Below are 144,179 nucleotides of genomic sequence, written 5' to 3'. Positions count from 1 at the left end.
ATTTACAATGAGTGTCTTCCACTATCACCTCACCTCATATACTGGGACAGATTGCCTCACTTGAACAAAGAACTGACTTATTCAGCTAGTTCAGTGAGCTAGCTTGCCCTAGGACCCATCATCTCTACTTCTAGAGCTCTGGGGTTAGAAGTGGATTAATGCTTCCAGCAGCATCTATGTGGGTGCTGACTATCTCAACGCCAATCCTCTGCTTATGTGGAGATCATTTTACTCAATGAGACATCTTTCAAGTCCTTCTTTATACCTCCCAAGTTCCCCCAAATCATTGGAGGAAGTCGGGCTCATGAAACTTCATTCTCATCGCAGAGGCCTCTGAGTCCCATTGCTGTCGTCCTTGAAACCCTATCTCAATAGAAATGTCTGCACAAGTGAGTATCTATTGATTTAGGATGTGGAAAACCCCACCCAGCCTGGACTGACCACAGGGTTCAGAATGCACATCCTATGGAAACTGTGAAAATCTCTTTCAGCATGGCTGTTAATACTAAGCCACATGAGAAAGTAATTCTCAAGGAAGTTTTCCCTCCCTCTTTGAAGTAGTTGACATTTGAAAGCACTCAAATTACTTCCCAATAAGAAAAACTGTCTCCAGGCAAAAACTGTCTTGAATGCTAAGCCTACATGTTTTCTACGCTGCAACTTTTGTTTTCCAAAGTTCATTCTTCCACAGCCTGCCTCTGCTCTACTTTTTTTTCCCAAGGTGTGTACTTTGCTGTTGGTATCTGTCTCATTGGTCTGGATGGGCTGGAGAAGCAAACCTGATGAAATCTGACTCTTAGCTCAAGGCTCTGTCCAGCTCATTATCTATATTTGGCGTGTTCTCTCTTGTCTATCACTTTTCTTTTTCTTCCTTTAATTTTTCTTGTTTTCTTTGATCTCTATATGCTTTTATATCAGGATATAATTTGTCATTTAGACAAAAGGGAAGCCAGCCACTTAAGGATAACTTTAAAAGGTGGCAAGGAAGAGTAGGGAAAACAAATCTGTGCTTTGGATGTTCAGTCAGACTCCAAGGATAAAGATGCCACTGGCCTCTCAAAATTGCCTCAGTTTCTCATCCAAAGACAGGCCTCCTCCAAAACTGTTAGGTTCTGAAGTCAGTTACAGTGCCACGTGCTAGACAACTTTTTGTGAGGCAAGTCCCTTTCTCTGCACACTTAGAAGAATACTGGGCGAAACGGGCATCAGTGAGTTTTGAGAGCCATATCCTTAAAAGTCAATGTATCAGTTGGGGAGGGGGCTGTAAAATGACTCAGTCAGGAAAGTGTTTGACATATAAGCGTGAGAACTTGAGTTCAGTCCTCAGAATCCATGTGAAAAAGCAGGTGCAGTAAAGTGTGCTTACAATCTCAGTGCAGAGGCAGGAGCATTCCTTGGGCTCACTCTCCAAGTAGCCCACCTAAACAGTGACTTCCAGGGTAGGTAGCTTCTGAGGAATAACTTTGGGAGGTCCCCTCGGAATCACACACACAGTCTGTGAATGCTCCAGCCTCCCCTACAACAGTGCGTCCTAGTAAATGTATCTACTGGTGGCTTTCTCTTAAAGGAGACTACCCCTGCTTCTGTTGGCTTCACAAAGCTTGGTTAGTAGTCCCTGCAAATGCAAAGTGTTTCTCGATTACTTTCTTTTCCTGGTTAGAAAGGAGAAACTGGTTCACTTATATTCTGAAATTGTCATCATATTCTATCAATCCAGACACTCTCAGCCTGCGCCTGTTACCAACACTCTAACTCAGAACCTTCTCTTGCCCCATGCCACCAGCTCGTCACATACCTGTCTAACTTTCAGTATGGTTGGAAGTGACAATCCTACTGGAAATTTCACTACCATGGAGTACAGACCTTTCTCCAGCCCCCTCTAACAGTCTGTTTTCTCCACTGGGAGATGCTGTAAGGTTCCATCCAGGACAGAGAACATGGCCACATAATTCTAAAGTAGGGAGGAGAGGAGAGAAATGAGAAAGGATATTTAGTTTACCTCACTGGATTTCAATTGAGGCAATTAATATATTTTACAATGTGTGTGTGTGTGTGTGTGTGTGTGTGTGTGTGTGTGTGTGGTGTGTGTGCATGTGCACGTGTGTGTGTGTGACGTGCCTATGTGGGGGTGGTGTATGTGTGTGTGGGTGTATGTGGAGGCCTGAGGATGTTGGGAACCATTCTGGATTGTTCTTCTTATTCAATGAGACAGGATCTCTCAGTCAAACCCAGAGCTTGATGATCTGGTTAGCCAGTTTTGGGGATGCCCTGTGTCTACCTTCTGAGACTGGATGGCACTTATGAGATTTTGGGACCCTTAACTCTGTTCCTCATGTTTGCAAGATCTTTAACCTGAGCTTTTTTCCAAGCATAATCAAGGCATATTTATACAAACTTCTCTCATGCTGTCATGTTTATGCCAAATCAGAGCTCAGGATTCTAAGGTCTGCACTTCAGAATACAGCTTTATCATCATCTCTCAGTGACAGCACCAAACTCTAAGTTGCATTTGGAAAGTGAACATCTGAAGACCATCATTCACTTCATACCCTTTGGGGACTTTTGGCCTCTGTCTGTGATACAAGTGTCCTTGCATAGTAAGTCCATTTTTGCCCTTTTCCCAGTGACTCACCTTGACTGAGGTGGGCAAAGGCGACTATGGATGACTTTCCGGTGATAAATGTTTGATGATAAGGCAATCCTCCTCATAACCCAAGACTCAATCACATTAACCATGTTAGCATTATTTCTGGAGAAACACAAGCATTCTAAGATATTAACCACTTATGGACTCCCCACCAGGTCATTATCCAAGCTGAGAACATTGATCTGACAGTTATTGGGGGTTTTAATAGCATGATTATTTTAAAGTTTATTCAAATTTTTTTCCGTTTCCTGCCCTCCCCCCTTTCTTTATGGATTTGAGTACCTTGGCCCATGGTGAGCATCTGTGATCCACAGTGAGCATCTGTGGTCCACTGTGAACATCTGTGGTCCACTGTGAGCATCTGTGGTCCACTATGAGCATCTGTGGTCCACAGTGAGCATCTGTGGTCCACTGTGAGCATCTGTGGTCCATGGTGAGCATCTGTGGTCCACGGATAGCATCTGTGGTCCACTGTAAGCATCTGTGGTCAACTGTGAACATCTGTGGTCCACTGTGAGCATCTGTGGTCCACTGTGAGCATCTGTGATCGACAGTGAGCATCTGTGGTCCACTGTGAACATCTGTGGTCCACTGTGAGTATCTGTGGTCCACTGTGAGTATCTGTGGTCCACTGTGAGCATCTGTGGTCCACTGTGAGCATCTGTGATCGACAGTGAGCATCTGTGGTCCACTGTGAACATCTGTGGTCCACAGTGAGCATCTGTGGTCCACTGTGAACATCTGTGGTCCACTGTAAGCATCTGTGGTCCACTGTGAACATCTGTGATCCACTGTGAACATCTGTGATCCACTGTGAACATCTGTGGTCCACTGTGAGTATCTGTGGTGCACTGTGAGCATCTGTGGTCCACTGTGAGCATCTGTGGTCCACGGTGAGCATCTGTGGTCCACTGTGAGCATCTGTGGTCCACTGTGAGCATCTGTGGTCCACTGTGAGCATCTGTGGTCCATGGTGAGCATCTGTGGTCCACTGTGAGCATCTGTAGTCCACTGTGAGTATCTGTGGTCCACTGTGAGCATCTGTGGTCCACTGTAAGCATCTGTGGTCCACTGTGAACATCTGTGGTCCACTGTGAACATCTGTGGTCCACTGTGAACATCTGTGGTCCACTGTGAGTATCTGTGGTCCACTGTGAACATCTGTGGTCCACTGTGAACATCTGTGGTCCACTGTGAACATCTGTGGTCCATGGAGAGCATCTGTGGTCCACTGTGAGCATCTGTGGTCCACTGTGAGCAACTGTGGTCCACGGAGAGCATCTGTGGTCCACGGTGAGCATCTGTGGTCCACTGTGAGCATCTGTGGTCCACGGAGAGCATCTGTGGTCCACTGTGAGTATCTGTGGTTCACGGTGAGTATCTGTGGTCCACTGTGAACATCTGTGGTCCACTGTAAGCATCTGTGGTCCACTGTGAGCATCTGTGGTCCACTGTGAACATCTGTGGTCCACTGTGAACATCTGTGGTCCACTGTGAGCATCTGTGGTCCACTGTAAGCATCTGTGGTCCATGGTGAGCATCTGTGGTCCACTGTGAGCATCTGTGTTCCATGGTGAGCATCTGTGGTCCACTGTGAGCATCTGTAGTCCACGGTGAGCATCTGTGGTCCACGGAGAGCATCTATGGTCCACTGTAAGCATCTGTGGTCCATGGTGAGCATCTGTGGTCCACTGTGAGCATCTATGGTCCACTGTAAGCATCTGTGGTCCATGGTGAGCATCTGTGGTCCACTGTGAGCATCTGTGGTCCACTGTGAGCATCTGTGGTCCATGGTGAGCATCTGTGGTCCAGGGTGAGCATCTGTGGTCCACTGTGAGCATCTGTGGTCCACTGTGAACATCTATGGTCCACTGTGAGCATCTGTGGTCCATGGTGAGCATCTGTGGTCCACTGTGAACATCTATGGTCCACTGTGAGCATCTGTGGTCCATGGTGAGCATCTGTGGTCCACTGTGAGTATCTGTGGTCCACTGTGAGCATCTGTGGTCCACTGTGAGCATCTGTGGTCCACTATGAGCATCTGTGGTCCACTGTGAGCATCTGTAGTCCACTGTGAGTATCTGTGGTCCACTGTGAGCATCTGTGGTCCACTGTGAGCATCTGTGGTCCACTGTGAGCATCTGTGGTCCACTGTGAGCATCTGTGGTCCACTGTGAACATCTGTGGTCCACTGTGAGTATCCATGACCCACTGTGAGCATCTGTGGTCCACTGTGAGCATCTGTAGTCCACTGTGAGCATCTGTGGTCCACTGTGAGCATCTGTGGTCCATGGTGAGCATCTGTGGTCCACTGTGAGCATCTGTGGTCCACTGTGAGCATCTGTGGTCCACTGTGAACATCTATGGTCCACTGTGAACATCTGTGGTCCACTGTGAGCATCTGTGGTCCACTGTGAGCATCTGTAGTCCACTGTGAACATCTATGGTCCACTGTGAACATCTGTGGTCCATGGTGAGCATCTGTGGTCCACGGTGAGCATCTGTGGTCCACTGTGAGTATCCATGACCCACTGTGAGCATCATATGTTTCTCCTGCTTTCAGGAAGGATAACAGATGAACTCTATTTCTGAAATTATTTTTAAGATGAGGGGTTTTCCATTATTTCCCACATTATCCTCACCCAAACTCTTAATGATGTATGTGTGATGGAAAGAAGGCTTTTTAATATGTAAGTGTTCACAGTCTACTTTATGCCTGCTGTGTGGATTCTACCCCTCTCCTACCATTTTAGGAATTCTTTCTTGGCCAGTCTCATTCTTGGTATTTTCACTATATAAAATTTGGAGACAGGAGACAGTAGGTCAGAGGGGTGTGAAGAAAAGGAAGGGTTTTAGCTTTGGGGTCAGCTCTGAGCTGTCTCCTGTGGAGAATGCAGGTAACGAGCAAAGCAGATATGAAACTGTAAAAAGAAGCTCAATTTCAAACTGATATATTAAGAAAGAGATGTGATGGGGCATGAAGAAGATGGAAAAGCCTTTCAAGACTGTTGTTGGAGAAATCTGAGGTTTTGGGGAGACTCAGTAAGAAACAGAGAGTTTGAAAGAAGTACAGAAGAACAGGTTTGCTGTGGGTTATATTGAAAGAATCTCACGCATTCCTTGAGAAATGCCCTTACAATATGAATGTTCTTTGTCAGTTTCTTCATATTAGTAATGTTAGAACTGGTTCATGTAATCTGCTTTCCCACACAAAAGTGCTCGTGCATGCTCACACAGGCACGCACAGTTGTGCTTATTTTGGAGTTATTCTAGTTTGATGTCTGCCACTGTGATGAAACATTCTGACCGAGTAACTTAGAAGAAAAGGTTCTCTTAGACTTACATGTTATGGTCTGTCAATGAGAGAAGTCAGGGCAGAAGCTCAAGCAGAAACTGTGGAGAAAAGCCATTTTTCTATTTGGTTTGGTTTGGTTTTTGTGACAGTATCTCTCTACGTAGCCCTGGCTTTCCTGGAACTCACTCTGTAGACTAGGCTGGCCTTGAAATCACAGCTTCCCAAGTTCTGGGATTAAAGATGTGAACCACCACACCAAGATCAGTTAGCTTTCTTATACAAATTTTTCACCCACAGTGGGTTGGGCCCTCTTAGTTCAGTTAACAGTTGAGAGAAACTCCTGAAGACGTGTCCACAGACAAATATGATGTGGGCAGCCCTTCATTGTAGACTCCCTTCTCAAGTGACTCTAGGCTGTGTCAAGGTACCAGTAAACCAACTAGGACAAGTGTCTTCACCACATTTAGTTTAAGATTTTAAAAATGAACTTGTATTTCAAGAATACAAAGTTACTAATACACATAACAATGATGTTTTTGCTTTTAGACAGATTTCAAAATGTACTGTAGAAAATTTACACAAGGTTATTTTTGGCACACATGGTCAATAGTGTTGATAGTTGCTAACTGATCCTCCCGTCATTGAACCACAGAATTAGAGACTAGGCTTCCCTCCTTGCAGCTCTGAGCTGCATTGATGGGAAGGGGATGCAAATTTTGTATAAATACCTGCAAGTACATTACATAGGCAGGCGTGCTGGCACTTATCTACAACCTTGGCACTCAGTAACAGGGCTGGGAAGATCATGAGTTCAAGGCCAGTAATAGAAAATCCCAACCATTTGGATGAGAATGTCATAGGAGAAACCCTACGAGATGGAGCCAAGTCTCTACACATGCTGTTGCCCACAGGTTGAGTCTGAGTTTTGTCACTATCACAAGTGTTGTAAAGAGAAAAGATTGGTGTGAGTTCAGTTTTAGTAGTTTCCATCTATAATTGGACCTGTGGTGAGGTAGTGGAGCAGAACTGCTCGTCTCTTAACTACGAAGTCAAAGAAAGAAAGAGGCAGGCCCAGCCACTTCTTCAGGACGTCCCTCCCTACTGACCTCCCACTAAGATCCACCTCTCACAGTTCCACAGCTTCCCAATGGTGCTACCCTGGGAGTATAGCCTTTGGCATGCAGGCTTTGGGGGACATGTATGGTTCCAGTTATAACACCTTCCTAAACTGGGTAGTTAGCCACTTCCCACCAGCCTGTGTGTGGGAGACATATCAGAAGTCTGAAAGCTGCACACCAGTTCCATGGTGTGTCAAAGACATAATCTTGGCCATGGGTTCTGTTCATGTGAATCACAGTTCCAATGCTAACAGTTGTGCTGGCTTCTTGTGCATGGCACACCCTCACCGTGGCTCCGGCACACACCACGCTTCAGTGACACGACATTCTGGAGCTTGTACCAGAAATGAGACAAGGTTGTTGGTGTAGTTCTGTGCTGCTGCAGTGTGCTTGAAATTCAGTACAGTTTGCTGCCTTAGACCTTCCCCTCTCTCCACTCAATGTTCAAATGATGTTTCACATGTTTTCATACCATGTATGTATGCCTCTTTCCATAAAACCACTAGAGTGGACTCTTTTTAGCCCTGTTTTACATCACAGACATGTCTCAATTACAGCTTTTCACAAAATAAAGAAGATACTAGTGTGTAGGAACACCAGGAGAACATCCTCTGTCTTGCTATTGTTGTGGAAGACGATGGATTTTAGAAATGAATGGTGCTTGTCTAAAGAGAAGAGAGGAAGGAAATAGCTCAAGAATTGTCGAAGAGCTACAACTGGATCAACATTCTCCCTTCTTTTGCACAAAGAATCAGCAAATATTTTCTATAAAAGGCCAACCAGAAAATATTTTAGGCTGCAAGAACCATGTAATCTCTTTTACTATAATTCAACTGTGATTTTTTTGAAAGGCAATTGTACCCATAGATATTACCTACACAGATGGGTGTAGATATGTCCTAAGAAAATTTTGTTCACAAGAAGAGGTAGTAGATAAATTAAGCATGTAGGTCACAGACAGTTAATCTTCCATAGTAATGATACCATGGATTTTCAGATTGAGAGCCACCTAAAACCAACACTACAATCCTCATCCTGTCATGTACCTGGTGTAATCTTGTGATTAAAGTTGGCCTAGGAGATAAAAACAGAGAAGATCTAGCCGGCTTCCCGGAAAGACCACCAAAGAGCCAGTGGGATAAGAACACCCTCAGCCCTCTCTCTCCTCTATTTCTGCTCTCTGAAACTCTGGTTACAATTTTATTTTATATTTTCCATCTTTATTTAGGTGCATGTGTGTTTCCATGTGTGGACACACGTGTGGGTGTACTTCACACAAGCCTAAGGCTGATGTCAGTATCCACCTGATTCAATAAGCAGAGTCTTTCAATCAAACCCAGGGCTGGCCAATAAAGCAAGTTTCACTAGAGAGCTTGAGTTGGGGACCTCCCACAAATGCCTTCTGAGACTGGAATTCAAGATAGGCATGTGCACTCAAGGTTATGTGCCTGCCACACATGTGTAAAGATCTGAGCTCAAATCCCAAGAACCCAGGTAAATCTTACTAGGAGAGCACACATCTGTATTCCCTACAGTATTCTGACCACAAAATGGGAGATGAAGACAGGCGAACCCAAAGACGCTCACAGGTCAGCTAACCTGGCACACACAACAACAAAACAAGGAACCCTAGCTCATACGAGATGTAAGATGAGGACTGGCACCCAACGTGGTCCTTTAAACATGTGTATGCGATGGCACACACACGCCCACACTTGTACACAAGCAAGCACGCATCTTTAAACATGTGTATGCGATGGCACACACACGCCCACACTTGTACACAAGCAAACACACATCCACAAACATCATATGCATTTGTACCATGAAATAGAGAAAAGCAATTTCAAGAAAAGAAACTAAAAGAAGTCTAAATTTAATATACATTTTAGATTAAAACTTCATAATTAAACCGCTCAGTAACTGTCCAGTCAACTGACAGTACACATAGAGTTCAAACGCAATCTCTGAACTAGAGAAATAATTTTCTTAGATGGTTTTACAGGTATTTCTCTGATTTATATGTGTGTGTGTGTGTATCAGAAAACAGATTTTTTTTTCTTTCCTTCACAATACCCAACCCCATCTGCAAGGAGAAGGCCTTATGGGGCATTGTTTTTCCTTGTTAAGAGGTCTTGGCTAACCTAGGCTACAGCTAAGTTACTACAACTATGCTATTCAAAGTGTGGTCCCCGACTGGTCCTGTGGAGCAATAACTGCAGGAACCCCATGACTCAGAGCAACAGTAGGATTCCTGAGAGACGTTTCTGTGAGAGTTCTCACAGGTGATGGTGTGCCAGAGGCCTTGAACCAGACCAATGAGATTGTAATGGGTGGGGCCGATTGGACAAAGGATATACTTGGTGACACACGGCAGCACCAATGTCACTAGGATGAATGAAGAGGTGCTGAAAAGACAGAGGACCGATATTTTCTGTTTGTTTGCTTTGTTTTTACTTGATTTGGGGGGTTTCTCTTGGGGGGATGCTGCAGGGATAAGGGGGAATATTGAAGGAAGTGGGAGGTAAGGGGGATTGGGGTACATGATATAAAATTCCCAAAGAATCAATAAAGAATTATGCTATTAAGAAAAAATGGTACCTGAATCATCCTAAGAACTTTCTGGGGCTACAGACTCTCCAGTGAATATCTTAAAAAATGTGATGGGAATTGTGCTTCCGTGCTCCCCTGTCCAACCTTCCTTTATCCCAATCCTCCTGTTTCCCCAAGGCCCCACCTCCTTCCCTTCTAACTTTTCTCTACCCATCTCCCCTTAGGTTTGGCAAGAGACCTGACCCTAGAGGGGCTCCCAGGTGCCCAAGCCGAGGTCCCCAGTTAGTTCCTTGGGCAGCTGAGGATAGGGAACCTGAAATGACCCTAGCCTAGAGCAATACTGACGAATATCTTGCATATCATCATAGAACCTTCATCTGGTGATGGATGGAGATAGAGACAGAGAACCACACTGGAGCACTGGACTGAGCTCCTAAGGTCCCAATGAGGAGCAGAAGGAGGGAGAACATGAGCAAAGAAGTCGGGACCACGAGGGGTGCACCCACCCACTGAGACAGTGGAGCTGATCTATTGGGAGCTCACCAAGGCCAACTGGACTGTGACTGAAAAAGCATGGGATAAAACTGGACTCTCTGAACATGGCGAACAATGAGGGCTGATGAGATGCAAAGGACAATGGCACGGGGTTTTGATCCTTCTTAATGTGCTGGCTTTGTGAGAGCCTAGCCAGTTTGGATGTTCACCTTCCTAGATATGGACGGAGTGGGGAGGACCTAGGACTTACCACAGGGCAGAAAACCCTGACTGCTCTTTGGACTGGAGAGGGAGGGGGAAAGGAGTGGGGGGAGGGGGAGAGGGTGGGAGGAGGGGGAGAAGGGTGGGAGGAGGGGGAGGGAAATGGGAGGCTGGGAGGAGGTGGAAACTTTTTTTTTCTCCTTTTCTCAATTAAAAAAAAAGAAAAAAATGTGATGGGAATAAGGCTTCTGGTCTACCACAATGACATGAAGAAACAACACCCCCAACACACCACACACACACACACACACACACACACACACACACACACACTTCCAATTCTTTCAAAATACTGAGCTCCTAAGTAAATTTCTTCTGTATTTCTAAACTAGCAACCAAACCTAACCATTTTCAGATGAAAATGAAAATGAAAGATGTCTCTGAGTATGACCTTTTCCTTTTATAGGCCCACAGCACCTGGCTGGGATTGGGCTCATCTCTGGTTCTAAGGATGAAGAATGAGCCTGGAGCAATAAATCCCAATGACAAAACTTCACACCTGCAGAACCACTTAAGAGGGCTCCCACAGAGTCTGTTAAACTCTGATAAGTAAAACTAATCATTTTGCTCTTTGAAGCATCAATTTTATTGAGCGCCTGCAACAAGAAGCTAGCATTTAATATTTTCACTGTGCATTTGTCATTTTATGAGTGCTAAAATTTAAAGACTATGTGCACTTATATTACAACAGATAAATTGTTTTCTTTTTGCCTCAAATCTCACCTTGCAGTCCTACTGGGTTAGTGCAATAAAACCCATGCTGCAGAGAACTGGAGGCAAGTCTCGGTATCACTACAGTGTGATAATACAAACTCTAAAGAAAATCTGAGTGATGCTAGGGTTAGAATGTTAAAGGCAGTGCAACAAAACAAAACAAAGCAAAGCAACTTTGGTCTCTGTCAGGGAAGGGCTCAACCTTGTCACAAGATTCAACAGCAACCAAGAAAAAAATTAGTCTCCTTCAAACAATGAGGATTTGGAGTAAATGTAAAATGAATTAAATGTCCCCTTCTTCAGAGGGATTGAAAACATGAGGCAGGTTCCTATTATAATTTGACTGTGGTCTTCACTAGATGTGAAAAGATATATCTTGCAACATCTCAAGATCCACTTCTAGGGGGCTGGAGAGATGGCTCAGTGGTTAAGAGCATCGCCTGCTTGTCTAAAGGTCCTGAGTTCAATCCCCAGCAACCACATGGTGGCTTACAACCATCTGTAATGAGAGATCTGGTGCCCTCTTCTGGCCTGCAGGCATGCATGTAGGCAGAATGCTATATACACAATAAATAAATAAATCTTTTAAAAAAAAAGATCCACTTTTATCTACAGTTCAATGAATAATCTCGGAATAAATAGTATTGGCGACAGATAAAATGCCATAGTGAAGGGTTCCCCACCACATTGTTCCTTGCTATGGTCTGTCACCAAAGACTCATGTGTGAAAGGTGGCCAACATGGTGCTCGTGGGGTTTGGGGGCCAATGGAAGGTCTGCAGATCACTAGGGTGTGGCCTTGAGGAGTGAGTGGGACTCCTGTACCCCGTCCATGTCTTTCCTTCTTTCCCACTTCCTTCACTTTGTTGTACTATGTTCTTTGTCATTACCATCAACAATCCCACCAGAGGTAAAACAATGGCTTTACCCAATCATGGACTGGAGTATCTAAAATAATGCTTTTTCTTTGTTAGTTATCACATGTATTTGTTGTGGTGATGAAATGCTAAGCAACAAGTTCTGTATCCCACCAAGTTTCTAAACTTTGGTTGGAATATTCAGAAATGTTGGCAAGTATATTTTCTCTTTGGGAGGAAAAAAAGGGGAGAGTGAGGTTCTCAGGACCATTAGTGCCTGGACTTGGCAGAATTTTAATGCATTTCCATTTCCTTCTTACAATTCAGACATAATCCTTACATACTTCCAAGGTTATTTATCATTAGTTTGCACAGTGTCTAAATCAAAGATTTACTTAAATGCCAAGATCAGATAGGAGAGGATTAACCATGCAGTTTCTTATCTGTCAATATAAAGGCCCTCCATCCCGCTTGCCCAGGACTTACATGATATTTTCAGGGCTAAATTCAACTGCATTATACGCAATGCCTGCCTGTGCACCTCGTGTATGCGTGTCTGAGTGTATGTGAACATGAGTGCTCAAATATGCATTGACATGGTTTTCTTCAGGTTTAATCTTAGAGATTAGACAAATGACTATTCAAATGCTAAGGCTTTTTCTAGTTTGTCGCCTATGCAAGGGAGTCAATAATGATCCATCAAATAAAAATTAAGCACAGAAAACTCCAAATTTCAATATCTGCATTGTTACGTGAAAAGGGTGATGTGGGATTTCCCTCTGTATGCTATGATTACCACTGATAAATAAAGGAACTGCTTTGGGCCTTTAAAAGAGCTATGGGGAAACAGCTAGGCAGGGAAAACTAAGCTGAATGCTGGGAGAAAGAAAGCAGAGCTAGGGAGAAGCCATGGAGCCTCTGCCAGAGACAGACACGCTGAAACTTTGCTGGTAGGCCATGACCTCATGGTGATGCACAGATTAATGGAGGTGGGTTAAATTAAGATGTAAGCATTAGCCAATAATAAATTAGAGCTAATGGACCAAGCAGTGATTTAATTGATACAGTTTCTGTGTGATTATTTCGGGGCTGAGCACCTGGAAACGAACAAGCAGCCTCCTCAAAACAAAAAGGGAAATTCCCTAGATAGAAATGCCCCTATGAACACACAGATCCATGGTTCTTTTGAAATTCTGTTTTCCTCTCTGCCCTAGAAAGAGGGCTCAGCAGGAAGGGCTCATGGTGCAGACAAAAAGGAACTTCCACTTTCTTGTCAGGTGATTTTTCTAACTCTTCACAGGATTTCAGAATTGGCCTTAGCTGCTTCTTTAAAGGCCACAGACCCTGAGTTGTTCAGCCTTCCTACTGTGTGTGCTGTGTGTATGTACATGTGGTGTACAAACATCAGGCTGTGAGCTTGTACACGCAGGGGCCAGAAGACATGGGTGTCCTCTTTATCACTATCCACCTTACCGCTTTGAGACAGCCTCTCACTGATCCAGAAGCTGCCTGTTTAGGGCGGCCAGTGAGCCTCTAGGTCTGCCTGTGTCCACATTCAATGGTGGGGTCATAAACACTGCAGCTATGCTCAGCTTCTTATGTAGGTGTCGGAGACTTGACTCAGGGCCTCATGTATATGCACCAAATGCTCTTACCCACCAAACCATTTCCCCAGGCCCTAGCCTACAACTTGTTGGACCAAAAATATTGGAAGCTCATTTATCACCAGGACATTGACTATGAAATTTTTATAATTAAAACAATGAGAATCCATGACTAGATAATTTTTTAAAAGAAACATTCCTACCATCATTTGAAGCTATAACTTAAGTAGGCATATTAGGAAATTTTAAATATTTATGTTTCATTTCTAGTAAAACTATATTTCAGTGTAACCAAAAATCCCCATTTGATAAGAGAAAACTTTATTTTACAGAACAATGGCACCTATAGAAAAAAAAGAAATTGCAATCTTTAATGAGATCATTAACCCGAATAAGGGAATCAATTAGTTTTACAGGATTACCAACTTGTTTTAGAAGCAAAAATAGAATAGTTGTGAAGAATCAAGCATTCCCCAACCTCCAAAATCATACCAAAGATCTTTCTAGTACAGGAGATAGAGTAACCACGGAGAGAGTATATTTTTTGCACCCTGTCAATTCTGTTGCACTTACGGGAACTCCCACTGTGACAGACAATGAGATGGAAGCCATTCCCTGTGAAGGATCCTGCGAAAATGCTTAATGTGAATTGAGCAAATTTTAGGTCTAACTTGTAATATGTTAAAAGTAGGGGGGAAGTGAAAGAATCAAATGGAAGAAACAGGATGCACAAAAAGAAATTAAGAAGGGAATTATTCCGGTGGGTCATTGGTCCGGTCAATGCGGTTACTCTGTGTGTGATGGGAAAACCTTACAGATAATGCTGGCATCCAAACAGAGAAAAAACAGACAACAATCACATTCAAAGTGTGGCCCTGATTTTGACCCTCCTTTGGAGAGACTATCCATAAAGGGAACTTGGGAAATAACTGAGGATTTCGAAAGTGGATGGACAACAAAGATAATTTTTTTTCCAAACTTGACTGATTCAAGCATGGTGGTGCACATCTGTAGTCTCAGCACATGGGAAGCAAATGATCCAAAATTTCATCCTTTGCTACAGAGAGAGTTCAAGGCTAGCCTGAGCTGTGTCAGACCCTACCTTCATCTCTCCACAAGAAGCTTCATTTATGAAAATGAAGATCATTAACTTAAGAAAGCATTGAAAACTTACCCGTGTTTTTATTTAAATTTCCTGAAAGGATGATCAAAATCTTATTAGTAGATGATCCCTGGGTGGTGGAAAAGAGCTTTACTTCCTTATTTTGCTTTCCTAATTTCCAGTTTTCTCACTAACACACATGGTTTTTACAGCATTACGAACATGGAGATTTATTAAGAAACTAAAAGAATTCTAGCTTTGGGGTGGGAGCTCATTGAAATTAGAGTTTCAGAGCTAATTACTGCAGTCATTTTTAATAACTTTAAATAGATTCTTTTTAAAAACCAGGTGTGATTGCTCTCACCTATAATCCCAGGACTGAGAAGGCTGTGGTCACGCTACTTCAACCCTGGCATGGTCTACCTACTGTCAAGACTTTTAGGCCTACATGGTGAAAAACAAATAATCAAACATAAACGAGTATACTGCATGGGAAAGACTCTCTATTGGGTCTGCTGAGGTCGTCCAGAGGACAGAAATCCACCATTGTTGCAGTCAAAGAAAACACCCTAAACATTAATGTTACATCTTATATGTTTATGTGTTGGCAAAATCAAAAACAAATCTTGAAGTATGTAATATCAAAAGAAATTTTTGAAACTTTAAATGCTAGGGAATGTCCGCGAAGAAGTGTACAGTCTACAACACACTAGTGATCTACAAGATCAGAGGTTAGCTTCAGCTGCTCCAACCTCTGGTCTGTTCTGGAGGCAAGAGCACAGAGGGCAGCTACCGCAGGAGTGAGCTCTGTTTCCAGGAAGATCAGTGGTCAGCACCAGGCTCTGGAGCACCTCCAATGTTTCAATAAGGAGCTCCCTCTGGGGCATAATCAACAGGACTGGGGCCAGACCATCATTTCACCTCCTCTGTCCACCCCTGAAGTCATCATCTTCAAACAAAAATTCTTATTTCTTTACTTCTTAGCAGCTGTCTGACCTTGAGCTCAGATTCTTAACTGTGGAGTCTATGATCAGGCTGGGCCTCAGACATTCCTGGGAGTTTTAAATGATGTGATAAACAAGAAAGCTCTGAACAGTGCTTGGTGCCCCAAAGCTCCGTGGATATCAGCTCTCTGTGCTCTTTCTTTTCTCCCATATGCAAGGACTCCATCATTCACCTACTCACTTCAAACTGTAAGTCTCCCATCAGCTCCCCACCTTTCCCAGAATCATGCTTGCCTGCAGATTGCTTCGTTCTGATTCGTTTATTCTAAATTATGTTTGTTTAATTACTCATTGAGGAGTCTCATTACTCATTGAGTGTCTCGCTGGGTGGCCCCAGTTGACTTTCAATTTGCAGTCATTTTCCTGTCTCAGGCTTCTGAGTTCTGGGATAACAGACGTATGCTACTACACCTGGCTCTGGCTGCTTCGTGGTTATATAATAAAAGCCAAAGTAACAGGTGTAAGACACAGAGCTCCTGTGATATAGCCCCCCATGGCTAGGCAACCTCATAATGTTCACAAATGCTTTTATCTCCCAAATTTCAGCTTCACACCACAGCAAACCCTGCATCTTCTTCTTTTTTTTTTTTTTTTTTGGATTTTCGAGACAGGGTTTCCTCTGTAGTTTTTGGTGCCTGTCCCGGAACTAGCTCTTGTAGACCAGGCTGGCCTGGAACTCACAAAGATCCTCCTGCCTCTGCCTCCCAAGTGCTGGGATTAAAGGCGTGTGCCACCACTGCATGGCCCCCTGCATCTTCTTTTTTTTTATTAAAGATTTATTTATTATGTTTATTTGTTTATGTATATACAATGCCTAAATATGTACCTGCAGGCCAGAAGAGGACACCAGATCTCATGATAGATGGTTGTGAACCACCATGTGGGTGCTGGGTATTGAACTCAGGACCTCTGGAAGATCAGCCAGGGCTCTTAACCTCTGAGTCATCTCTCCAGCCCCCCCCCTTTTTTTTTACCCCTGCATCTTTTTAAGACATGACTTTGAGCAGAAATCTAGTTTACAGATATTTAAAAACAAAACAAAGGATATAAAACTCTCCTCATCTGCCCCCTTCAGGTAAAGAAACATTTAACAATAATTGAAGAAATTGCTGTTTCCAGTTACTGGTGACGTAAAATTGTACCCATCATTATGAGATTTTGCTTCTAAAGATAACCTGTACTACTAATTGAAACTCTTTTTAACTTTTAAAAAAAATGGAAAATGTAATTCATGATTCGCTTTTTACTCTCCCAAAGAGTTTCAGTGAAATACTGGTCTTTAATATAAAAATGAAAACATGGTTGCTCATTAGTTTAAAATAATTGGTTGAAGCCAGGCAGTGGTGGTGCACGCCTTTAATCCCAAAACTTAGGAGGCAGAGGCAAGGCCAGCCTGATCTACAGAGGGAATTCTAGGACAGGCTCCAAAGCTACAGAGAAACCCTGTCTCGAAAAAAAAGAAAAGAAAAGAAAAAGAAAGAAAGAAAGAAAGAAAGAAAGAAAGAAAGAAAGAAAGAAGCCCTGATTGATATCAAGGGAGATTTGAAGCTGTAATTTCAGCAAAACCTTTTGCATAATTCGTGGCTAGGGCTAAAAAGTATAGTCAGAAAACCACTCCCTATGTCAATCTATTTCTTGCCTTGAAATGACTCTTCGGGATGACAGCATTGTGAAGTTAAAAATGTTTACGAGCAACAGGAAATATTAGACTATAAAACTCACTAGCAAATAAATCAATAAATTTAGAAAATCATAATCAAATTCATAATACATTAATGCTAACAAAATACTTAAAATCATAACAATTTGTTAAGAGTTATAGGATATAAAGAAATATAAATTATGATATCAAAAAGGTGGGGGTATCAAAGTGTAGGATATTAGGGATGTGCTTGTGTGCGTGTATGCATGTGTGTGTGAGTGGTTGTGTGCACATGCATATACTTTTGGGCACACTGGTATTCATGAAGTGGGCAGAGAATTCTTAAGAACATTCCACTCTCATTTTTTGAGACAGAATTTCTCACTGAACTTGATGCTCACCTATTCAGCAAGACTAGCTGGCCAGCGAGCCCCAGAGATCCCTCTGACTGCACCATACTAAACTCCGAGTGCTGGAGTTACAGACATGTGCACCATCCTGAGCGTTAGCATGTGTTCTGGAGACCTGCACTCGGGTTCTCATGTTTGTGCACAAACCCTTTAATGTCTGGGCCACCTGTCTCCCTAGCTCAGCTAAGTAATTTTGTGTGACATAATTTGTTATCCACTTGTTGGCCTGGCATAATTGTTATTAGATGTTTTATGGTAAGCTTCATGGTAACCACAAAACAAAAGTCTATGGGAGGTTTACAAGAGACGTCGGCACTGAAAAAAAAAAAAACAAGCCTTTATAATCTGAAGCTGGAGTCTAGTGTTTAAATCATTATTATACCCTAATTTGGATAAAGAGCATGAAACAATTAGATTACATTGCTTTTACTAAAGTAACTGAGTTGGTAATATTAACAGCTATTATTGTTTATTAACAATATTTTGTGGGAGCAGAATATTTTTGTATTAAAATACATAAATTTTAAGTCTATAGATAAAATATTTACTGTACCTTTGCTTTGATTCTCTTCTTTCTTTTGCTCTGGGGCTTGAACCCACAGCTTTGCACAAATAAAACAAGCAAGTACTCTGCCATCCAGCTATGCCTGCTCACTGTCTTTGAGTTGTGAAAGATTTCCTTTTCACCTGCTTTAAAATCTGTGTAAAAAATAGTGCAGCGGTATGCCTGCTTACAAACAATTACTATAGGTTAGAGCAATATGTTTACTGATAAAAGTGCAATCAAAGGATTTGGTGAGCATTATTCTAGAGTGATTTTTCTCAATTTATGACTCAGGAAGTAGACTTCTGGTTGGGGTGTGCATGCTGCAGCCCAAAAGAACTGAATTTGGGCATGATAGGCTGAGACCTAGAACCTGCCTTTCTCGTGGGTAGCCACTGGTTCCAGAGGCTCACGGCCCTGCTGTGGAGAAGCAGCAGGAGACAGGCAGGAGGTGTAGCTGTGAATATCTTCAGGTTCAAGCCACCTGCCTCCTACGAAGCCTACTTTATTCATGAGCATGCACACCTGGTTGTCAGTGAAGACAATGTTTCCCAAAGGATGATTCTGTAACCATCCCACACCCTTTAAAAATATAGATTGTCCCAGGAATATTTTACTGTTCTAGGGGTTTAGTTTGTGTTAACAGCTCTGGGACCATTAGAAGCTGTACATTCATGGAAAGCCTTCGTAACTATAATTTCAATTCACTTTTTAAAGAGGCATACAGGCGCTAAACTGCACACAGAGGTCAGATGACAACTGGCAGGATCTGTTCCCTCCGTATGGATTCTGGGGACTGGAAACAAGTCCCTTTACCTGATGAACCAGCTCAACAGCCCTAGATGTTTAGAAATATGGAAATAAGTACTATAACTTTCAAATGTTTTACGTAAACTTCATGGTAACCAAAAACAAATAAACAAACAAACAAAAACAACCATCTATTGGAAACATGCAAGGGACCACAGTTTTTAAAAACAAATCTTCCAACAAACATCCTGCGGAATGCTTAGGTACCTCTGCTGTCTGGGACTTTGTGTACCGCAGGACCCAGTGTAGCTGTGTGTGTTGTTGTTTTTGTTGTTGATCATGTGAGCTCAGACTACCTCAGGGGTCCATCTTTGCTTTTCACCTTGTCTGAAACAGGGTCTCACTGGTTTCCCTGTGCTCAGGCCAGCTGGCCCACAAACTTCCTGAGATTTTCTTGTCTCTGCCTGCCATTTTACCATAGGAACACTGGGATTATAGATCTACTGCTGTGCCCAGCTTTATATGGAAATTGAAATTTGGGTCTTTATGCTTGCATGAGCTTTAGTCATGGAGCTGTCTCCTCATCCCCACCACAGTGCAGCTTTAACCCCAGCATCTGTTCTTATGACTTAACATTCAGACCTTGAGGAAACACTTCTATGTATTGTTTGCCTTCTACCCTCAAACTCAAGGATGATCATACTCTAACCTGAAAAGATTACAACCATCAGAACACTGATGTTTCTAACAGAGAAAAGCAACTCAATCGGTGGATAAACCCCATCACAGAAAGTATGGCTACAGCACACACAGCCTTGTCTCATGCAACACGATTTCCACCCCATTGCCCATCTGGGGTCCGGTGGGGCTAACATCATCTTCTTGCTTTTCCAGTGCATGGTTCTGGAAGCATGGAAGTAATCTTTGCAGAAGCTGTACCTGGCAACAAAAGAACATCAGGGAATATTGAAGCTGGGGGTGTAACTTAGTCATTAGAATTCTAGCCTTAAGGCACAAAGCCACGAGAGTGCTTCCCAGCACTGCAGAAACCAAGCATGGCATGCCTGTAATCCCAGTACTCATGAACTATGAACATGTTTTAATCCTAGCACTCATGAACATGCCTATAATCCCAGTACTCAAGAGGTAGCGGCAGGAGGATCGATGTCATCATTAGCTACATAGTCTTCGAGGCCAGGTTGGGATACATGTGATCCTCTCCCCCAGAAGACCATGATGTAATTTAAAACATCATAAGTAAATCAATAAATATGCAAATCTAGAGAAGACATTCATGATTCTGATACCAATACTATATACTGAAACCCAACTGTTCTTAAAGCAATAATATTGTAATAATTACATACATGCAAAACATTTTAAACTTAAATAAAAGTTAAAGAAAAATTCACCATTGCTTAAATTGTATGTTCATTATAATTTTCCCTTTCTTTTTAAATTTTTGTGTGCCATTTCACAAATAAATATAAAGATAGTTCTATGTTAAAATTCTTCATATTTATTTTGTTGTATATTCATTGATGAAAATTCTCTTCAGATTTTGGACATTTCTGGTTTCTAACCCTTTAAAACACAAATCATGAGAGAATATTTGCTCTGATAACACAATTAGTGATTTTTGTTGAAAAAAGATAAAACATATATCATGATATAGATACATCATAAATTATTATTTATGTGTTTCATCTTATTTCTCATCTTGTGATTATAAACTTTGCCACAAAATATCCAGAAACTTGCAATAACAAATTTTTTGTGTCAGAGACTTTCTCAACAAAAATCTTAATTTCATATTGATTTCTCGGGGCTGGAGAGATGGCTCAGAGGTTAAGAGCATTGCCTGCTCTTCCAAAGGACCCGAGTTCGATTCCCAGCAACCACATGGTAGCTCACAACCCTCACAACCATCTGTAATGAGATCTGGTGCCCTCTTCTGGCCTGCAGACATACACACAGACAGAAAAAAAAATGAATCCCAGGAGCAGGGGCAGACCCCGGGCCCTACAGGTCCCCCTTAAAAAAAAAAGGTTTAAAAGAAAAATGTTCAGCGCTCACAAGTATCTGTAGCTCCAGCTCAAGAATCATATAGATTTCTCCCCAGAATAATGTTTTATTTGCTAAGATACATTCTCTCTAGTAGTATATTTATTTGATGTATAACTTGTACAATTTAGGCACATGATGTGTGGGCTTTTGACTATTTTCTTGTCTTAGACTCCACAAACATTAGCTACAGGTCAGAGACAAAACAAACAAAACAGACAAAACAATGTGAGAAGGCCCTGTGAGATGACAGAACTGCTTGGGAGCCCAAGATTCTGCTTCAAAACAAGGCCACTTGCGACCAAGGCTGTGTCTGCTCTTACAAGACAACGCTACTGCAGGATCTCCAGGGCCATTCCAAGGCACGCTATTCTTCATCTTCAGTAGGACCTCCTCCACTCTGCAGGAACCTGGATCTGGAGAATGAGCTCTGAAAGCGAAGGTGAAGTGTGGCTCTTGTTAGCACAGGGTTGGAGCTGTGCAAAGCCACCCTACGCCAGGTGACAGGAGCCTGCTCGCTCCTTACCTAGGCAAGATGTCACCTGCAGAGTGAAGAAAGAAGTGCCCCCGTGACTTTTCTGCTGATATCCGCCCAAGGAGCTGCCTGGAAGAACGGTATCAGGACAAAGGCCCTGGAGTGAGGCTGCTACAAGTCCAGGAGGAGTAGAGTCGTTTGAATATTGAAAGGTTACTCTTATCCTAGACCTCAGGCCATTTCAGTTGCCCGTTACCCAGAGAAGAACCTTTTCTTCTGGGCCTATGACATCACAGCACACTTAAAAATCACCAATGAAAACAAAATATCCAAAGACGGCTGATGGCTTCAGGTCACCGTGACTTTACAAAGGATTCCATATCTGCTGATGGTTCTCTGAGGGAAGTAGCCAGTCTCCCCATTCCGGGACAAGTGGGAATTTCTCTCCACAAGCACCAAGGATTGCTTCACCACCAGGCATACATACAAACAAGGCCTCTCTCCAATCCTGCTATCCCATCTATTTATAGGTACAAAAGTTTTGTACTAGTGAGTGGGGTGGGGGTATTAGGGGTAGAGTTTGGCATAGACCAGGGGAGGAGGAAGAAAAATCAGGACCTAAGTTCAGCGCATTTTTTCTTACTGTACTTTCCCCCACTTTTTTATTCTTTCAACGGAAGCCCTAAAATCTCTCTGGAAACTCAGAGGGTTTGGGCATAAAACTTGAAAAAGCCTGATGTAAGAAATGAAAATACTGTTTTTCAATCAGGCTCAAATTTCTGAAATAACGTTCTCTTTTTGCATGTTTTTGGGAAGGATGTTGGTAATATGGTTACAAAATCTTTAGCAGACACATAAAATGGTCATTCTATCGTCTTTGAGTTCCCTCATGCCTGTGCACAGATGATTTGTAGATTGAGTGGATTTAGGCAATCTTTATATCAGATACCCTAAACCTTTGAGATGAGGTTTGTTTTCCTGTGCTTTCCTAATGGGGTCGCAAGAGAGGCCAGGCCTATGTCTTTCAAATCAAATTCAATGTCTTTCTTGGCACGGGGCTTTTCATGCAGCTGCCCCACAAATAGTTATGATTAATTATTAAAAAACAGCAAAATAAAGTTTAAACTTTTGTGGGTGCTTTTCTGTCTTGGGACCTGGTGAACTAATCAGCCAGAAAACAGTAATTCCTAAAAATTAACCAACATTACCCATTTACAAAGATATAGCATTAAAACCTAGACACTTAAAGATATATTGAAAACTAATAAGAGAAGGAAGGGAAGAAGAAAGGAAGGAAAGAAGGAAGGAAGGAGAAAAAGGGAGGGGGAGGGATAGAGGGATGAAAGAAAAGGCATGGGAAGAGAAGAAGGAAGAACGTATAGGCATAGGAAAAGAAGAAGGAGGGGAAGATGGAGGGAGGGAAGAGGGGGACAGAGTTTTAAAAATACAAGCTAAAACAATGTACCACCAACTGAGCTGGTTCTCTATAAACACACACAGAAAGTCCCACAGTGGGTGGGAGAGCAGTTTCCACAGTTTCTCTCCCAGCTCTCCAGGTTGTAGCAGCTTTTATTATCTAAAAAGCACTTTTCTTGAGTCACTAAGATCATCTTGGTACAATATACTATTTAGGGCATTGACTAAGTACTGTAAACACAGAGGAAACCTCAAATATAAGGACCAAAATAAGATGTTTATTTGCTTCTCTTAGTAGCTCAAAGTTGAGAGCCAGTGAACATTGTCCTCTTTTGAGCAAATTCCAAATGACCTGGAGCGGCAGAGGTGGCTCACAGGTTAAAAGCACTTGATGATCTTGCAGAGGACACAGGCTTGATTAGCAGCACCCACATGGCAGCTCACAACCATTTCTAACTACAGCTCTAGGGCATACAATACCATATTCTGGCCTCTGAGGGCACCAGACATTCACATAATGTATATGCATGCATCCAGGGAAAAACACATACACACACACACACCACTGCCTGTTTTAGCTCCTGAAAATTGTTTTTATATTTTTACATAATTGCAAAACCTGGAAAGACAATATTTGTAGCATGGGAAGACTATGACATTCAATCTTCAGTGTCTATTTGAATAAAATTTATTTGATTTATTGAAATATACCAACACTCCTTCAACTCGTAGTCAAGAGTGGCCAATAGTTGCTTTTGCAAATAATGGCAAAGTTGATTGATAAAACCTAGTCTGTGTGACCCCAGAGACTGAACAATGACTGTGCTGCCCTTTTACAGAAGTTGTCAAATCCAGTGGAACAGAGGCTCTCTCCCATGCTGTGAGTTTCTTCCATCTCTGGGGATGCTGCTTGCAGCAGCAATGGTCATGGTCTGCTATGCACTTCCATCTCTGGGGATGCTGCTTGCAGCAGCAATGGTCATGGTCTGCTATGCACTTCCATCTCTGGGGATGCTGTTTGCAGCAGCAATGGTCATGGTCTGCTATGCACTTCCATCTCTGGGGATGCTGCTTGCAGCAGCAATGGTCATGGTGTGCTATGCACTGGATATTTTTTTCTCAAAAATCATATGCTGAAGCCCAATGCAACTGAATTTGGAAATATCTTTGTGATTGTTAATATTGGTTGTCAATTTAATAAGACCTAGAATTCCCTAAAATACCAGCTCTGACTGCTATGAGATAGTTTATTCTATACAGGACAGGGATGCTGCACCCATAAAATCTCAATAACACAGTTGTCTAAATAGCCCACAATGATAGCCCCAGTTGACATGCCAATGTGAAAAGGGAGACATTCACAGACTCCACATCTAGAGGGAGAGCTGCAAGCAATCAGAGCTGCTGACAGAGAAGACTCAGTCTTCTCCGGGGAGGCCAATGGCCAACAGGATATCCAAGCTGTTTAGTCCTAAACACGTACACACATGAGCAACGCTAAATGAAATCAGTAAATGTGTGTGTGTGTGGTTTAGAGAGGGAGAAGGAGAAAGAGGAGGAGGAGCAGAAGAAAGGTTAGGGTTTGAAATAAAGTGATAGACTGGAGTGAACCTAGACAGAGGTGGAGGGAAAGGAGGCAGGGTGGAAATGCACTCACATGAGTTTTAACAATAAAAAGGTTGGACTTAAATTGAAAGGGAGACAGATTCTGGGCAAGAAAGAGCCATGAGCCAGTGCTGCTGAGTTCAGTTTCAACTTTATATAAACCAAGCACAGAAAACAGTGCTACCTGCCTTTAGGTTGATCTCCCACCTTGATTGACAGAATCAAGATTAACTAGTTGTTATTTTTCTCCCTTCCTTCCTTCCTTCCTTTCTTTTTTTGTTGTTTTATTTTGTTTTTCAAAAACACATTTTTCTCTGTGTAGCCCTGGCTGTCCTGGAATTCACTGTGTCTGTCTGGCCTTGAACTCAGAGATCCATCTGCCTTTGCCTCCTGAGGGCTGGAATTAAAGACATGCGCCACCATGGCCTGGCAAATTGTCTTAATCTAGTTACTAGATTTAAATTCTAGTAGGATGGTTGGGCTTTAAGACAAGGACTACTCAATCCTTCCCTTCCCTCTCTTAACACAAAGGGAAGCCACTAGAAGTTTCTAGGCAAACTTGGGAGGGAAGGATAACCTGTAAGCTACACAGATCGACGCAGTCACAGTCACTTCACTGATGCTCTTACTCAGATATTTTATACATAGATACTGGTGCAACTGTAAGATGAAATCAGAGAGTCTAGATTGGGGAGTCTTGTGAAATTCTGGCACACACTGAATTATATACACAGGAATTAAAATTTAAAATCTTGTTATCTGACATCCATTAGATTCCCTACTAGGCAGGGCTCAAGTTTTGCTATATTCATTACACTAAGTTTCTTCCTTCCTTCTTTCCTCCCTTTTGTCCTGTCGCCCAAGATAGGGTTTGACTGCACTGACCAGGCCTCCAACTCCTAGACTCAAGTAATCCCCCTGACCTCTTCACAGTACTATAAGTATAACCACTTTTGACATAAAGGAAAATTGTTTTGCAAGGGACATAATTTTACTATTGGAGTGCTTCCAGATCCCCAAAGGACACCAATATAGCTGTGTTTTCTGTGCACAACACAGCAGGCCCCAAGCTCTCCATCCTAAGTTCCTAGCTGTTGAATGCTGTGCAGGGATTCCCTCTGTCCTCTTTCAACATCTATGAAATAGAACGAGACACTGCATTTGGGCCTCAGTTTATTGATTTCTTATTATTTTTATTATATATATATATTTAATTACAGTGACAAAATACTTTCATTTTTAAATGGACAGGGTAAATTTGACTGACAAATATTCTCAAAGGTGTTTATCTTGCAGGCACTGTGGTACATAGCTATATTCAGCTCTCAGGAGGATGAAGCAGGAGGATCCTGGTTTTGAGGCCAACCTGGGTTACATAGTGAGACTCTGTCTTTAAAAAAAAAAAAACTTTTTTAATTATTGGGACTAGAGAAATGGCTCAGCAGTTAAAAGATCTTGTTGTTCTTTCAGAAAACCTAGATTCAATTTCTAACAACCATAGCGTAGCTAACAACCATCTGTGACTCTAGTCAAAGGGACTCTGATGCCCTCTTTTGACTTCTCAGGTACCAGACATGTATTTGGTGCACAGACATACATGTGGGAAGCAAATCACTTATACATATAAAATAAAAATCTAAAATTATAATACTAATAAAGCTCTTATCTTGATTAGATGCTTTGTGTGAAAAAAAATAGCTAATGTCCATGGAAAACTAAGCAAAGAGAAGGAGGCAGTTTACTAAATACTTTAACAACAACCCCATCTTACCCCATATAGGGGCCAATCACTTCCTTGTCACTGAAAATCTGAGTGCTGGTGCCCCTGACTTTCAGGAACATGCTGCTGAAACTATTGTCCTGCTTCTGAGTTGATAAAAGGCAAGCCCGAACATCTGCATTAGAGCCACAGACGGGACCCCTGCCAGTGCTGGGTCCTGATATGACAGACGGAATGAATAATAGTGAACGTCTTTAGAACACAAGACAGCTAGTAAAAACTGAAGAGTAAACATATTAGAACACCCTGGTCATTCTGTGGTGTCTCTCAGTCTCATTAGAGTAGCCTACACCTGGAAAGGGATTCCCCAAAAACAGAAAAGTTACTTCAAATTAATGGGGAGAAATCCCCTAGTAAATTCAATGGGCTAACCAGGTACTCAATAGAAAACTTTTAACTATCAATTTGTGTCTCAATTAACAAGACAATTAAGTTTCAGAAGAATTGAAGAGCCAAATGTAAACAAATTTTAACCATACTAAAAGGAAGTGTAGGGGGCTACAGAGATGACTCAGTGGTTAAGAGTGCAGACTGCAGCAGGACCGGGGTTCTGTTCCCATCACCTATGTTGAGTGTTTCCCAACCATCTGACCACCAGCTACAGGGAGTCTAATAATCTCTTCTGACCCCTATGGTAATTCCTCACTAATGTGGCATACACTCACTTAGCTACACACACACACACACACACACACACACACACACACACACACCACGTAAAAATAAAATACATCTTTTTAAAAGGAAAATGAGAAAGAAAAAGTTCTTCAGTAAGAGATGTAGGCAGAGACTGCTCTTAGGAGACAAAACCAAATATTACAAAAAGAAAAACTGATATATGGGTCATGCTTAAACCTTCCAGAAGACAAAGAAAGCAAGGGTAAAAGGGGAGCACAGAGTCAGCAAGACATTTATTATATGTAACCCCACATACATACACACACATACATACACACACATACATACACACACAACATACATACACACATATACACATACACACATATACATACATACACATACATACACAATACATACACACAAGCTTTCTAAATCAGTAAGCCATCTAAAAGAATAAGCAAATGTAACTTGATTTAAAAAAATCAAAGAGCTTCTCAAGTCACGGTGCTGCATATCAGTAATTTTAGAAGTAAGGGGTCTGAACAAGAAGTCTCATGAGTTCAAAGCCAGCCTGGACCACAAAAAGTCAAAATACTTCTATTAACAATAATAATAAAGAAAAGGTTCTCAAACAATGAGAAACTTTTCACTATCTGTCCAGGCGTATTATAAACATTGGATTACAGATACTGCATATTATACAAGGAAAGGGGTCCTCGGGGTGTCTGTGTATCATTGGGTTGGGGTGAGGTGAGATGGGAAAAAGACTTAAAATGAAAAATAAATATGGAAATGTTGATTAATTTATAATTGAAAAACTGTCTACTTCAATTCTACTACCATGTAAGCTATTTATAGAAAAGATGCTTAAGCATGAATAGGAAGAATCATATACAAGAATGCATAGAAATTTTATAAAAATGAGAACTGGAGCGGAAATGTTTGTGTGGGAAGGACTGGATAAATTGTGGAGCATTGTGCGACCATTTGAAAGGATCTGCAGTTATATATAGTGTGGACAAAAGTTCTCTATGACATCAGTTAGTGAAAATGTAAGTATTTCAGTTTAATAACAAGCTATTTTGTTCAGCATGGGTGTGAGAGTGCATGTTCTTGTATACAGTTTGGTCTAGTTTATTTACAGACTGAAAGGAAAACTAATGTGTTTCTAATCCTGTATGTGAAGGCATGAAGAATGTGTGTATAGGGCAGTACTCACAGTTTGGTGGTTCCTTTGAAGAATGCAAGGCCAAGGCATACTTGGGCTATCTGCTATTCTTAAGAATAACTTACAGAAAAGGCCCCACTCTTCCAGCCATTGCTATTTATGAAGTTCAATTGGAAATGAGCCACAGGCATCGAAGGACACCTTTCGGAGCCTACTCCTATGCCCACCTTTCCCATTGGACTACTGTCCCAGAGCACCAACTTCTGGATTCTCCAGTCAGCTTGGCCAACTGTGAAGTGAGCCTGGTCACTGTTCATGCCCTTGCTTTCTTAAAACATTTGAGTAGAAATGGAGTCTTTTATAGCATTTGTTCATTCTCTGTCAGTAGGTTTTAAAGTGGGAAAGTGAGTTTAAAAACACTTTTTTCTCCCCAAGCACTTTGACCAACGATAATTCTGAAAGGTACCTTGGTATAAATCTCAAAACACCAAAAGCAACACCTCCACACACACACACACACACACACACACACACACACACACACACACACACTAAGGTGAAAATAACATATATCTGTAATTATATCCTAAGTTAAATAAAACAGTTAAAAAATTGCCCAATGTCCTTTAACATCTTTTTAATTTCAGAAATGGCAATGTTACTTCCACATTAAAAAAAAACACAATAGAAATATTGTAAGGAAAATTTATAATAAACTTATCATTATTGTTTTACACTTTAGTAAATTCAGGCTAAACCAACATCGAATTAACCAGAATTAAGTTTAGGCCTCTGGTTTTCTGCCTTCTGAGCTGGGGCTCGGTTTCCTCCTTCCCTAGAGCATAGGGCACCTTCCACATGTCCTTCACTCTTGCAACAGCTGCCTAAAAAGGCAACTTTCACATCTGGGGTTGGCAATTCAGCAAGCACTTCACAGACAGGAATGGTGAAACAATGCGAGAGTCTGAGTAAAAATCAATTTAGGAAAAGGTAGAATTTCATATGATATGATAAAAGTGTCTGGGCTGTTGTAAAGGAATACGCTTCCCACTCGCACACAGGCTGCAGCCTGGAACTATTCGGAAGACACTTTCATTTTTAACAAGAGCCGTCTACTGCCCCTCCATTGAAAAATAGACCCTAATCATTAAGCCCCGATCGAATGGAGATGTGATATTAATTTTCAGTGACCTCACCTGAGAGGAAGGTGTGTGTGTCTGTGACAAATAAAAGTTGCTTTTAAAAAAAGAAGAAGGAGGAGGAGGAGGAGAATGAGGAGGAGGAGGAAGGAGAAGGAGAAGGAGAAGGAGAAGGAGAAGAAGAAGAAGAAGAAGAAGAAGAAGAAGAAGAAGAAGAAGAAGAAGAAGAAGAAGAAGAAGAAGAAGAAGAAGTCTGTATATCTAATGGGGAGGACTAACCAGCCAATGTATCGTGAAGTACCTGGATTTTTTAATGCATGTAAATACATTGAAATACTAAGAAAAACTGACAAAATTGCCTTGTTCTGCACTACAGTAGCATTAATGTAGCACACAGCTCCGTAAACCAGTAGGATATTATGAAATTATGATCACATTAGCCATCGCCCCAGGGAAAGGCAATTGACGAGAATGGAAGTCAGAAGGGAAGGTTGGAACTGAGTTCATACCAGTGCCTACAGACCATCTTCGCACAGAGACCACGGAAGAGAATGGGCCCTTTCTTCCTATGGATTGTCAGCTGTGCCTGCCTCTGCTTTGAACTTGCCGGCAGAAAAGGGGTGGTTGAAATTGTTAAGAGGCCGCTGCGGTGGCCTCTGTGAACCGGAGAGCCTGTCCTCAACTTACTGCACAAGCTCAGAGCGAAAGACAGCGAATGCAACCAAGGAACCTTATATAACAGAAATCCGGGAACAGCACAAAATGCGATCAAACCATAGTGCGCATCTGCCTGGCGCACAAAAATGAAAAGCCACCCTCCTTTCTGATTTAGATTGTGCCTTGCTGGGTTTGAGGAGATTGAAGAATAGAGAGTGCGGTTAGTCTTGGAAATAACCGCTTTATTATATACTTTAGCCGCTTCTAGAGCACAAAAAAATGTGGACTCTTAGATGAGGCTCAGCTCTGCATGGCCATGTTAAGGGAGAAAGGTTCAAATGATGCTAATTCTGTTAGGCTTTCAAAAGTCTGCTTTAGCTCTTAAAAGAAATGGACGGTAGCAAGAGCAGCAGAGCCTAGCCATCCTAGCAGGCGACTTGATGCTCCACTTCGCGGACTCTCTAAACTGCCACAAGTTCTGCACAAGTTCTGTGGCAGTGATTACAAAACACCGCATAGTTGTGGTAGTTGCTCTTTTTCCTTACTCCAGATGCCTTCAGGTTCCAACCTGAAGATCCAATGTCCCAAGCTTGATCTCCTGCACACCTGGACTACATCAGCAGGGACACCTGAGCTCGCCTCGCCCCACCTCTGCCTTTCCACATCCCTACCTCTTTAGAGCTTGTCCTGAGAAGCACGCGCTTTCCTGGCCTTCACCTCCATAGCCTGGACTTCGCTGGACAGCCCAATGACACCAAGAGAGATTGCTGGGTGCCAGAAACTCTAACCTCCAGCTAATCAGAAGGGAAACACCTGGTGCATCTCCGCGACCTTTTCGCGTCCAGCCACCCGTGGTGACATTTCCAGCACAGGGAGCAGCTAAAACACAGGATTTGCACCACCGCGACCTCTGGAGCCCCAGGCTTCGGGCAGCTTCTTGGATTACTCCCCTGAGCTGGAAGGAGAAAGCCTGCTTTCCTGGCTCGGCGAGGCTAGAGCAAGCGGAGCGGCGCCCCGCTGGGAGAATGCTGTTGCCTGGGGCTCGGGGAGCGGCCAGCCGCAGCTTCTCCGCGAGGGGTTAACTGCAGCTCCTGCGGCCAGGCGGGCGCGATCGCTTCCTCTCCTGCTGCCCCGGAACATGGATATTGCGCCCACAAGATGTTCGCGGGCAGAACCAGGCAGTCAGGAAACATGAGAAGGCCTCGGTATTCCGGGTCCCGGGCCACGAGCGTCCGTTTGGGTAAATAAAGCCGAGACGACGGCGGTGGCGGCGTTGAGCTTGTCGAAGCCTTCGCGGAGAACATGCGTCGGGGATGGGAGTGTGCCTAGCTTTGAGGAGGATCAGCCAGCCGCTGGCTGAGGGCTCGGCGGCCACAGGTACGGCCCTGGGTCCCCTCCCCTGCGTCCAGCCCCAGGCTCGCCCAGGCTGAGTCGCAGCTGCTCCCCAGCAATCAGCACGCCGGGGTTTGCCCTCCCCTCCCCCACCTCTGTCTGAGGTCGAGTGGGGGGCGCTCCTGGGTGTTGGTCAAGGCTGGAGGGAGGATCTGGGAACCAGTTGGCAGCCCACCTGGCCGCCTTTGCTTTGCTTTCTAATTATCCACGGGCCAGTTCCGCAGGGAGCGCGCTCCCCAGCACAGCTAGGAGAAAATCTGGGTAAGTGCAGAGCACAAGAGCAGAAATGGGTTGTAAGGGACCTTTCACGGGACCAAGGAAGAATTAGGAATTATAGGTCTTAACTGCCCCCACGCCCCACACTGACCCATTGTAATGGTTCGGATATCCAGGACGTGTGCCAACCTCCTCCACCGCGCCCGCAGTTGCAGACCTGGACCATGGCGGTGTTTGCAATCTGTGGGAAAGGTCCTAGATAGCTAACCTCACCATGACTTTGCTATAGAAAAGGCGCTGTTGTGTCTAGTACTGGGCTGTGTGGAAAGAGGTGGAGTGTCGGGGAAGGGCGTCTGCACCAGCAAAGAGGCGTGATCGGCAATCGTCTAAACAGGGGCGCCCGGCTCACAAACTTGCTTTGACTCTTATCGCCAAGGCTGTATGCGCACCCCGACCGGTACCTATCTGCTCAGGATTCAGCCCTAGGGCGCAACGCTGTGGCCACGAGAGATCTGACTTCACTTTCCATACCAACACTGACAGTGGCCGTCGCTTAGTCGCTGCGGCTTTTCCTAAGTGTTGCGTGTGGCCGCCACTGCAGTGACTAGAGGGCGGGGCAGGGGGCGTAGGCGAGTGTAGGCGAGTGTAGGCGCTGCGCACTCGCGAAGCAGGATATGTGTGTTGAGGGGGTGCTGGCAGCTCTATGTGAACGGCTCGGAGTAGACCGAGATACCAGGAGTTGCCAAGGGGGAGATCTGACCTCTGGGCATGGTCCAGATCTCGCGGCGAAATTACAGTTTTTCTGCGGTGGTGCGGCCTTGCTCCGGATGCCCGCACCTGGCGGGCTGAGGCCTCCAAAACGCTCCAACTCCAGAGGTGAGCTGCGAGCTGTCCGGAAGGCCGGTGGCCAGAATCTGAAAGGTGCGAGGGTCACTGCCTGCTAGGAGGCTTCAGACTTCTGAAATGGGCTCAAATTCCTAAGGACTGTAATCCTCAGAAACCCAGGTCCTGGCGCCTTCGCTTTGAGCGCCCCAGAAAAATTCGGGAATTTGTTATACATTTGACCTGAGACCATTCAGTTTTCTGTGTGGGGCTCTACTAACTTTCTCCGCTGTCCTTATTTCAGCGGGAAACTTTAACCGAAAGAAGCAGGGGACTCCTCTATATGGTCCAAGATCTAGAAAACATGGACATCCATCCCTTGACACCAAGACCTGGGACGCACTGACCCGCCCTTGTTGACGCAATTATTCGTGTTACCCAAAATCGTCTCATCCCTCCAACTCCTTCTGCTTATCCTAGAAGAGGCTTTATTCTCTGTGTGGTGCTTAACGAATGTCCCTTTCTCCTCCTTCTCCTCTTCCTCCAGTCCTCCTTTTTCTTTTTATTCTAATTCTGTTTCGCTGTCCTAATTGTGTGTCTATTAGAGACCGAAAAGTTCGTTTGGAAATTGCGTTCTTTACCTCGGTAGGTAAATTATTTCTGTTTGAAGTTCCTAGAGGTGTGGGAGCTTGACTGCCCAGAGGATAAGGGCAGGGACCTGTCCCAGGAGTGCTGTGTAGGTAGCCTGGTGCTGAAGAAGGCCGTTCACTAGTCTACCAGCAGCAATCCAGCCCTGGCCCTCAGCTCAGCAGTCCCGGAGTCCCCATCAAGTTCAGGGCTCCTGAGCTGTGGGAACCTGAGCACAGTCGGGAGTAACGTGATGCGCCTTGATCTTCTAGAACCGGAGCCCTGCTGCGGAGTTCCTGGAGCCCGGCTCCAACGTGCTGCGGCAAGGCCGCGGATCCCTGCCAGCCCGCACCATGAACACCATTGTCTTCAACAAGCTCGGGGGAGCGGTGCTTTTTGAGGACCGAGGTACCCCAGAGCGGGAACGTGGCAGCAGGCCATACGGATGCATCTTGGACAATCCACACACACGCCCGGAGGTGGGCATTCCAGATGGCCCGCCCCTCAAGGACAACCTCGGCCTGAGACACCGGAGGACTGGGTATGCTCATCGGCCTGTGCGGACCCGGGAGTCCGGAGGGTAGGAGCGGCGAGTTGCGGGGAGGGTGTGTGAAGCGCAAACCAAAATTTGGGAATAGGGGCTCTGCAGCTTCCCTCCTGGACACCCGATTCTTAAGGATTTACCTTCTCAAAACGGGAGGGACTAATTCCGTAGAACAGTTCAAAAGAGACTTGGTGGAAATTGAGTTGGTGCCCAGTCCTCCCACACCTAGAGGTCCCTGACAATCTGGGACCTGGCGTAGTTTCTTGCTTTCTCTGCATATCGAGGGAGTAGATTGAGTGCTGTACTCTGTGACTGAGTAAAGTCATCGAGTCAAACAGACAGTTGGTCCCAGGTAAGGTCTCCGTCACGTCACGGGAGGATGTCACCTTGGCCTCAAGGTTCCCTTGGCCTGGGACTAGGTCGGTTCCCATACCGGGACTATGTTAGTTCCCATACTGGGACTAGGTCTGTTCCCATACGGCGTCCCTGGTGCTCATAGCTCGGCGGAGTCCGCGGCGAGCCCGGAGGAGGAGGCTGCAGACCTGCCGGCTTTCGGTTTCTAGGGTTAAGCGGGTTGTCGTCGCCCGGGAGCTTTGGGGTGAGCCATCTGCAGTGTGGCAGTAGGGTAGTGTGTGCCTGGCCAGGTCTTGGCAGTTCCTAAAGCGGCCGGCCTTCTCCAAAACCACAACACCAGCTGCTTGTTTTGCCGCACTGATGCTTAGTAATAGAGATTAGGTTGTCTCAAACTGTTAAAACCAGTCAGCGAGGATGGAATTGCATTTCAAAGAGTTAGAAGCTGAGGTCCGGGAGGCAGGGGCGCAGGCGCTGGAGCGGGGACTGTGCTGGGAGCTCTCGCAGTTGTGCGGCGACACCTCCCGGAGCCTCTCGGGAGCGCATCACCCCATACCAACTCTGGAGTGATGGTTGCTTTATTTGCTCCTCTTGGAAGTCTGCTTTTCTAGCGTCTTTTACAAACCTTCACCTATTGGGACGACGTTTCACACGTTCCACTCTTCCTAAGAGGGAAAGAGGCTCTAGACTGCTTTGTAGGGTCTGCTGTTTTCCCAGCTTCCCGCATTTCCAAAGGATCAAATGAAATAGGGAGTCTAGGCAGTTGTTTCCGCCGTTGGAGTATGTGTTCCCTGACCTTTGGGCGAACCAGCAGTCCCAGGACCTTAGCAAGATGACTTAGAGGGCCGACCCTCCCGCTGAGGCCAGAGCCTCATAATGGTCTATAGAAGCAGGCGAAGGAAGGATCAGTTAGCTCTGGATCCAGATCCACAGTCTAGAGAATAGTTTTCCACGTGGCATTCGCCCCTACCCCTGCAATCCTGCCTTGCTGGGATCAAGAAAGCTCCCCTTTTCAAAATAAACGTAAGGCCTTGCACTGGCACAGGACCCCACGGTCAAACAGGCTATTTAGAGAGATGCACAGGAGCCACTGCTCTCACCGAGAAGTGAGAAGTTGTGGGTTTCCTTTTCTTGCTTTGCCCCAACTGTGGGGGCTCTTAGAGTTGAGATGCATAAGGATAGAGAGCCAAGATTGCTGGGGGTGGGGTTCAGTTAAGCCTAGGCTTGGTGCTGACATCATAGAAATACGACCTATCATGTAGTCCTTTGGGCCACCAAAAAGGTGCCACTAACACGTCCCTCTCCTCTCCTCATGTGCCAGGGTCCGACAGAATGGAGGGAAGGTGAGGCACAAGCGACAGGCCCTTCAAGACATGGCGCGGCCTCTTAAGCAGTGGCTTTATAAGCACCGTGACAACCCTTACCCCACGAAGACCGAGAAGATATTGTTGGCCCTCGGTTCGCAGATGACACTAGTGCAGGTAATCCAGACCCCTCAAACCGGGGTCTTTCCTCCACGCCAGCAGTTGAGGAGCAGAAACGCAGTACTGCGGTTGCGTCTCTCTCTAGGAAGGGTGGTGACCAGGCGGATCCAGATACCCTGGTTTCTGTTGCGAAGGAGGATGAGGGCTAGGCACAGGTGCCAGGTCCTATCGTAGAAAAAAGATTTCACCCCTAACAATCACCTTGGTGCGAATGATTGGGTCCAGAAGGAGTTTGTGTGATGCCTTGTTGGGGTGCCGGGAATAGAAGGCCTGCTGGAATGTGTTAAGAAGGTGATGGGTATGGGTCTGGAATCATAGCCGCGACGGATAAGGGTGGTGCAACCCACTGTGGTTTTCAGTCTTTAGTGTTTGTCACTTACTAGGGAGTCTGCTTAGAGCACAGATTGTTGCATCCTGCTTTGCTTATCGTTCCTGATTGGGTAGTTCCGGGGCGGGGCCATAAAATGCATGTCTAACAAGTTCCTAGGTGGTGCTGAAGATGCTTGTCCAGCTTTGAGAACCTGGGGCCTGAGGGTGCATATTGGAACCCAAGTTAAAGCACAGTACAGATTCAGATTAAGTAAGAACAGCCATTATTCAGAGGTAAGCCAGAAAGCAGGAAAGCTGGGAAGAAGGCAGCCTCATCATGGCACACACTGTTTTCTCCTGGGCTGAGGAGAGAAGATTTCAGATTGTGAGTGGCCGGTTCACTTTGTCAGTTGTAGAGAAATCATGCCAGCGTGTTTTTTTCCTAGTAGACAAACACTGTGTTTAATTAGCTTTTCTGAGCACAATCTTCCCCCAAACGATCCGTACAGAGCCATTACTCTGATTTTTTACCAAGGTGCAGGGCAGCTATGGGTAAAGGATAGAGGGACAAATCCCGGAGGGAATGCGGTCTTGTTACAGTGCAATTTCCTTTACATAGTGATGTGAACTTCGGTGTAAACAACAGATTTAGAAAGAGGAGGCCGCAGGGTGAGCGGGCAAGCTCCATATATTATAGTAGCACAAGTGAGAAAGTTTGGACATCTCATCAAACATACGAGGACGCTGTGAGATCCAAAATAAAGCTGCACTCGATAACATAAAAATCTCTTTCCAGAGTATTTCCAGTTTCATTTAAGAATTACTGGAAAGTTTGACAAAGCATTTGCGCTGGCTTGTAACAAGTCTCCACAAAATTCCAACATGTATTTTTCTGCCTGTTTTCAGAAAACAGTTTTAGAGAGAAACATCTGCTTTCTTTCCTATCAACAGGAAATTGTAATAATGGTGATTTGCCACAGCACTGGAGGCAGAAACTAATTCCTCAGTCTTGGCTTGAGATCTGTTTAACACAAAACTGTGAACCTTGCAAAAGCAGTTTTTTAAATAGTTATTACAATAAGAAAAACTTGACTTATGAAAACAAATGTATATGCTTCAATATTAACTTGAACAGGCCACTTATTCTAGACATACGCCCACTTACAGAGAAGCATGAATTCTAGCAGAAAGTTCTACAATCAATTACATTATTCTGGATGATCACATGGCTTCACTGCTGTTCATATGTAAAACACATTTATTTGACGTGTTTTTAAAAATAGTGTTTAGTCATTAAAAAGTAGAATTTGCAGCTATGAGAGAAATTTTATATTTTAATTGTTAGCTTGAATGAACTGAAATGCAAAGTTATACTCTTAATTTAGTTATATAGTTACTTGCTACTTGTAATCATAGCTTCAATACAAATAACTCTTTTCACACTTATATCTTGGTAACATGACTACATTTTTCTAATTTATGTGAATTTTTCATTCAAAATTATTTATTCTTTTATACAGCTCAGAACATAAAATATGTAATTCTTAAGTGAGGAAAAAAATGTTTGCAATTAAATGATACACGTATAACAATGATTTTTTATTATTTTCAGTAAGATAAATTTCTTAAACTTTAAAATGATAAGTGGAAACTTTGAAATGTATAAAATTTCCACTTAGGATCTTATTTATAATCCACCTTAGGTTCAGTTATTTTCCACCATGGACAATGGCATATGCAAAAGATATATGTAATATGTGATGTATACCCACACATCCACTTATATAGGAATTTATATGAGTCAAGCATGAATTAAACATCCAAAGTATATTCCAGCTTCATGGAAACTGTATAAATTATGCAAATACTTTACACTTTTGGAGGAAAAGCATAGAGCTCGTGTCCCGAGTCAGTCTCTCCCTGTGAGTCACTTAATCCTGTGGAGTGAGGTTTCTTCAGAAGAGTGCTCATGTCTTACTCATGGGGTTCACACCGTAGCATGGCTCTCTCCGGGCAGCACACTATCCCTACGTGCTTGTAGATCGATTAGCGTTCTTCTGGGAAATGGCATTTGAATCACATAGCTTTCCAGAATGTCTTTCTGACAATTACAGGAAAGCTGAAACTCTTGTTTTACTTTCAGAACATAGCAGAGAACACACAGCTTATTAACTTCATCCTACAGAGTGAAATCTTCAGAACAAGAACAAGTATGACTCATTTTGTTTTCAAAATGTCTACAAATAGACCGCACATGCACGCCTGCAGGCAGATGTGAAAGCTGCCCTTGCCTCTGTCCGAACTCATGATTCTTGTTGAGTACAGGGCCTGCACTTGCTTCTTCCTCATGGCTTGTTACAACAGCTGTGACCATAACTATTTTATTCTTCAACAGAATATCTTATGTTTGAGCATTTATTTTACATTTAACATTTTCCTCTGAGTGTGCGTCAAACTGTTCCTGTACTGTAATTCTCCTTTCCTTTGCTCCTCTTGAACTGCCGAGGGAAGGTATGAAACCTGGTCAGCAATCTCCCTTGAAGCACAGAAGTAAAAAGATGGAAATATGTTTTAGTACCTTTTCTGATACATAGAATCCTGGAGGACACTACAGGAGTACCTACAGTTTTTCATCCCTGAGAAAATGAATTAACTAATGATCATGTGACTCTCGCATATTGTTTGTTATTCATTCACCTTAACATTTTGGTCCTAATTTGCTATCACTGTGCTTAACTTTTCTTTGCACATATCATTTTTATGAGAGCATTAAAAGGAGAGTATTTCTTTATGACATAGTTTGGTGTCAACCAAACAAAATCTTATACTTGATTTGGTTCGTATTATAAAAATATTCTATGTATTCCTAAAATAGGAATAGCCTGTGCTTTTGTGGAGCAATAACAAATAGTCTGAGATGGAAAGTTTGTATCATCACAAGATATGGAGCTTCCAAAGAACAATGCTTGTGTGTTGAGACTGTTTTGCCAGTATATAACTCGCATTCCTGTGATGTACTCATGGACATTTGATAAAATCATAGCATTACAAAAAATTTGTTTACAGCATTGGTCTAGTTGTTTTTGCTGGTAGTTTGAGTACTTATTCTGAGAAAATACTTGTTACATATTCAACAAAATCTTAGACAAGGCCTTATACGTCATTCCAAGTGCTATTGGTACAGAGAGAAGATCCCCAGTATTTACGTAATAATTCAGACTAGGTTTGTTAGTTTAATATGTTCAAAACTGGAGAGACTCCAGCTCATTCCTTTGGGTTCACACTGCAGTTTCTCTGTTCACACAACACACCTAAGCACCTTTAGTAAGGATGTGTGGAAAATACTTTCTCTTCCAGCTTCTAGACACTTGGCTCTTTAAGCCTTTGCTATAAAATACACAGTTTTAAAAGCACTTCTGACATTAAAATGCTGTTCCAGAATCTACCTTTGGTAAGAGAATATGCACAACCACATGAAGGAATCCAAAGTAAGTGTAAAATGTCGAAAATGGGAGTCTATATTTTTACTGTCAGTGACACAGAAATTTACATTTAGTCAATGAGGAAAAATGCAAAATATTCAAATTTACCAACTATTAGTTCTTCACAGAAGTCCATATTAAACACCCCAGGCTGCACTTAGCTGTTAAGTTGTACTATACATTTCTGGTGATAAAATACAGACAGCATATGTATGCTAGCAGATTTGGTGTTGGTCAAACTTATGAAACAAGTTGAGAAAAAGCCTATGTTAAAGATCACTGACCTTTCTGAAAAGTCATGTGATGCCATTATAATAGGTTGAGAACTAGGAATATTTAACACATTAAAAAGTAGATGATCTCTTATTGTGAAAAGCCAATTAATTCCCTTTAACACTTAATATTCTTCCATTTTATGCATTAGAATTATAGTACACTATGATTTTAGTTATTATATTAAACATAATTAGTGTATTATGTTTGTTTGTTTTTTAACTAGAAGGCCATTTCACTTTTACTGTATAAAGTGTCATGAAGATTGGGTTTGATACTGTATCATATGTGTATAACACATCAGGATTGGGTTTTATACCGTATCATATGTGTATAACACATGTTAGTGAACACTGGTTAAGATCTAGCTGAGTCCTATGAATGTGCTATAAACACAGGAGAAGTTGTAGGCTGGGTCCTGTGTGTGAGAGGTGTAAAGACAGGCCTACTCACACACGACTGATTCCAAGAAACAGTGCTGGGACTAGGAAGCAGGTCGGACAGTGAGCTGCAGAGAGGCTGGTGGATAGACGGCTGCTTCACAGCTCTTCTCTTAGAGAAGATGAAGATGTTAGGAAACATCTGATCCATTTTACAACAGGTGAAGGGCTGTCTGTCTGTCTGTCTGTCTGTCTGTCTGTTTCACACCAAGGAGCAAACCCAGAGCTGTACATGTGCTAGGCAAATGCTCTCCCACTACGTCACATCCCAGCCCTGGATGAAGTATGTGAAGGTCAGGAAAAGTTGGAGTGAATGAACTAAATGTACATGACATGCCATGGTTTTAGATAATTCAGAACAGAAAACCAGGCCACTTTATACCACAGTCACATTAGTGATTAGGACATTAGTGACGACATGAAGAAGTAAATTGATTAAGTTAAAACAATGCATCACATTTGAATTTGATGTTCATTAAAAAGATCCATTTAAGAAAACAGAATGGAAACTAGGGAAGTTTGAAAGAATGTTTTTAAAGTTCCCAACTAATAATCATGAGGATTTTATGAAAATTTGGGCAGTGAGTGAGAGAACCAGAGGGGAGGGAGGGAAAGGTAGTGACCAGCAGCTCTTTGCTTCCACAGTGAATGACTGACCTTGGTCTCAGATTATCACTGTTGTTATAGGGGTTCAGGTGTGACATTTGTAGATTTGTGTGTGTGTGTGTGTGTTGCGCACACACGTGTGTGCATGTATGCGTGTTAATATTCTTTACAAGACCTGCACTTTACACCACAGCTAGTATGCAATAGCTACTCCCTGTATATTTGCTGAATGAATACTCCTGGACGTTGCCTACGTGTGGAGGATGGAGAGACAGAGAATTTGAAGCACTGAACCATAGTCATAATGGTTCAGCTTGGCCGGTATAGAAGTTGATGACTAAGACTTTTGAAGGGATCTGGTACACACTGTGAAAGAACAGCTTTTCAAGGTAGAAGGGGACAATGTGAATGTAGTCAATGTTGACTTTATATTAAAAAAATACATGCTAGACAAGGAAAAAAATGTAATTTTTCTTTTTTAAACAGTAATCACTATAGTTTAAGTAATAATTAGATATTGATCAATTTACAAAAATACTTACTTGTATTTATAATACTTATACTCTACTATAAATGCCCTAAATAAATTTATAGTATGACTAAGAAACAAAAAAAAGAATTTTCTACTGAAAACATTAACACACAAACTATTATAGTAATAATATAATATTATTATATATATTTGTGTTCTGGAACAAATTCACAGAAAAATTATATTTGTATAGTTCATATTTTTAAAAGCAAATTTTTTCCTTTTAATTTTTTTAAAGAGCTATATGCTGTCCATATCCTGACAGCACTTTTATCCTCTAGGAACCCAACGGCTTGAAGGAAGACTGAAGGTCATTTCTTTGTCTTCACTGATGTTTCAACAGCAGATTTCTAGTTTCTAGCAGGTGTTCTGGCCCCCCTTCCCCACTCCTCTGATGGCTCCACCTTTGATCCTTTTCTACCTTCTATGTTAAGTGTCTAGTTTCCTTAATTGGCTTCCAGAGCTTGGCCCTGGACTCTCTTCAGTTCGCCTACTCACAACTTAGCCTGAAGGTGAACCTCTAAACCTGCTCTTTAAGTCTTATGCTCACCTTTTGTTTTCCTGTTGAACCTTCATCTGTGTGCTTCTCTAGTACCTTAGCTTAGACATTCCCCCAACAGGACACTTGCACATCTTCAGAAAGATTTCTTATTTTTTAAAATTTCAGGGCAACACAAGTTGGTTGACTCAACGTCACCATTAAATTTCCACTCATTGTATTTGTGGATTCTTGTATCATTTATCCTCCCTCCCTTTCTCCCTCCCTTTTCCCCTTGAGATGGTGCCTCTCACTTTTCCCAAAGCTGACCCCAAATCCTGGCCTAAGTGATTCTCCTGCCTCAGCCTCCCAAGTAGCTAAGATCACAGGTGTATAGCAGTAACACTGGTCTTGGATCCTTTAAAAGAAAGTAATTGCATAATCGCCATGTTTTAATGCTTTGTTAATTGAAAAACTGATGCTGTTTTAGGTGTCCAATTGGTTTGCTAATGCTAGACGTCGGCTGAAGAACACTGTTCGTCAGCCAGATTTGAGTTGGGCCTTAAGAATAAAGCTATACAACAAGTACGTGCAAGGCAACGCTGAGCGGCTCAGCGTGAGTAGCGACGACTCCTGCTCTGAAGGTTCGTTCAGATTCTATGTTCCTGTCTTTGCTTTGCCATTATATAAGTCCACCTAGGTGCTGTCTTAATGGTTGACCACAAATATTGTAGTGCCACAAATTTATTTTTTAATGAGGCAGCTTCATCCTTATGGTATATAAAGCAACAGCAATTATAGCCATTCCCTCTGTTTGTGGATTTGTCATGTGTGGAGAAAGCATTTTCCTTAAAATTAAATACCCTATAGGAAATTACATAGGCTCCTGTTTCTTTTTACCTAAAAATTAATCTTATATATCAAAAATACTTCTGCATATGGCATATATTCTTCAATTTTGCATATTTAATGACTGTGATAGTTGCGCAGCTAGGGAAAGTATGTGCAAACACTAGTTGGTGATGTTTTTCCCTTTAGATGGAGAAAATCCCCCAAGAAATCACACGAACGAAGTGGGCTACAGCACCCCTGCCCATCACACTGTCATTAAAGGGGAGAACTCAGTGATAAAAGCCGGAGTGAGGCCGGAGTCAAGGGCAGCCGAGGACTACGTGTCGCCTCCCAAGTACAAGAGCAGCTTGTTGAACCGTTACCTTAACGACTCTTTGAGACATGTCATGGCCACAAGCACTGCCATGATGGGAAAAACAAGGCAAAGAAACCATTCGGGATCTTTTAGCTCCAATGAATTTGAGGAAGAGTTGGTGTCTCCGTCGTCATCAGAAACTGAAGGCAACTTTGTCTATCGCACAGGTAAGTCCAGGCTTTGTTGTAATTATGGTAACCTGTGTAAGACAGAAATCTGTGGCAAAGGGATTTATTATAACAGATATAAGAAAGCCAGAAGATACTTGATTTGTATAATTAGCACAAGATAATTATGGATTGCCATAATTAATTCTGGTGTAAAGCTTTTGATTTTTTTAAACTGGCAATGGCTATATTTATTAGTCGATCATGGTCTCAGAGAGCCTGAGATACTTTGCTCTTTAATAGTAAGGCTAAAAATATTCATTCTTACAGATAATTTTAATCATGATGATGTGATAACAGTATTGATTAAGAAATCAATATTTTGTGTGTGCATCTGTGTATGGGCCCATGTGTACCAGATACCTTCCTCTATTGTTCTCAGCTTTATTCTTTGAGATTTGGGCTCTCATTGGATCCAGAAATCCTCCTGTCTCTGACACACCAGCACTGGGGTTACAGGCACATGTAACCCCATCATGCTTAGCTTTTTTATGTGGGTGCTGGGGATCAGAACTCAGGTCCTCATGCCCATGCAACAAGTTTGCTTTCCCTCTGAGTTATTTTGCTTGCCTGACAATAACAATATTTAACAGATGTCTATGCTTCCTTTATAAGTAATCATAAAAGGATTGTGCTGGACTGTGGCTAGCCATGCAAATGTTCCATCTTTTCTTTTACATGCTTTGAATTCTAGAAGTGATAGGAAATTAATACAAATTAACACACCTGCCAGCATTTTTAGAAGGAGAAACACAAACCTAGATCTACTTACTTTGGAAACTTCACTTTTATACCTAGAAAGTACAAGTTGGGCTGATAAGTAGCTTTGAAGATTTTATATTCATTCCAGAAATATTGAGCTGATTTCTACATGTCCAAAGCATTCAGTGGAGTAGCAGGTTGGTAAAAATTTCTATCTTGATTTTAGCTCAGCAGGACTTGCTTTTAAGGAGTCTTTAAGCAGAGTTACTTTGGAACAAGGGATAGGTGAGATTTACATCTAGTACTGATGCAGCCTGGCTCCTAAAAACACCAACAAATGAGTCTAATGTTAGATCTTGACAGAGTAAAGCACTCAGCCTAGCCAGTTACACCACAATGAGAAAACCAGTCAAGAACACACAATAGTTAAGCATTGACTGAACAGCATAGCACAGCTGAACCTGCACAAGAAGTTTCAGGAGGGGCCCCTCCTGTATCTACTACCACCAATCATTGCCCATAGTTACCCAACATTAACCAATGTCTGTAGCTATACTACTGTCTGTATTTATCCTACTGCCAATCAGTGCCCATAGTTAACCTACCACCACCAGTCATTGCCTGTAGCTAACCTACCACCACCAGTCATTACCTGTAGTTAACCTACCACCACCAGTCATTGCCTGTAGCTAACCTACCACCACCAGTCATTACCTGTAGTTAACCTACCACCACCAGTCATTGCCTGTAGTTAATCTACCACCATCAGTTATTGCCTGAAGTTAACCTACCACCACCAGTCATTGCCTGTAGTTAATCTACCACCATCAGTTATTACCTGTAGTTAACCTACCACCACCAGTCATTACCTGTAGTTAACCTACCACCACCAGTCATTGCCTGTAGTTAATCTACCACCATCAGTTATTGCCTGAAGTTAACCTACCACCACCAGTCATTGCCTCTAGTTACCTACCACCACCAGTCATTGCCTGTAGTTAACCTACCACCACCAGTCATTACCTGTAGTTAACCTACCACCACCAGTCATTACCTGTAGTTAACCTACCACCATCAGTCATTACCTGTAGTTAACCTACCACCACCAGTCATTACCTGTAGTTAACCTACCACCACCAGTCATTACCTGTAGTTAACCTACCACCACCAGTCATTACCTGTAGTTAACCTACCACCACCAGTCATTGCCTGTAGCTAACCTACCACCACCAGTCATTGCCTCTAGTTAACCTACCACCACCAGTCATTACCTGTAGTTAACCTACCACCACCAGTCATTGCCTGTAGTTAATCTACCACCATCAGTTATTGCCTGAAGTTAACCTACCACCACCAGTCATTGCCTCTAGTTAATCTACCACCATCAGTTATTACCTGTAGTTAACCTACCACCACCAGTCATTACCTGTAGTTAACCTACCACCACCAGTCATTGCCTGTAGTTAATCTACCACCATCAGTTATTGCCTGAAGTTAACCTACCACCACCAGTCATTGCCTGTAGTTAACCTACCACCACCAGTCATTGCCTGTAGTTAACCTACCACCACCAGTCATTACCTGTAGTTAACCTACCACCACCAGTCATTACCTGTAGTTAACCTACCACCACCAGTCATTACCTGTAGTTAACCTACCACCACCAGTCATTACCTGTAGTTAATCTACCACCATCAGTTATTACCTGTAGTTAACCTACCACCACCAGTCATTACCTGTAGTTAACCTACCACCACCAGTCATTACCTCTAGTTAACCTACCACCACCAGTCATTGCCTGTAGTTAACCTACCACCACCAGTCATTACCTGTAGTTAACCTACCACCACCAGTCATTGCCTGTAGTTAATCTACCACCATCAGTTATTACCTGTAGTTAACCTACCTCCACCAGTCATTGCCTCTAGTTAACCTACCACCACCAGTCATTACCTCTAGTTAACCTACCACCACCAGTCATTGCCTGTAGTTAACCTACCACCACCAGTCATTACCTGTAGTTAACCTACCACCACCAGTCATTGCCTGTAGTTAATCTACCACCATCAGTTATTACCTGTAGTTAACCTACCACCAAAAGTCATTGCCTCTAGTTAACCTACCACCACCAGTCATTACCTGTAGTTAACCTACCACCACCAGTCATTACCTGTAGTTAACCTACCACCACCAGTCATTACCTGTAGTTAACCTACCACCACCAGTCATTGCCTGTAGTTAATCTACCACCATCAGTCATTACCTCTAGTTAACCTACCACCACCAGTCATTACCTGTAGTTAACCTACCACCATCAGTCATTACCTGTAGTTAACCTACCACCACCAGTCATTACCTGTAGTTAATCTACCACCATCAGTTATTGCCTGAAGTTAACCTACCACCACCAGTCATTGCCTGTAGTAAATCTACCACCATCAGTTATTGCCTGTAGCTAACCTACCACCATCAGTCCTTACCTGTAGCTAACTTACCACCACCAGTCATTGCCTGTAGCTAACCTACCACCACCAGTCATTGCCTGTAGTTAATCTACCACCATCAGTTATTGCCTGTAGCTAACCTACCACCATCAGTCCTTACCTGTAGCTAACCTACCACCATTAGTCATTGCCTGTAGTTATCTTACCACTAACAATCATGTTCTATGGTTATGTTACTACCATTGGCATTGATGTTATTCCCCCAGAATTTATTACGTACCATGTGTCCAACATCATAGCAGAAGTGATATCTAAATTATATTCTTAAAGAAGAATGAGGTAGATAATTTCCTGTCACTGGAAGACATTTATGAGTCAGTACATATGATATTTGTCTTTCTGGATCTGGGTTACCTCACTCAATATAATGTTTTCTAGATTCATCCATATGCCTGCAAATTTCAAGAAGTCATTCTTTTTATGCTGTGTAGTACTCTATTGTGTAAATATACCACATTTTCCTTATCCATTCTTTGGTCAAGGGGCATTTAGGTTGTTTCCAGCTTCTGGCTATGACAAACAGTTCTGCTATGAACATAGTTGAGCACATGTCCTTCTAGTATGGTTGAGTATACTTTGGGTATATACCCAAAAGTGGTATTGCTGGTCTTGAGGTAGATTGTTTCCTAATTTTCTGAGAATTCACCATACTGATTTCCAAAGGGGCTGTACCAGTTTGCACCCCCACCAGCAATGACGAGTGTTCCCTTTGCCCCACATCCTCTCCATCATATCATCAGTGTTTTTGATCTTGGCCATTCTTAGAGGTATAAGATGGACTCTCAGAGTTGTTTTGATTTTCATTTCTCTGATGACTAAGGATGTTGAGCATTTCCTTAAGTGTCTTTCAGACATTTGAGATTCCTCTGTTGAGAGTTTTCTGTTTAGGTCTGTATCCCCCCTTTTTATTGGATTATTTGTTCTTTTGATGACCAATTTCTTAAGTTCTTTGTATATTTTGGGGATCAGACCTCTGTTCAATATGGGGTTGGTGAAGATCTTTTCCCAGTTTGTAGGATGTTGTTTTTCTTGTTGACCGTGTCCTTTGCTTTACTGAGCGTCTCAGTTTCGGGAGGTCCCATTTATTAATTGTTGCTCTTAGTGTCTGTGCTACTGGGGTTATATTTAGGAAGTGGTCTCCTGTGCCAATGTGTTCAAGTGTACTTCCCACTTTCTCTTCTATGAGGTTCAGTGTGGTTGGTTTTATGTTGAGGTCTTTGATCCATTTAGACTCAAGTTTTGTGCATGGCAATAGATATGGATCTATTTTCATTCTTCTACATGTTGATATCCAGTTATGCCAGCACCATTTGTTAAATATTCTTTCTTTTTCCATTTGATATTTTTTGCTTCTTTATCAAAAATCAGGTGTCCATAGGTATGTGGATTGATCTAGGTTTTCGATTTGGTTCCATTAGTCCTCTTGTCTGTTCTTATGCCAGTACCAGGCTGTTCTTAGTACTGTAGCTCTGTAGTAGAGTTTGAAGTCAGGGATTGTGATGCCTCTAGAAGTTCCTTTATTGTACAGGATTGTTTTGGCTATCCTGTGATGAAACTCATTTTTCAAGGTATGTCATATGACAGGGACCAAGTTAGAAAGAGTCCATGGTGAAACCTGTAGCTGAAGTGAATGACCTAAGCAGTCTTCTTAGAGGGTCAGCAAGCATATGATGGCACAAGGAGAAGATAAGGGTCTGAGGGTGCTACTTACCCATCAGCTCCCATGATAAGGATATGGCTTATATATGACAGGCTCTTCTCTGACTATTGAGTACTTCTCTTTGAAGTAATGGTATTTGTTTAATTCTTACCGAGTAGTTAGCCCACACCCCATTCATTCACTGAGTAGTGATGATACACTTGGCCCTGCCTTGGGGACCACACATTTCTGCATAACTTCTACATGAGGAGCCTGATATGGCAACACTGGAGCATTAGGAAGGAATCCACATTAGAACACCAAGTGCAGCCTTCAGATGGGTTAGTCCAAAATCTCCTCGATTATCTACAGATGTGAACAGTGTTATCATTCCAAAAGTGTCAGGACATCCTTAAAGAACTGAGTTGACATTTTTCAGTTTTCATCTCTAGCTCTCACACCATAAAGTAATTCCAAACACACACAAATATAAAGACAGCCTCAGAAGAAAGGTCTGGGTAAAGTTAAAAATAAAAAGCCATTTAGCCAATAATGAAAACAAAGAAAATCTATATTATTATCTGAGTGATAGTGACTGAGTGGAGATTGGAGTTAATTTAGAGTTTTAGAAATGTTTTCAGAGAAAGAAAAATAAAGAAATTCCAAATTCAGGTGTTTAAAAGAAAAAAGTAAAATGGGGATATAATGAAAGTCAGAAAATAACCAAAAGTTTGAAAGCAATAATAAATAAACAAATATAGTCACAAATTAATATTGGAGATGACAAAGAAGGTTTATAAACAAGTGTATAGTTATCAAGAAGACTTTTTTAAATTATCATGAAGGGACAGGGTGGGTGGCTCTGTGGCTAAAGCATCTGTCACACAAGCAGCAGGCCTCAGGACCAGAGTTGAGATCACCAGCCCCTCATGAAAGTCTGTAATCCCAGCACTTGAAAGAGAGGCTCTCCAGAGAAAGCCAACTAGTGAGACCAACTTGACCAGGAGGCTCTGGTTCAGTGGAGAGGCCCATCCTCAGTGGACAAGAGGCAAGTGACTCCAGATGTCAACCTCGGGCAAACATGCACACAGGTGCAGTACATACTAGGTCAACATGTGCATACGCAAGCACACCTGCACACCTGCAACTGTGTATATGCAATAGATTAATATTAGCCTTGAAAATAAAAGATAAATTCACAAGTAAGAAAGTTTTATAAGTAACCAATAACTCAGGAGAAATTCAGGTTTTCAGTAAATCCAGTGCCCCAAAACTATGAATTGATGGATCCATTGGGCTGTTTTTGTTTTTTCAAACTTTGAATAAATAAGTCTTCAGTTTTATATATTTTCTGGAACATTTAAAATTATAAGAAGTTCTTCATTTTTAAAAATGTAAATGTAATCCCAATCCCAGACAAGATTAAGATAATAGAGATGTCTCTTTAAAAAGAACATGTTGAGAGATTTTTCCAGTTCAAGCTATTCAAACTACAGAAGCATGGAATAAAATTTGTATACACAGGTATAGCAAAGGTTTCTTGGAAGAAAAATTATAATTAATGAGGTGCATTAGGTAGCAACTGTTTATTTAGAAAAAGGTGTTTCTTATAAACACATTTATGCTACCCAGTGAAAACAAGGTCATCTCCTGTAAACATCCCCATCGTGCTGACTCTTGAGAACATGCGCTCTTTTCAGAGGGGATGAAACGCTCACTCAGAAGGGGGCTGTGCCTGTACTTGGTGCTTTTCAGACTTAGATCGTTTATTAGCTGCTTATTTTTCTTGACCATTCTGAGAGCATTTGGTGCATACTGAGCACGACTCATCTGCTGGCTCCCTGGAGAAATAAAGCCCATGTTGCAGTTATCCAGCCGGTGAGAAAGCAACCTACACATGGAAACTTTCTCGTGCATGTGTGTACATTTAAAAAGAACAGTCTGATTTTTCCCTCTTAATGTCCAAGCTTGGAAAATTAAAAGAAAGAGAGACCAACAGCCTAAAAGCACTGTGCTAAGTTTCAGGCCAAACAATAAATGGGTGTCTTCAAAGGGACTGAGAGATAGCACTGTTGTAGCCGGGTTACCATGTGTGGCACTCTGAATGCTTTGAGTTAGCACGGTGGCTTTCCTTGGTGCCTGAGCCGTATTCAAAGGCATTAACTCCATTTTAAAAGAACACTGTAAGTGTGCTTCGTTCAGTTGGCTATGCTAAGCAATTACATTTCCTTGTTCTCTGTGTAGACCAGATCTGCCTGCCTGCCTTCTGAGTGCTGAGATTAAAGGTGTGCACCACTACACCTGCCTCTGTCCTTTCTTATTAAGTCATCAGAAGGAGGAGAGAGCCTGTGGGTTATGAAACAGAAGCCATCAATGCATGAGTGTTGTGTTAGTTTTTTAAAAATATTTATTTATTTATTTTGTATACAATATTCTGTCTGTATGTATGTCTGCAGGCCAGAAGAGGGCACCAGACCTCATTACAGATGGTTGTGAGCCACCATGTGGTTGCTGGGAATTGAACTCAGAACCTTTGGAAGAGCAGGCAATGCTCTTAACCTCTGAGCCATCTCTCCAGCCCGTGTTTTGTTAGTTTTTACGTAAACACTGTTTCTCTGTATTTTGCAGCCTTGGGCATTATGCCAAAGCCATAATAAATCCTCAATAAATATTCACTGAAACATTTTCAATACAGAATTCTCAATTTGTTTAGTACAGTCAAGTGACATTGCAGGCAAGCAGTCACTTAGGGTGTCCATGGGAAGACATCTTGTGAGTTAAAGCAGCAATCCATTTTCCTCCTGTTAGGCTAATGAATGGGCATTTTCAGATACTTGCTGGAATAAGTCTCTGTTACAAACTGACACCCAGGCCTCTGGTGCTGAGGGGTCTGAGACATCACGATAAAGGGCATCGTTCATTCCTCTGTCGTCTCTCTTCCTTATGTTCTCCCACAAAACCAACTAATTATTCCACCTTATAAAAACAAGTCCTTACTAGGGCCTTGCCTATAGGATTTAAGTCTGCCTTTTGCTTCAAAACCAAGTCTATTGAATTTTCTTCTCTCTGGTGAGAGGAAGAAGTTTCTAAGTGTGGTGATTAGAGGATATCAGGAAAGCCTGGAAATAAAACTTAAGACTTCTGCTTTCTACTTGGCTGGAGAACAAGAGCTGTGTCTGTCTGTCTGTCTGTATGTGTCTGTGCACATATTCACAGCTCACAAATGAGCCTCTTTATAAGAAACTGGGTCATTTAGAGATTTCTCTGAACCCACCGTCAGTATGTAATTTATCAGTGTAACCTCCCAAGAGGCTGAGCGTTTCAAGTTCATCTTGTTAAACTGACTTAATTAGTCACATGTGTCCTAGACAAAATAGACAGGCCTCTAGGACTGCTGTGTGATGTAAATTAATCATGTTTAGCTATTTTCATGCTTGACTGAGGTGAATGTCCCCAGTAAAGGGAAAGTTTTGATGGTGAGCAAAAAGAACCATATTTTTGGTACATGGGACCAACACTTAAGATACAGGAACTATTTGGACTGCCTGTCACTGTTGCGGAATCAAAGTCAAATGAGAGCCAGTGGAGTTGCTGACGATGCGCACAAAAGATCATGGAGAACAAAGACCAGCTGCCATGTCTGAGAGTCTTTGTCTTAGCTGACAGTGGCCCTTGGAGGGATAAGATGTTCTTTTTTCTCTCTTTTCCCACATGTGGTTTTGGCCTTGGACTTTACCAATCAAGCACCATCTTGGAAATTCCAAAACAGCAGAAATTTAAGTATAAATGTAAAAATACAGGGGTGTATGCTCCTCTGACGTCATAATTTTAAACACTGCTTTAGGATGTTTTAAGGACTCTTTTTGTGTTTTCTGCCTTCTTGGAGAGCTTCAGTAAGTCATTATTTAAGGCTTGGATCAAACAAAGGTCTTTGATAGTAAGACAAATGGTCCTACCCCTAAGCCACACTCCTACCCCCCAGTGCTTTAAAAAGTCATTCTAACTTTTCTATTCAGAACCCTCAGGTTTGCCACAATCCTAACTTCTCTTCATAAACATCAATGATTTCTTGAGGGATTTTGAGATTCAGAACTTTCCTGGTCGTAATTTTAATGCAGTAATATTTCATATGAGATTTATAGACATTCTGGAGACTGGGTAAAATTATGACAACATTAGACAATCTGTAGGTTCTCAGTAAATGTTCAGTGAGCTTATGTGGGCAATTTCACTTGAAAAATATGAATGGAGTTACACAAAGTGTCTCCTTCAGTGAAGAACTTTAAGAGGCACAGGCCAGAGGAGAGAGGAAGGGAGGAGGGAGGGAAAGACAGAGACTGACAGTCACTCACTCCCTGAGTGACTCATTCTTTGGTACTAAGAGAGCCAAAATGAAGATTTGAGACTCTCAGCCTCAGTAACCACATGGCTTGCCAGTGAACCCAAAGTGACTTCTTAGCTTGGAGAATGCATAGATTTTGTCAGAGCTGGGTTTGATCCAGAATATCTGTCCTTTATTACATCGCAATACTTAAGACAGACAGCAATACTAATTTCATACTTGTCTGAATGCAAAAAAAATTGATTATGTTTCAAAATCCTTTCTCTGTGTGTGTATGCATGTGTATGTGTGTATGCATGTATGTGTGTGTGCACTCATTTACATGGTAGGAAGCACACATATGGTGACCAGAGAGAGAGTAATTTAGTGAAGTTTGATTCCTTCTACCTTTATGTGGAACAAAGGTCGCTAACAGTGAAACTCAAGCACTTTTACCAGTTGAGCCATCTTGCTTCCAGGCACGTTCTGTCTGTCCATTAGGTAGTGATTCCCATTGCCTTAAATGCATTACAAGTTCTCAGTGGCCCTAAATTGGTGATGTATTGATTGAGTTTTCACAGACTCCCTAGCACTTCAAATAGTAATATATTTGTTACATAAATATTTCTTTCTTTTTTTTTTGACACATAAAGTTGTTTAATTAGGTTGTCAGCAATTTAGAAAACCAGTTTGTGAGGATACATCCCGTTGGTCAGACAGAACTGAGAGCGCAGGTAGCCCTGCAGCTGAGGAACAGCTTTGATCTTTGGCAGAATCCGCGAGTCCACCGCTTTCTGATCAGCCTTGCGCTGCTCTGTAATCTCGTATTTCTCCTTCTGTGTCAAAGATCTCGCCCTCCTGATGCCTGGGCTTACGCAGCTGCTTTTTCTTGAAGTAAGCATCAGTCAGGTGTTTGGGGATTTTAACTGTGCTGATATCAACTTTCGTAGAGGTGGTGATGACAAACTTCTGATGTGTTCTTCTCAAAGGAACTCTGTTGAGGGCAAGAGGTCCTGTCACAAGCAGTAAACCACTGCCCAGTTGCTGCAGGAAAACCACTCTCTTGCCCCTGTGGACCCTGGTAAGGATGATGAGGACAGTCCCAGGAGTGATGCTGGCACGCAGGCGTCTCACATGCTGACTGAAGGGCTTTTTGCCATGGCTCAGCAGCTTCCGAGGCACATCTTCAGTAGGATAATACCTGGGCATTTTTCGAAGCTTAACCACCCGGGTACCACCATTCTTGTCACCACCAACTGGTTTTGTGACAGTGGCAAGGACCTTTTCCTTTTTCTTCTTCTTTTCAACCTTGGTTTTTGCAGCTGTGTATTTCCCTTTGTACATGGCCTTTCTGGAATATATAGCAGATCGGGAGTACCTGCCAATTCCTCTAACTGGATTTCGGCTGCAATGGGGCTTCCCCTTCTTGAGCTTTTTAGCCTTAGGGTCACGCTTTTTGGCTGCACCAGTGGCAGGGGCATCACCGCCAGCCTTCTTGGCTGCAGGTTTCTTCTCTTTTGTATCAGGTTTCTCGCCTTTTTCACCCGCCATCTTGCAAGATGGGAAAGAGCACATAAATATTTCTTAAGTGAGTGATTGATGTTTTAATGTTTTAGTGTAACTGCTCTTAAGAGCTTGACAGACATTCAAATGTACACAAGTGTGCATTGGTCTTTATTTATTACCATGCCAAGAGAAAGAAAAAGATCCTGAATAAGTTACAGATAATAAAATGTAAATTTTTGAAACCAGGCAAAACTTAAATGAAATCAAGGTCAAAAGAGATTGTAAATGAAAGAAATTCAATTTTAAGTAAAAGAGGAACTTCCAGGAAATTCATTGGTAATAAGCGGGAAAGATTAGCTAGTCTGAAGAAAATCCAGCAGTGACGGAAACATCAAGCAGGTGGGGTTGTCACTGAGAGCACGGTCTTGGAGGAGAGGCTTCCGAAACAAGGTGAGATTTAGACCATCTATCAGGATGCTTCTGGCTCTTTGGGAGTTGGCAAGAACAAGGACAAAGTTTTGCCTTTTTAAGAATGACTGTTTGGAATTGAGAATGTAGCTTAGAGTTCATGCCTCCTAAGGGTAATAAAGACTCAGGTCTGCTCCCTCCTCCCTCCAACTTACATCTCAGAATGGCAGACGACACATTATATTTCCCCTCTCTTCTTCTGTGTTCTCCTACTGAAGACATGTTTATGAGCAGGAAGCTCTGATCCTGTAGAGGCATTCTCTATATTCTGTTCTGATTATTCTGCTGGCATATGTCAGCAGATCCACCGTGTTTGTTTCCTGATGCTCAGACTTACTGCAGTGGCCAGTCACCTCCTGGGCAGTTCCCTGGATGTGCTTGTCCATTCGCATCACTGTGTTTAAGACTGTGTCAGTGTTTTCATTCCCTGGGGTTTCTAAATGTCACTAAAATTCGAGCCAAATTCAAACCCTGGTGTAAAAGTGTCTTTTTTCCCATTTCTCCATGCATAATAAATATAAGCCAAAACCCCCTCCTAATGTGAAGCCCAAGACTGAAGACGATGTAAAAAAAAATGTTTACTGCCTCTGAGAATAAGACATTTTTTTCTGTTTAATGAACATGGATGTGTGTACTCTCCCCTTCTCTGTCCCCCCATGTCTGTCTGTCTCTCCCCCTCCCTCCCCATCCTTTGATTAGTTCCCCCACTTCTGCCTCTGTGCTTTGTTTCTAGAATTCAACAGCTACTTTTCTGTCTAAATTTCTCTGTGTAGCGTTGCTTTTACAGAAGTTTTATTCTGGGTAAATATGTACTTTCTGCCAGCCCTGAATATTTTGGTACTTTGAAGTTTTAAGGCCTTATGTATTTGTTTTCTATAACTTATTAGATTATTGATAACTGTGAGTTTTCAGGAAGCAAAGGAGGATAATATACTTGTGTATCCTAAGAAGTTGGGGTTTTTATTTGTTTGTTTGTTTCTCAGAACTTTTTTCTTGTTTTTCCAGGTTGGTGGAGGATAGCATGTTTAAATAGCAGTTTTGTACTGAACCGGCCCTCCCCATTGGCAGCTTTGTTTTAGTGTGGTGCACTAAAGGGCAGGTGGTCATGGACTTTCCTGAGGGACCCTCAAACCCCATTTCTTACTTCATGATGAGTAAATGGCTTTGTGTGTACCATAGGAACAACAAAAAAGTGCTTTTTAGACATGAATTGCTTAGTCTAATTGCTTTAGGTAATTCCAGGTACTTAATTGGTGTTTAAGAATTTTGAATCATTAGTGTTGAACTTTTGAGAACTTAAAATGGCTGTGTATACATTTCTACCAATTTCATTGAACTTTTAAAAAAGTCACATATTATTATTGTGTGTGATGGAGTATGCATGTGTACTCAAGTAAAGGTGTGTGTGTGTGTGTGTGTGTGTGTGTGTGTGTGTGTGTGTAGGTTAGAGGACAATTCTGCAGACTGGATTCTCTCTTTTCATGTTTATGTGCATTCTGGGACTCAAACTCAGGATGTCAAGCTTAGTGGCAAGTGCTTTATTCACAAAGCCTTCTTATGGGTCCCAAACTGTATTCATTTAAATACTGCTTGGCCCATTATATCTAGCCTCTTCTCAGCTAACTCTCGCACCTGGACTAGCCCATTTCTAATAATGTGTGTAGCACCCCAAGGTGTGCTTACCAGGAAGATTCTAGCCTACGTCCATCCTGGGTCTGAGCTTCATCGCGTCTGCTCCAGAGAGGAGAGGAAATGGTGTCTGAGTTCACTTCCTCTTCCTCCCAGCATTCTGTTCTGTTTACTTCGTGGCACCCAAGCTTCTGTGAAGGAATGGAGAGTTCCCCATCAAGTCAGATTGGGAGCACTTTCTCAGGTCAGATTTGGAGCACTTCATCAGTACTTCCTAAGATCAGGGTCTAAGAGAACCAGATGTGAAGTTTAAACTTCACTGGCTCAGGACACTAGGCAGCATCTTAACACACTGGCCCTATAGCCTCGGTGATCTCCAGTATCTTCCAGAACTGCTGGGCTGCACACAGTGTTAAAAACTACCTCATTGCTGACATTTGGAGCATAAATAAACATCTCTGGTGGAAACAATGTATTGGTGTGTGTGTGTGTGCGCGCGCACATGCATGTGTATAGATGTGTGTGATAAAGTAAATTTTGCCTTTGAGTAGTTTTCATTCTAATAAAGAAGTGAGATGTTTAACAATAGCAGTGCAAAGAGGATTATACTGGGAATGTAAAGCGTAAACTGAAAACATAGAGAACTCGGATGAAAATGAAACCTTTAAACCACCGAACAGTGGTGGAAGACAACTGTCCATCCAGTGAGAGTTCCAAGGGACAGAGTGCTCTTACATTTCACATAGCCACTTGTGCACTAAGAACGCATTGTCCTTTCAGCCGAGACAGACTCAGGCGATGGTGGACAAGGCTCAGTATGCAGGGCTGTTTGGAATAGGAATGCCCTGTTCTGCCAAGACTCATTATGACCCTGAAATGTGCCCTTTTTCAAAGGGCCAGAATTCAGAGGCTGTCCTTCCAGTTTCCACACTGATTTAGACAGCAGATGCATTAAAAGGCAGTGTGGAATTTAGAATCATTTGTCATATGGCTTCACGGCCAAAAAAAAAAAAGGAATGGCTATTTGGCCAGAGGAAGAATTCCTTAAGTGTTACTATGTTCTGCATTTCTAGATGTAAAATCCTGGGCCAGAAGTTGTTGGGTGCCAAGGACCCTTGCTGTGGTGTCTCAGCCTAGTGTGGGGCTGATGGCTGTGCTGTCGTGGGTGCTTGTGGTCCACATGGCCTTCTTGAGTTGCAGCTGAAGCCATGCCTGCGGATGTTATTGTTTTCCATGATCACCATTGTTCTGGTTCCTTCCCACCCATAGTTCTCCTGTGAGCTGCTGCGTCTGTCTAGCTGGACTGAGGTCCTGTCACCGCTGCGTCAGGAGGGTAGCTGGTCTGTTTTCACTTGTTGAGCCTCCTGCTTCCTTTATTTTGACCTCTTAAGAAATATGGCTCCAGTTTGGCTAGCTTTCACATCTCACGGAGACCATAGTTTCTCTAACCTGTGTCCTTCCTCCTTCAGAAGATTTTTCTTAACGTAGACTTGCCCCTTACTCTCTGCTTAGAAAATATAAGCAAAAATCATCTGGAATAGTAGTGGTTAACTGTGCTAAAAAGTATTTGAGGGCTGTTTCACCATTACTGTAGTTGAGTTCTGAAGTTTCTTTTGTACATACAGTAACTTTCCTGGCACTAGAGAAATGTGATTTCATGACATCTTAACTACTCAGAAGACCATTCCTACCGTACCTGGAAACACACAAGAGGAAAGTATTCCGGGAGCTACAGGAACCCAGGGAACAGGCTTGGCCAGCACCCAACCTGCACTCGTTTGGCCTCACTTTTATTAAATGACGTTGCACAAGGCCCAAAGAGGGGCTCCGTTGACACATTCCAAGTTGAATCAATATTTTTTTTTTCTAGAAAGAGTTTCTCCGTAGCTTTTGGTTCCTGTCCTGGAACTAGCTCTTGTAGACCAGGCTGGCCTTGAACTCACAGAGATCCGCTTGCCTCTGCCTCCTGGGTTTAAAGACGTATGCCACCACCGCCCGGCTCGAATCAATATTTTTATGGTAGTTAAAACACCTGTAGCCTCTGCTGGAGTTCGGAAAACAATATCGTTGGGCCAGATTTTCTCCCCTACCAAAGCCTCCTTCTTTACATGAACCAATGGGAGGTCACAGACTGAAAGAGCAGAGGCAGAGGCTAAGGAAGTCCAGTTGAGCCAGAACTGATAGCAGGGGTTTGTGTTCTGAGGTAGGTCCCTTCATCAGCCCAAAACTCCAGTTCCTTTTACTGTGAAGTGAAGAAACATGTTGAGGTGATCTGTAAATGACACACCCCTAAAAATCTGTGACTCTGTGGGAGGCATCAGGGAGAAGGAAACACAGAGCTCAGAGAAATGCAAAGGCAGAGGCCTACCAGTTATCCACCGTGAGGAAACATAGAGCTCAGAGAATCGGCCAGGTAGAGACTTACCAATTACCCACCCTGGGGAAACACAGCTCAGAGAATCGCTCAGGTAGAGACCTACCACGTAACTCATGCTTTGAGTACATTGAGCTTAGGGGGCTCAGCGGTCTCGGTTGTGTCTATCATGATGGGGATTGTGTGATGTATCATTTTAGAAAGATCTAGCCCAAGTTTATAACCATTGCTTCTGTTTTCTCTAATATTTCAAATATTTAAATTGTATAGCACAGTTTATGATCTCTCCTTAGAATTTATTTTTGTAAATTACATGAGGTAATGACCTGACTTCTGTGTTTACTCACTTATTTATTTTCTGAGGTTTTATTATATTTTTAGATAGGGACTCAAGTAATCCAAACCAAGAATAACCTCGAACTCTTGGTCCTCCTTCCTTTGCTCCAAGACCTGGGATTTAACTTGTAGTTTTTTCTCCACACGATTGACTGAATGCAGCAGCAGTTTCTAACTGACTGGAAAAACTGCCTTCGTTATACACCAACTTCAGTAGGGTGCCCATTTCTAGATGCTATTCCATTTGATCAGACTTAATATATTCATTGCATAAGAGCAGACCACTCTTCCAACTCTGGTCATATAGACCTTTTGACATATAGCAGTATATGTCCATTTTCATTTTTCCTCCAGATATTGTCATCAGGTGCTTAGAAGTTCAATTTCCAGCTTTTAAGTAAATTTGGCAAGTTCTATTGATGAGTATTCTTGCTAGAATTAATTTGGTATCACTTTGAATGTCAGTCTACTGGCATTATTACGTTGGGGAATATTTTTGTTTTTAATATATCAAGTCTTCCCAGTAAGGAATTTTTATTCTGGTCAACTTTTATGACATTCAATACAGTTTTATTCTTTCCATGTATTTTGCACATTTCTTATAAAATCAATTACTAGATATCTTATGTGTTCTTAATTGTTTCATTGTATGCAATTTTTGCCAGTTATCTGATCTAATAGTTAATTAACACTGATATATAGAAAAGCTACTGCACTTTGTATAATTTTTTATAGCAAAGTAGATTTTCAAAGCAACCTATAAGTCTTGTTCCAATATCATTTTATATGTATCCTCTTCTCTCCCTCCTCCTCCTTTTATTATGCCATATTGGTGATTCTACAAAATACCAGAGTAAACATTAAATGTAATTTTTCTTATATTTTACCATTAATCATATACTTGCAGAAGGTTTTGGGTTATTAGAAACCAAGAATAAGGAAATTACTGAATAAAGGAATTCTTTAGCCATTCCTAGACTAGGTAGTAAGGGCACCTACCCCCATCAGACACAGTGGTGCACGTTGTATTTACAGAGAGTTACATCTACAGTTTTTAAGATCATTCTCCAGTTATTTTTTAATCTATTTGTGTTGTTATTTTAAAAAATTCCTATATTTAAGTGTTCTTGAATTCTTGGGGAATTTTTCACTTCATCATAACATATCAATCTTTCAATATACTTCTGAATCCAGCTTACATTCTATTAATATTAGTGATTTTACATCAAAAACCTTCAGTAAGATTTGCCTATAATTTTATGTTATTTTGATGTTCTTACATGCTTTAGTAAAAGAGTTATATTCATTAGGTGGAAAGAACTAGAAACTATTTTGCTGTCTTTTATTTTGAAGACTTTTAAATGATATATTAGGTCTTCTAGTCATAAAAGTTTGTTAGAATTTGCCTATGAGATGAAGTTGGCCTGTGAGTCACTAAGATGGCCTTGGGCTGTGATCTGTTGGGATGACCTTGGCCTTGAGTCAATGAGAAGAATTTGGCTGCAAGTCATTGCTTCTCTGCTTTTACTCATTTATTAGTCATCTCTCTCCTGATTGTGGTGAACAGTTTTATAACTTTATCTTTCAAATTACTGATTTTGGCTTTAATACCACCCCATATATTGTCCAGCTTTATACTGAAGTTGGTCTTTTTAATTTTAGTATCTTATTTTTATTCTCCAAGAATGTCATCATCTTTTTATCTTCTGTTACAGTGTGGACCTTAAATTTCCCTCAAAACTCACCAGCCTAGGGGAAATGGTGGGACTTTTAAGAGATGAGGCATAGAGGGTTGGGAGGGGGGGTTAGGCCAGTAGGGAATTGCCTGGAAAGTGTCTTTGGGATGTTGGCCCTTCCCTTTCTCTTTCTCTTGTTTCCTTTCCTCCATGAGGTGAACAAATTTGTTCCATGATGCTGTGATGTCTCCCTTTCCAGACTCCAAAATCATAGAGCCAAGCAAGCTCTGAGTGAAACTGTGAGTGAGTATCACAAAGTTTTCAGCCATTGGACTAGTTTTCTTCGTGTGTTTTATCATAATGATGGGGACAACCAGAAAGAAACACTTGTTTTTCATAGCAGTTGAGAGAGCAGAAGTTATTTGAAAATATTTTTATCTGCTGGAGTCTCAACTCAGGGTCTTACAGGCTAACATCAGGATGTTAGTTATTTGGCTTCTTCAGCACAAGTAAAGAACCCATATGCAGATTTCCCCAACCACTGGCAGAATTCACTCCTGGTGGTTATGGGACAGGGATAACTATTTCCTATCCTTTCTGATTCTAGAGTGTTCTTTGACTTTGTGCTGTTTTCAGATAGCATCATCACATGGACTCCATGCCAAGTGTGAATTTCTCTGACTCCCCCTTCACCTTTGACCATCAAAACCTTTACATTTAAGAGTTGTTGACACTCTACTGAACCCACCTATATGATCAAGAATAATCTTTTTATTTTGGGGTCAACTAGCTACTGATTTTAATCAAATCTACAAAGTCCATTCCCTCATATGATATAATGTACTCATGTAGCACCAAGAACAAAAGTTCTGCTTTTTTTTTTGAATTTTTGAGACAGGGTTTCTCTGTAGCTTTTGGTTCCTGTCCTGGAACTAGCTCTTGTAGACCAGGCTGGCCTCGAACTCACAGAGATCCGCCTGCCTCTGCCTCCCGAGTGCTGGGATTAAAGGCGTGTGCCACCACCGCCCGGCAGAACAAAAGTTCTATAGGGTAATATTTTGCCTCCCCTGATGTCCACATAACAAGGTAATTTTGAAAGGTTTGTCTCATCTTTCCTCCAATGTATAGATGATAAATATAGGATTAATAGCAACTGAAACCTTTTAATTATAAGTTATCAAAAAGTATACTGCTTAAATGCTTTGGGAATGGACAGTCTACAAACTGAGTAATGAGACTCATCTAGATAAGTAAGTTCAAATTTGTATTTCATTCATCTGTGCTCATTTATCTGCATAAGGGTCCCCATGTCTCACTGTCATGTGTTCTCTATATATCTGGCTCATTTTACTTTTTTAAAAGTTATATATTACCACATTTACTTATTTATTATAAAGTAGGCAACTGAGCATGCAGTTGAGCATAGGGCCATTAGCAGTGTACTTCTGAGCAAGCTGGCTTGGTAGTGGCAGTGGCATGGGGATGCCAAGCGGCAGGAGGAGTACCGAAGACGCGCCTGCATGGTGATCAAAGCTGCTGTGTGTCACACAGTCAGGCGTGCCTGGCCATGTGTGTGGTGCTTCACCTACATGTGTTACACTTCCTTTAGTCCTCACAGCACCTCTGAGGTGGTAGGATGAGAGCAGATGTAAGTTAGCAGAATATGCATGTAACAGCCATGGCTGCAGAGCCAGGATTCTAAGTTTGACATGAAAACATAACCAAGATGGTGGTTTATCTTTGTGAAATGTTTTCACTCTCCTTTTCTAAGGCAATCTGTGCCTCCTGTATCTTTTTCCTATCACCATTAAAGATCTTGTGTCCTTATGAGTTTCTCAACCCTCCGACATCTTCTGTGTCTCCATCGAAACCTACAGATTCTTGCTGATAATGGCAAGAGCTGAGAGCACTGCCGAAGGGATTACACAAGGGCACTGGAGGGACAGAAAGAGCGGTGTCACTGAACACTCACAAGAGCCTCTCATTGACTTTTCCCCCATTGATTTCCTTACTCAACTCTCACTGCTCCATGAAGTAGGCCTTGTTCCAGTCCTCATTTCCCACAGAAGCCTGTGAATTTCCAGGAGATGGAGAGTGCTTCAGTGGACTCCTTGCCTACTGCAGTCATCATTCCTGAAGATTAGGCTCAGCCCTGGAGCTCATTCATTTTTGCCAATCACCTTTACTTTTTAGAATTTACTCCACCCCTTCTTCCTCTGACTGTTGAGAGCCCTTTGTGAGCATATTAGACTGAGACAATGAGATAGGGCCGACTTGGGCAGATGGTGGCCTTCTGTCCTTAGAACGGCAAACGGTGGTGGGAAGACTCAAGAACCTTCACAGACAGAACTAGGAACCTGGAGACATGGAGTAGCAGAGGGAGGCAATTGCCTTCAGGAATTGTCACATAAGACCAAGTTACCATGTTCCTTAGAAGGGCATCTGCTCATCTGCAAGGGACAGCAAGTCTGTGGGGGGACAGGCATGCAGGGGTATTTTCTCTTTCTCAGGGTGGCCACAGGGAGACAGGTCTGCAGGGGTATTTCCTCCTTCTCAGGGTGGCCACAGGATACCCAGACCAGGCCTGAGACCAAGAACTTTGCTTCCTGCCTTGCTTTTAGGTTCAATTTAAAACTTCCATGCACTTCTCTATAAATGTACAGTCCATGAAGTCATGGCTTAATTTTCAAAATAGAGTCCCAATTTTTAAAAAGATGAAATGATGTCAAATTTCAGGGACAGTACAAACAGTATTTCCAGAGAACCCTGCAATGAAGCCCTTTGTCCTACACACAGCATATCTCAACTTGAGTGTTTCGCAAACTTCAGCTCTTAGATTTGGGACTTTTCTTAAGTTTAGGGTAAAGCTGCACGGTCAGCTGTCTTCTATTAGGTCTGTCACCGTGTCAGTGGTACCGCTTGCTAAAGCTTTACTTCCCGGGTTTAAATGTGTCAGTAATATAATACTGAAAGGAGGAAGTATGGCTGCTGGAGCTGAAGAGCAGCAACAGTGCTGTCTCCATGTGTGCTGTGTGCTCCAGACCTAGGCCTCCTATAGCAGTGAAGATGTTTACCTTAATAGGATTATCTTTTTAAAACTCTGATGCCATCTTCAATGGTGAGACTCAATAGCCTTCCTCTGAAACACTTTTACTCTTAATCTAGAATTAAAATCACCATTTTATTTTAATTTTAAAAGCTTGTCCTTGAACTAAAATAACACGGAACATTTTGAAACAGGGCTCCAAGCTGTAGATACATTTCATTTAAACCACAGAGACTGCAGTTAGATTCCTCAGTGCCAGACAGACTGCAAATTAGAACTGTGGGCAGATCAGCAATGACTGAACTTCTGGATTCAGTAGGACCAGTGGGGCTGGTTGGGAATTTTGGAGTTGTCCCTGCCTTTGGGTAGTATCCAGGGATGACAGGATCTTTGCCTGAGATCCAGCGGCAAGCCATTTGCCATGTGGAGAGGCATGTGGAACCTCCTTTGCTCCTCACACTGTGCTCACCTCCAAGAGAAGAAGCCGTGTGGAGAAAGCTACCAGACAGAAGTTGTAAAGTAAGGCCAGAACACACTGAAACTCTAGGCCTTTACAGAAACTCTAGCATTTACAGAGAAGGCAATTGCTTACCGTGGCAGGAAAAAGGGGGTAGAGTCCATGATTGCACTGTAGAATTATTTTTTACAAAGTTCATTTTTATCCTTACTATTCTGGTATTTGATTAGCGAATCCCATGCCAGATTAGGTCTAATAATACTTAGATTGTGCTGCTCTGTGTACTACAGGGCGCATGAACATCTCTTCTTCTATTTGATCCTCATTATGACTCTATGAGGTAAAAGTACAGATAATTATTCCCACTCCTGCAGGGTGGGAGGGAATGATTTGCCACAGCTACTTAATGGCAGCGTCAGAAAGAGACATGAACTCTCTCAGCACCTGATTCAGGCTCTTTCCATCCAATTTTACGGTGTTTTCCATCCTGGTTAAATGGACTAAAAATTAAAAATACTTTTAGAGAACTCTTGAAATCAGTGACTGGGAGTTTATCTGGAGCTATTATTTTTCTGGTAAACAGTCTGCTTTGAAAGTTGTGTAAGATGTTCCAGAAAAATGCACAGCTACCTCCTGTGTTGCTCCCCACCCCCAACAGCTTGTGTGACATAAATGTCTCTGTGGCAGCTCCTGGCATAGCAGGGTTGAGTGTTGTTGTTACAGCCGGTGGCACCTGGATTTCCTAAAGCACACTTACCTTGTGGGTTCTAGCTGCTCTATACATATGCTCCTGTTCTGTAGCATGTTGATCCAAACATGTCTCCAAGTTCCAGGAGCCCCTACTCTCCAAGGCATGCACACAGTATAGAGGACTGGTCTTCCATCACACACCGACTTCCCCTGTGCCTAGGATTCTGCAGTCTCCCACAGCCTAAGCACATGCTCTACCGGTGAGCTGCATTCCAGCCCTGCCCTCGTCCCGTCTCTCTGTCCCCACATAACCTCACAGCATTTCATTAAGCCTACTCTTCACTCCTTCCTTCCACTTTCTACTCTGTTGCCCACTCCAAGGGCATGGTAGACTCAGAACAGATGGTCCAGAAGTATGTGAGTGTCCACATTTGTGGATCTGTCAGTTCTCTTCAACTGGCTAATCAAGAGATAGAGGTAGTAGAGAAACTCCCAGTTTAAAAAATAAATAGAAAATTACTCAGACCAGGCAGAAATAACTTTGATTTATCCTTACCAGTCTATCTGGTCCTTATCCTTTATTAAAAAAATGAAATACGTATTATAAAGAAAAGTGAAACTGTGCTATAGGAGTAGAGAATGGTATAAAGTGGCTTTATTTTTATATTTATTTTTAAAGCTAAATATAATATTTTCATTATGAAAATTTTATACCTTCATAAAACGTATTTTATCATTTACCTCACCACATTCTTCCCTCTGACTCCTTCCAGCTCCACTCTCCCACATACCCTCCCTACTTCCTGTTTCCTTGGTTTGTTAATAGCCCACTGAGTCTAATTTGTGCTGCATATGCCCATGAGGCCATCCACTGGATCATAGGTGACCTACCAGAGACCACACCCCTAAGCAAAATTGATTCTCCCTCCTCTAGTTGCCGTTAACTGTCAATAGCTCCTGATTTAGGAGTAGGGGCCAATACATAAGCCCTTCCTATCTCTTTGCTGGTATGTTGACTGGCCTGATAGTGTACAGTTCTTTTGAAGACAACATCCAGAAGACATTATTTCATTCCAATCTTTCCTACAAAAACTTCTCTAATGAGATCTGAGAGTTGCATTTATATATGGTAATAGAGAAAAGAAGTTAGAATTATGAAAATAATAGCAGTAGGTACACCCCTGGATGCCATGAGCCCCCCCAACCATGGGCAGATATATAGTGCCAGTGCGTCTTTCTGTAGAGTAGGACTTAAATCCATTAAGAAAGGAATTGGTTACCTCCGTTCTATTTGTGCCACTATTGCACACATGGGCATATCTTGCCATCCTGGTCACTATTGCAGTTCATTAGATTCACAGATGAGTAGCACCATCAGGTACTGTGAAAGCTAGCCAGCAGGAAAAATATTTCTAGTAAGTACCAAGTTGATTTCTCTTTGTCCTGTGACCAACTTACATGGTATCTTGAGAAATAAGGTGTGATAATCAAGTTCCAGTGGGCAACCAGGAGCAATGGCAATAGCCTATATTCTTTGGTGGGGGACATCTTGGACACCCTTGACCAAAAAATAAAAAAATCACTTTAAGGACAGGTATCCCATACCTGCAGTGCACTTTTTATTTGGCAATTTATGCCTTCTGTAAGGAATATCATGCCCTGTGTACAGTAATTCCAATGAAGGTTCTTTATAGAAATACACACATATACACATACAGGGTACACACACACATACACATAAATGTATAAGAAGCTTACAAAACAGAAGGTTTCTGTGGGGGTCCCTGCAAGCTTTATTGCTGGCAGTGAAGCAATCTGATCTACAAAGAGGCAAGAAGAAAATCTCTGTTCATCTCAACCTAGTTAGCCAGGCTGGATCAAACTTTTGGAATCTGACACCAGGCAGTTCATTTTAGACATATTTAAATACAGTATAATCTTGGAAAAAAGTGTCCTGGTAGCAATTATGCCACTTTGTGTACACGATATATGACCTCTACCATGAAGATGGGTTCTATAGCTTAAGGGCCTAGGATCTGTTGTGGTCTCTGATGGAGACAGTGTAGAGATCGGCAGGCTATGAAGTACACATGACATTGTCGAATGAGTTCAATTCACTGAGAAACAAACCTAAAGCTAAAGGTCTAGGGAGGGAAAATCTAGGATGAACATTCTGGGGGATTTAGGTGATGTCTGGCTCTACAGACAGCAACGGTCACCAAATCATCCGCTCCAAACTTTCTGGCAGGAAACAGGTATTCGTTTCTTCCACTGAGGTGACAACCCTGTGTGATTAACACTCATGGTTTCTCCATTGCTTATCTGTGAGCACTGATGCCTTCTATGGGTTTCCAGGTTGCTTTTCAAAGTGCTGGGCCTGCTCCACCTTATGCCCCCATCTCTCCTCATTACTTCCCTTCCCCCTTTCACACCCTTCATGGTGGATATTGCAACCCTCTGAAGTAGATATTGGTTTTAATCACATTTGTTTTAAGTGCAAATGAAGTTCTTCTAAGGATTCAAATGCATCTTAAGAGCATGTGTGACTGGTTGTCTAATGTTATATTTCCACCTCTGTCTTCTCAACCCCTACTAATAAGGGATATTAAAATAAAGTAAGAGGACTTTGTTCTGCCATTACAGGACACTGGGGCAGCATAGTTCACAATGACCCAGTGAGGATTTATAAAGGATTTTAAAAACTCTGAAAATAAAGCAATGGAAAGGAAACAAATAATAACTATCCAGTTTGATCAGAATATGCTACATGTGTGTGTGTTGATATATTGCCCTGACCTATAGATGAATACAGTCATTACTTACATACACCATGTCAGTTACTGCTCTTGTCATTGACAGAACACCTGATGAACACAGTTTGATGAAGGAAGTTTAGATTGTGCTCTCAGGGTATGTCAGTGCATTGTTGAAGAAGGCAGGGTAGAACGTCTGTGGAACAGTGACTTGTTCACATGACGTTAAAAGGAAACAAAGAAGTTAGCTAGAACCAAGTCTACGTATAACATTCCAAGGTCCAGCCCTGGTGATTGACCTCTGCTAGCTGGGCACCAGTTCCTAAAGGCCCCATAGCCTTCAAAGTAGAGCAACAAGCTGGGGGTCAAGCCAAGTCAAAGCATGAACTGGGCATCCCAGATTCAATAAGTCACGCTACTCCAGAATTTAAAAATTTCAAAGTCAACAAAGGGGAAGAAGGAAGGAAAGAGGCAGGGAGGGAAGGAATGAAGGAAGAAAGAGATGTAGAGAATTAGGGATAGACAACAAACATCACACAATTACCGGTTATGAAGTAACAAAAAGGTAGAAATCATTGAACTGGCATTTGGGTCCTGGTTTCACATGTCCCGCTTTGGAGTGTGCTTTGAAGCCCTTGGGGCTTTACTGTGTGCCCTGGGTGTGCTAATAGGTGCTAAATCATCCTGGTGGTTTATAATATACTTTGTCTGCTCTAGTGACCAAGATCAGATTCCTTCCTTTTCTTCTCAGGAAAACTCAACAGGGTCAAGGGCACTGAATTGTCTTTTTATACTTCTCAAGTGCCACTGAGTATTTGCATTTATAATTTAGAAAAATAATGTGTCATTTTCTTTCCTGGAAAATATGGGGTGTTTTCATAGTTGTTTTATATGTCATATCAGTCTGCCTTGATACAGAAGTTAGAAGATCTGTCCCAGTGTAGTGGAAGCAGGAGGGCTGAGAGTTCAAGACCAGTCTGGGTTGTGACATCAGACCTTCTCTGAAAAAAATCTAACAGAAAAGTTGGAAGATCTGATTTTGAGACCAAATGAGTGAGAACAAAACACAAGAAGTAAATACAATTACCTGTGTTGACAGAAGTTTCTTTCCCAAACATCCCATAGCTATTTAGTCCCAAAGAAACACACAGAAGCCTACATTAATTATAAACTAGTTGGCCTAGTAGCTCAGGTTTCTTATTAACTAACACATCTTAATCCATAATTCTTGTCTGTGTTAGCCACGTAGCTTGGCACCTTTATCAGTGAGGCCTTCTCATCTTGCTTCTTTTGCATCTGGGTGACAACTGCAGACTGAGTCTTTCCTCTTCCCGGAATTCTCCTGTTCTGGTCACCCTGCATATACTTTCTGCCTGGCTACTATTTCAATAAAATCAGCATTTTATTAAACTAATACAAGTGACAAATCTTTACAGAGTACAAGATCATTGTCCCACAGTACACATACTAGTTGTAATACATGATGGTAACTCAGAAATAGAAAGACAAAAGAAACATAATGGGAAAGAAATCCAGAGGTGGTAAAAGTTGCAGCCTCTTAGTGGGGTAGAGAAAAATACATTTGAAGAGTTGACTTGATTAAAGGAATAAACTCGGGGAGAAAAGGAGGAAATGGTAACCTGAGAAAAAGAGACTTTAGGAATTGGTCTAACATGCTAAGGATCAGTGCATTAAAGTACAAGGAAGTAACCATTGAGAAATGGGGTTGAATGAGCATTTGGAGGAACTGCAGATCCCATGCTGGGTAGTTCTGAGCTAGTCCTTTAGCAGGATTCTCTACTGTACCGCACTGTAATGTCATAGTATAGTAGATACAGTACTTTAATACTGTTCTTTATTTCTTGAGTATTGGGTACACTTGTTTGTAAGCATCATCCAGTCTTCTTCCGGAGTCCATGCACAAAATATATAAAAGGGGAATAATGTTGAGGTGTACCTTGAGTTGACACTGCTGGAAAACAGTCAGCCCTATACCTCTCAAGCAGAAACTAAAGGTGAGTCATTGAGGTAGGAAATCCAGCCACCATGAACCTGAAATAAATTCTTTCAAGACCTAGATAAAAAAAAAAAATGGAAAGCTAAGCGCTGGCAAAATGGCTCACATTTGTCTCCAAGTCTGAAATCCTGAATTCAGATCCTGGACCCACATAGTAGAACCAGAGAACTGTTGCATGCTAACTTTCCTTCGAGTCTGTTTCTCTAAGGGAAGAACTATAGGATGAGAAATTTGCAGTCTTCTGAACACAGAATTTGATACAGCAGCTGCATCGCACACAGCACACACACAAAGTCAGAGCCCCCTGAGTAGCCTGGACTGAGGTCTAGATGTGTGTGTGATGTGTGGTGTGTATGTGTGTGTGTTGTGTTACATGGGTGTATGTGGACGGATGTACATGTGCGTGTGTATGTGTGTGTCTGTCTGTGTATCTGTATATGGAGCAGAGTTTGGCTCCACTTTTTCCAGAATGCAATTAGGTCATGTTAAATGACAGCAGGGACCCAACTTCATGAAAGACAAGGGTGGGGAACCTTTAAAATTCCCACTGAGAAGAAATTCTGCCAAGCCTACAGCACAGCAGGGATGGGGGGAGGAGCAGGGAGTTAACCTACTGCCTGTAAGTTAGCCCAGAAGCCTGTTGGAGAGGAGTGGCTGAAGAAAGAGAGGAGAGAGTAGGTGTTCTTAGCATCTCCCATCTAAGGTGGAAGCATTCAGAGGTTAGAGGTCAGGCTGATCCCATGCCAACCATCTAACTCCTGTGTCCCTCAGAACCGACTCCTGCAAGCTGTCCTCTGACCTGCTCATGCCACCATGGCATATGCCTCCCTCTCCCACAAAATAAATACATGAAAATGTAATTTAAAACCCCTTTTAAGAGTGGGAGGCTAAATGCATGCCACAAATCAAGGTGAACTAGGTCTTCAATTTTTCTGCTGCACAGTGAGTCAATGATTTCACAGAGATGCTGTATGTAGAAGCTGACAGCCCTTCCTATAGTTTCTACTTCATTAGACAACTCTTGTGCAGTTCTGGAGGTATAAAGTGTCTGGAGTGTCAAATTCATAGAGACAAGAAAACTGTTGCAGAGCCTGGGAACAAGAAGCTATGGGGAGATAGTTGATAAGTGTGGACATTTAGTTTGGAAAATTGAAAAACTTCCTGAGATGGATGATGGAGGTGGGTGGATCATACCAGTGTGCTCGGTGCCCTGACTTGAACTCTTAAAAATGATTAAAAATGGCTACAATGATAAATGTTGTGGGGGAGGGGAGCTTTCATCAACTCTTTCTGTGCAGTGTAACAGAGCTACAGTCACTCCTCGGACTCGACTTCTTACTCATACTCAGCAGGTGAAAAAAATGTTGACCATAGTTTGTATTGTGTCTAGAGTCTAGAATAAAATAATTACCTTTTCCACAGCATATAAGACGGTGGTCTGGGAACTTCAATCCCTGTCTACTCCCACTAAGACTGTGGGTTTTAGTTTTGAAGAACTGGGTTCCAGTTTTCCCATTATTGTTTACTAACTTCAAAACATTAGCAAGCTCATCTGACTCCCCTAGTTTGTTTTTCTATATGCATATAAAATGAAGAAAATAAAAATATCTCATAAAGTTATCACGACAGGCACACATGGTCAAGACCTTGACAACCAGAGCTCCGCTGAGCTGTACAAGTGTCACGATCCCCACTCCCCTGCCGCCACTGCCCCCTTTGGATACTTCTCTTTCCGGAATTGTAAAAGCTGGATTCCCCTCTGTGGCTCTGAGCCTTTCTCTAATTCCACTCACCACACCGTCTCTACATACACTCCAAGTTTGGAAGGAAAAAATATGTGTTTTCAATAATGAGTGAATTCCTTTGCTGACATTCAACCAAGACATATTCCAAACCTGAAGCTTCTCGTGACGTTAAAAAATGTTGGTCACCTTCTTGTGAAGAAGTGAAATAAAATGTGCCTGTATCAACTCCTCGGTGAGCAGAAGGCAAGCGCACTGGGGCTTGTCACTTTGTGGTATTTCAATACCGGAAAAAAGGAAATCAGAAAATAGAGGAGATTTTTCAAATTTTTGTTGGGAAGCTTTTTTTTTTCTTCTTTTTCCTTTGTCCTTTTCTTTGATTTTGTTTTGTTTTATGGTGTCTGCTAAAGCATTGCTTAATACTGTGAAAGTCCTAGAGCTCCGGTTGCACGCAGATATTTGGCAAACTAATTCAAGTTACTGAATCATGGCTTTTTTTCTGAATTAATGGTTTTAGAATATGGACTTGAGTCCAATTTTTGTCTGAGATGCAATGCTGACTCAGGACAATCTCAATGAACGGAAAATAACTTGCATACATGGGAGTTTTGTGTTTCCGTTTGTAAGTGTCCATGTCAGGTTTCTGTCTGGAGTTACATGGCCTGGTTCAGTTTGACAGTTGACTTTTTCTAATAAGCAAGCAGCCATCAAAAGGATACTTTACTTTTTAAAGAACGTAGTTACTTTGAGTTTTCCTTATTACTGCCTCCTCAGCTCTCCTAGCAAGGTGAGTGGCTGCACCTTGCCAGTCTCTGTGCTTCCTTCCCACTCACCACACTCCCTTGAGAGGGCTCCAGGCTGTCCAGCAGAGCTGTAGAATTGAGTTTTTCTATAGATGCAGCCTTGACTTTGCTGGCCTGCGAGTGGCTTCCTACCGTGGCCAGGCTTCAGGAGAGGAGTTCACATGCTCTCATTTTCCTAAATCTGGTCCTATGGTTATAGTTAGAATCTGAAGAATCTTCTAAATCTGGGAAGACTGGGGAATCAGTTTTATATTAAAATCTAATGAGGCCTCACTGCATTCTCTCACGGAAGTGGCATAGAGATGATGTTCTCGTCTTCCACACATGTTGCAGATTTGTTTGCTGATATTAAAGGCAAGCACATAGGAAGACACATCCCTTCTTTTTTACATAGGCATGTATGATCTTTTATAACCTTATATACATATATTCAATATTTTATATTGCTGTCATCTTATATGTATCATCTTGTATGTGTATATATATATCATCTTTACATATCATCATATATGTAAATTCATCTATTGTGAACCTCAGAGCAAAAGCATGGGGAAGACAATGTGGGAATGTGCCGTGAGTCTAGCCTCTATGGTTAAGTGTAGTAGCAAATGCTCCCGAGTAGCAAGGTTATTGCTTCATTAACTTAATTTACAGAATTCTTATCTAAGCAAAGCTTGCAAGTTAGGGTTAAAGTCAAAGCCATCAAAATGAATCATTGAAAAGCAGTTGTCCTCAACTCAGAGCTTTACAAGTGGATTACCAGAAAGCTGGAGTGAATGTGACCCCCACTTCACAGAGAGGACTTTGTGAACTCAACAGTACAGTAAGTGTCAGGAAAGAGAGTAGTTTTTGAGGTGGCGGGAGGATCCTCTTTATAATTTTATAATTGAAATAAGCAACAAAGGACATGATGGTCTGTGTTCAGTTTGTGATTTCTCTCGTCTGTCACATGTCAGACACTCCCTGTCTTCCTATGTTCATGGAGCTAGCTGTTAACAACAGCAGTGCGACACGTCTGTTGATTGACAGATTTGTTGATTGAGCACTGGGGAGTAGAAGTGCTTCCATCTTTGCTTCCGTCTCAGTTCGGAGAGGAAAGCATGTGTATATCTTTTGGTGTGCAAATCTGACAACAGGCAATGAAAATATGATAGGCCAGAAAAAACTCATCTAATTAGGAACAGAACCTATGCAAAGGAAATGGTTTATTTTACTGTGAAAGCAAAAATGTGCCTTTAGTGTCAGATACATTGGTAAGACCTGGAGCGTACGCCTTCTGCCCCTAGTGTAAACATGACTCCAAGACGCCTCTGGAAGTCATTACTCTGTTCTTATTTCATATGCATGCTCTGTTCTGGGGCTTGGTGCAGAACTTGATGGAAAGTTATTTTCTTTAAGTGACAGCTTGTTTACAGAAATTCCTTGAAATCTGGATGGTTATTGAAAAGACTGAAATAAATGTTGCCTGCAGCTGCCTGTAGCAGAGCTTCACCACACCTTCCAAAGTGATCCCATGCCTTGCTAGTAAATCATCTAACATCCATAAAGGTCATGGAGACGGCTCCCTTTGTAATATGAAATATTTATGTTTCTTTTGCAAAAAAACATACTGTGAATCATTTTGTTGTGTTTAGGTTGAGGGTACATACTAAATTATTCCAAAATTATGGGGGCCAAATGCCATTCCCTCCAAAAGTTTGTGCAATATCTATTTATCTGAGGGCAGATGACTGCTCTGGATAACCAGTGGCAGACTTCGTCAAGTTAAGTCTAAGTAAACACAGCTGAACATAAGCAAGTTGGACTACAAGGATTTCTTGAGCTTTGCTAATAGCATATGACCTTGGAGAATGCTGGGTTTTTTTAACTACAGTCTGCTTTCAGTGGAAAAAAATTCTTTTTGCTTCAAATTAACAAGTGATAATTAGAAGCTTATTGTGTTCTAATTTTTAGATGCAAGTCAAGTGAACATGGGTACATGCACCGAGCAGAGCCGCCCTCCTAAGGAAAGCTGTCTCTAGTCAGGGAGCAGAATGCAGCCTGGATAACTAGCCAGCCAAAAAGAGTTTGTCTGAGAAGACAAAAGGGGAGGGGGATCATTTTCACTTGTTTCCTTAAAGTCTTTGTGCCATTTCAACAGATTAAAATTGTGGTTTCCAAGGGGCACTAGCAAATAAGATGTGTGTGTGTGTGTGTGTGTGTGTGTGTGTGTATTCATCCATGCACATGCTACAACATGCTTGTTGAGGTCAGAGAACAACTTTCAGAGTTGGTTTTCTCCATCAACCAGGTAGATCCTAGGGCTGGAACTCAGGTCATCAGCCTTGCTGAATTGTCTTGCTGGCCTTGTTTATTCTCTAAGAAGTACCTGGACTCGGCAGGAAAAAAACCAATAGTTCCCAGCAGAAATTCCCATCATTCCTATACACTTTCTATGATTTCCTTTTGTGAGCCTTTAAAGCAATAATACATATCTTTTTACAATCACCAAAGATTGTCATCTTTTCACATAGAATGAAATCCAATATTGAAAAAATGTAAAGGCCCTTTGTGGCGGAAGATAAGTTCCTCGTGTCAAAGGTGGGATTTGAATGAGAACTGAGGTAAAGAGTGGATTCGTTGGAATTTGTCTCAAAACTTTTGGCCTGGATGTCAGCCAGATGGCCTTCTCTGTCTTTCCTTCATTTAGGGTAATGGTTTCTTTTTCCTTTACCCTTTGTATATGTTTCCTCCTGAGAATAAATGCAGTATGTATGAAGGGTATGTGGCTAATACAGATTTTAAAATAATTCATTTTTCGAGATGTTGGTATTTTATACTTAAAATCACATGTTGAATAATAGTAGATGAACGTATGGAAAAATGTTCAGCTCTTTGTGTTAATGTATTATTCTGCAGTTAAACCCTTTATTAATTATTCATTAATTTATCCATCCACCTTTCCCTGAATTTCCACAAAGAAAACTCTTAAGAAGATTATTTTCAAATATGTTGCTAAGTAGCACAACATCAGTTTGACTTCACATCATCATCGATTTCTAATGGTCCCTTTATACCTGCACTTGAAAATCAAGACACATCATATTCTGTATATTCAGGAATCAAACACCGCCCTGCTTGCTGTGGAGGGAACCCTAGCCATCTTCCTCTCCTGTTGAACTCAGAGAATGCTGTTACCAATAATCCATTCTCCACAGGTAGGGTCTTGAGAAACAATCTAGATCCCAGTTCCACTCAGTCATTTAGCAGTCCCCAGTCTATCTCCATTCCTCCTTTCCAGCTGTGCTGCTACTTCCAGGTACCTTCAACCCCGCCGGGATCCTCCCTGACTCCTTGCTCTCACACCATACATAGCAAGAGGAATCTTCCAAATGTCCTTACTTGATCCCACTTAAATATCCATGGTGTCTCCTGCTACCTTGTATTTCACACAAAGCCATAACTTTTGGCTTTTGTTAATTTCTTTTGATTCAGTCTCAGCTGACTCTACTCATCTGTAATTCAAGGAGAGATTCTCAAAGGAGTAATGGCATGGCACCTTCACCAAGCCCTTGTCTGCCTGTATAGGTTCTCTGTCATCGTTTTCAGCCTAGTGACTCTCTTCTTCTGTACCTCAGTGAGTGCTCTCATGCCTTTACTGTATCTTGGCACTTGGATAATGCCATCATTGGTTAGATATAAGGCATGAGGAGAGGAGACTGTTTGTTGTTTGGGGTTCTGTAGGGTGTTGTCCCTCTGCTACAAGAGAATCATCCCCTCATATCCTCATTGTTCTATCCTTTCACAGCTTTCTTAGCACTACCGTAAGTTTCTGTCCTTCATTTACCAAGTGGTCACCAGCTTTGGGATAAGATCCTTCTGTAATTATCATTGCTAAGGTCTGTCACCATGGCTGGTACACAGCCTGTGTTTGGTAAGTGTTTGCTGGGGGGAATCAATGAACCTGTGAGTAAGTAACCAAAGGGATATCTGATGCACCTGAAAGATAAATTGGGGTCCAGTCTATTCATGCTGAAAACTGGGTCTTGGACCTGTCAGAGAGCTTTTCTGAGTTGTATTTCCTACAATTGGAAATGGGAAGTTTTCCCCAGTGGCAGAAACTGAGTCTAGGGCCTTGCTCATGCCAGGCAAGTGCTCTGCCATTGTGAACCTTCAACCCAGGAATATGTTTAGTCATGTCAGCATTCACAAAAAGAAATTAAATAAATCATGTGATTATGATCGCGAAGTATTAGGTTTTTTCTTCTGACATTTGTTGATGGAGGTTGTTTGTTCATTCCTGGTTGTGCAGACCCTAAACAATCACAAAGGAACTATATTATTTGCAATACTCTTTAACAAATAGTTAAGCATATTGATAGCTAGCTCTTATATCTTAAATTAACACATTTCTATTCACCTATGTATCGCCACATAGTTGTGGCTTACCAGTAAGGTTCCATCCGGCATCTGTCTCCTGCATCTGTCTATTGAAGCAGCTCCACGGCTTCTCCTTGACTCTGCCTACTCTCTCCTCCTCTATCTGTTTGGAATTCCCACCTTGCCCTATTCTGCTAAGCCACTGGCTAAAACAGCTTTATTTATTAACCAATAAAAGCAAGACATAGACAGAAGGACTTCTCACACCAGACACTCAAAAAAAGATAATTTGATTTTCACTCAGGCCAGTTCAAATTCATTATACTATGGTTATATATTTTCTACCAAAGCACCAAGCATCCAAAGATGGGAAAAAAGTCCAAGGGAGGTCAAATGTTGTACCTATTAGTTAAGGTGACTGTCAGGTATATTTGATACTCCGTGCACTTCTACTGCAGTCAGAAAGTTCCTGAGAACTGGCTTAGCATAAAACAATGGCACAACTAACGTTGTTTAGCTTTGTGTATGAATTTTGCATCTTGTGAAAGGAAAGTACAGAACTGGATTAGATCCTCATAAGAATTCTAAACCGCAGCTTTTAAAGGTGAGCATTCTCAAATCTACTCTCTCTCTCTTAGGCAAAGTCTTCATAGTTGAAACTTTCTCCAAATAATCCAGAATAGGACACATGTTGGGGTATAGCTCAGTAGTAGAGTTGGCCAGCATTCGAGACGCCCTTTGTCCAACCTCTAGTGTTTTGTTTTGTTAAAGTACAGTTTTCTAACACACTGATTGAATGATGTGTGTGCAAGCTGCTGGTGCAAAGACTGCTTCAGGCATTAAACCAGATAGTGAACAACAGATTGGCCACTGCTACAGTCTGTTATTTAATGCACCGATTCTGTCACTGAAGATTCCTTCCTAATGTGTTGCATATTGTGGCTGTTCAACAACTGAAGTGACCTTCTCCAGGCTGTTGCAGAACTGAAGCTGCCATAATTATGCATCATGCCCTTTTGAGAATTTTCCACACTGCAGCTGCCTAGACATAACATGGCTTAGACAATTCAAACACAAACTATGAAGAACTGTTGTGTTTTTTATTATCTGTTCCATTTCAAGGTAAGTCTTCAACAGGCTTCAATTTTTGCTACAAAAACTAGCAAAGGCAAGTGTAGAATCACTTTTTATCATTCCTGGGTGCTCAGTGGCTCACAGACAGTATTTCTGATTTTCACAACCATCCTGGCGGTTTACTCTTCTTACTCCCTCTGTGCACATTTATAAAGTGAGACTAGTGACTTTCCTAGATTCATTCTAACAATTTGGTTGCAGATTGCAAAGAAAACAAGTGTATTTTTTGAAGTTCCACTGGCTGGGAATGTTCAGCATCCAGGCCCTGGCATCTAGTGAGGATTGTCTTGGTGCACCATCCCATGTCAGAGTCCAGGAGGGCAAGAGTTTATGAGAGAGCAGAAGGGATGAACACGTGTTTTCTGAAGAAGCCCACTCATTCATCCAGGAGAACCAAGTCCTTGAGACCTAATCACTACTTAAAGTCCCCTCCTCCCAGCAGTGCTACATGAGCTTCCATAGTGGGACCCTGAGGGATCATTTCAACCACTGCAGTACTCAGCCCTTCGGCTCCAAATAATAATAGCTCACTCTTTTCAAAACCGAGCAACAGCCTGTATAGGAACTACTCAGTCCTCCTTCACAGCTAAATATAGTATCTCAATTCCTCTACCCCACGCACATATCTTTAGGTTCAACAGCTGCCAAGTTGGTTTCATGATTCTGTATGAACGTTCCCCGGGGAAAGATACGAACAAAGGTTTACTCATCCCAGGGTACCAACAAACCAAAGTAACAGTTTCACCAAAGTCCAACTCAGTGAATCGGTGAATTTATTAGCTCCAAATCGCAAATGTTAGGGGTGACTTAAAGGTGTTGGATGACCCTAAAAGCAACTGCATCATCAAAAAGTCTCACCCTAGCATGGATGATGACTTTTCCGTAGTTGCATAACTCTGTAGCTCCTCCTCTCCCTGAACTCACCCTCTATATTTCTGTCACCTCCCAAGGACACAGGATCATACTCAGACATACAGTTGGAAGGGAAACATAGGAAGGAATGGCTTGAATCTCCCCTCCAAAAAGGGGATTAAGGGACACCCCAACCCCTCCTTTTATAAGGAATATCAGTGGTTTGAATATTAAAAGTCTTTAAGAGTAATTGGGAGCTGTTGTGATTGCCATGTAAAGCCTGACACATTTAGAGGACAATGTTCTACAACAGAGGGCAGTTCTAGCCTCTTCCCCTCTTCAGAGACCTGATAGTGCCAGCTACTTCTCAGGGATGCCATAGAAAAGGCAGATTAAAAGTAACCCTGTTGGGAGATGGCTCAGTGAGTCAGAGCGCTTGCTGCACAAGTGTGAAGACCTGAGTTTGAATCTCTGGGACTCATTAAAAAGCCTGAAGCTGATGAGTAGGCCTGTAACTCCAGGGGTTCAGAAAGATACTGCCCCAAGAGAAGAGGTCAGAAAGCAATAGAAGAGGACAGCCGATGTCCTCTGGCTTCCACGCACCTATGTGGGCATGTGTACCCATGTGTGGTATACACACACATACCACACACACAAATAAAAATTGCAAACATATTTTTAAAAAAAAATTTACAGAGCCTTTTCTTCATGTCAGTAGAAAGGGAAACCATGCTTTATTCTTTGGAGAAAGGACCAAATTAAATATCCAACAGAGGGCAGCAAAAACAGTTTACTTTGGTTTACAAAAGCTGATTATCCTTCCTAGAAAGAATTTGTGTTTGAAGATCCCATGTGGATTACTCTCTGTTACACTATTTTCCCATAGAAAATATAAGATAATAAAATAAAAGACCTATACAAATAAAATCCTTACCAACACTATAGTATAAAGCTGGGCCAAATCGGTTTGAGTTCAAAACACGAATGTAGTCTAATGATAGCTTGAATTCTTTGATTCTTAAATTTTTTATTACTAATGATTTCTTGTATATAATATCATGGCATAGAAAAATTATAATAATAGATCATAAGTTATACAAAGAGGGTGGATTATTTGCCACCCAGGGAACATTTTCCCTGTTCCCAATCTGCCCGTGTCTAAGCAAAGGCAAATGTGAACAGGTGTCTTTACCCTTCCTTGAATCTACAACCTTAAACCGTATAGAACTGCTAGAATTGCAACTCACACTAAAGCAAAATCATGGACACAATGCGTTGTGCCCAGCCTTAGACTGAGAACCCAATAATGGTTTTTCAAAATACCAAAGAAATGCTTTCATGTGTTGCCACACTTGAGAGAAGGCCAAGAAATCTCTGCATGGTTTGACTAAAAGCAGCAGCTTCTGATTGCTACATTGGTTTCCCACTGGGTCACCCTCTGCCTTCCATGTCAGGGCTTCTGAGGTATTTTTTCCTGTCAGAGCCGTCAGTCCCAGAGATAGGAACCAGGGATCTGTCCTTTGGACACCCAACCCCTGCTGCTGGAGTTTAATTCTCTTGTTTACAAAATTCTATGAAAATGGACTACAGCCCTAAAGAGTGACAGAAGGGACTCAAGAGCAGTCTTGGCACCTCCATGGATGTGGGCAGCCTCACAAAGCCAGCAACAGTGGAGCTCATAAGAGCAGGAGTCATAACACCACAGCTCCAACTCCAAACCACACCTGTCCAGGAAGCTCTGTTTCTGGTACATTGTCCAAGATGGACAGGCAGTCCTGGGAATGAGATGCTATCATCACCCATTTTACAGGTGAGAAATGCAAGCACAGTGTGTATAAGTAACTTGCCTGATATCACTTGCTTGGTGAGTCTGCTCATCATTTTCATGTGATCCCACATCAAATCCTGGGCCTTTCACAAATTATCACAAAGAATATTGTTTGTTTCCTATAAGATGCTTTTGCTGGGTCACCAGGATATAAAGTAAAGATGTTGGCTTCAAAGCCTGATGACCTGAGTTCAGTCTCCAAAACACACATGGTAGAAGGCAAGAACTGTCTGCTACAAGTACTACTCTGACCTCCATATGCTTTCATGTAAACACACACACACATGTAATAACATTAAAAAATGTTTTATCTCTTCAAGACCAGATTGTTAGGTAAAATCAACTTACTTCCTACACTTCTTTTATTTTTTGTAGAGATTCTCTGTATTCTAAATTTAGATGGTTATAGTGAAGTGAGCTCTATATGCCACTGTATTCAGTAGGTATTGCTTTGATTCAAATTCACATTTAATTTATTTGTAAAATAAAAATTGTACACATAGGGTACAATGTGATAATTGTACATTTAGAATGGAGTCAGTGTCTATTTTAGTTAAAATTCATTTTTATTTTTTAACCGGCACACAAAAACATAACAATTGTATCTTTTTAGGGTGTACCACACACTGGTTTTGTTATTTACAAGGTGAGAAGGAAGGAACACAGTCAAACACGGCTGCAGCATCTGCCACCAACTGCTGGGTGCAGCCCATATAAGACATCTGCCACAGGAGTGCAGAGTGTGCTGCAGAAAGACCACTTGTTTGTTTCCCGGCTGCCTGGCAGCTCAGGCTTGAAATAATCACACAGAAACCATATTATTTTAAACACTGCTTGGCCCATTAGCTCTAACTTCTTATTGGCTTACATATTAATTTAAACATCTCCATTAATCTGTGTATTGCCACGTGGCAGTGGCTTACCGGGTAAAGTTCCCAGTGTCTGTCTCTGATGGGGATACATGGCTTCTCTCAGACCCTGCCTTCCTTCTCCCAGAATTTAGTTTAGTTTTTCTAAACTAATCTGTTCTACCCTATCAGGCCAAGTCAGTTTCTTTATTAACCAATTGTATTCATAGCATACAGAGGGGAATCCCACATCACCTTCCCTTTTCGGTTTAAATAAGAAAGGTTTTAATTTTAATATAGAAAAATTACACACAACAAAACAGGTATCAAGCAAGAATTACAGTTACAACATTTATACCTAATTTATCTTTTATCATATCTAAGGAAAACTATAACTATGAATTCTTTGACTCTATCAAAGACTCAAGAAGGATATAATATTGTCTACGTAAACAATAAGTTCATTGTAAACAATTTCCAAAACTCTAGAATTGATAGAGACATCTTGCTGCCTGGACAGTCACCCAAGTTCTTCTGTACCATTGGGGCATCCATCTTCAGTCTACAGCCCCATAGTATCCAGCAGACTTTTCCATGAAGCAGGAAATTTCAAAGATAGTTTCACCTATTTCTCTCTCCTACAGAATGTCTATCAGACTCTTCCATAAAGCAGGAACCCTGAAGGATCGTCTCAACTTTAGGCAAGTTGAACAATCATTGCTTTGTGGGTCCTGCATGTCCAGTTTACCAAGTAGTCCAAGCAAGAGCAGTTTCTTGCCCAAATGGCTAACCAACTCCATAAGTATCCTCTTCAATGCCCATCTTCCTCTTGAAGTATCTTGGTATAGCCAGGAAATTATGATGTGTCTCACTGTCATGAAAAATTCTAAGTTCTTAAAACATTTTAAATACCATATTCTGAAGATCTCTGAAAGATTTGAAGAATATCTATCCAACTGAAATACATCTCTGTACATCTAGAAAATCTAACTAACATGACTACAAGCTTGACTATTATAGATGACTCTCTATTTACCTATATTTCTTAATTATACATTGCATTTTTAAATGAGCTAGGCAAACACAATACATTAATTAATCAAATTGACCTTAAATTTGTATCAATAAACAGAGATCCATACAAATGCAAATCTCTATAGCATATTCCCCTTTAAATGTAAACAAACATTTATAAACATTATTTGGGAACATGGGCATAGTTCTCTCTAAACTTCTTCCTGCTTTTTGTTGGGCAAAGTATTTTCTTTTGGGGGGTGTTTGTGGCAACCTGTCAGGGGTCTTGGTCCATCAAACCATAATAGTCTGGAATGATTCCACAGGTTCTCATCTTCTGTGGAAACAAAAGAAGAACCTCTTTTCTAAAACAACATATCCTTAGACTCAAATTCTGAAATCAAAATACCTTTAAAGTATATATGTTGGTTTAGTTTAACAGTCTGTACAACGAAATACCTCTCTGTATTTGGCTCCTTCACAGTCAAAAAATTTAAAGAAAACACAATTATATACATAATCCAGACTCTGTGCATATATCATCTTTATGTGGCTTGTTTTTACTCTATTACTTTTTAATATTTATTTTATTGTCTTTACTCCTTTAATCTATGACTGTGTGTACTCTGTCTCTTTAAAGACTTTACCTTTATTAAAAAATCATTTACTTATTTTATAACTCTTTATACTCCTTTTTTCTCTCTCCCAAGCCTATGTACATTTTTTTTAAACACACTGTGTCCTATTTTGATGTCTTTTCCATCTGGATTTGTCTTTATTACATATCTGTAATTATTTTCTGACCAGAAGTGCTTCTAAAAATACTAAGTCCTTCTTATAAATTTAAATGGTACCATTGCTAGGGGAAATACGGCACTGCCTGCATGCCCTGCCCAATCCAGCATGGCAGAACTGTTTGCTGCCTCTGAGAGCCATGCTCACAGCCCCATTTAAATGCTCAGCCTCCTGAAAGAATCAGAGTTCGTGCTGGCAGCATGACTTAGGAAGCCACAATTTCAAAGCAGTGTAGCTATTTTTCTGCTACCACTGAATCAAGAAAATCTTTCTTAAAGGAGCTATGATGTTAAGCTGTGCTTAACTCTGTTTTCTTTTTTCTTTTCTTTTCTTTCCTTTTTTTTGTGTGTGTGCCTAGAATTCCTTCCCAAAGTCGCTCAGGTTTTAAGTGGATTTTAGTTGCTTGTTTGTTTCCTGGCTGCTCAGCAGCTCAGACCTGAAATAATCACACAGAAACTATATTATTTAAAACACTGCTTGGCCCATTAGCTCTAGCTTCTTATTTGCTAACTCTTACATATTAATTTAACCCATCTCCATTAATCTGTGTATTGCCACATGGCAGTGGCTTACTGGGTAAAGTTCCCAGGATCTGTCTCCAGTGGGCCTACATGCTCCTTTCTGACTCTGCCTTCCTTCTCCCAGCATTCAGTTTAGTTTTTCCCACCTAGCTCTGTTCTACTCTATCAGGCCAAGCCAGTTTCTTTATTAACCACGGTATTCATAGCATCCAGAGGGGAATCCCACAGCAGGAGTGACTCTCATCTGCATGGAGATGCTCATCCTTTTTTCCTAGGGGCTTTCGTTTTCTGCCTGGCTTGGGGTGTGCAGTCCTGGGCAAAATTTAGAATGGATCCCTCTAGCAAGACAGACTCAAGGTAGGAAGGATTTTTCAGTGTTCTTTTGGTCAAAATAGACCATAGAAGACCACTTAATAGAGGCTGTCTGACCTCTAGCCACAGCTATCACACAAAGACAAGGCAGTGGCCTCACCTTTATGCATACTTCTTTTCACATCTATCCTTCAGAGTTACCAGAAACAATTCTGGGGAGAATCTACACAGCACAGTGTGAGCATGAAGACAACCTCAGGGACAAGTCCTCATCTTCTGCTTTGAGACAGGTTTCTGTGTTGTTTGCTGTTCTGTATAACAGATTGACTGGCTCTCAAGATCCTGGGAATTCTTCTGTCTCCATACCTCCCTTCTAGCCATAGGTGTGCTAGGATTACAGATGTGTGCTATTGCACCCATATTTACCTGAGAATCCTAATTCCAATCTTCATATTTGCATGGTAAATGGATTTTTGTATGGTCCTCCATTTTTCATTTCATGTGTACCTTCATTCCTGTTCAGACTTTACATACTGTTTCTAATTTAAAAACTGAAAAGATGAGACCCTAAAGGTCAAAATGCAGGAACAAAATGGTAGAGTAAATTCAGTTTTAAGATTCAAGTTTATCCAGAATGTTCACATGCATTTGGAATGTAGAAAGATTGGTGATAGAGTCCATCTTGTGTCAAAAATGTATTTTTTCTTTTGTAATAAATATAGCAGTTGAACTGTAAATATAGCACAACTGTCATTTGCTATTTTTCTGAAAGAGCCAATGACTGTGAATGCTGTCTTTTTATTGTGTCGTTTCTGGTGTTAATACAATCAGACAGGTTTAACCCCATGATCCTGCAGTCTGAAGTATCATTTCTGGAGATGGTGATGCAAGGAATTTGAACACTCTGGCAGCAGGCTGAGCCAACTCAAGATACACTGCAGTTCATATATCAGAGGAAAAATACTTTTTGATAGCTTTTCAGAGATACTGAAGAGTTTGAAAACGCACTGAGGGAGCCAGATGTTCCAGCCCCTTTCCAGATCATTACAAGTGAATATTTTTTTTCCATTTAAAAGGTTTTTATTTTGCTAAAGGAAGCCATATAAGAAGTCTGTAGCCTAATACCATTCAGCTGTGTATTTAGTAAATGACATTACCCTTCTAGAACTGCAAGGAACAGCAGTAAGCTTGCTTCTGCAGGGAACAGCCCTTGTGCTATGGAAGAGCACAGGGGATGAGGAGCAGTGTTAATAGGAGGGAATGAAATTAAGAGCAAACCAGTTTCAGAACCAGTTGTCCGATCTGTATGTAGAGTGGCTGCTTTTATAGACAGTGAGTGCTCCTGTAGCATGCAAGCACACAGAAGCAATTCATGCAGAGCTAGGAAGTCATTTTCTGAGACTTGGCTGGAAACCTAGCTTTCATACATGAAGCATTTTGGGTAGCATCTCCAATATTCCCCTTGAGAAAATGAAGTAACAAAACCCATCAGACACCCGAGGTCAGCAGCTCTTTAATGTGGCTCCAGAGCTCTTTGTCCTGGCATGCTGTAGTGTTCTGGCACAAAGAAAGCAAGAGCAAAGCCATCTTTGTCTTTGAAGATGATAGATTCCACACACTTGGTTCATTAATCTGAGTCGATGGGCTTTGCCTGGAGTTAAATATTCCCTCTTTACACAGAGGTTTTCATTTTAATCTCTAAACGGTACTGATTTTCTCAGTGACTACATTAAATGCTGCTTATAGATGGAAAATAATAAAGTGAGAGAGGAAGTTAGCATTTTAAAAATAAGGACCCTTATAGTAATATATGTATTTAAATCTCTTTTGATGTTTTACAAATATTGTCATGTGGTCTTTGTAACCACCCTATGAATCTGTGATCCATTTCTAAATGAAAATGTAGAGACACAGAAAGTTACACAGCTGATGAGTCCTCAGATAGCTGTGCTATAAGGTGAGTCTAGGCTCTGCCTCTATGTTACCTAGTGTCTTTGTGACCTCCTCTAGACCACCCTCATAGCTAATACAAGAGGCCAAGCAAAGTGAGTATCCACCATCTCAGACCTTCTGGCTGATCACCCACCAGCTCCTCCCTCCCACAGACTGTATGCTAATCTTCAAAGCAAAGTTTCAGACTGGAAGCTTTTAACTTAGCAAGGGTGGAGCAACCTTGGAAGAGACAACTGTGCATCAAGAACACTCAAAATGGTTAGTGGAAGACTGAGAGTGAACAGAAACTGTATCATTGGGTGACGCTCTGTATATTTTAGGAAGTTACTTTGAAGTCATAAATCCTGTTCCCTGCACTTTTAATGCACCAATCCAGATAGGTAAGAGCAGAATGGCCATGCATCCTAGAAGAAAAAAGACAACCAGGAATAATGGAGTGAGAGTAGTTGTGCATCCTACCAGCACAGTAGCACAGAGGACCGAACAAAGATCTGCGGCAAAATCCCATGTACTCTGCTGGAGTGAAAATTGATGAAAATCTATGATGGCTGGAGTTTGCCAGTAAGGGGCTGAGAAGCACATCTGTAGGGCGACCACAGCACTGGTGCTTCTGCAAGAAAAAAGATGCTGTGCATTGCTGTTAGTGACAATCCCTGGAAGTTTTGACAAGTGTTCCCCATCCAGATAAAGAGCTCTTTACCATTGGCCCTGTATAGAGGAGTGCAGCTTCTAATTTTTATATTTTGATGTGACCCGAAGGGGATGATGCATTGACAGAAAGGTTGCTGAGGTGGGGATACTACAGATCCAGGACATCTGGGCATCATTAGCCTTAGCTGGAGCCAGCCCACATGAGAGGTAGCAGGAAGGAAAAGAATGTTGGGCCAGATGTGGAAGCCATGCTAAGGGAAACACTGGCTCAATTTTTGGAAAGATTTTTCCTCAAACTCTTAAATGATTTTGGAAGCCACCTAATAATGGCCCTGAGATGAATAATTTAGCTAGAATATTGCAAGGCGGGGTGGGGGTGGGGTGGAGAATCCATCCATAAAGATGAGATTGGTTTCATTTTCTTATTCTCACTAATTAGGTTTCCAGTGGGCCCCACCCCACTGCTGGCTCATAAAACCCAGACACCTCATGACTTTTCCAGAGGCAGCAGACTCGCTAGTGACCCAGTGTCACTCCTCCTTTTAGGGGAAAAACCCAAGTTTTAGGGAAAAGCTCTCTCAAAACTGTTAGAATCAGCTTAGTCCTGAGGGATGAGTCTTAGACTGCTAGGTGTTTTCACTCTTTCGCTTCCTTTTTGGTCAGATATCATTTCAAATAATTTCCTTTGACTCCATCTGTCCCCGAGAGAGGATAACCACAGTTTCTTCTGCAAGTGCTGGGACAATGGCTCTCCTGTGGTGATTTAGCAGTGATTCTGTCCAGCTTAGAGGAAAGTGATCACAAGGCTTAGGATGACGTTCCTAAAACGTCATCTAATTAAAGCCTGGGGAATCTGTGGGAGCTTGTTTAGATTTCCTTTTCTGAGACTTGGACAGGTGCCTTGATCACAGACTAAGCCATAGGGACAGAAAGAAAGTTCTTGTTGTTCTTGTGTCCTTAGCCTACAGGCCTAGCAAAAAGTACAGAAAAAGACTTGAATAGTGTGTGTGTGTGTGTGTGTGTGTGTGTTCACTCATCTTTGGTATATTTAGGTTTCAATAGTGCTGCAGATAAAAGCCAGGGCCTCATGAATGACAGGTGAACTTGGGTATAACTCATGTCTGTTCCGTAATCATTGTAGCTAGTGATACATTAGACTCACCAGAGTCTCTAAAGGTCATTTGATCCAAAGAGATACCGGCATAATGGAATTCTGTAGCTGCAAACATGACCTTCAGTGTTAGCTGACTCAGAGATGAGTTTTGTAGTCCCCACTTCCTGAGTGCCTTGCAAGTTGTCGGACCTTTTAAGCCCTAGTGTTATTTGTAAACAAAAGTGGTTCTTGTTACCAGAGAACATTTAGAGAGTTCCTGGAATAATGGTTGACACAAGCACAGCAGTCAGTAAACATTAGCTAGTATTCTAATCACTTCTTCAACACTTGGGTTCTCTTTCTTCATATTCAAGTTTACACCGAATGAAGGAGGCTTTTGAGCTCATCTAAGATACTTGTGTTTCTCCCATGTTTTGCACATTAGGTAAATTCTAACAGTAAACTATTCTTTAGAATAGTTAAGGATAAGAAAAAGCAGAAGGGGTCTCCAAGACAGGTGCTGATGAGGCAGGAGTGATGGCCCAGTGGTTAAGAGCACTGACTGATTTCACAGAGGACCTAGTTTTGATTTCCAGCACCTGCATGGTGGCACACAACTGCCTAGAACTCCAGCTCCGGAGGACCTGAGACCTTCTTCTGGTCTCTTCAGGTGCCAGGCACACGCATGATACACAGGCATGAATGCAAGAAAAAACCCAAATACACACAAAATAATTACTTTTAAAATATACATGTCTAGAATATCCTGTTTAAACATATAAGCAGTAATCCCTTAGAAGGCCGTCTGCCCTATCCTGGTTTGGTTTCTGTTGCTGTGGTAAACATGATGACCAAAAGCAGTCTGGGAAGGAAAGGATTTATTTTATCTTACAGATCAAGGGAAGACAAAGTAGGAAATGAAGGCTTCCTAGAGGCAGGAACTGAAGCAGACACCATGAAGGAGTACCGGTTCCTACCTTGCTGTCCAAGTTGTTCAACTTGTTTTCTCATATACCCCAGGATCACCTCACTAAGGGTGGCACCACTCACAGTAGACTGGGCACTCCCACATCAATCATCAACCAAAAAAATGCCCATTGGATATGCACACCCACAAGGCAATCTGATATAGGCAATTCCTCAGCTGAGGGTCTCTCTTCCCAGATGACTCTAGTTTGTGTCAAGTTGGCAAAACTAACCAGTGCACAAATGTTACTATTTGGTTTAAATATCCTATCTTAATTCTGTTTCACACCCTTTCCCAGGTTTTCCATGGGACCATTACTTTCTTTTTTAAGAATATGTAAATACTAAATTCATTTAATTTTGTCTACAAAAAACAGAATAAAAATCACCACTTGATTTGATCGATTAGCAGTGAGAGTAAAAGCAAAAGCATTAATGTGCAATTTATGTATACTAAATGTTTTTCTTTCTCTAGAAATTACTCAGAATGAAACCTAATCATCGGGGGACTAAATCTGGAAAGATCTCAAATTGCGATAAGGAAAAGTCACAATTAGAGGGCATGCTTTCTACACCAGTGCTCATACATGCTAGTTTTATAGTCTTATGATCCAGAACCTTTTAGTTTTAGGGATCAATAAATATTATGGCATAGTCTTTCGCTATTGCATTACTTTCTTATTAGCTAAAAATAAGAATAGCTATTTTTAAAAAAGAAAGTAATGGTCCCATGGAAAACCTGGGAAAGGGTGTGAAACAGAATTAAGATAGGATATTTAAACCAAATAGTAACATTTGTGCACTGGTTAGTTTTGCCAACTTGACACAAAGTAGAGTCATCTGGGAAGAGAGACCCTCAGCTGAGGAATTGCCTATATCAGATTGCCTTGTGGGTGTGCATATCCAATGGGCATTTTTTTGGTTGATGATTGATGTGGGAGTGCCCAGTCTACTGTGAGTGGTGCCACCCTTAGTGAGGTGATCCTGGGGTATTTATTCATGTGTATTCAGGTGGGGGTGGGGAGCATCAGTGCCATAGTACAATGTTGTGAAGGTCGGAGAAAAACACCCCGAGAGTCTGTTCTCCTTCGCCCTATGAGTTCTGGGTTCTACGTCAAGCTGTTAAACTTGATGGTAAGCAGCTTTACCACCTGAGCCGTGTTGCTGGCCCAGAGCTCTTACCACGGAGGCCATGTGTGTGTGTATGGGTCGGCCCAGGCAGGTATCCTAATGTGGGGAAATGGGCATCCTAAGCATTGCAATGGGATGAGAATAATGGGTGCTGCTGCTTTTTTTATAATGTCCTGTTGTACTGAGCAGTCGGTGTTGCATGTCCTCAAGGAGATTGTCTCTCCATCCTGCTTGTTGGATCTTGTTCTTTTCGCCCATAGCCCCAACCCTGTGAAAACCAGAAGCTGGTCTGGTGTCCCGTGTTTCTGGGATGCACACACTTAACTAAACCTTGGCTATTCTCAGCAGCTCTCATGAGAGATGGCTGCCAAACTCACTGCTTGTGAAAGCCTGGTATTCAGACATTGGGGATTTTTGGCTTGCTTTAGACCCTTGACATACACCCCAAGGTTTTAGTTTTCCTGCAGGGACATGAGGCCGGTGTGGCAGGTGAAGTAGATGCTGTGTTCCGTTATCTTAGAATATAAACCACGGCTTCCTCTCTCCACTTACCTAGTCCAAGTGGCCTGCTTTGCTGAACGATTTTCATGTTTCTCTTTCATTCTCCCTACTTCCTATATTCTGCAGGAATGTCTTTCGCTCCTTCCATTTTAATTTAAAGAAATGTCTGTCATGCGACTTTCACGTTCCTTAATTTGAAAAATAGTCATAAGCTTAATCTTCCTTCCTTTTATTTACGTGGCAGGGACACAAGTGCTCTTGCGTGAAACACTGAACAAAACAGTTCCAATTTGAGGATTTATTCATTAAACTTGAAAAATATATCACAGAGGAGAAATATTTGGCCATACTTTTCTCACTTTCTAGGCCTGCAGATGTTAGAAATTAGTAAGCTTCTAGTGGCTTTCATGAGAGCTGAAAGGGTCCTTGACTACTGAGCCCTGTGCTTAGACAGCCTGAATTGCCATGCAACTGAGTTTTTCATGTAATTGTTTCTTTGCTTAATTTTCTAAGGAAACACTCATCCAAACAGGATAACCCTACCTTAAGTTTCAACATGCTTTGAGTTTTACAGCATTTAAGATTTTCCTAACTGCCCACTCTTTTTTTTTCTTTCCTTTTCTTTTTTGGTTTAAAACAGGCTCTTTTGGCTGATTCAATAAGCAGTCCCTGCCAACCAGTTGCTTTTATGGTAATTGACAGCGTAGCTGATTTTTAGAGTCTTAGAACCTAAAAGGGCATTTTAGCTTAGACTTTGGGGAAGCTGAGCCAGTTACTTGCAGAGGGAGGTGCCGCTGAGCCTGCTGTTGACGGTCAGAGCCTGCCCTGTGTGCATGCTCACATCACTGCGCCCAGGAGCTGCAGCATTTCTGTAGCCTGGGCCTCTGCTTCTTCTGACTCTCAGCACTATGCATTCTGTACCTTTACTTCTCCTGCCTGGAACGTCTGGCACTCCGAAAGATCAACTCTCATGTGTGACAAAAGTGACCTGAGCATCATGACTGCTGGTGATGGGGACAACATCCCCAAGGTTCCTGAAGTACTGAGTATGGACTGAAAGGACAACTAGTTCAAATGAAAAGGAGAAAGCAAGTATTTGTTTTGAAGGAAAAAAAAAACGCAGGAAAAAAATCATAGCATTTAGTAGCACCATCCAGTGTTAGCTGGGGATTATAAGCTTGCTGAGTTGTCCTCAGATGGTGTCAGTCTCTAAAATAGCTGGGATGTCCCCAAATCCCAGCTCAGCACAATAAATAGAAGTCCCCAAACTAGCAGATCTTTAGAGTTCTTACTTTCCAGAAAATGCACAAACGTTTCCAAGAAGAAGGAGGTTATTTGTGAATTTCCTTCTGTTGTTCATCTGTGAACTTGACTCCTCAGGGGTGGGTCTGGATCAAAATAGCCTTTTCACACTAGGAAGCCCCAGGAATATCCACACAAAAGCATCTATGCTTTAAGCTTAAGAGACCCTAGATGCAGAGAAGCTTCCAAGTGTTGACAGTCAGCTTTTGCAACTGGTCTGAAATCCTCAAGAGTGCACTTTAGGACAGTTTTAGCCTTGATAGAAATGCAAGATGTCTTCCAGCTGTACCATCTTATGCAGTTCTGTCTCTGTCTTCAGACCCAGTCCTACCTGAGGACACCGAGTACACCCACGTGCCTTAAATAAAGTGTAAAGTTCCCTCTTGAGACTCGTGCACAGAATAGCATTGTAAGGTCTGTTGAAAAACAAACAGGGGCTAGTGAAATGGCTTATTGGATAAAAGCGCTTGCCGTGCAAGCCAAAAAACATATGTTCAAATCTTCAGGACTCATGTAAAAGCTAGGCTTTTAGTAGGAGCATCTGTAAAACCAATGCTTCCATGGGGAGATAGGAGATAGAGACAGAAGAAACCTTGGGAACTGGAGGAACCAGCTAGTCAGCTATACAGGACAGTGAACAAGCAATTCTGCTTTGAACAAGGCAGAACCAGCAACTGAAGTTGCCCTGTGATGGCTCTCTGTGCTCTATGCACCATAAACACACACATTCACACCTACAAATGTGCACATGTGTACAGACTCACTGTACACACATGTATACATACACGAGGTGGGGGGGGGGAGAAACTAATAACTAATTAGAATGCCCAAACAAGGATTTGAGGGATAGTTTTACACATAAGAGATATTTTTAGAGGCACATTCATTTCCAAGTAAGTAGAATTTCATAATTTCACGTCTGCTGCAGGAATCTCCTTTCTCCCTGGCTTGACTAAGGAGCATCCACAGTGGTGCCAGCAACATCTAGCTACTCTGGGGGCTGCAGAACATTAAGCTTCCTCCTCATCTAGAGGAACCCCATGTCCCTCTACATGCAGGCGACGTCACTACATGTCTGTCAGCTACAAGCTCTCTGCTTTTCCACAGTCACCACCCTCCAGTGTTCCAGTCCCTTCACCTGTGGGAAGTGGTTCAGCTGTGAGCCTGAGCATCAGAATGTGGTCTTTTCTTATTTCTCTGATGTCTGTAAGTTCATGGAACTTACTCTGCTTTTGAAAAATCTTTCCTGCTGGGGAGATGGCTCAGTGGTTAAGAGCATTGCCTGCTCTTCCAAAGGTCCTGAGTTCAATTCCCGGCAACCACATGGTGGCTCACAACCATCTGTAATGAGGTCTGGTGCAGACATACACAAGGACAGAATATCGTATACATAATAAATAAATATTTAAAATTTAAAAAAAAAAGAAAAATCTTTCCATTGACTAAACATCCAATAACCAATTGTTTCACTTTTGGCAACAGTTGTGGGAAAAATTGAGCAAAGACCAAAATATTAATTTTCTCTCTCTGTCTCTCTCCTCTCCCCTCTTCCAGCCCTCGGCTCTCTCCTCTCTCGCTGTAAAATGCCCAGTGTTGCCAGTTTTCCTGCCCAGAGGCCTTGACTGGCCTCTGCTCTGATTCATCTTGACCCTGTCATTAGTGAGTGAAAACAGATACCAGAGGAGATTTGTTGTCACCAGATAGATATACACCCCAGCACAAAGTCACTAAAGCTGAAGAGTTTAGGATGGAGACCCCGAGAGGGCTCAGTGGCGGAACGCACCTGCCACCTTACCTCACAAGATGGCTTTGATCCTGGGACTCACATGGTGGAAGGAAAGGACAAATTCCTGTCCTCTGATCTCTGTACATGTGGCTCACACATACATACACCCTCATTATTGTATAAATGTGATTTTTTAAAAAAAAAATTAAAGCAACAACCAAAGAGACTTGACTCAGAAAGTTTCTATAAATCAGGATTATTGAGTTCTGCAGGCTAAAAATTATTGCTGCTTTATTTCATGTACATGAGTGACTTTCTAACCCCAAATTATCCAACATGGCAGGGTGAGCCTCTTAACTGTCCAGGCCAACCCAGCCGGGTCAGAAGATCCCAGGCTGACTGCACTCCAGACCTAAGCATTCTCCCCAAACCCTGTGAAATGTCTCACCCCTCAAGCTTGAGTCTCAGCAAAACGCAGAATATTAAGGTTGGGGAAGCCTCAGCAGCTTCTAGGAAAGTCCTTATTTTGTAGTTGAAGAAAAGCAATCTGCCTTACGTAGTATGGTAATGTGTGGTAGTTGCTAATAGGCAAAAACAGAACAAGCCCATTGAGCGGCCCATTACGGTCAGTGCTCCTCCATGCACAGCCCTTCCCACGAAAGCTCAACTTCCTACAGCAAATTAATCCTTCTTGCCTTGATAACTACTGGAATCTGTTTTGTTTTTGTTTTTTTTTTTAAAGAAAAAAAGAAAACTAATTTTCAGCCATCTTTCCGATTAAATTTTATTCTTGGCAATTAATGAAGGAATCCTAAGAACTGGTGGGATGGTTCAGTGTTCAAGAGTAGTTTTTGCTCTTCCAGAGCACCTGCATTTGGTTCCCAGCACCCACCGCTGGTGACACAGCTGCCTGTAACTCCAGCTGGGGTGGAGATCTGCTGCCCTCTTCTGGCCTCCGTGGGCAACTGCACACGTCTCTGTCTCTCACACACACATGCGAGAGAGCTAAAAATACAATAAATCTTTTTAAAGAAGTCCCAGAGACAAGTAACTGAACTTGTGAATGTGTGCTTCTCTTTGCAGACACTCTGGACAACGGCTCGAATAAAGGTGGCAGGTGAGCAAAACAAGTTTCCTTTGCCATTGATGCTTTGCTGTGATACTGTCTCCAGTGCACACAGCAGCGGGTTTGATCCTTTCTCTTCTCTTTCGCTCACATGCAGTGCGGCTAACAGACGGGGCCCGAGCAAGGATGACACGTACTGGAAAGAGATCAATGCAGCTATGGCCCTAACAAACCTCGCCCAGGGAAAAGACGAAGTGCAAGGGACCACCAGCTGCATCATCCAGAAGTCTTCCCACATAGCAGAAGTAAAGACAGTCAAGCTGCCTCTGGCTCAGCGCTTCTAGTGTGGCCAGGGGTGCTGCTGAGCATGTCAGTGTTTTTTGGTTTTTTTTACCCAAAATCCTCATCTTAAGAGCCAAAGCAGGTGTGAAGAGGACTCCCAGCCAAACCTCCTAAGTTCAGCTATCCTAAATACACCAGTTGCTTCTATAAAAAGACACATACATTATAAAAAAGTCATTTTAATCAAAAATATTAACTTATTTTATGTTACTGAAACTATGCATCTGTGTCGCCATTACAGTAAGTGCCTTGCTTCCCTGAGATAAGCTCCAACGTGGGCGCAGTGAAGAGCTGTGCCTCAAACAGCCAACGTCGACCCTTGCTGGACCACATGGTTCCAAACCGGTGCAAGACCGAAGCCAGAATCGCTGAAAGCCCTTGAAATGAGTCCAATCACTCACGCACTGAAACTTGGAAATCTGTTCAACCCTGGTGAAGTGCTTTTTTCTTTTTCTTTTTTTTTCTTCTTCTCCCATAAATGCCTATAGGGCTAGAAATTGTTCTTTGTGCTTTCCAGGGTGACAGTGAGAATTTTATGTGTGGGTTTTGTTAGTATATCTGATATGTGAGCAGCTTCCAAAATGAAAGGTGCAGCCGGCTCACTTGATGTGAACGGCTCACGTGATGTATACGTTTAAGAAGAGACACTTTCAAACTAGTAATTACAGCATGCTGTAATCAGAAATTATTTTCCCGATCACTGTGGAAAGAATCCCAATGCCCTTTAAAACTAATTTGGATTTTTCTTTTTCGAAGTTTTGCAAGGAGCCTTATTATATAAATCGCTGAATTTTGTTCCTGTGCAAAATTAAACCTGTAGTTTAGTTTTAAGACATGATCTTGCTTGCATTGGTCAGTGTTCCTTTGTGGTGGAAACTGGCTTTCAAATGGAGTAACTAAGCTTTTTATTTGGTTTATTTCAAGTCACGATTCTAATGAACAATTTGTATTGCAACAAGAACAAGAAAATGAAGGGAAAATATCTGTATGTGGATATACATATATGCAGAAAATTGATTTTTAAAATTTAAAACATATGGGAAACAAAACAGGAACAGTCTCTGGTTTGTGCCAAGTAGGACATTCAAGTAAAATGTAAATGAAGTCTTGCATTGAAAGAAAGAACATTTTGTTTCTAACTGACACTACCACTGAGTGGAAACAGTCACTATCAAAGGAAAAGAGCGTCCTTGCCATTAAACATCCTAACCAGCTTGGGAACACTCGAAACCTACAGAAATGTGGAGACCCCGAGCAGAGCAAAGCAAATGTCCAAGAGCAAAGTGAAAAGATGCCTAGTTTGGAGTGGGATTTTTTTTCTGGGTATGTAATCTAGTTCTTAGATTTTTTTTTTTTGACTGGAAAGCACTTTTGCCAAATGTGAATGACATTCAGTAATATGGCATGTGCTGACATTTTTCTTTATTTTACAAAAAGCTTTTACAAGTCAAAGGTTGCTCTTTGCTGCTGAGTGGACATGACTGCCTGGATGGCCATTGTAAGACACTTTTTCATGTATCATAGCCTTGTGGGGTGGGGTATCTAGTGTAATGAAGATCATTTGATATGAAAATATTTTGTATGTATTTTTACTGTTTTCTTAAGCGCAGTCTGCAGTAGCAGGAAGCCCAAGGTGAGGTGTTTACATGATGACCGTATGAGTGAATGAAGTATTGGCTTCTGCTACTGCATCCTCAGTACTCTCAGACCCAGGGTGCAAAGTGGCAGCCACCACAACGCCTCTGCCCAGACATGAGTGTGGCAGTGAAAGACAAGGACAAATACTTCACTCTTTTTCATACTATTATAAGTTATTCTGGTATTAAATATTTTAATAAAAGTGTTTTTGTTTTACCATGTTGCAATTATAAAAATGAATGCTGGTTGTATTTTATTTGAAATTGTCATGTTATATTTTTTCCATCTTTTGGGGAAAAAAATCAGTGAATTTGTTCTGTATTATGAACACAAACACATGATTTCTTTCAATTACCAAAGCTTGGAGTCCAGCCTGTACACACTTCAAAAAAGACATATCATTAGCATATCCCCAGCAATGTCTCCAATTACAGTTACTTTTAACTTATTCTTTTTCTTTCATTGCTGTTGTCTGAATTATCTGGAACTCAGAGACTCCTTCACCCCTTAAAAGCACCTTAAACAACACTGAGCCAGCAGCCGAAAGGCTAACACGTAATTTATATTGAAGAGAGAGACTCGCCTTCTTTTTATCTTACAATTGTATTTTAATAAAACTACTCACTGTCGGGAGTTCTTGACAGATTTAAAATAAAATTTCATTTCTAGACTTCAGTGATCATATGGGTTTTGTTTGCCTTTGAAAGCTGGCCAGTGGGAGGAAGCAGTAGACAGGAGCGGCTCGCATGTGGGTCATGGAATGGGGTGTGCTATAGTTGGATCAAGTTTGAATTCTTTCACTTGAGGCCACCAACCCACCTGTTAAGACCCAAGGACAAGAGCACAACAAAGACTGTTCAAATACTGAATTGCACTGAATTCTTTCTTTCCATAGATAATACAATAGCATTCTTTTTCTGTATTTGTTCATTCGTGGATTTTAATTATCTCATAAAATGATCTTATTAGCATATAATATAATGGGCTTCATCATGTCATTTGCATACTTATATGTTTTTATACTGGGTTCAACAGCACCTCCATTCATTACTGTGTGTTCTATATGGGAGAGAAGCTTAGCTTGGAAGCCAGGCAGATCTGCATTGCCCTGCTAGCTCTGTCCGCCCCCACCATGACTGCAAGATCCAGACTCAATGTTCAGAGTTTTTATATGCAAAATATGAGGAAGGAGCTAGCCCTGGTAGACTTTGTGAAAAAAGTTGAAAGAATGGATGATACATAGAATACAGGAACCAGCAAGATATCTCAATGGGAAAAGACTTTGCTACCAAATCTGACAAGATTTTGCTCTCCAGAACCCACATAGTAGAAGGATAAAATTTACCCCTGTAAGTTGTCCTTTCATCTCCACACTCCTGAAGTGAAATAAACAAATACGAACTATTAAGATGCCTACTACAATGGCTGACAAATCACCACTCAGTAAGTGGAAAACACTACCACATAATTTGTCCATGTGATGTTTGTGTAGAGGATGAAAGTGTAGGTGGAATAGGAGACACAAATACCTTGACAGAAATCTCGAAGCATGGAAAACTCTGACTTGAAGGACGGCAGTGGTGATGTTGGTACTGGCGTTAGATATGCTCATTGGCATCACTTTGAACTGCTACACCAAAGCATGAAGTAGAGCAAAAGCAAGGGAAGCAAACACACCAAAGACAAGTGCACTTACTGGTGTCCTTCACTGGGGTGACAAGGACTGCTTTTCCTTCTGTCCCTCTCCACACTGCTCAAGATGACCAAACTCAACTTCATGTCTGTGTTCCCTGCATGCTCTAAATAGCAGTGTTTAACACACAACGCCGCTGGCCACAGTCCTCTTTTTAAATTCATCCAGCTCAATGATAGCAAACAGAGACTAATGACAGAGAATGGGGGCGAGGAAGGTCACCTGTGTCCTGGAAGGCAGCATCATGGGGCAGAGGTGGGGCTAGAGGGCCTAACAACTGGGAAAGAAGTATCACCCACCAAGGCCAGAGTTCGGTCAGTGAAATCAAGTCTGTGCAGTTCACTGAGATGGTGGGTGAAACACTTTGCAAGCTCACAAGTGTGTACAAAGTTGTGATTACAAGTGTGTGCCACATCCCCATGGTCATGATAACCATCCTTCCTGACAATGTAGGTCATGGTTTCCATGGAGCATACAGAGTCCCTTGTTTTACTAGACACATGATGTACCATTCGGGTCCTCCTGCGCACAGTTTCTTGACTTGGACTTCTTTGTGACAACAGAACCAGGGTATGACAGCTGCTTGCTATCCCACAGGGATCCAGTAACAAAACCTGTCTAGGTTTGGGAAAAAAAACCAAATGACAGCAAAGTCCTGTATTTTCTAAGGTGAGAAGATAGCCAGGATTTGTGGGGGGAAACAGTGTGTTCTCACAGGTCTCTATAGGAATCTATCGCATGCAAAGACAGTAGGGCTTAGAAAACAAATAATAGTCCACAGTCAGTTTCTGCATATTTGGCCTGTAACACATCAAATATGATAGTTCTGTTTTGGCTTTAATCTAATTGATATACAATAGCTCATCAGTGGAGTGTGATATCTATCTACTGATATGTTATAGAATAATCAAGTCAGGGCAACTAGCATATCCCTCTGAAGTTTCATTTCTTTGTGGCAAACACTCCAAGTCCTCTCCTCTAGATATTTTAAAGTATTTAAGTATTTTGAAGTTTCCAGTCAGGATATTATTGCCAACTATGGGGGGGCTCTAGAGCACACCCTTATTGTATATTCTGCCTTTGAACCCTGCCTCTATTATCCCTCTGCTTCCTCTATGCCTTCAATGCTAAAAAAATAATTATAAAACAATGTACTTGGGTTTTTTTTTTTATTTTTTAGGGGACCTGCCACTCAGCTCCCAAATAAATACACAGAAACTTATTCTTACTTATGAACACCCAGCCTTAGCTGGGCTTGTTTCTAGCCAACTTTTTTAAGTTAAATTATCTCTTTAACTATGTTTTCCCTCTGGGCCTTTTTACCTTTTTTATTCTATATATCTTTCTTTCCTTCTTACTCTGTGGCTGGCTGGCTGGCTGCCCTGGTGTGGGAAGTCCTTCTGTATGTGTTGCTTTTGTTGGTTAATGAATAAAGCTATTTCGGCCAGTGGTTTAGCAGAATAAAACTAGGCAGTAAGTCCAAACAAAGATACACAGAGAAGCCGAGCGGTGGTGGCGCACGCCTTTAATCCCAGCACTCAGGAGGCAGAGGCAGGAGGATCTCTGTGAGTTCAAGGCCAGCCTGGTCTACAAGAGCTAGTTCCAGGACAGGCACCAAAAACTACAGAGAAACCCTGTCTCGAAAAAAAAAAAGATACACAGAGAAAGTAGGTGGAATCTGAGAGACACTGTGTAGCCACTCAAGAAGCAAGATGTGAGGTAACAAGCCACAAGCCTCAAAGTAAAATAATAAACTAACAGCAATGGGTTAATTTAGAGAGGGCTAGCCACTAATAGCCCAAGCCATCAGCCAGACAATTGCAAGAGGTATTAAGCTTCGGAGTGGTTATTTGGAAACAGGCGGGCAGAGAGAAACAGGTCCAGGACAGCAGAGAGACAGAAAACCTCTGTCTACACTGTCCCCTGGTGTCCTCTTCTCCCTTTCTCTCTCTTTGCTCTTCTTCTGGAGCCTAGATTTCTCCTACTACCTATTCTTTGCCCACCAGCCCCACCTATTTCTCTCTTCTGCTTCACCATTGGCCATTCAGACCTTTATCAGACCAATCAGGTGAGTTAGGCAGCTAAAGTAACACAGTCCTGCAGAGTTAAACAAATGTGACAAGAAAGAATGCAACACTTGTTTGCATCATTAAACAAATAATGCATTAAGCAGCATAAACAAATGTAACGCACCTTAAACTAATATTTCACAATAAAACAAACATGGGAACACATATGTCTTCAATGCACCAATTTCATTTCATTAGGATATGTGTCCAGAGGTCATAATTACATCATATTGGATAGCTATTCTTAAGTATATACTATTTGTTTTAATCTATTTTGTTTGAGAATATTCCATCCTAATTTGTATAATTATCCTAATTTACCTTCCAACAGTATGCATGGGTTCCCTTTCTTTCACATACTTGCCAGCTCTTGCTATATTCTGTTTTCTACAATAACAATCTCTACTGGATTGAGGTGATGTCTCTCAGGGTATCCCCTAGTAATTAATGTCAAAAAATTGTTTTCATTCTGATGTGTTCTCTTGAGAAATGTCTATGTTGCTAAAATTTCTTCCCTGGGGAAGATTTGAACATTTACTTGCTCGTCCTAAGATTCTCACAGTAAACCAAAATCCAGATCTACCTCCACTCACCCTGGGAGCCAATGGTGTTCTTGAGCTTTCTTGCAAAAGTAAGTGAGGGGTTTCTGACCAGAGCATGGATGATCCCAAAGCTACACTAGAAGGTCTTCACCCAGCATTGATAATACATCATAGATGGAGCCCATTTTCTCTTATTCTTACCTAGTCTTTTACTCTAATCTCTCACCCATACCCAATGATCATGTCCAAATAGGGAACAATTTCATCAAAATGTCTTAGGGGGAGTGGCTTGATACGGATGTGAGCACCTAGTGATCCCCCCAGTCCCCTCCTTCTAGAAACAATGTCAACAGTTTGTATTCTCCTTGTATGGAGTGGAGTTCCTGTACCCGGTACCTCCTATACATTAACATCTGGTCACGGGCAGTTTGCATGAATCTCCAAATCTGTAAATTATCTCTTCCTTCTGTTGATCAGTTGCCATGGGGATAGCTTTTTAGCTTGATGTAATCTCATACTTTTTTTTACTGTTTTTTTAGCCTGATTTTGGGGATTCCTGTCTGAAAAACACCTCTACCTAGTCCAGTGTCTTGAAGTGTTCTTTCTACTAGTTCCATGGTTTGAGGTCTTATGCTCAATTTTTTAAAACTACTTTTAGTTGGTTTTTACATATTGTCAGAGATTCAATGATTTGTTTGTTGACTTTGAATAAAAGCTTAAAATTTAGTTCTTTACAAAATTGTAAGTGTAAGTTTGTATTAGTTGTAGAGATATTTATATAGTTTCAGGGGATAGAAAGTCCCACACCTCATTGAGAATAAGAAGTTCACACCAAAAGATAAATCAATAATACACTGTTTTCTCTATCAAGAAAACATTCCTATGACAAAAAGTGTCAGGTAAACTCAGTGCCCTTAAGGTGTCTTGTTTACACTGAATGAGGCTGTCATAACACTGCTGTGTGGACGGCCTTGTGTTTCTGCATCTCTAAATAATTAGTGCTTTTGGATTAGATACTCAGATGGTGAGTCAAAGCCAGTGTAGGTGCATTGAGTTTCTTAAGAAGTTATATAAAATCATTTTAAAATTCTGCCAGTTTGAAATTTGCATTTTCAGTGATTAGGTATTTCTGATCATCTGCTATATGGCCAGAATGTTGAAGGGAATAGACTTTCCCAGATTTGATAGGCAGTCTTGTCTTCCCTTGTATTTTTGAAGATGGGTGACCCTAAATAAGGTTTGGTATTTCTCTTCTGTGAACCATTTGTTCATGGTTTTTCTTCTTTTGTATATCTATATATAGATGTATAATAAGTACCTTGTCTAAAATGAGATGGTAGTGTTTTTCTGTTGTTTTAAGTTTTAAACTTTGAATAGCACCTACATACACATCTAGTGTGTTTGGAGGTTCTAGAAGCTACTCATATACCCTTGACCAAAAACGAGTCCTTCTCTATTTGGGGAAGGCCGTCCTCTTCAACCGAGCCTGCAGCTTTGGGAGGGACTCACATGGAGCAGTGAGAAAGGAAAGGGACACCCGCCTAGCTAGCCAGATCAGCCAAATCAACCCTGGCGATCAATAGAGTGACAGATGTCGCAGCCAGATGGCCCTCACATCCCACATCTAGTTTGTGTTGGGTGGTCCCGCACAGCTCTGTCCTCAGCATTCAGAGCACAAAATACAGAGCCAGCCTGCTGATAACCTATCCTGTTCCCTGACACTATAGTCTTAGACTTGACAGTCAGGTCATACCTGTGCATCCATCTGTGACATACAGATCACAGCAGGAGCTGCTCCTTCTCATGAGGGGAGTAACAGCATGGTCTGAATGTAAAATGTCCTCACAGGCCCATGTAGTCAAACTCTTGCTCCCAGATAGTTGCACTGTTTCAGGGTTGTGGAGTTTTGGGATTCAGCATCTAGCTTTGTTTTACTTTGGAACTTGCTGATATTAACCAGGGCCATTTGTGTAACCATGGGTTTGAAGCTGTCCAGTGGAGTCTGATAGACTCAACCACACTGCACAGCTGAAGATGTTCACTGCCCCTCTCTGGTCAGAATCCATCAGTTGTCAACAGTTCTCAGAGCCTCCTCTGTGAGAGAGTGAAATGCCCCCCCCCCAGCTGGAAAGGTCTTCTGGGCAACACTGAGGGACTCAGCCTCTCAGATGATCTCTCTATGCAGCTGAGAATCATATCAGTACCTTGAAAACACCTTGTTTGTCCTTATCTCTTTCATGTCTAGGCCATGGTAAGAGAAATGAAGTCTTCAGCCCCACTTCCCTTTTTTTCTGCTATAATATTAACCTTCCCTGGAACTAATTTCCTTCCATGATACACTGTGACTCAAGTCCTTGTCTTTTAAGGAAGGGATTAACTGTGAGATGTTTCAGGACACTTGTTTCAATTTTAGCATGATACTTACCAGTCTGTGGTCTCAGGTTCACGTTCAATTACCTTTCTTGTAGCTCAGCTCCCAGAACTACCTACACAGGAGCAACAATGCCCACAGTGGGCTTTCTCAATTGAGGTCCCCTCTTCCTAGATGACCCTAGCTTGTGTCAAGTTGACAGGAACTAACCAGTATAGTACTTGTGGGTGCATCAAGTAGAGATAGAAGTAACTGTGAATTCCCCTCTTCTACAGAGGTCTCAGAAAAAATATGTTCTTACAATTTTTCTTTATTGTCCTCTCACTTCATTTTCAGTAGTTCCCTCTCATTCTTATATTATTTATATTTTTGGTGGAGTTGTGCTACTTTGTAATGATCTATCTAGTTTCAAATATATGTAGCCCAACATTATTATGGTCCCTTCTTCACAGAACTTCAGGCTTGACTGCTAGAGAGCCTGAATACTCCCAGGTCAATAAAGATGGAGTAGCCATGGAGAACTGATAACCTCTATTTCATGTTCACCTTTTCACAGGCAGTTAAACTGAAATGGGCACTATAAAATCTCTTCAACCAACAAGCCCAACCTTTAATTACTAAAGCCTTAACAGCCTCTGCATTTTGGATCTCCTAACTCCCTAAAAGACTGTCAATTTAACCATAACTACCTAACAACCGCCAAGCCAGACTTTACAAGCCACTGTTGAGAGTTCAGCCTTAAAATATAAGGCTGATTTTAAAAATGACTGGCATTTTATGGCATTGGATCACTGTGCTGTAAGTGATCATGAATCATTTTCTTCAAAGCATGGGCAAAGATTACCATGTCATCTTTCTCCACGTGATTAATTCACTGCTTATTCTTCCATGTCTGCCCAAACCAAACAGATAAAATAAGGTCAGCTCTTAAGAGGGGAACAGAGATTTTAGAAAATAAAACCTTCAAGGACATCTCCAGCCTCTCCAAGCTTCATTCTTGCTCTCCCTTATGCTAGAATTGTTTCTTTTGGAGGCCTACCTAACAGTCAACCTTTTTTGCTCCCAGCAATTTAATCTTCCTACTTTGAATACCTTTAACAAAACTCAGACTGTCTGATGAGATACACAGTGCCATGGATGTGTCATGGCCTTATCAAGACCCTGAGGTTAGTCAGTTGCAGGTCCCATTGTTCTCAGAGCCTGCTTCCTTTATGAGGTGTAATGTAAAAGGAGACTTCTTCTTTTCCAGGACACCCAAACCCAAATAATCACACAGAAACTATATTAATAACAACACTACTTGGACTATTAGCTCAGACATCTTCTTAATTAACTCCTATATCTTAAATTAGCCCATTTCTATTAATCTGTGTATAGGCATGAGGCTGTGACTTACTGATAAGGACCCAGCATCTATCTCCTTCAGCAGCTACATGACATCTCCTCAACTCCACCTACTCTCTCTCTATATCTGTGTTCAGATTTTCCATTTGGCTTTACTCTACTAAACCATTGACCAAAACAAATTTATTCATTATTAAATGAAAGTAATGCATATACAGAAAAACATCCCACATCATCTCCCCTTTTCTGTCTAAGCAAAAGGGAAGGCTTTAACTTAACATAGCAAAATTTCATATGCAAAACAAGCAAGAACCATAGTTACAATATTTAGTCCATTTACATTTGGCAAATTAAAAATACTCTATCATCTTTCCTATCTTTGTGAGTCTAAAGTTTTATATGTAACTTATACTTCATCATAACTAAGGAAAACTAACTGTAACTATCTTCAACTCTTCAATGACCTCAGAAGAATATAATATTACCTAAATAAACAGGAAGTACATTGTAAGCAACTTCCAAAGTTCTTGAAATGACAGAAACATCTCACCCAAAGTTCTGTAACATTGGGGCATCCATCTTCAGCTGACAGGCCCACAGTATCTTGCAGACTTTTCCATGAAGCAGGAAATTTGAAAGGCTGTTTTGCCTATATTGTGTCTTTCTTTTGTGTCCTGCAGAATGTTTGGCAGACACTTTTGTAAAACAGGAACTCTGAAGGACTCTCTCTCTCTCTCTCTCTCTCTCTCTCTCTCTCTCTCTCTCTTTGTGTGTGTGTGTGTGTGTGTGTGTGTGTGTGTGTGTGTGTGTATGAGACCTTCTTAAGGCAAGGTCAGCAGTCATTTTTCTCTTAGTCCTACATATCCAGATCATACAGCAGACCATCAAGCAGTCCAGGCAAAAGCAGTTTCTTGCCCAAATGGCTAACCTTGTTACACTGAAGGCAAACTCCATAAGGAGGCTCTTTGATGCCCATCATCCTCTTGAAGTAATTGGTGCTGCCAGAAGCAGACATGTCTCATTGTCAAGAAAAGTCTAAGTTCTTAAAACATTTTAAATGTTATACAACTTCCATAAGATTACTTAAGAAACTAGAATTCCATCTTTCCACACCACAGCAGACATAACACACTCCCACATGGATGGCAAAGTAAAGACACTAAATGTGCTTCCCTTTTTAATGTTTGTCTCATTAGTATGCACACATGCACACTTATAGGTGTGCCAGTGTCTATAGGTATCAGATCTGTCAAATCTTCTTTGACCTGGAGATACAGGTAGTAGTGAGTTGCCCAATACAAGACTGGTAAATGCTGTTAACCACTGGAAGCATCCCGCCAGCTCCTAAGTATACTTTATAAATTCTGCCTTGAGAAGCCTGACAAATGAAAACACTGAGATCCATGCACGGATAAGCCACTGGGAAAGAGCAGGGAGGCCGGCGAATCACAGTATATTTTTATGAGTTAAATAAAGAAGTTGGTTTCACTGTGACATTTTCACACATGCATATGACAAACTTTGATCATCTTCAACCCTCTTTTGTCACCCATTTCCCATATCCTTCCTGCATCTCTAATAGTCTACCATCAAACCGACTCCTCTGAGTACTGCAGGATACTAAAGCAGCAGGGTTCACTGTTTCTTTACCATGGACTTACTGGAGCTGGAGCAAAACATCCACATTTTCATGGAGGTGGGTGCTAACACATACGGTGAATTTTAACTACTATAATAAATTTGATGTATTGCTTTTTGCAAGTTTCATTATAAGTCCTTAATAAAATACCACATTTTAGAAACAATAAAAAATGTTATATTCTGTAGGTCTTTGAAGTGTAGAAGATTATCTATCTGAAATATCTAAAAAAACCTAACCAACATGACTTCAAGTTTGACTATAATAGGTGACTAGCGATTAATCCATGATTTTAATTATACATTACATTTTAAAATGAGCTGTATAAACATAATACCTTAAACAAGAGCAAATATTTATACACTGTAACAAATTGATCTTAAATTTATATCAATAGATCCGTATCCTTGGATGTGCCTAGCAGCCAGGGGTTGCACGCCCACCCCTCACATGAGCATGAGTCACAAGTTCTCGGTTCACCTCTAGCACCTTGATGCCCAGGACCACATTCTGGTGCCACAGCATCTTTTCAATACATTGTTGTTTCTTAAGTGAGTTTTATTTGCCTCTCACTAAATTCAGAGTACTTAGGACACTTTGAGACTTGTAGATTAATCCCAGCCAGCTGGGGAAAGGGTGGAGGAGGGTTAATATGTGAATTACATTGGTGATTTCCCGAAAATTAGTCAGCAACACACAAAATTCTCACTAAGACATTTTGCTGCTGCTGGTCCTTGTGCCAATGCAGACCCGTAATCCCAGGACTTGGGAGGGGAAAACAGAAGTGCCAAGTGTGGTGCTTGTGTAGACTACAGGTGACCCTGTCTCAAAAAACCAGAGGACTGGGTCAGTAACCAAGGCCAGAGCAGGACCGAGGCAGTTAGCTCCACAAGAGCTAGACTGAACTAGCTACCTAGACCAGAGTGGGACTGAGAAAGTGAGATCCATGGGAGCAAGAGCGGATCTAGTCCAGGGACATTTGCAGACTGGAACTGAGCCAGCAACCTTGACCAGAGCAGACCTGAGACAGTGAACTCCAGAGGGACAGGTACAAGGGAGCAACCACTGAGTGAGTGGTCCAGCGATGAACACCATAGCTGGGAGAATGTGAATCTGGGACCTTAAAGGGAGTAGACCTAAACCAGGACCCCTGTGGGTGTGGATATGAGTCTAGGACCTCCAAGGAACTAAGCCTGAGCCAGGACCTCTGTGGGTTTGGGGGTGAATCTGGGACTTCCAAGGGAGTAGGCAGGAACCAGAGATCTCTGCAAGTCCAGGTGTGAGTTTGGACTTCAGAGGAAGTAGGCCTAAGCCAGGTCGTAAGCAGGTCTGGGCATACCCAAGCCTGGGAACTCCAAAGAAGTGGATTAGATCCAGAGATCTTTGCAGGACCAACCCCAAGCCAGGGACCTGTGCAGGAATGAATCCAGACCAGGGACATTTACAGAAACAGGTCTGAGCCGACAACCAAGACTAGAGCAGGCCTGAGACAGCAAATTACAAGGGGGTGGCACAAACCCTAAAAGTGCTGAGCACCCTCCAGAAACACAGAGTGACCAATGAGGTAACTAGAACTGTGGCACTGACTGTACCACAAGAAACAACCATCTGAGCCTTGGATTCATTGGCATCTAGAAGATTAATGACCGGAATCACACATAGCCCCAACCACACCAATTAGAGGAAAAGATGAATAGAAAAGGTAAGAAAACACACAACACCACAAGGAGCAATGCAACACTAGTAAAATCTAAAGACCCTACACCAGCAAGGCTTGAACAACCAAATGTAGATGAAAGAAAATGACCTAAAAATAACTTCAGGAGGATGTTTGAAACTCTTAAAGAGGTAAAGAGAAATTCACTCAAAGAAATGGAGAAAAAGACCAACAAAAAGAGTATGGAATATATACATATTAGAGTATTACTCAGCAGTAAAAAACAAGGACTTTGTGATTTTGCATGCAAATGGATGGAAATAGAAAACATTATCCTGAGTGAGGTAAGCCAGACCCAAAAAGAGGAACATGGGATGTACTCACTCATATTTGTTTTTTAGCCATAAACAAAGGCTATTGAGCCTATAATTCGTGATCCTAGAGAAGCTAAATAAGGAGATCCCAAAGAAAAACATATAGGCATCCCCTTGAATATTAACCTTCATCAGGCGATGAAAGGAGACAGAGACAGAGACCCACTTTGGAGCACCGGACAGAAATCTCAAGGTCCAAATCAGGAGCAGAAGGAGAGAAAGTAGGAGCATGGAACTCAGGACCGCGAGGGGTGCACCCACACACTGAGACAATGGGGATGTTCTATCGGGAACTCACCAAGGCCGGCTGGCCTTGGTCTGAAAAAACCTGGGATAAAACCGGACTCGCTGAACATAGCAGACAATGAGGACTATTGAGAACTCAAGAACAATGGCAATGGGTTTCTGATCCTACTGCACGCACTGGCTTTGTGGGAGCCTAGGCAGTTTGGATGCTCACCTTACTAGACCTGGATGGAGGTGGGTGGTCCTTGGACTTCCCACAGGGCAGGGAACACTGATAGCTCTATGGGCTGACAAAAGAGGGAAACTTGATTGGGGGAGGGGGAGGGAAATGCGAGGCAGTGGCGGGGAAGAGACAGAAATCTTTAATAAATAAATAAATGAAAAAATAATAATAATCTCTCGGAGATAGAGATTAGGGGATGAGGTTAAAAGATCAGGGAAGTAGAGCAGCCAGTTACTAGAGATCTTACTTACCTCTACAACTCTCAGCTCCCCAAAAGAGTGAGCTCCTCTCTCCACCCCACCCTATCATTTCCTCTTTCCACCCAGCCATATCCCTTCTTGTCTGTCTGTACACACCTCCAGACTTTTATGGTTAACTAATGGTTAGCTCCTCTCAAGCAACCTTTATTTGTAGAGTACAAATAAAATATCACCACATTTCCCCCTTTTTGTCTAAAATTTCAAAAAATGTTATAACTAATGAGAAAAACTGTAGACAGTAAGTACAATAACTATATATAATATATGCAGGCAATAAACATCAATAATATACATCAACAATGTCTAATCCATTAGAAATTGATAAATCAATGAAAATACTCCATATCTATGCTATCTTGGTGAGTCCAAAAAGCTGAACCTAATTTATTTTCTATTATATCTTGCATTACAGAAACTATCTTTTAATGTCCCTCAACCTTATACATATTTGATAGTGAAAGTGTAAAATCCAGTGTAAAGTTCCACAGCTCCTGTTCTGAATTGCTACTCCAATTGTATAAAGGTTTCTTGGGTTCTGTAGTTGTTAAGTATAGTTAATTTTGGTGTGATTTCTAACTTTTTTATGATTGTTTACAATGTTTTTTAAATTAACAAAGGCTCCCCTGGAATGCTCTTTCAAAGATGCTGTAGAGACTAGGCTAGTGGGATTCACTTTCACAGTATGAGGAAAGCATGTAGGCCTTCCTGTCTGTAGGGTTAAGACAGCCCCTTTAGGGGGCAGGGTTTGCCTCGGGCGAAAGCCTGCCAATAAATGGGCGCGCTGGGAGGCGGCTCAGTCCTTTTCCTTCCTACCTCCTGTACTACGCTGGAACTTCGGTTCTGTAAGTTTATCATTAAAGTGGTAAATATTCTTTGATATCTGCATTGCATTTATTTTACGCCGATACACCTATCTCTAGCTACTCCTGTCTGAGCCTCTTCCTCAGTCTGGGGCTACTCCATCACCACCCAGATCTTTCTTACTGATTATAAAAAATGGCTGATGGTGGCACCTATATGGTTCAGGCATCTTGGTAGGACTTTCAGCCCAGCTACACTCTTCAGTTTAAATCTCTTCCTGACACACCTACCTGATGCATTTTATCATGTTCAGTGTCATTCACAATTCCCAGGGAGGCACCTGAAACTGCACTCTCCACTGTTACATAAACTTGGTATCACAAGAAACAAGAGGCCAAGAAGCCTGAAACACACCCTAGAATTCCTTCCTGTTGTTATTTCTAAGAGTGTAACAGGTTTTTTCTTGAAAGGACCATTGTGAATGGAATGAGCAAAGCTACATTAGCAAGTAGGGTACCCTGATGTCAGGGAGCAATTTAAACATCAGGTGGGCATGGATGTCGCAGAGGTCGTGTGCTTCGTGGATTAGGATGCCTTCACAGGAAGCCCTGCTCACAGCCACCAGCAAAACAAACATGACTCTTCCTGAGCAAATGTGGCCAAGTCAGAAGGTTTGGTCTCTATCAGAAAGTCTCCAGAGCACCTGAAACACACTTCAACTGTTTCATAGAGACCCTGCTCCAGGCACCTTTCAGCAGATTTTTCATCAAGCTGTAAACACTAAAGAAAACATTTTTTCACAAACATCTTCTAACCAACCTCCAACAGAGCACTGACTCGTGCAGTCTCCCCAGTGAAACACTGTTCTCACTCTTTGAGGAACTGCAGATGTCTGGCAGACAGACAGAGCATGCTGAACCCTTTTCAAGGAACAAAATGGCATGTGAATTCTCAGCATCCATTGCTGTGTGAAATACTCTTTGGCTCTGTTTTACAAAAATCTAGAATGATAGTAATAATAGGTGAGTATGGGTTGACTGTTGGAATTTAATTTTTTTTCTTTAAAATATCATCTTTAGATGCCACAGGTCCTTCTACAGGACCACAGAGGATGGAAATAAGAAGCCGAGTGATGGGCCTGCTCTTGCCCTGATCAGGCTGACCTTCAAATGTGAAAAATATGAGCAGCAAGCAATGAAAGTGATTTCCACCTGTGTTGAGTGATACATAGAACTAACCAGAGCTGGGAAGGCTGGAATGAGATGTGGAGATCATAAGTTTGAAACACAATTGTGAGGTATATTGAATTCCAATGTGATGTGTCTCTGAGGAAATGTTTGAATCAGACCCGTACGACAAGAAAAAGACAATCACGTGAAAGCTGATGGGAGGTTTGATGCAGACAGAGTTCTGGCAAGTGCTAAAGCTGGCGTGTGTTCTAGGAACCAAAAGGAAGAGCCAGTTAAGATGTGATGTGATTCTTCATTGTTATTCAGAATCACCCGGGAAACTGGTGAAGTTTATCAGAGGCTGTGGCCAAGGACCTTCACTGGAGGTGAACCCCTTCATCCGACTGGCTAGAGGCCCACGAAGGATCAAGGGCAAACCCAGAACAAGAAAGGAGATGAAGGCTTGCATTCATCCTACATCTTGCTGTTTATTGCCCATCAAGAATTTCCTGGGCCACACATTTCCACCACCACGGTGTCCTATCCAAGTTCACAGGGGCATGCACCCTAACTGTAGACTAAATCCTGTGAAGCCATAATTCATAACCCTTCACCCCTTAGGTTGTTTCTGTTGGTCACAGTGACACAGCAGTCCTGCCTACACATTGTGCACATGTACAGATGTGGGGTTGTAGGGATGGTCGAGATTGGAGCACCTCTGCTATTGTAGCCACAGTTAGGACAACTGGATCCAGACCTAGCAAACTTTGTTTGGTGATGACAGCTGTGTTGGCCGAAGTCCCACAGGAGACAAGGTCCCTTTTGAAAAGAATGTGACAAAGTAATTGCTGAAAAAGCAAGTTAAGAGAACCAGTGTGGATGGCTTAGGGTTCAGATTCTTCAGTGAAGGAAGAGAAACCACTCATCCAGTCACTGTTATAGGATGCAGCCAGGGCTTACCCTGATGTGCGGGGGAGGGGAGGGTTGCCATGTTATCACTCTTTCCCACTCTCTTAACTCCTCCTACTTCCTTCCTTTGGATGATCCCAACAAAAGCCAGAGCAGAGGGAAGTACATGATGGAGTCTCTAATGGTCTTGTCTCCAAGGCCAGGATTTGACCAAGAGATGTGATTTGGAGACTATGTGGAAGGGAAAATGACTTGGCTCAAATGTCCCCATATAGCATCTTTTACCAAACAGTAAGAGGCCACAGGGAAAACATTCACTAAAACCCATCTATTCCATTTCCAGTACATAAGTACCCAAGGTTCCTGGGTAAGGAAATGTAGTGGGAACACAAGCTTACACTTGTGTTACAACGAGTGTGATTTTTTTCTTAGAAATAAATATTTGGTCTTCTGTGACAATTGGTGGTATCTACAATTGATCTAGATACTTATTATAAAGGATAGTGTCATTAAAATAGGTCAGAAATATAAGTTTACAGGGACTTTTCTAGGTTTGGTCCTGGGAGATCTGTGATATTGCTGAAAGTGGTATTCACATGATTTGATAGGTCATTTTATGATCTTGATCTGTACCATCCTCCAAGGTCTTCATTGAGTCTTCAAATATCCTAGTCCACCCACATGTAATTCTTTACCTGTTTCCTTTGGCATGGTGAGTGAAGGTGGACCTCAAACCCACATACTCAACTGTTTCATATTTCAAATAGATGATAATAATGCAGGTGGGACACCTGGAATGTGAAATCTAAAATGCTTCATAATGTCAAACTCTTTGACTACTGGTGTAATGAAAAAATTCCACACCATGACAATATTTTATGTCAAAGATTGTTACAAATATTGCATATACTTCCCCCTTCAGACTGTGTGTATTCGTTCCTTTTCTGTTGCCATGATAAAATGTTCTGACTGAGAAGTTTTTCTGCTCTGATAAACCTTTCTGCTGATGCAATAATACAAATCAAACCAAGTTAGAGCAAGCCCAGCTTTAATGGTTACCAGCGCTCCAGAGAGAAGATGGGGAAGGAAGACCAGAAAACTTTGTATTTGTTCTCTGGGGGGCTGTTTAAATATCCTGTGGGAGAGGTCTTGAGCATCTCTGAAGAGGGGTCATTGTTTGGAAAGCTTTCTCGAAGGTGGAGTCTGGACTGAGGGAACTTCAAAGGAAGGGGGCTTGGGATGGAGCTTTCGGCTCAAACATTCCGGACTCTTGGGATATATGGATGCCAGAGGCTGAAGTGAAGCCTTAACCCAAGCATTCCAGACTCTTTGGGTATAGGCGTGTTGGCTCAAGTCTGGCTGCTTCTTGTAGTCATGAGGCAATGTGGGAGAGTTGGAAGTTGGTGGGCTCACATTCAGCAGGAGGTGTGGCTGGAGAGGCATCTGGTTAACTGCGCTCCTGGAGACCTCAGGCATCTGTTTCTTGAGGGAGATGAAGAAGCAGGTTGTTAGGAGAAAAAATAGATTGTTATATCGGCCCTCTGAATGGGGCTAGCCATGGGAAGGATGATTAACTGCCAGAAAGAATGGGACAGAGAAGTGCCCTGGTACAGGAGAGGCAAGGGTGAATGTGTGAGACGTAAAAGCAGATATGCCTTTTAAAACAGATTTTAGTTGCTGAGTAGGTGCCCATTTGAGCCTGGAAAGGTAGTACCAATGGTGAAGTTCCAGGAGCTAGTGCAGATGTTGGTATTTTCTGGAAGGCCCTTTGTCTTGGCCTAGACATCAGGAGCAACCTGTAAAATATGCTTGAAAATGGGTGGGGTTAAAATACTCTCTAGAGACTGTTAGTTTTTACCAGACTAGAAAAAGGAAATTGGAAACTCTAAACCTCTGAAGATATACCTGGAACCATTAATCCTGGAATATGAAGCCTATGAAAGAGGCACACCTCTCTGTATTTTTAGCAGGAAACTTAACAAATGAAGTAATGAACTAGCAGTACCTTCAGTCATCAACTGTCATCAGACAGATCTGAGAGGGATAAATCAGCAGAAATGAGGCAGCTTTCTTTAGTTATGCAGGCAATCTCAAGTCTCTCCGTAGTCTTTGGCAAACACTAGTCTTAGAAGCAGTACTTGCCTTTAGCTGTTGAGCCCAGGAGGCCTGAAGATTTTCCTGTGGGGATAGGGTTCAATCTACCTGTCTTGGCAGGATGAGACAACTGATCCCCAGTATAGTGTCCAGGAAGCTGCAAGGTGGAAGGCAGCTTTTTGCTGTGTGGGTGGCTTTGCCACATCTGAAGGCAAGTCTAAAGGCAGAGGTCTTTTGCAACCATGTATCTTCTTGGAGGAGCTATAGGATGCTGCAGGAACTGGCATTTCTCTGTCATAAGCTCATTTGTTAAATGCCATACTCTCAGATCTGTAAAGGCACTTGAGAATCAGGGTACCTGTCAGGTATATCTAAATTAGACATAAGTTAAATTTAGACATATAGTTTACTCAAACAGTTTCATATTACCAATGCTAGAAGAGGCAAGAAGATTAGAAAGAATATTTTAGTAACAAAGTATATTGGAGGCAGAATGTCTCCTTGGTAGGGCCAGCACACATGGGTACTCTTACCAAAGATGGCAGTGAGGTAAAAAATGGTGGCTATACACGTGCTTGTGTTTTTCCAGAGCTGTCATAATCTGGAGTTACAAATTTTACATATTTTAAAACAAACACATATACACAGAGAGACATAAAGCAAGCATACGGTAGCCACATTATTTATACATATATACTAACAAACAGACAAACAAAACTTTTTAGGGAAAATGTGTCAGCTGACCAACTAAAAAATCCTGGTGTAGGCTGCAGAGGTCAGGCACATATTTAGTTTTGCTGAAAAATGCGTGTGTTTAAAACCATTTGTGCCTTCTTGACTCTGATGGTTGTTTGTATTGTTGTTTTATTTTCTTTGAATGAAACGGAGTTTAATTTAATTTTCTCTCTTATCTCTATTCCCAGCACAATTTCTCAGGTTTCAGCAACTACTTTAAGATATGTACCATTTAGATTCTTAATTCTTAGTTCTCACCACAGGGCTACTTACTTATTATTATTGATTTCTATACTAATGTACAATGGCAAATAATACCTTCTAGGTGGTTGAAATTTTTTCATGATTTTTTTAGATTATTTACAAACTAGTATATTTATAACTGTCTTATATATGATCACAGAGGGGGCAAAAAATGGGCCTGGTATAAAGGAAGCAAAGCAGACACAGAAACATAAGGATGGAACAACCATGCAGTTTTAGAGTAGAAGGAGAGGGGAGAGTCATTGTAGAGAGAATCCCAGCATGAGACAAACAGCAAACAGCTAGAGAGGTGGGGAGGGGGAGCGAGAGCACAGCATCCAGAAACCATGGGCATATGGGGGATCTGTTTCTTTTACACCAGCAAAAATAATTTGGCACTAAGGGACATAAGGTGTCTGATAGTCCCAATTTAAAAGGATTTTGTAAAAGGGCATTTGGAGATCAGGTCTCAAATTGTAAGTGTTCCTTTTTACAAGTTCATGCTGGGACTTGGGACTTGAAGCCGAGCACAATGCATCCAGTATGGTGGACTTTGGGTCAAAAGAACAGAGGAGTGTGAGAAATTCCTTACCTGGACGTCTCCAGAGGAAGGAGCCCTCAGAGACAAGGCAGGCCCTTCTTCCCTGGAGGAAGTCAGGTCCTTGTCCAGGTAGGGCGCCCGGCACAGGTCAAGCCCGAAAATCGTATGAGGCCCTGGGCCTCTAAATGCAATGACTCAGAATGTACCCAGACAAAGCCAATCTTAGCCTGGCACGGAGCAGGTGTGGGGGAGAAGGATGTTTTCCCAACACATGGGGCTGGGCTAGTGGGAAAAACAGCCCCCTTCGTGGAACCTCCAGACGAACCTCTCCACCAATGCAATAATCCGAATCAGACCAAATCAAACCACATTAGAAAAAGCCCAGGTTTACTGGATACCATCGCTCCCCGGTGGCATTCCAGACCCCAGAGAGGAGAAGAGGAAGGATGATTGGAAAACCATGTGTTTGTTCTCTGGGGGGCAGTTTAAATACCCTGTGGGAGTGGGTCTTGAACATCTCTGGGGAGGGGTCATCTTTGGCAGGCTTTCTCAAATGGGAGTCTGGACTGAGGGAACTCCCAGGGAAGGGGGCTTGGGATGAAACTTTCCCCTCAAATATTCCCGACTCTTGGGATATATGGATGCCAGAGGCTGAGGTAAAGCCTTAACCCAAGCATTCCAGACTCTTTGGGTATATGGAGACCAAGGGCTGGAGTAACACTTCCAACCAAACAATAACTAAAAGCAACTTATAGAAGAGTCTATTTTAGTTTATAATTCTGCAAGTTTAGAGTCCACCATGATGGAGAAGGTACGACAGCAAAGAGCAGGAGAAACTGAGAACTCAGATCTCAACTACACAGGAAGCAGAGAGCACAGGAAGTGGACTGAAGGTATAAACCCTCAAAGCCCAGAGTTGTACTTCCTGTAGCAACGTCACATCTCCTAAAGGTTCCATGGCCTGCCCCAGTAGCAGCACCAGCTGGTGCTGTGTGATACTGTTCCTGGACAGACTTGAGCAAACTCCTACTCACGCCAGACAGGGAACTGGCATGGTGAACCAAAGAGTTTTAATGAAGTTACAGGAAGTGAGGGGATTCTCATGGGAACAGAAATGACTCAAAGATAGCTGTATCACCAAAGGGCCACCCAAGACTAGGACCCTGGAGCACACCACACAGCCTATAAGCAGCTCAAGAGGTTAGAGAGTGTTCTTGTCAAGTGACTCTGGTCTAAACCTCCAGAAAACTAGCTAGTCTGCTTCTTCCAGGAAGCTCGGCTGGTCTGGAAGTCTTTGTAGCTAAGCCTGTGAGTCTTTTTTCCAGCCTGGTTTTACGAGTGTGACTCTCAGCAGTCTTACTGCTTAGACTTTTGGTAACGAAAGAACCAAGGGCATTTGGTCAGTTTCAAAGGTTTCCTGTTTTAAAAATCTTTCCTTCAAGATGGAATACTTCTGGTGGGGCTTAGCATCAGTGATACCATTTTTTCTCAGCACCCTGACAACTTACTGACAAGATGGTGATGGGTTTTGATTCCTCACACAGGTGCATTCCTTTTGGGAAGACAAAACCATCATCTCTGAATTCACACCTTTCTACCGGGTCACATTAGCAAGCTCCCAGGCCCTTATATGGAAACATTGAGTCCTCCGCCAATCAGGGCTTGACCACCTAACCTAAGGTTGCACCCATCCTACCCCCTACAAAGCACACTACAGTAAGTCTCCTGGGGCTCCATTCTCTTCCAACCCTGGTGGGCCTAATATCAGCCTGCTCAGCAGTGACTTGGTTTCTTCCTCCGTATTCTCTTCCAGTTCCAATCTCAGAAGAAACTGCTGCACAAAAGCATTTGGGTATCAAGTGTTCAAATACAAGAGACTATGAAAACATTTTTATAAAACAATTACCCAGTGTACATTAAGCATAAATGAATTTCATGCTTAGACTTGCAACATTTAATATATGTGTATATTACGTGTAAACATCATGTGTGTGTGTGTGTGTGTGTGTGTGTGTGTGTGTGTGTGTGTGTGTGTGTATTTGTTACTCTGATAAAAAATACCCTGACAATAGCAACTTGAAGAAGAAGGAACTTTGTTTGCTTCAAAGTTTGAGGGTGCAGACATTATGGTGGAGAAGCCATGGCAGTGAAAGTTGAGGCAGCAGGTCCTAGAGCATCTGCAGCCAGAGAGAGATAAGTGTTACTGTTTAGGTGGCTTTCTCATTTTTCTTCAGTCTAGGACCCGACCATGGGATGTTGCTGCCAAGTTAATGGTGGGTCTTTCCACCTCAATTGATCTCATTTAGATAATCTCTCACAGGCATTTCCATGGGATTCTAGGTCCTGTCAGACTGACAGTCAATATTGATCATCACATTCCCAAGATATTATCACACATACACTCTAAGAAGATGGAGGTAGGGAAGGATTCCAAAATAGTTTTAAAAGCCCAGTCAACTCAAGCACTTGACCAAACTGTAGTTGACTTGCAGCATGTGCCCATAATATTGTTACATGAATTGAATCAGTGTCATTGTCTGAAGGTTGAGAGTATTACCTGAGCCATAATGAGCAAAAGGAAGCTTGTCCCTGTGTGAATCCAAAGGATTCTATGTGGTCCTTGGGTGTCACTCAGGTTATCACTGTAACCATGTGTCGCTATATCTTTCTGTCACCAAAAGAGGAGATGTCTTCTGACTCCCAAGCTCTTCCTTTCTTCCACAATTATAGAAGGCTCACCAGGCGCTTACCCTTTCTATGAGCATAAAAGAGGCAGTGTCCTGAACTTAAGCATTTCTAAATTGTATTTTTTCTCCACTTGACCTTGTTCGACCAACACCAGGGAAAGAGTTCCACAAATTAGTAACATGACTTCAGCAAGCATTGAAGAGATAAAAAAAAAAAAACTACTGTAATATGAGGTGTAAAGGGTAGAATGCAGCTAAAGCAAGGGAAGGAGGTTCTAGAAAGAGCAGGTTGTGTGCTTTGAAAGACTCATTAGGTAAGTATCTTTTTTATAAAAGTCACAATAGGTAGGTATCATAGGAGCTTACAGTAAGAGAGTTGACTCCAGAATTAAAGGGCAACTGGGCATTATAAGCCCCTGAGGCGGGACTCAGCAAAGAAATCCCTCCACTTCAGTACCACACAAACCCATTATTATCCATGAACATCTGATAGGCTCTTCTCTTATGTTTCAGGCTACATTTTCTGCCTTTGAAATACATATTTTATAATTGTAACCACAGCTGGCAATAACTGGTCATCTCTCATCTTGAGTTCCAAGAACTTGTTGAAAGAATTTCATACTTTATTTGGGACAGAAAAGGCATGCCAAGGAAATGCTCAGAAGCCAGAAGGTACTGCTGAAGATACGAGGGATAGAAGAGAAAGTGTCTTGGGTCTCAGAGAATGTCAGCATGCTAAAATAAGACCAACCTTGTGTAGGACTGCAATCTGCTAGCAGGCTTCATGCAGGACTGTATTCTCCCAACAGACTTGCTTGCAGTCCCAATACCCAGGTCATGTCCAAGGTAGTGTCATACTCATTTATTAAGAACCAATGGCTAGATTTCTAAAAAAAAAAGTGAGACACTAGATAAACATAGCCATCGCTAAAAAGTAAACTCTACAAATCCATAACTGGAAATTATATTAGAGATGAAGGTAGCTTAGAAAACTGCTTCCAGAAACCAAAACCCATCATATAAAATGATGCACTGTTTATGTACAGTCTACACCCCCTCCTATGGGCCTTAAATTATCTCTAGATGACAATTCATAATTCACAATACAAATACTATGTACATACATGCCATGTTTTATTGTTTAGGAAACAATGACAAGAAGCAAGCCTGTACGAGTTCGACACAGACGACAGTGTTTATTTATTTATTTGTTCTGGGTTGGTTGGATCCACAGTTGCAGAGTTCACAGCAGGGAGATCTGACACTTGCACTGATTGTTTCCTGCACATTTCCTCCCAGCTGACTCTCAGCTCTGATCTTAGGGTTCTTTCAGAGGAGGGTTAAATGAAAGCACAGTGGTGTGACATCACACCGAGGCTGAGGGACAACCTGTCAGCTGCAGGCAGAGGGCTCAGCACAGGGACACTGAAAAATACCACCAGTCAAAATTTGATTTGTTAACTGTAGCTTTCTTTTAAACTTGTTTATATCAGGGATCAACAAACTATAACTTGAAGGCAACCTGCCAATTATTTCTGTAAAATTCATGAGCTAAAATTGTGTGGTTTGTTGTTGCTGTTGTTTAATGATTGGAAGAAAAGGACAATGATATTGTTTGACACGTAAAAATTATATTATATTCAGATTTTCAGCATCCCCAAATTTTAAAAATGTATTTATTGTTATTATTTGTGTGTGGTTTCTCTCTCTCTCTCTCCCTCTCTCTCTCTCTCTCTCTCTCTCTCTCTCTCTCTCTCTCTCTCTCTCTCTCTCTCTCTCTCTATAAATACACATAGTGTGTATATTTGAGAGCACATGCCATTGCTCACATTTAGTGGTCACAGAACAACTTTATATAGTGAATTCTTTCCTGCCACCATTACTTCGGATATGAGGATCAAACTCAGGTCATCAGGCTTATGTTTCAAGTGCCTTTACCTACTGAGCCATCTCGCCAGCCATCAAATGAAGGCCATTCTGACATATTATCTCCTCCTATAACAGCAGCCTTAAGTAGTTGCAAACAGGGACCATATGTTCTGCAAAGCCAAATATTTACTGTGTGGTTCTTAAGACAGAAATAGTTTTTCTGATCTGGCCTAGATGTAAGAGAAGGAGAAAAAAATTCAAAGAATGAGGAGATTATTAAATGTCAAAATTAAAGGTGTGCTGTGTCTTGTTTTTTTTTAATTTTATTGATTTTTATTGATCTCTACATTTTTTGCTCCCCTCCCTGCTTCTCTCCTCCCCCTTCATCCTTCTCCCAAGGTCCCCATGCTCCCAATTTACTCAGGAGATTTCTCTTTTTATACTTCTTATATTAATTAGATCTATGTATGTCATTCTTAGGGTCCTCATTATTGTCTAGGTTCTCTGGGATTGTGATTGGTTTCTTTGCTTTATTCTTAAAAACCACTTAAGAGTGAATATAAGTAATACTTGTCTATCTGTGTCTGGGTTAACTCACTCAAAATAATGTTTTCTAGCTCCAACCATTTTTCTGCAAAATTCAAGATGTCATTATTTTTTTCTGCTGTGTAGTACTCCATTGTGTAAATGTAACACATTTTCCTTATCCATTCTTTGGTCAAGGGGCATTTAGGTTGTTTCAGGTTCTATGACAAACAATGCTGCTATGAACATAGTTGAGCACATGTCCTTGTGGCACGATTGAGCATCCTTTGGATATATACACAGAAGTGGTTTTGTTGGGTCTTGAGAAAGGTTGTTTCCTAATTTCTGAGAAATCACCACACTGACATCCAAAGGGGCTGTACCAGCTTGTGTTCCCACCAGCAATGCAGAAGTGTTCCCTTTACCCCACAACCTCTCCAGCACATGTTGTTATCAGCATTTTTGATCTTAGCCATTCTTACAGATGAAAGGTGGAATCTCAGAGTTGTTTTGATTTGCATTTCTCTTATGACTAATGATGTTAAGCATTTCCTTAAGTGTCTTTCAGCCATTTTAGATTGCTCTGTTGAGAGTTCTCTGTTTAGTTCTGTACTCCATTTTTTAATTGGATTAATTGTTCTTTTAATGACCAATTTCTTGAGTTCTTTGTATATTTGGAGATCAGACCTCTGTCTGATGTGGGGTTAGCGAAGAAATGTTCCCATTCTGTAGGCTGGGAGGTCCCATTTATTAATTGTTTTCCTCAGTGTCTGTGCTGCTGGGGTTATATTTAGGAAGTGGTCTCCTGTGCTAATGCATTCAAGTGTACTTCCCACTTTCTCTAATATGAGGTTCATTCAGTAATGTTGGTTTTATGTTGAGGTCTTTGATCCATTTGGACTTGAGTTTTGTGCATGGTGATAGATATGGATCTATTTTCATTTTTCTACATGTTGATAGCCAGTTATATCAGCACCATTTGTTAAATATGCTTTCTTTTTTCCATTTGATATTTTTTGCTTCTTTGTCAAAAATCAGGTGTTTGAAGGTGTGGTGAATTAATATCTGGGCCTTTTTTGGTTCCATTAGTCTCCCTGTCTGTTTTTATGCTAATACTAGGCTACTGATTTTTTTGAGTTAATCTTGTATCCTGCTACATTACTAAAAATGTTTATGAGTTTTAAAAGTTCCCTGGTAGAATTTTTGGGATCACTCATGTAAACTATCATATCATCAACAAACAGTGAGAGTTTGACTTTTTCTTTTCCAATTTGTATCCCCTTGATCTCCTTTTGGTATCTTATTGCTCTAGCTAGGATCTCAAGAACTATGTTGAATAGATATGCAGAGAGTGGACAACCTTGTCTTGTTCCTGATTTCAGTGGAATCACTGGGAATTTCTCTCCATTTAGTTTGCTGTTGACTGTTGGCTTGTTTTATATTGCCTTTATTATGTTTAGGTATGTTCCTTGTATCCCTGATCTCTCCAAGACCTTCATCATAAAGGTATGTTGTATTTTGCCAAGAGCTTTTTCAGCATCTAATGAGATGATCATGTGGATTTTATTTTTTAGTTTGTTTATATAATGGATTACATTGACAGATTATCATATGTTGAACCATTTCTGCATCTCTGAGATGAAGCTGATTTGATCATGGTGAATGATCGTTCTGATGTGTTCTTGGATTTGAAGTGCCAGTATTTTATTGAGAATTTTTGCATCAATGTTCATGAGTGAGATAGGTCTGTAATTCTCTTTCTTAGTAATGTCTTTTTGTTGTTTGGGTATCAGGGTAATTGTAGCCTCTTAAAAAGGGTTTGGCAAAGTTCCTTCTGTTTCTATTGTGTGGAACAATTTGAGGAGTATTGGTATTAGTTCTTCTTTGAAAACCTTGTAGAATTCTGAGATAAAACCATCTGGTCCTGGGCTTTTTTTTTTTTTATTGAGCGACTTTTGATGGCTGTTTCTATTTCTTCAGCACTATTTAACTTGCTTATCTGATCTTGACTTAATTTTGGTAAGTGACATTTATCCAGAAAGTTGTTCATTTCCTTTAATTTTTCCAATTTTGTTGAGTACAGGTTTTTGAAATATGACTTGATGATTTCTGTATTTCCTCAATGTCTGTTGTTATGTCCCCCTTTTCATTTCTAATTTTGTTAATTTTGATATTCTATCTCTGCCTATTGGTTAGATTGGATAAAGGTTTGCCTATTTTGTTGATTTTTCTCAAAGAACCAACTCTTGTCTCATTGATTCTTTGTTTTGTTTTCTTTGCTTCTATTTTGTTGATTTCAGCTCTCACTTTGATTATTTCATCCCATCTAGTTCTCCTGCGTGAGTTTGCTTCTTTTTGTTCTAAAATTTTCAAATGTTCTGTTAATTCACTAGTATGAGATTTTCCAGCTTCCGTATGTAGGCATTGAGTGCTATGAACTTTCCTCTTAACACTACTGTCATTGTGTCCCAGAAAATTGGGTATGTTGTGTTGTCATTTTTATTGATTTGTATGAAGTCTCTAATTTCTTCGTTTATTTCTTACTTGACCCATTGATGATTTAGGTGAACATTGTTTAATTTCCATTTTTGTGGGCTTTCTGAAATTAGTATTGCTGTTGAATTCTAGTTTTAATCCATGGTGATCTGATAAGATACATGGAGTTATTCCAAATTTTTTTTGTATTTTCTGAGGTTTGTTTCGTTACCGAATATGTGGTCAATTTGGGGAAGGTTCCCTGAGGTGCTGAGAAGAAGGTATATCCTTTTCTATTTTGATGGAATATTCTATAAATGTCTGTTAAGTCCATTTGAGTGATAGCATCTGTTAGTTTTCTTATTTCTCTGTTCATTTTTTGTCTGACTGATCTGTCCAGTGCTGAGAGTGGAGTGTTGAAGTCCCCCACTGTTAGTGTGTGGGATTTAATGTATGATTTAAACTTAAGAAGTGTTTCTTTTACATATGAGAGTGCCCTTGTGTTTGATGCATAGATGCTCAGTATTGAGATTTCCTCCTGATGAATTTTTCCTGTGACTAATATGAAATGACCTTCTTTGCCTCTTTTGATTGGTTTTAGTTTGAAGTCTATTTTTTTTAGATATTTGGGTAACTACACCAGCTTGTTTCTTAGGTCCATTTGATTGGAAAAATTTTTCCCAACCATTTACTCTGAGGCCATGCCTGTCTTTGAGGTTGAAGTGTGTTTCTTGAATGCAGAAGAAAGATGAGTTCTCTTTTCATATCCAATCTGTTAGCCTGTGTCTTTTTATAGGTGAGTTGAGTCCATTTATATTAATGTATATTAATGACCAGTGTTTGATATCTCCTGTTAATTTAGTTTTCATTGTTAGTGATGTTTATTTGTGCGTTTTCCCCTTTCTTTGGGATTTGCTGCTATGAGACCATCAATTGTCTGTGTTTGTGGTGATGTAGCCAACTTCTTTGGGTTGGAGTTTTTCTTCTAGTATTTTGTGTAGGGCTGGGTTTGTGGCTAGGTATTGGTTAAATCTGATTTTGTCATGGAATATCTTGTTTTGTGCTTCTATGGTGATTGAAGATTTTGCTGGGTTTAAAACTCTGGTTTGGCTTCCATAATCTCTTAAAGTCTGCATAATACTTGACCATGCATGACCTTCTGGCTTTCATTGTCTCCAATGAGAAGTCAGGTGTAATTCTGATAGGTCTGCCTTTACATGTTACTTGGCGTTTTTCTTTTTTCAGCTCTTAATATTCTTTCTTTAATTTGTATGTTAAGTGTTTTGATTATTATGTGGTGAGGGGACTTTGTTTTAGATCCAGTCTGTTTGGTGTTCTATAAGGATCTTATACCTTCATAGGCATACCTTTCTTTAGGTTGGGAAAGTTTTCTTCTATGATTTTGTTAAATTTATTTTCTGTGCTTTTGAGTCGAACTTCTCCTTCTTCTACAGCTAGTATTCTTAGGTTTGGTCTTTTTATGGTGTCTTATATTTCCTGGGTATTTTGGGTTAAGCTTTTGTTAGATTCAATGTTTTCTTTGACTGATGAGTCTATTCCCTCTATTGTAACATCAGCACTTGAGATTCTCTCTTCCATCTCTTGTATTCTGCTGTTTATTCTTGCATTTGTGGTTCCTGATTGTCTTCTCATGATTTTTGTTTCTACAATTCCCTTGGCTTGTGTTTTCTTTAGTGTTTCTATTTCAGTTTTCATTGAATAGTTTTTTTTTTTGATTGCTTTTTCTTGGTTTTCTTTTAAGGGATTTGTTGATGTCTTCCAATTTTTTTGTTAGTTTTTTCCTCCATTTCTCTGAGGAAATTTTTCATTTCTTCTTTAAGAGTTTCAAACATTCCTCTGAAGTTATTTTTTAGGTCATTTTCTTCTGTTTCATCTATATTTGCATGTTCAAGTCTTGCTGTTGTAGGGTCTCTAGATTTTACTACTGTGGTGTTGATCTTTGTGGTGTTGTGTGTGTGTGTGTGTGTTCTTACCTTGCCTACTCATTTTTTTCCTCTGATTGGTGTGGTTGGGGCTGTCTGTGATTCTGGTGATTAATCTTCTAGGTTCCAGTATATTTATGACTCAGATGGTTGTTCCTCATGGTACAGTCAGTGCCATGGTTCTAGTTACCCTGTTGATCACTCTGTGTTCCTGGAGGTCACTCAGCACTCCCGGGCTTTGTTCTGCACCTGTAGAATTTGCTGTCTCTGGCCTATTCTAGCCTAGGTTGTATGCTCAGACCTGTTTCTAGAAATGTCTCTAGGCTGGATCCACTCCTGCTTCCATGGAGCTCACTTTCTCAGGCCTGCTCTACCCTAGGTAGCTGGCTTAGTCCCATTCCTGTACAGCTCTCTGTCTTGGGCCTGCTCTGGCCTAGGTCACGGGCCCAGTCCTGCTTCCGCAAATGACCCTGCTCTAGATCTGCTCCTGCTCTCATGGTGCTCAGGCCCAGGTCACTGGCTCATTTCTGCTCTGTTGGAGTTCCCTGCCTCAGACCTGCTCTGGCCTAGGTCACTGGCTCAGTCTTGTTCATATGGAGTTCACTCTGTGCTGTGTCTTGTAGTTTTACATTATGAACAACAGACAGACTGAATAGAATAGCTGCTCAGATCCCAAGAGCTTTTATCCAAGTTAGCAAAGAAACTCTTCCCATTACTGACAAATCAGCAATGGTAACAATCAAACATTTTCTCTTGGCTTCATTTTCTTTGTAACCAGACACATGGAAATGCCCACAAGTCTTGTGATGTGAATGTGCTTTGCTCTATTACATAGTATGCAAGCACACTATGTCATGACACTGTCACTGGCAATGGCTATATGAAATCAATAGTGGGGAAAAGTAAGCAGGGCAGGTAGCAGAGAAAAGTGGCAACTACACAACCCTCTGGACAACTGGTGGAATCTTTCTGGTGGAATTCTTTGAAACTCTGGAATCTTTTATTACCTTCTGAGAGATTTGTCTGTCAAATCATGGTTAATTCAGGCCACTTTAACATAGCATCATGATAGCTCCAGTCTCAAAGCCTCGATCTTTAGCACTGTGCCACTCAGCTTTGCTCGTGTTTCTAGAATAGCTAGTGGTATCTCAGGTAGCCAAGACAAATCTGTTCCTTGAATGTCTGAATCTGGGTTTTGCTAAGTGGCTGCTGTGCCTTGTGGCAGAGGCACAGACACAAAGACTAACAGCCCTGTTGAATGCTCCTTCTGCCAGGGCAGTGTCTTCCAAGAAATGGAAAGGAACCTGCTTCCCCTTTGCTTTCCTACTTTCTTTCTTTTGGGAGTTGTATATTTAAGGACCAGAAACTCTAAGGCACACAAGGGAACCTTTAGAAAGTCATTGTACAGGCCTAGTGGATGACCAAGGTTCAGAGAGACCCTAAATTTATACCGGGGATTGATTACCAGCACAGACATACACTAATAATTAAAAACAAAATAAAATAAAACAGCTATAAAAACAGCAAACTCTGAGGAGTAAGTCAACTCTGATTTCTAGAATGACCATACTATCAGATTCAAATGTATAGTTTTAAACACAAGGCATACTAAGGAGCAGGGGACCATGGCCCCTCAAAGGGAAAAAATTGAAAGTAACTGTGTATGAGGATGAACAGATGGTGGACTCACTAAGCAAACATCCGATACCAGCTGTCTTACAAAAGCAAAGTAAGGTATGGACAAAGTCAGGAATTGGGGATCGCATGACTGAAATAGAACATTCAACAGATGGGTCAGAGGCGATTGAACAGGTGAGATAATCAGCGAATTCACAAGTCAACTGACGTGGTAAATGAAAGCATACAGAGGGAAAAAATACAAACAGAGCCCAAGGAAATATAGCACATTGTCAAGGACATCAATGCATGCAGTGCAACTGTCTCAGGTGGTCTCAGGAGGGGTAAGGATGGCGGAGAGAGAGCAATGGAGGAGGTGCGGAGGAGGAGGTGCAGAGGAGGAGGGGAGGAGATGAAAGGGGAGAGGAGCAAACAGGTGTAGTGGCACAGGTCTAAAGCCCCAGCAATCAGGAGGCTGAGGTGGAAGAATCATGAGTTCAAGGACAGCCTGAGCTTTGTATACGGAGAGACCTTGTTTAAAAATAAGTAAGGAACTAAATTGTTAACCCAAAGGTATAGGCCATCCATTGCCCAGTGCTGAGGAAGGGGTTGGTCGGGGTGGAGGTGAGCGAGCACACTGCCCTAGGGTGTGTGTAAAAGCACAGCCACATTCATAGGTTTTGTTCTGTGATCCCTGAGCTCCAGCGGGCTCTCTGCTCTCTTATGGCTGCCCGGTTTTTCTTCAGTCTGTTCACTTTCCCACTGCTCCCATACCTCCCTCTCCTCCCTGCTCACAATGAACAGCCTTCATTATTCACCGGAACAGAAGCAACCACAGCAATCTTCCCCGAGTTCCAGTCACCACACCCATCTGCAAACCGGCTTTGGCTTCTGGGTTCTCACTAATTCATCTGCCTGAGGTCAGCCACTTACGCGCATGCAAAGCATATTGATAATACCGGGCAGCAGGGTTTCTTTTCTCTCTGCTTTGCTCTGTGCCATGAGACAATTAGCTCGGAGGCCATAAAAATGTACTCAAGGAAGCAAGAACCCCTGTAAGTGTTTCAACTGGGGACTTGTGATTGGTAAATCTAGGCAGACTGCTGAGAAGGGATTTCCTAGCCATTTGAAAGGAGTACTCATTTCAAGACATTCTTCGAGGACTCTACAAATGAGGACAAAGAGGAGGGGACATTGACAGAACATTTGAAATGTGTATTTTGTCATGCCTGTAATCTCAGGACTCCTTAGAAGCTGAGTTGGGAAGATGGTGAATTCAAGGTCAGCTTGGGCTATTTAGCAAGACTGTGCATTTCAACAGAAAAAATAAGAAGAGGAAAAGAAAAGAGAGGAAACTAAACTGGTGTTTTAGATCTTCATCTTCATTCTACATGTGTGTTTATAAACGTGTAGGAGCCAAGTAGTGTAGGAGCCCGAGAAGGGCAGAGGGTAGCAGATCCCCTGGAGTCAGATTTACAGGCCAGAGTCACAAACTGCATAACTATGGTGTTGCTAACTCACTTCAGTCTTCTGTGAAAGCAGCAATCTAAGCCATATTCCCAGCCCCTAGATGGATGTTTTCAAAAGGCCTTCTCACTTACGCTGGGATTCACAGAATCAGTGAGGGTTAGCACGTGTAGCAGAGAACAGGGTTATGAGCAAAGGGGCAATCTCTCATGTGAGGTCAAACTGTCATGGCAAGGCAAGAGCCAGGAGAGGAGGGCCACTTTTGAGCCAGCCTTTGGTACTTGTGGTGCACCCCGAGATGACGAGAGAACGCCTGTCTGGCCTCAGCACACGCGTTTCAATTCAAAGAACCACAGTGCTGAGAAACATAAGTGAAATTAGTTCCAACATTTACTGAGACAAGGGGGAAACTGCCAGAAAATGTGGAAGGAACTACCCTTCCAGAGCAAAGCCAATCACGGCAAATCCTCTCTGAGGCTCCTCTAGCCCAGACTCACTGCAGAAACCCTTGTTGGCCTGAAGCCTGCCTCTCTCAGCTTCCACTGCACGCGCTTCTCAGGTGCTTCTCTTCCCTCCTCTCCCTCAGTGGGCTTAGCCCTCTCCACTGTGCATTCTCAGGGAAAACCTTTGTCCTCTCCAACATAAACACTTCGCCCTCACTTCTCCAGCAGCATGAGGTGCGGTTGCCCCGAGTCTGCATTACAAAACCCCAGGGTCCCAGACAACAGAATTCTTTCTCTTCAGAGAGGCAGAAGGCAGTGAGGGCGGGGACCACAGAGCATTAGTGATTTTCCCCCATCCCAGTACAATAAAGTCTCTTTTTCCCCTTCTGCATTCCAAGTGTTTTAAAATATCTAATTTCAAAAGGAGAAGGGAGAACAGCCTCAGAGATACAGAAATACTGGTGAAGAGAGAAATTCCTCTATTTAAGTACGGACAGCAGCCCAGGGAGCTAGGACTCTTTTTTAGTCATCCAGGCCACAAAACGTAAATGAATCTATGTATTCAGCAAAATATTTCCTTATTACATTTTGCGTAATTTCCCATTGAAAACAAATGGTGCATGTCAAAAAGTCCAGGTGCCTTCCGGACCCTGGAAGAGCAGGACAGACCCATTGCAGTCATTTTTCATCTTCTTTCAAGACAGAAAGGTAGGCATGTTTGCTTTTGTGTTTGTCTTGATGTTTTGATTTAACTAGTGCCACTGCCCAGTTGAGCTTTGGAAAAGACAAACAACAGCTGTTACCACCTCTGCTCACAGTGACTGCATGTGAACCTGGACAGAACCTAGACAGGAACTGAAGCTGCCTCTGAAACCGCTTAGCGTCCAGGACCAGTGCCTGTGTAGAATGGAAAGGTGTCATCATAAAGGAACCACAGGGCTGATCACCTCAGCCCAGCCCACAGGAAGCTCTGGACTGGAAGGATGCACCTCAGCTGTCCTGTGTAAGTTCACCTGGGCTCATCTGCCTTTATATCCCACCAAGATCAGTCGTGGCTTGCCTCTGGAAGAGTATGTCTCTCTCTCTCTCTGCTGCTCAGACTGAAGCAGAGTTTGTGTGTAGGTAGTCATTCGTGTGTGTGTGTGTGTGTGTGTGTGTGTGTGTGTGTATGTGTGTGTGTGTGTGCTGGAGTATGACCTGGGAGAGTGCATTTGCACATGTTTATAAATGTGAGTTTCTGTGTGAAGGTGTGTCTGTGTGGGTAGATGTACCTGGGGACACATGTGCATGGAGGCCAGAGGATGACCCTGGTTATCTTCCTCAAGCACTGTCTACCTGATTCATATTTTAAAAGGACTGTAAGTCCCTCATTCAGCTAGACCAGCAAGGCCCACGGATCTTGTCTGGGCCTTCTCATCTCTAGGATTATAATCATGGCTGCCATACCTGGCTTGTTATTTAGTTTCTGGGTTCTAAACTCAGGTCCTTGGGCTTACATAGCAATCATTTTACAGTCTGGCCTTCTCTGCACTCCCTGTTTAATCTAACTTAAAAAACAAAATCTGGCTTAATTCTTTATGGGTGTTTTTCATTCTGTATTTGAATAGATCTATCTTTTAGCTATGATAACACAACTGTTCAATATACTCAATCCTCTGACATCGCCAGAACAGCAAAACAATGGTACCACACTCAATGGAAACTCTTCTCCAAGATCCTGGCAAATTCAGGGTTCTTAAGTTTTAGTGGAGAGTTTTGATTCTGAAGTCCTGTGTGCACACAGCCTCACACCAGGCTAGATGTGCTTACACCTGCAGCTTCACACTAGGCCATGTATGTTCACACATACATGTTGCGGGAGGTCCTCCCGCTCCTCCAACCTATAGCTGCTGAGATACCAGCCCATTGGGGCGTGGTCTCTCTCCCTTTAAAAAAGCGGCCACTTCCCTCTTCTCTCTCTCTCTTCACTTCCTGCTCCACCGGCGACTAGACTCCTTTCCTGGTTGCATAGAGGGCTGTTGCCTGGGACAGTGATCTGTAAGTTATTTCCCCTTTAAATAAATACCACCCTATTAATCATAATTCCAAATTGGTGTGGCATTGTTTGTGACTTACGCCTTCATTTTGGCGCCCAACGTTTGGTTTTAGAACCTCTCCTTTCCCCGCTCACAGCCGCGAGTTCGGCTTGGCCCCCGCGAGTTCGGCTTGGCGGCCGCGAGTCCAACTTGGCGGGCGCTAGTTCGCTAGTTCGGCTTGGCAGGAGCCCTTGCTTCCTCAGCCGCTGCCTGTGCCTTGCAGCGGTGGCCTTGGCCTCCTCACGTGGATTTAAACTCCACAGGCCCGCGTAGTCTCTGCCCACGTGGTTTGCTCTTTTCTGAGTCGTTTTTAAATCTCCCTTGCAAGCACAGCTCTTAAGTGGCACGAACCAGAGCACGCGGTTGCTGAAAGCTGCAACCCCTCAGGGTGACTCTGTCACGTGGAGGCATAAGCGGCTTCCAGGTTGCTCTTCTCTACCCCTGGATTCTGGGTTTCTGGTTCCGTCTCTGGAATTGATTTAATTACATTTACTTTGTTGAGAAACTTGCATTTTCCAGTTTTTAACATCTACTAAGGCACTGAAACAGGACCATGTTTTCATCGTGACTCTGCAACAGCGCCACCTGCTGGATAATAGGTAATATGGCAGTTTTCGTTTCTAACGCAAATTTTACTGCTTTGTTTTCACTAATACAATGGATTAGTAAATTTATATTTACTAATACAATGAATTACATCATACAAGGTTTATATGATTATGGTGATACCTTAATTTGCTTGTTACTAGGCTTCAGTTTTATTTTCCATATTCTATCATTAAGGAAGAATATGGCACTCCTAAGAACTCCTAAGAAGAATATGGCACTCGTAAAGATTGAATCTTTACGTACTAATAATGAACAGAAGAATATGGCACTCCTAATAATGATAGAATCTTTATGAACTAATAATGAACAACTAATTGACAGGATTAAAATTATTGAAAATCAGAGGTTATCTGAACAAGTGAATACTATGACAGAAAAAATTGATTCCATATCCAAGGGTATTAGAAAGTTACCTGAAAGGGTTCAGACTGTTGAATTTGAACTTCAGACTTTATCACAAAGTTTTGATAAGGTAACAGACAGAATGTACCTCCAAGATGGGAATCTACATGATATACAAGAAAAGTTTAAGGAGGACATGTTATCTTTGAAGGAAAAAATTAAAGCTTTGGAATCACAGGTGCAGAATGGGGACCAAAAAATTGATACCTCAGTGAAATCACTGGAAATATATACAGGTCAGGAGATTCAGGATTTAAGAGAGACAATGATAAAAAGATTTGAAAAGATTGGAGAAATTATTGCAGCTGGTGAACAGCGTAAGGAGGCACAAGGACAGGATTCAATGCCTCCACCAGCTATTAGAACTGGCTTACCCAGGGTTCTAGAGACATACCCTATACTTAATTCTGACAAAGCGTCAACTTCTAAAGGCTCAAAGGGAGTCAGAGAAGCTAGGTGGACACCAATAGCAATGAATGATCTGAAAGAAATTAAGCAAGCTGTTGTTAATTTTGGCTTGCACAATGCATATGTAAAGGAAATGATAAGGACTTGGGCTTCTAATGCTAGAGCTACCCGCCCCCCATGATTTCCATCAGTTAGTGTCTGCAGTTTTAGATAATGGACCTTCCTTGATGTTTGGAATTTATTTCAGAGAAGAATTCAAGCATATGGAACATCAAGGAAGAGCAAAAGGTATTGAGGTCTCCCAAGATCAAATTCTTGGTGCAGGAGAATATGCTGATCCACAGGTCCAAACTCTTTATGACGATGAAGTACTGTGTCTATGTCACCAAGCAGCTTTAAATGCTTGGAATAGGATACAAGATCCAGCAAAAAGGGTTGAATCATATACCAGAATTAGGCAGGAACAGAGAGAACCCTTTATTGACTTTTTGCAAAGATTAATTAAGGCTCTGGACATAGGGGTAACAGACCCAGAAGCTAGATGAATATTTCTTGAATCTCTAGCTTTTGAGAATGCAAACATAGAATGCAAAAAGATAATTGGGCCTTTAAAATCTAGATCAGCACCTATGGATGAATGGATTCAGCATACGATGAATGTTGAGACGTTTAGCTATAATGATGAATCTTGGGTAGGAGAAGCAATTTCCAAAGCAATGAGGAGACATCAAACTGCCAGGTGTTTTAATTGTGGTAAATTAGGACATTTGCAAAGGGATTGCAGGCAAAGAATTTTTAGGAATAATATCTCTTCTGGGAATGACAAAAATAGGAGACCTCAGCCTTCAGGTATATGTAGGAGATGCGGTAAAGGCAGGCATTGGTCCAACGAATGTAGGTCAACAACAGACAGACGGGGCAATCTGATATCATCGGGAAACTCCTTGGGGGGCCTCTCGCAGGCCCCCAAGCCAACAGTGGCCCAGTCATTCCCAGTCACAGTGGAGAACATGCCTCACCAAGAAAATTAAAAGCTCCAATTTCTGCTGTAAAAAGTAATACTGGTCTAAATGATGAAATCCATGTGGAGGATGAGTCAAAAAACCCAGTAGGACAGAGTAAACGTATATTTTGGCAGAATTCTATTAATGATCAAAGACCAAAGCTAAGAGTCTGTATAAATGGCACTTTTATTGAAGGCTTATTAGACAGAGGTGTGGATGTAAGTATCATTACCCCAGAATCTTGGCATCTGAATTGGCCTCTTCAAGAGGTAGATGTTCAGTTCCTAGGAATTGGAACCCTATCTCGTGTAAAACAAAGCACAAGATGGGTTGAATGCATAGGGCAAATAGGAAGACTAAGGCCATATATAGCCAATATTGCCATAAATTTATGGTGCTGTGACCTGCTACAGCAATGGAATACCCAGATTAACATTCCTGTATTTCCAGGAGCTCATAATTCTGGGAAGGATATGATGAGGTATTATGGAAAAAGGTCACCAGCCATTCAGGCTGTACAAGAACATACAGCAAATACCAAACCTTTAGAGGTACCAACAGCCCTACCTTTAAAATGGCTAACTGAAAAGCCAATATGGATCAAACAGTGGCCTCTAGCTGAAGATAAACTACAGGCATTGGAACAGCTGGTGCAAGAGCAACTAGATGCTCACCATATTGAAGAATCAACCAGCCCTTGGAATTCTCCTGTGTTTGTTGTAAAAAAGAAATCTGGTAAATGGAGAATGGTGACAGATCTAAGAGCTGTCAACAAAGTAATTCAACCTATGGGCCCACTACAATCTGGAATTCCTTTGCCTTCTCTGTTACCAAAAGGATGGCCTCTTATAGTTATTGATTTGAAAGATTGTTTTTTCACTATACCGTTACAAGAAAAGGATAGAGAAAAATTTTCCTTCACAGTGCCTACTTATAATAATTCTCAGCCTAATAGGAGATATCAATGGACTGTCCTCCCACAGGGTATGCTCAATAGTCCTACACTGTGCCAACATTTTGTAAGTAAGCCATTGGAAATAATTCGTAGACAATTCCCCAAGTCCATCATTTATCATTACATGGATGACATCTTGTTATCTGATTCAAATAAAGATACTTTAGAAAGGATGTTTGAAGAAGTAAAGAAAGTCTTGCCTAGGTGGGGATTACAAATTGCCCCTGAAAAGATTCAAAGAAGAAATTCTATTAATTACCTAGGTTACAGAATAAGGTTAGAGAAAATTAAAACGCAAAATGCACAAATTAGGAGAGACCGCTTAAAGACTCTTAATGACTTCCAAAGATTGTTACGAGACATTTCCAGTCTACGACCAGCTGTTGGGATAACACCTGATCTAATAGTTCATTTAAACAAAACCTTAGATGGTGATAAAGATTTGAATAGTCCAAGAAAACTGACAGCTGAAGCAGAAAAGGAACTGAAAATGATTGAGGAAAAATTACAGGAGGCACATGTGGATAGGGTGAACCCAAATCTTAGCTGCATCCTAGTCATATTGCCTTCCAGAATTTCTCCTACAGGGATTCTAATGCAGAGGGAAGATATTATTTTAGAGTGGATATTTATACCTAATAAACCAAGTAAAAAATTAAAAACTTATGTGGAAAAAGTCTCTGAATTAATTATAAAAGGTAAGCTGAGACTTCGTCAACTAGCAGGTATAGACCCAGCAGAAATTATAGTGCCTTTTACTACTGAAGAAATAAAAAAGTTATGGGAAGACAATGAACCGTGGCAAAGAGCTTGTGCTAATTTTTGGGGAGAAATTAATAGCAACTATCCCAAAAGTGGTAGACTTAACCTCATAAAAAGAACTTCTTGGATTCTTCCTAGAATCGTACGTGATGCTCCAATAACTGGAGCCTGTACGTTCTATATGCAAATAAATCAGGGAAAGCAGGTTACAAGTCAGATGAATTGAGTAAGGTGGAACAAACCCCTTATAATTCTGTCCAGAAGGCAGAATTATATGCCATTCTTATGGTGCTAAGGGATTTTAAAGAACCTCTTAATATAGTTACAGATTCACAATATGCAGAAAGAGTTATCGTGCATATTGAAACCACTGAATTTATACCAGATGACACAGAGTTGACTTCATTGTTTATCCAGGTACAAGACATAATCAGGAATAGGCTTTGTCCGATGTACATAACACACATCCGGTCCCATACAGGTCTGCCTGGTCCTCTAGCCCAAGGCAACGCTGAGATTGATCAATTATTGATTGGAAGTGTGTTGCAGGCCTCAGAATTTCATAAGAAGCATCATGTCAATAGTAAAGGCCTAAAGAAAGAATTTTCCATTACTTGGCAACAAGCTAAGGACATTATAAAGAGATGTCCTACTTGTTCTTTCTATAATCAAACACCGTTGCCTGCAGGGAGTAACCCAAAGGGTACTAAGAGAAATGAAATCTGGCAGATGGATGTGTTCCACTTTATGGAATTTGGTAAATTAAAATATGTACACCACACCATAGACACATATTCAGGTTTTCAATGGGCTACTGCCCTGAGCTCAGAAAAGGCAGATTCAGTAATCACACATTTATTGGAAGTTATGGCCATCATGGGTATACCTGCACAAATAAAGACAGATAATGGTCCAGCATATGTATCTAAGAAAATGAAATGCTTTTTTGATTATTATAATATAAAACACATTACAGGTATACCAAATAATACTACAGGTCAGGCAGTTATAGAAAGATCAAATCGTACTATAAAGGATATGCTGAACAAACAGAAAGGGACCGAAAATACCCCCAGAAATAGATTACATAATGCTTTATTAACCTTAAATTTTCTTAACGCTAATGAGAAAGGAATGACAGCAGCAGAGAGACATTGGATAATGGAAAAGTCTGCTGAACTAAATCAACCGATTTATTTCAAAGATGTGCTGACCTCTCAATGGAAGCCAGGAGATGTGCTACTTTGGGGAAGGGGTTTTGCTCTTGTTTCCACAGGAGAAGAAAAATTGTGGATACCATCAAAATTAATAAAGTTTCGATTTGAAGAGGAGAAACCTCTTGGAAAGGAGAAATGACAACTTATCCACAATGATGATATTCATACAGGTGGTAAGAAAAACACATAGAATGGGGGCAGGGTTCTGTTCTCATCTCCACAGGAAAACACTCATCTTTGAAAAATTCAAGGGACCCTGGATATTTGGATACTGACAGATGGAAAAATACCTGCCCAATAGGAAATATCAAGAAAACTGAAAGGGTTGTGTAAGTAATATTAAACCATATTTCTAAATTTATAAAGCTGGTTTTGAAGTTGGACTCTGGCTCAGTCCCTCTCCAATTCCAAGCCTGTTAGTAAGAGAAAAACCCAGAGTTTCTGGAGTTTCTGTCTCATGTCAAGAGCCATGATATGGGACAGAAAGAAATATGAGTTTAGAAAACATCTTTGCTTTTCTTCATATCTATCATACTTTTCATTGAACATATCTATCATGCCTTTCAGTGAATATGTATATATATATATGTCTATATATGTCTATATGATTAATGTTTAAGTTTTTCACAATGAACAATGAGTTTTTCCTGAAGTGACATTTGAAGTTTCCAGGAAGAAGATGGGGCCCCATAACAACAACTCCACCTTGTTGATATGACGTCATGATACTGATAGCGCTACTACAAGACCTGCTTTGGGTACCAGCTGCACAAGACAGTTCCAACTTGGTTAGCTGAAATGGTGCACATCTTATACAACATTTTGGCCAGACCTGCACAAAATATTCAGAGACTATTGGCAATTTTAAAAGACATTGATCTTGAAATTTAACCATCATTTTACTTTCACAGGATCCCCCAGAAAGAACGTCGCCCCTATGACAGCTGGAAGTAATTCTAGAGGACGACGTCCCCTCTCCCAGTAAAGTTTGCCCTTGGGTTTAGGGACATCATTTAGGGGTTGATTATAATTAGTATACGATTGAGGGTTGGGGGAGGAATTTTATAAGCTCAGGGATCATTTTGAAAAAAAAAAAGAGGGATGATGGGATAATAGATTTGTAATTGTGAGTTACTGTCTTTAGACAAATATATTGGTATGGATTCTTGTATATTGATACAAAGTTAAATTATATTGACTATTGTATGCATGCATGTTTCTACCCCTGTTTAAAACATTTTTTATGTATTGACATATATTGTATTGATATATATATATATAGTATATATTTACCATATTGCAGTGTACATTTCTACTTCTGATTAAGATACATATATAATGTTAGTGTATTGATATATGTTTACCTACTGCAATGTATATTTGTACATTGTTTACTTTTGGAGGTCATTGTCCTCATTTGTTTCACAGTAGTTTATTTTCTTAGTCTTTAAGTTAGATAGATATTGAGAATTATATAGATTAATAGTCATCTAAGTTTGTCATTTATAATTAGACTAATCAGGTTCTTTAGATATATAGAGATTATACTCAGTATAGATAGATAATCTTCAACTTCTTCAAAGAGCTGTAGAAAATGGCCTTTAATCTAACTCAGAGTTTTGTGGTAGTGAGACACAATTGCTCCTGGCAACACCACTCCATTCCCGAGAGAATGTTGAGCACCAAAGACACTCCACCTGGAGCCTTTCTTTTTAGCAGAACTGGCCTTTGGGCAAAGAAATGCCCATACCTCAACCACTGACAGAGATACAGAGCATGCATCAATGGATAAAACAGGACTGTCATCTCCTGCCAAGACAGGGTAAGATAGTTTTGAAAAGTTGCTTGCCTTTGAAAATGGTATGTCAGTTATGTTAGGCCTTAGCCAAAGTTGGTTGCTTCAACGCTGCTAACGTGATTTTGGGTGATTGCCCAGGTAGCTAGTTGTCTCTGTTATTTGTTGCATATTTTGGAAGTTGTTTTACTGAACTTCCTAATTACCCAGGTAACATTATTTCCCTTCTCAGATCTTTGATGGGGTTGAAGACTATATAAATGTAGTTACTTTCTCTCATGACTTGGCCAAGTTATTTATTATACAAGACCTAAGCTAGTTAGAATAGGATATTTGTACTTATTGTATATAATTTCATAGTAGGTTTAGAACTCTCTTATTTAAACAAAAGGGGGAGGTGTTGCGGGAGGTCCTCCCAGTCCTCCAGCCAATAGCTGCTGAGATACCAGCCCATTGGGGCGTGGTCTCTCTCCCTTTAAAAAAGAGGCCACTTCCCTCTTCTCTCTCTCTTCACTTCCTGCTCTACCGGTGACTAGACTCCTTTCCTGGTTGCGTAGAGGGCTGTTGCCTGGGACAGTGATCTGTAAGTTTTTTCCCCTTTAAACAAATACCACCCTATTAATCATAATCCCAAATCGGTGAGGCATTGTTTGTGAGTTACGCCTTCACATACAGCTTCACACTAGGCCAGGTATGTTCACACCCACAGCTTCACACTAGACCAGGTATGTTCACACCCACAGCTTCACACTAGACCAGGTATGTTCACACCCGCAGCTTCACACTAGGCCAGGTATGTTCACACCCGCAGCTTCACACCAGACCAGATATGCTCACACCCACAGCTTCACACTAGGCCAGGTATGTTCACACCCGCAGCTTCACACTAGGCCAGATATGCTTACACCCGCAGCTTCACACTAGACCAGGTATGTTCACACCCACAGCTTCACACCAGACCAGGTATGCTTACACCCACAGCTTCACACTAGGCCAGGTATGTTCACACCCGCAGCTTCACACCAGGCCAGATGTGCTCACACCCGCAGCTTCACACCAGACCAGATATGCTCACACCCGCAGCTTCACACCAGACCAGATATGCTCACACCCGCAGCTTCACACCAGGCCAGGTATGTTCACACCCGCAGCTTCACACTAGGCCAGGTATGTTCACACCCGCAGCTTCACACTAGGCCAGGTATGTTCACACCCACAGCTTCACACCAGACCAGATATGCTCACACCCGCAGCTTCACACCAGGCCAGATATGTTCACACCCACAGCTTCACACTAGGCCAGATGTGCTCACACCCGCAGCTTCACACCAGGCCAGATGTGCTCACACCCGCAGCTTCACACCAGGCCAGATATGTTCACACCCACAGCTTCACACTAGGCCAGATGTGCTCACACCCGCAGCTACACACCAAGTCAGGTTTGTTCACAATTCTACATTTTTAAAAAAAAATCCCTCTGCAACATGTGCATCACTCCAAATCTTACACCTTACACCAAGTTTTTCATTGTCCCTAAAACTTCTTCAAAGCTGGATCAAAGACCTGTCATCATGATGAAACTGTGAGCCCAAAGCACAGGAAAGGTGAATCAAGGGTACTGAAGCCTCCTTGAGTATTCTCTGGTGATCCTTGGGTACTTACTAAACTCTCTATCCCAGGGCTAACTTTCTCTTATTGGACCCTAATTTCTTTCTTTTTTTTTAAAATTTTTTTTTATTGAGAAAAGGAGAAAAGAAAAAAAAACAAGTTTCCACCTCCTCCAGCCTCCCATTTCCCTCCCCCTCCTCCCACCCTTCTCCCCCTCCTCCCACTCTTCTCCCCTTCCCCCCACTCCTTTCCCCCTCCCTCTCCAGTCCAAAGAGCAGTCAGGGTTCCCTGCACTGTGGTAAGTCCTAGGTCCTCCCCCCTCCGTCCATATCTAGGAAGGTGAACATCCAAACTGGCTAGGCTTCCACAAAGCCAGCACACTACGTAGGATCAAAACCCCGTGCCATTGTTCTTGGCGTCTCATCAGCCCTTATTGTTCGCCATGTTCAGAAAGTCCAGTTTTATCCCATGCTTTTTCAGTCACAGTCCAGCTGGCCTTGGTGAGCTCCCAATAGATCAGCTCCACTGTCTCAGTGGGTGGGTGCACCCCTCGTGGTCCCGACTTCTTTGCTCATCTTCTCCCTCCTTCTGCTCCTCATTGGGACCTTGGGAGCTCAGTCCAGTGCTCCAGTGTGGGTCTCTGTCTCTATCTCCATCCATCACCAGATGAAGTTTCTATGGTGATATGCAAGATATTCGTCAGTATTTCTATAGGATAGGGTCATTTCAGGTTCCCTGTCCTCAGCTGCCCAAGAAGCTAACTGGAGACCTCGGCTTGGGCACCTGGGAGCCACTCTAGGTTCAAGTCTCTTGCCAACCCTAAGGTGGCTCCCTTAACTAAGAATTGTGCTTCTGTGCTCCCCTATCCAACCTTCCTTTATCCCAATCCTCCTTTTTCCCCAAGTTCCCCCCATCCTCCCCTTCTCCCTTTTCTCTCCCCATCTCCCCTTACCCCCATCCCACTCCACCCCCAAGATCTCAATTTTCTCCCCGGCAACTTTGTCTACTTCCCATAGCCAAGAGGATAGCTATATGTTTTTCCTTTGATTCACCTTCTTACTTAGCTTCTTTAGGATCACCAATTGTAGACTCCGTGTCCCTTATTTATGGCTAGAAACCAATTATGAGTGAGTACATCCCGTATTCATCTTTTTGGGTCTGGGTTACCTCACTCAGGATAGTGTTTTCTATTTCCATCCATTTGCATGCAAAATTCGAGAAGTCATTGTTTTTTACCGCAGCGTAGTACTCTAATGTGTAGATATTCCACACTTTCTTCATCCATTCTTCCATTGAAGGGCATCTAGGTTGTTTCCAGGTTCTGGCTATTACAAATAATACTGCTATGAACATAGTTGAACAAATGCTCTTGTCATATATTAGGGCATCTCTTGGGTATATTCCCAGGAGTGGTACTGCTGGGTCCAGGGGTAGGTTGATCCCGAATTTCATGAGAAACCGAAACACTGATTTCCAAAGTGGTTGCACAAGTTTGCATTCCCACCAGCAATGGATGAGGGTACCCCTTCCTCCACAGCCTCTCCAGCAAAGGCTATCATTGGAGTTTTTTATTTTAGCCATTCTGACAGGTGTAAGATGATATCTCAAAGTTGTTTGATTTGCATTTCCCTGATCGCTAAGGAGGTTGAGCATGACCTTAAGTGTCTTTTGGCCATTTGAACTTCCTCTGCTGAGAATTCTCTGTTCAGTCCAGTGCCCCATCTTTTAATTGGGTTAATTAGCATTTTAAAGTCTAGTTTCCTGAGTTCTCTATATATTTTGGAGATCAGACCTTTGTCTGTTGCGGGGTTGGTGAAGATCTTCTCCCAGTCAGTGGGTTGCCTTTTTGTCTTGGTGACAGTGTCCTTTGCTTTACAGAAGCTTCTCAGTTTTAGTAGGTCCCATTTATTCAATGTTGCCCTTAATGTCTGTGCTGTTGGGGTTACACATAGGAAGCAATCTCCTGTGCCCCTCTGTTGTAGGATATTTCCCACTTTCTCTTCTATTAGGGTCAATGTGTTCTGACTGATAGTGAGGTCTTTAATCCATTTGGACTTGAGTTTTGTGCATGGTGATAGATATGGATCTATTTTCATTCTTCTACAGGTTGACATCCAGTTATGCCAGCACCATTTGTTGAAGATGCTTTCTTTCTTCCATTGTATATTTTTGGCTCCTTTATCAAAAATGAGGTGTTCATAGGTTTGTGGGTTAAAATTCGGGTCTTCTATACGATTCCATTGGTCGACTTCTCGGTTTTTATGCCAGTACAGTGTTTTCATCACTGTAGCTCTGTAATAGAGTTTGAAGTCAGGGATGGTAATGCCTCCAGACAATCCTTTATTGTATAGGATTGTTTTGGCTATCCTGGGTTTTTTGTTTTTCCATATAAAGTTGATTATTGTCCTCTCAAGATCTGTGAAGAATTTTGATGGGACCTTGATGGGGATTGCATTGAATCTATAAATTGCCTTTGGTAGAATTGCCATTTTTATTATGTTGATCCTCCCAATCCAAGAGCAACGGAGGTCCTTCCATTTTCTGGTATACTCCTCAGTTTCTTTCTTCAATGCCTCAAATTTCTTGTCAAATAGGTCTTTCACTTCCTTGGTTAGAGTTACCCCAAGATATTTTATGCTGTTTGTGGCTATTGTGAAAGGTGAAGCTTCTCTGATTTCCCTCTCTGCTTCCATATCCTTTGTGTATAAGAGGGCAACTGATTTTTTGGAGTTGATCTTGTATCCTGCCACATTACTAAAGCTGTTTATCAGCTGTAAAAGTTCTTTGGTGGAGTTTTGGGGATCGCTTATGTACACTATCATATCATCTGCAAGTAACGAAAGTTTCACTTCTTCCTTTCCAATTCGAATCCCCTTGATCCCCTTATGTTGTCTTATTGCTATTGCTAGAACTTCAAGCACTATATTGAAGAGGTGTGGCGAGAGTGGACATCCTTGTCGTGTTCCTGAGTTTAGTGGGATGGCTTTGAGTTTCTCTCCATTTAATTTGATGTTAGCTGTCGGCTTGCTGTATATAGCTTTTATTATATTTAGGTATGACCCTTGTATCCCTAATCTCTCCAATACTTTTATCATAAAGGGATGTTGAATTTTGTCAAATGCTTTTTCAGCATCTAATGAAATGATCATATGGTTTTTTTCTTTCAGTTTATTTATATGATGGATTACATTGATAGATTTTTGTATGTTGAACCAGCCCTCTGGCATGAAGCCTACTTGATCATAATGGATAATTTTTCTAATGTGCTCTTGGATTCGGTTTGCCAGTATTTTGTTGAGGATTTTTGCATCGATGTTCATGAGTGAGATCGGCCTGTAATTCTCTTTCCTGGTTGAGTCTTTGTGTGGTTTTGGTATCAGAGTAACTGTAGCTTCATAAAAGGAATTTGGTAATGACCCTTCTGTTTCTATGTTGTGAAATACATTAAGGAGCATAGGTATTAGCTCTTCTTGGAAGTTCTGGTAAAATTCCGCATTGAAACCATCTGGTCCTGGGCTTTTTTTGGTAGGGAGGTTTTTGATAACCTCTTCTAATTCTTCGCGACTAACAGGTCTATTTAGATTGTTCACCTGGTCCTGATTTAACTTTGGTATATGATATTTATCTTAAAAAGTATCGATTTCCTTTACATTTTCCAGTTTTGTAGCATATAGGCTTTTGTAGTAAGATCTAATGATTCTCTGAATTTCCTCTGTGTCTGTGGTTATGTCCCCCTTTTCATTTCTGATCTTATTAATTTGCAAATTCTCTCTTTGCCATTTGATTAGTTTGGATAGGGGTTTGTCAATCTTGTTGATTTTCTCCAGGAACCAGCTTTTTGTTTCATTGATTCTTTGTATGGTTTTCTGTGTTTCTATTTTGTTGATTTCAGCCCTCAGTTTGATTATTTCCAGTCTTCTACTCCTCCTAGGTGAGTCTGCTTCTTTTTTTTCTAGAGCTTTCAGGTGGGCTGTTAAGTCTCCAATGTGAGCTTTCTCTGTTTTCTTTTAGTGGGCACTTAGTGCTATGAACTTTCCTCTTAGGACTGCTTTCATAGTGTCCCATAAGTTTGAGTATGTTGTTTCTTTATTTTCATTGAATTCCAGGAAGACTTTAATTTCTTTCTTTATTTCTTCCTTAATCCAGGTATGGTTCAGTAGTTGACTGTTCAGTTTCCATGACTTTGTTGGCTTTCTGGGGTAGCATTGTTGTTGAATTCTAACTTTAATCCATGGTGATCTGATAAGACACAGGTGGTTACTAATATTTTTTTGTAACTGTGGATGTTTGCTTTGTTACCAAGTATGTGGTCGATTTTCGAGAAGGTTCCATGAGCTGCAGAGAATAAGGTATATTCTTTCCTATTTGGGTGGAATATTCTATAGATGTCTGTTAAGTCCATTTGATTCATTGCCTCCATTAATTCTCTTATTTCTCTGTTAGGTTTCTGTCTGATTGACCTGTCCATTGGTGAGAGAGGAGAGTTGAAGTCTCCTACTATTAGTATGTGCGGTTTGATGGCTGCCTTGAATTTTAGCAATGTTTCTTTTATGTACGTGGGTGCTTTTATGTTAGGGGCATAGATGTTCAGGATTGAGACTTCATCCTGATGAACTGTTCCTGTTATGAGTATAAAATGCCCCTCTCCATCTCTTCTGATTGATTCAAGTTTGAAGTCAACTTTGTTAGAGATTAGTATGGCCACACCTGCTTGTTTCTTAGGTCCATTTGCTTGATAGGCCTTTTCCCAGCCCTTTACTCTGAGTAGGTGCCTGTCTTTGTGGTTGAGGTGTGTTTCTTGTAAAGAGCAGAATGTTGGATCCTGTTTTCGTATCCAATCTCTTAGCCTGTGCCTTTTTATAGGTGAGTTGAGTCCATTGACATTAAGTGATATTAATGACCAGTGGTTGTTAACTCCAGTCATTTTTTTTTAGTCGTAGAGTTTGTGTGTTTCCCTTCTTTGATTTGTGTTGGTGAAGGGTCTCTTGATGTCTGAGTTATTGTGGTCATTGTTGGACTCCTTAGTTAGTGATTTTCCTTCTATTACTTTCTGTAAGGCTGGATTTGTGGCTGCGTATTGTTTAAATTTGTTTTTATCCTGGAAAATTTTATTTTCTCCATTTATAGTGAACGAAAGCTTGGCTGGGTATAGTAATCTGGGCTTGCATCCATGGTCTCTCAATTTCTGCAGTATATCTGTCCAGGACCTTCTGGCTTTCATGGTTTCCATGGAGAAGTCAGGTGTAAGTCTGATAGGTTTACCTTTATAAGTAATTTGGCCTTTTTCCTTTGCAGCTCTTAATATTCTTTCCTTATTCTGTATGCTTTGTGTTTTGATAATTATATGGCTAGGGGATGTTTTTTTTTTGATCCAGCCTATTCGGTGTTCTGTATGCTTCTTGAACCTTCATAGGTTTATCTTTCTTTAGGTTGGAAAAGTTTTCTTCTATAATTTTATTAAATATATTTTCTGGATCATTGAGCTGCACTTCTTCTCCTTCTTCTATTCCTATTATTCTTAGATTTGGTCTTTTTATTGTGTCCCGTATTTCCTGAATGTTTTGTGATGAGACTTTGTTGGACTTGCTGTTTTCTTTGATCAGTGAGTTTATTTTCTCTATGGTATCTTCAGAATCTGAGATTCTTTCTTCTAACTCTTGTATTCTGTTGATTATGCTTGTTTCTGTAGACTCTGTTTGTTTACTTAAATTTTCCATGTCCAGCCGGCCCTCTGTTTGTGTTTTCTTCTTTGCCTCCATTTCAGTTTTCAAGTCTTGAACTGTTTCCATTATCTGTTTGATTGTTTTTCCTTGGTTTTCTAGGGTATCATTCACTGATTTATTCAGTTCTTCAAACTTTCTGT

The 144,179-nt window shown here is 41.6% G+C and overlaps 1 protein-coding gene and 1 pseudogene across 3 annotated transcripts; one reads left to right on the top strand and one right to left on the bottom strand.

The window, feature by feature from the left end:
- Positions 1-30,662: 30,662 nt before the first annotated feature.
- On the top strand, positions 30,663-95,781 carry Mkx (mohawk homeobox). 3 transcript variants are annotated; one of them, XM_075970764.1, is made up of 7 exons: positions 30,663-31,297; positions 33,250-33,518; positions 35,194-35,353; positions 41,967-42,120; positions 42,515-42,850; positions 93,583-93,616; positions 93,723-95,781. In XM_075970764.1, the coding sequence occupies exons 2-7, from the start codon at positions 33,331-33,333 to the stop codon at positions 93,907-93,909; spliced, it is 1,059 nt and encodes a 352-aa protein (XP_075826879.1). In that variant the 5' UTR covers positions 30,663-31,297; positions 33,250-33,330; the 3' UTR covers positions 93,910-95,781. The 3 variants fall into 3 exon arrangements, with proteins under 3 accessions (XP_075826879.1, XP_075826881.1, XP_075826880.1); XM_075970766.1 differs by lacking the exon at positions 30,663-31,297 and adding an exon at positions 31,451-31,573; XM_075970765.1 differs by lacking the exon at positions 30,663-31,297 and adding an exon at positions 32,286-32,404.
- LOC142848958 (large ribosomal subunit protein eL6 pseudogene) lies at positions 52,641-53,583 on the bottom strand (annotated as a pseudogene).
- Positions 95,782-144,179: the final 48,398 nt, after the last annotated feature.

Source organism: Microtus pennsylvanicus, chromosome 4, assembly GCF_037038515.1.
Source record: "Microtus pennsylvanicus isolate mMicPen1 chromosome 4, mMicPen1.hap1, whole genome shotgun sequence".
In the NCBI taxonomy this organism is placed as follows: domain Eukaryota; kingdom Metazoa; phylum Chordata; class Mammalia; order Rodentia; family Cricetidae; genus Microtus; species Microtus pennsylvanicus.
This window is presented reverse-complemented; position numbering and strand designations above follow the sequence as displayed.

What these genes read in the sequence shown, in the direction of transcription:
- Mkx (XM_075970764.1), top strand. Translation starts at nt 33,331, where the DNA reads ATGAACACCATTGTCTTCAACAAGCTCGGGGGAGCGGTGCTTTTTGAG. An exon ending in CTGAGACACCGGAGGACTGG is followed by an intron (nt 33,519 to 35,193) that starts GTATGCTCATCG and finishes CTCATGTGCCAG; the next exon opens with GGTCCGACAGAATGGAGGGA. An exon ending in CGACGACTCCTGCTCTGAAG is followed by an intron (nt 42,121 to 42,514) that starts GTTCGTTCAGAT and finishes TTTTCCCTTTAG; the next exon opens with ATGGAGAAAATCCCCCAAGA.